Here is a 143,507-nt window from a genome sequence, read left to right as displayed (position 1 = left end):
TGCTTAAAAGATGCATTTACAAAAGACTGCTGAGTTACCCTCTTGATGTTTGATTTTCATGATAAAATGTGTGTTATTGTGTGTTACATTTTTGTTTCATTTCCCACTGTTCATGATTGTATCATTGTTCATTCTCCTAAGAAATTATTTTCTGGGGGTTATTGATTCACATTCTTTATAGTATTCAGCATTCAGTTTAAATATAAATCCCCTGGACCATATCTACTATAGTTAGAGAAAAAAAAACTCTTCTGGTTCAGAAATTTTAAGCTGGAAGATGAAGGCACAAAAAACATTGACCTTAACTCTTGCTGATTACTGCTTCTTTCTCAGAAAACAGACAATGCTGTCTTAATGTGCAGAGCTCCAGGAAGTCATGTAATACAGGAATAAAAACTTCATGATTAGGATCATATTGTCCACATTTTAAAGGCTCTTTGATGATACCCTTTTCCAGTAGTTATCATGATTAACTCCTAACAATGGGCCTGTGATTGCAAAGATGACCTCTGGCACAGCGGTTAATGCAGTGCTCTTTACCCAGCAGATAGTCTGAAAAAACATCACAGCAGGATGATGGCATCTACTTCTACTTACCTAATTGGAATTGGAGCTCAGAAATGAGGGGCTTGGTTCTGTTGCATACAAATAAATGTCAAGTGCCATTGAAGATGCTTTTGGGATATTTGAGATAATCTTCTGTAGCAGAGAGCAGCTTCAGGGAAGTCTGTGACCCCTTGAAATTACATCTAGAGATTAAGTCCCAGAGGACATCTTAAATATTGTAGGATACTTCAAAATGAGTTAGACACCTATGTGTGAACAACCAAATGACATCCCTAATAATCACCACTTAACATCTGCTGATTCAATTGTCTCACTGCTGGCAATTTTTTTGGAGTTACCCAGCTGTATATTCAATTAGCACTGTTGATGGAAAAGAACATCCTGGTGATCCAGCCAATTCTCAGAGAAGCTGCTGCACACTTGTATCATGCAGAACTGACTATGATGATGTGGTGTTATTAAATGTCTCAAGAAATATGTCTTCTTTTTTTTCCTTCATACTTTTAGTAAAGATACAAAGTGGCCTCTAACCCAAAGATCCCTTTGCTTCTGAATTGTCTATTGACAGTCAAGAGGACCAGAGCCATTTGTCAGCTGAGCTGTAATCTTTGTATATAAATGATCATGTATAATTACTTCCTGCATGTTTCAACAGATACTTCTGCTTTTTGGGGGTTACTGTTTTAAAGTTGCCATTAAAAGTACTAATTTCACCCAAGGAGTCACTGCCATTAAAGAAATGAGATCATAAGAAGGAGTAGCAGCTACTGCAGACCCAGCAGATAAGAACAGATGCAGCAGCAGCTGAGTGTTTCCACATAAACCTGAGTTTTATTGCACTCTTTACAATATGGCAGGTACTGTAGCTCCTGGGAGCCTTGAGGTATTCATACACTACCCTACACTTCAGTGATGGCTCTCTCTCTGCTATGTCCCTTGCACCATAGTCAGTCACATCTCAGTGTTTGACATCTCAGCCTTTGCTACAAGAGGAGTTTCTGCTGAACCCTGTAGAAGAAGGGGGCACAGGCAGCATCCAAACACACATGAGGAAATCAAAGTGAAATTTATATAGAACTTAAGTGCTGACATAAAAAAATCAATTTAAAACACCAATTAATTCACTTGGAGGGGAAGATATTAGGGATATGGAACGGACACTGAAAAAAAAAAACCAACAAAAAAACCGGAATTTGCCAAAGTCCAAAGCCATGAAAACATCTGTATGCCAACAAGCACAGAGGCATGCACCAAAGCTTGCCAAAATTCTCCTTCAATTTTATTTCCGTGATGAACGCCGAAACACAAAAGAAGGACTTATGAAAACTCTGGAATGGAGATACCATCAAAGTAAATGAAATTGAAGGAAGAAAAAAAAATTGTAAAATTTTGTGACTACAAGAAAATGGACTGGAATTACATCTGGTACAGTGCAGAGGACAAAAAGATGCCAAAACTAAGCTCACAGATATTGCAAAAGCAGGGAAAAAAATCAAGGAGGAAGACACAACTCGGAGGGGAAGATATGGGGGACATGGCATGGATACTTAAAAAAAAAAGAAAAAAAATTTGCCAAAGAAAAAAGCCATGAAAAGGCCTGTATGCTATAAGGTGCAGGCACATGCATCAAAGCTTGCCAAAATTGATACCTGCTGAAGGCTAAACAGGAAACAAGGACTTACAAACACTCTGGAATGGAGATACTATCAAAGGAGATGAAATCAAAGGAAGGAAAAAAAATTGTGAAATTTCGTGACAACAAGAAAATGGACCGGGATTATATCAGGTGCAGTGCAAAGGACCAAAAGAGGCCAAAACTAAGCTCACAGACCTTGCAAAAGCAGGGGAAAAAGTCAAGGAGGAAGACACAACTTGGAGGGGAAGATATAAAAGACATGGCATGGATACTTAAAAAAAAAAAAAAAAAAAGAAAGAAATCTTTCCAAAGACAAAGTGAAAAACTTTCCTAAAGTCAAAGCTATCAAAAGGTATGGCATGCCATCTAGTGCAGGGACCACAGATTCCTGTATTGGTCCCCATTGAAAAGGAAATTTCATTTCCTTTCAGGAAGGGAAACGGAATCTTGCGAACCCGAAAAGAAAGGCTTACCAACACTCTGGAAAGGAGATAGGATCAAATGAATTTGAAGGAGACAGTATCAAATGCAATTGAATAAAACCAGAACTTTGGGAGACTTAGTGTCTTCAAAAAATGGTCCGTGAGGAAATGAGCTGCATTGCAAAGGACCAAAAGATGCCAAAACTAAGCTCACAGATGTTGCAAACGCAGGGGAAAAAGTCAAGGAGGAAGACACAACTTGGAGGGGAAGATACGAGGGACATAGCATGGACACTTAAAAAAAAAATTTACCTAAAGTCAAAAGCCATGAAAATGCCTTTCTGCCATCAAGTGCAGGGACATGGACCAAAGCTTGCCAAAATTGATCCCCAGCTGAACCTGAAATAAGGACTTAGAAACACTCTGGAGCAGAGATAGCATCAAAGGAAATGAAATTGATGGAGAAAAAAAAAATGGGGAAATTTAGTGACTACAGTGACTACAAGAAAGTGTTTGCAAGTGTTTCCTGAAGAAAAGCAAGTGCATTCTGCAGTCTGAGCCACTGTAAAGGGAGATCTCCAGTGTCAGGCACTCAGGGAAGATGCTTTAGGATTAACCTACAGCATGTATAGGGCCATCAGAGCCTCACCAAAGCTTTTGTTTCACTCTATTCTCCAAAATACCCTGTATGCAGATATAGGGAGTGGATGATGCAAAACTAGTGCATTCAGCTTTTTTACCAGAGGCTGTCCCCACTGTGGCAGAAGTGTCTGCTCCCTTAGCAGCAGACTTCCATCTGCTTTACAGCAATGAAGCAGTGTGATGCACCTGCAATGGACACTTAAGGGACTGAAAGGATACCAAATTCTGGGACAAAGGAAGATAAATCTGCTTCTCCAATTCCAACTCAGGCTGCTGACACAGTAAGAGAGGCCATGGGAGAAAAAGACTCATTCCTATTTCCTAGTTGTATTGATTGGTGTGTTTTATCACAGACTTTCAGTTCATCCTGAGACTCCTATGCTGTCACACAGTTGCCTTTTCTTGGGAACACATGCAGGATGCTTGAAAACTCCCATTTTTTATCCAGAAGAGTAGGTTACTGCAGCTACTGGTAGCATGAGGATGTGCAAGAGCAGCCGCAGAGTACTAAACACTGCAGCAGTTACTGAGGGTTTTCAGTGCACAAAGAAGGAGACTGGAAAGAAGAGGTGTTATCTGCAAGTACAATAAGGGGAAAAAACCTTAAAACTCTCGAAAAATACATTAAGGGAAATTTTCAAGGGATCAGTTTTCGTGGTTAATTTTAAATAATGTCATTTAGATCAATACAGTGTAAAGGGACAAGTGTTTCTTTTTAACATGTGAAAATGTTCTAAGAGATGCATTTTAATAAATTTAAAAAGAATTTTTGGGAAACAAGAAAAACACACTCAAAGGATCTTCAAAGAGTTATAATGTAGGCGGGGTGTTCTTAAATGCGTTAACGCTTACATGAATGAAAGTTCAAACAAGACCCTTCAATCTTATATATGATTCAAGCCAATAGAGAAATAAAACCCTGGTATGTTAATGGGAGCCATTGCTTTCACTGGGATTGCTGCAAGCCTCATGATAGTCCTACCTTAATTTAAAGTTGTATTTGCAAACTCAAATTAGGACTTTTTATTTGAGGAAGATTTCTTAAGCTATATTGAAATTCAGCAGACAAAGATGAATACTGCTTCCCCGCCCATCTCCCAGCTTCTCAATTTTCATGTGTTTCAGATCATCTCTCAGACAGCTATTCACTGATCAGCATCATGCTGCAGCTACCTGCAGGTGTATTTCTGCCTCTTCCTCTGCCAGATCACTGATCTCTGTTTTGTACTGCTAGTATGCAGTTCATAATACAGTATATAATTCACCATATACAGTATATAATTCACCTTACTCCAGCTTGGGTCTGGAGCATAATAGCCTTCTGGCTCTGAAGGAATTAACCTTCCACTTGTCAGCCTGTTAGAGCACCTCAGCTGATATTGTAGTACAAACAGGAAAATTACATTTCTTATAGTAAATGCACAGGGGATGGGATCAGCCACGGTGATGGCAGTGTTTACCTGGAGCTGCTGGTTCCTGACCCTTTCACTGGTGTGAGGAAAACCCCTCTCACAGGGCTCCACTACCATCTTGGTGCAGATGAACACTGCCTGGCCCTCAAAGTCACTGATAAGGAAGATGCAAGTACCAGTACCCACCCAGATTTCAGCTAAAGTGGCTGGAAAGGTATGCGGGGGTTGGAGAAGTAGTAACTCTGTCTTTTACCTGTGTAATAAGTGTCTAGAGCACTTAGACTAAAGCACAACCAAATGCTGCAAGACTAATACATAAATCAGTGGTCTTTCCTACTAGTGAAGAGAGATACCAGAGGGAAAGGGAGGCTTCTCTGCTCCCAGTACAGCTTAAAAGTGACTTTCTCTTCTACCCTCACCTAGTTGTTAAAGGACTTCTCTGATGACAGACTTTCAGCATTTAATCAAAGACTGTTTTGTTAACCATGGGTGAAGGGAGATGCTTCCACTGGACCAGACACTAAAGGAACTGTGATCTGAGACATATTCTTGCATTTGAAGGTTGCTGCTCACACCCCCTACCTCAAGTGCTTGTTTGTGTGGCTTTCAGTGGAAGATGGCTAAATGGAACCATTGACCATGCAGAAATCATGGTGACAGGTAATTTAAAATTTTTTTCAGGCATCTCCACATGATGCTGAGATACCTTTCCAAAAACTCACTCTTATGTCTGCATTACACAATCAATATTTTTAGAAGAAATACTGTGACATGATCAAAGGCTCGATGCACTTCAGCCAGGTCCCAGTTAAGGTTATGAACCTGATACTAGCTGCTACAAGGCACACTGAATAATCTGCACTCAAACAATGAAATAGGAATTTTTGTATCACCCATCAAGAACAAGAAATGCAAGTCATCTCCAGGACTCAGAAGTCTCCTGGGAATTACTGCTTTGGAACAGGTGCTAGCAGCCTTAGCAAACAAGTGGCTGAAAAGAACTCCTTGGAGTGAAACTGTGGCCTAACTTGGAATCTAATTTATGCAGTCCAAATGAAAATTCCCCATTTCACATACACAATATCTGCATTACTTCTTTTGTGTGATTGCATTTCAGATACAAAGTCCAGTTTCAGTGTCCTCAGAGAATGCTGACAGAAGTCTCTTAAGAGAAAATGAAGAAAGAATCATATTAAACACACTTTTGAACCCCTTAATTTTAGTGAAGATTTCCCTTGTGACCAGGGCAGGTTTTCAAATGTCTTGGTCAGTCTAATAATATATATATGATGAACAGAAATTCAGTAACAGAAAATAAGGAAAAAAGCAAAATCAATCCAGAAAGTGAAGGGAGACAAATTCAGAGAGGAAATACTTTTAGAAATGCATTTTTAGACATCAGAACACATACTAAGACCTGTCTATTAGTGGAACAACAAACTTCATCAAGCAGCAAGTATAAGATAGCAAGCATGGCAATGAACACCCAGAGGAGATGCCATTTCTGACAGCAAATTTGAAAGCTTCCTCTTCTAGGGACAAAATTCAAGACACTAATTCCATGTCCTGAATGTTTTCACATTTGGGTGACATTTTGATATTTTGCATGTACTTGTACTGCAATTCTGCTGAACTAGTCCAACCACTGACTGCAGCAAGAATAAACTACAGATGAGGAAAGAGTGAAATGATAAAACTCACATTTTGGCAGATGTGTTTTTCCCTCAGCAGCTTCTGAAAGTCAATTCAAAACAGTGCCATAATTTTTTTTCTCTTAGAATGAGCTCAAGACCCCAAATTGAGATTATTAGACAATTCAGGGGAAAAAATTGAAGCATAACAGAAAGGTCTAAACATCAACAGAAATAGCTTCAACAGAAATTTCTGTTGGAAAGAATGTCAAAGTCTGCAACTTACCTGGTGCAAAAAGGGACTAAGGAGAAATGGAAGAAATAAGTTATTCTCCTGTTTTCCGAATATATTTTTTCCTGTAGCTTTTGTGAAAGCTCTGGTCTTCACTGTTCTGGTGACTAAAGTATAATGCAGTATAAAGTCTTTGAGACAGAAAGTATATTATTCCCTTTATTTGATGTTGCTCTAGCAAAATGTAAAAATATGTAGAGTGGATGGAGTTTTTTTCTTTAAATACTGAATTGAAAGTCATTGTCATGACCACAGCATTCAACTTAAAGTACTTAAGCTTAAACTACCTATTTAAAAGCCTAATTTGTCCAGCAACTTTTTTATAGACTGGAAAGCCATGACTGTGACAGTGTTCACAGGGGTTCTTGGATGAGGGAAGAGACGAGGATCTGACTCCATGTTTCAGAAAGCTTATTATTTTATGATATATTACATTAAAACTATACTAAAAGAATAGAAGAAAAGGTTTCATCAGAAGGCTAGCTAAGAATAGAATAGCAAAGAATGATAACAAAGGTTTGCGGCTCGGCTCTCTGTCCGAGCCAGCTGGGCTGTGATTGGCCATTAATTACAAACATCCAACATGGGACAATCACAGATCACCTGTTGCATTCCACAGCAGCTGGTGACCATTGTTTACATTTTGTTCCTGAGGCCTCTCAGCTTCTCAGGAGGAAAAATCCTAAGGAAAGGATTTTCCATAAAAGATGTCTGTGACACATGATGACAACAAACATCCAACTTCTGTTCCATGTGGGGTCAAATTTATTCCAGTTACTTCTGTCTGGAAAAGTGGAAAGAACAAAGTAATAGACACATCACCATGTTAGTTTAAGTGCAGCTAGGCTTTGATCTCATAATCCCAAATATAAAACTAATTGTGAGCTCAGTAAATAACAATTTATATTGCACAAGCAGCACTTGAGTTACTACATTCAAAGGGCATTTCAGGCCCATTTCCACATTCAGCCCAAGACTGGCAGGATGCTGCCCAGAGCTACTGGATTTTCCCAGCTTCCAGCAAGCAGCCTCATGGCACCAAGCCTGCTTGTGTACTCAGCACAGCAATTTGGTTCCAGGGTAGTATGTTCAACTTCCTCCTATCAGTGGGTTTGTGCATCTTATGAACAAATTAATTTTCACATGTGTTACAATACTGCAATATTTCCTCATTCTTCAAGAATGATTTACAATTAATCTTTGTCCTGCAGTCTCCAAAAAATCCAAGTTACAAAGAAATCTGAGCTAAAGAACAGATTCTCTAGTGCCTAAGAGCAGGCAGGAATTCACACTGCATTCTTCCCAACCATTAAAGGAACCAATAGCATCCCCTCCTGTTTGCACCGACATCTTTACATTAAATTCCAAGGAAATTCATTATGTTTGTGGTATCCTCACAACTTCAGCTGAATTTAACTGATGAGCTCAGAAGTTTTTGGAGCCAAGTTAAACAGACAAAGTGACCAAATGCAATCCTTCTCAGAAACCAGACTAAAAGGGACACCTAAGGGATTACTAATACTTACCTTTATAATCTTCCTTTTTTGGACCCAATTTTGGCTTTACCAACTGGCTACATTAAGAAAGAGGACAGAGGAAAAGAGAAAAGGATTGCTGAATTAAAAGTATTGTACACAAATCTTACATTGCATTGCATTGTACACTTCCCCAAGACTGGGGAGGTTTACCAGGTTTATAATCTGATGCTCTACACCATGCAAAGAAAAGCCTGTGGGCCCAAGGAGACTCTGAGTCTGCTGCATACCATACACACACAGTACTCAAAGGACAGACATTTCCTAACCATAGTCTTGATACTCCATAGGGCAACTAGTATCTCAGTAACCAAAGAGGAGGGGAGATCTCAAAGGAGTTGCAAAGAAATACATAGGTTTTATGCAAGAAGTCGTTTACTAAGAAGAGTGATTCTGGTTTTGAGACACTGGTACTTACATTAACACACTCATATTCCCCTGTGGACTTTTAGCTGTAGATTTGCCATGACACAACTCATTGTACATGCTTGCTCTTTTCATTGCATAAATTGAACAGGAATTGAACACATAGAAATAGAATATGTTGTAAAACATCAACTGACATTTTCCCTTAGTATTTTCATGCTTTTGTCAAAACTAGAGTCTAAAACAGATGCCATGTTTTTCACATTGATCTTACACAGTGTTCACTGAAACACTCAATGTTGTCAGACAGAAATTCCTAGGAAAAGAAGCAAGAGCATATTTATGTGAACAATGTATATTGCCTCTAATCAGAATTTAAGTCCAGCCATACCCAGCCCCTCTGAAGACCAGCTGGGACACAAGGCTGTTTGTGTTCTGCCAAACTTTTATACCCTTAATGCAGCAGAAAAACACCTTGTCCTGGGAGTAAAGTCTAATTAGGAGAGGTTTCCTCCTGGATCTCTTCCATTTATGACAGCATTGAGAGGAACATTAAAAGATTTCTTTCAGAAAGATGGCATTTACCCACAGAAACCCAAAGGGAACTGAAGATAGACTTTTTCATGGCTGTTGATCTTGTTCATATCAGTGTTTCTGCAAGGAGGATGATACTATTCACATTTACCATGTGAGGAAATCTCTGATGGCCATGGGACAGGGCTTGTTCAGTTTAGAATCCAAAGTTTCATAACAGGTACACCAAACTAAATCTCATGCTGAAAGCAGCAGAAACCAGACTAGGTTCTTCTACTTCTCCATGGAAATGCTACTAAGACATAAAATAAGTCGATGGAGAGGACAGAAGTGTGAAGAAGTACATGAGGACTACAAAGATGTGAGGAGGTTATTCAGGGAGAAAATGAATAGGCCAAAGTTCAAGTACAACTTTGCTAGGGCCATGAAAGGCAAGAGAAAATGTTTTTACAAATATATAAGCAACAAAAGGAGAGTTATGGAGAATCTTCATCCTTTACTTGACACAAAAGGAAACATAGAAACAACAGACTTCAGGGTACTCAACCCCTACCCTGGAAGACAGGGACTGGAAGCAGAACACAGCCTATATAATTAGGGAGAAAATGGCTACTAAACTGCTACATCACTTAAAACACCCATAAATCTATGGGCTCTAATGGGATCCACCAAAGGGTACTGGGGGAGCAGGCAGAAGAACTTGCCAAGTCACTTTCAGTCATTTACCAGCAGTCCTGATTAACTGGAGTTGACTGGAAGCTGACAAATATAACATCCATCTACAAGAAGGGTTGGAAGGAGCATCCCAGAAGCTACAGGCCTGTCAATCTGACCTTGGTGCTAGGGAAGGTCATGGTCCAGAGGATCTTGAATGCCATCATATGGAACATAAAAGACAAACATAGGCTCAGGCTCAGCCAGCATGGGTTTATGAAAGGTAGGTGCTGCCTGATGAGCTTGATCTCCTTTTACAACATGGTGTTCCTGCTTGGTGGATGAGGGGAAGGCTGTGGATGTTTTTCTACTTGGACATTAATAAAATCTTTGATACTGTCACCTATGGCATTCTCCAAAAGAAACTGTCACTGTCTGCTCATGGCTTAGACTGTAAAAGCAAAGCAGCAATTTAAAGCAGATTCCACAATCCTTTGCAAGGAAAAAAACACCAAAAAACATCAATCCACCCCTCCAAGGATTTCTTCTTTCTTAGTTCAGTAGTTTTGAAACTGATGGCTAAAGAAAATCCAAAGAAAGCCCTAATCCATGCAGCTGAAACTCCTGAAAGTGTTCCTTGGGAAGGAAACAGAGTCCATGACAAGCCTCACTCCAAGGCAGGGCAGACCATTTCTGAGTTCAACTTGGTCTGTGTTTCCCATGGAAATGCAAGACAGTCTGGAAAGAAGAACCTGACTTGGAAAAATAAGAATTTTAGCTTTTGAAAGCTATGTTAAAAATACTGAACTCCTGCAAGTTGAATTATTCAGTTGTTGAAGTAGCAACACTGAGATGCAGAAAGCGTGGGCTACATGACATGCTTTATAGTCATGTAAGTTGTCTCTTTTTTACTAAGGTAGACCAAGATTAAAAAAAGTTTAAGTAACATTTTCACCAGTTTAGATTATGAGTTTTAATTAAGCACAAATGAGTCCTGATTTCTAAACAGAGTTTTGTTTTTAAAGCATCTAAAGTAGAACATATAAACACTTGACTAAAGAGTATTTCACAGGTACTTCAGGCCAGCTAAAAAGCACTCAGAGGTTATGTTATTTTTGTCTTAAGCACTGGTCCTGATGCCTTTTTGTCATCAAAATATGGGCACTCTCTGTGTGACCATTATTAAAATAAGACCAAAGCAGTGTCTAAGATAATCTTTGTAAGATAACTTTACAGGTAAGAAACTGAATCAAAATAAACAGGAAGAACAAATAAATCAGCAAACCAGCACATCCAGATGCATCAGCTACTGAGGGAGGAGGATCAAAGGAGATGAACTGGGAGCTGGAGCCCTGGAGGTGGCTGTACCACGGCTGCCTACAAGGTGGCCGTGCCACCCCAGCCTGCCTGCTTCTGCACCCCGGGGCACTCAGGTGCCTCCTGACCCATCCCCCTGAGGTGACAGGGCAGCCAGAGCCACAAGTGTGTCCTACTCCTGGCCTCTCAGCTTCTCTTTATTTCACTAGAAATAAACTTGCAGCAAAAAAAAAAAATTAAGCAGTTCCAGTGTCTTCCAGCAATAAAAAATGTTTGGAAGGTTTGAGACAACAGCAGGAATCAGAATCAAAACACTTTAGAAGAATTCTATGCTGTTCTCTTGAAAAGAAAACATTGTTGTCCTGAAACGGGTTCTTTCACCCAGTGTGCAAAAGACTGAGCCATACAAAGTAGAGGTATTGGATTTATTTTCAGTTCTGTGCAGAAAAGGGTGGTAGGCAGTAAATCCACAAAGTCGGCATACTGATTATCAAAACTTTCCAGACACTAATGTTGATTGGCTCCCAATTACACAGTCTTCCTATTCATTAATATTCAATCTTCTATTGGTTGAATGATTCTCTTGCTTCAGATGCTAATTAGCCCACATGCTCCATCTTTTTTCAAGCTGGTGCCCACTTTTCTTCAGCTGATGCCTTCCCTTCTTCAGACAGATCCTTTCTCAATCCAGTGGGCATGATCTACTTCTGGAATTACCTAGTTGAATAAACTTGCCTCGTTTTGTTCCTCATACTCTGGCATTATATTGGTCATTTCACCAGGTGTCACTGGTTCAGCACTCCATTATGTCTGGTTTCAGTTACGTACTTAGCTTCTTTCTTCTGATCTTTTTTCCTATAGCTGTTACAATTAGTGAAACATGCTAAATATAACTTATCTATTTGGGAGCCATACATTACTTCAGTATGTCAATACACTGAAGCCAAGTATCACAGCCAACTGAGGGCTGCAATTTCTTTCTTCATTTCCTAATAATGGGGAAAAAAAAAAGAAGACAAATTAGAAGTCAGTGCAAATACAAGCCTGAGAACCCTGATAACTTCTTCATCAAAAGAATCAAGAATGTCTACGTATATACAAGTGTTAGTGATATTTAGCCAATACATGTGCTACCACCATCACAATTCCTTTCTAGCCCCACTAGCTTCAAACAAGTCCTTAGGCACCCAAAACAGAGAGTAGGCCAGAGAAACTGCAGGGATCTATCTCAAGGAACAATGGATCTCTATCAAGGTGCTTTCTACAATAAAAAAGAAGACAGTTCCTGAAGAGCCACTACTGAAAGCTGGAACTAAAGCTAAAAGTAGACAAAAAAGTCAAGTCCAGTCACAAGAGCCCACAAGCCCTGATATAACACAAACAAATCCTTCCTCATGCTAAAACACATTATTTTGCTAGATGAGAGAAGGGCACATTTTTCGGGAATGGCCTGCTTGGCTAAAGAGAAGAGCCTTCCTCTTCTTTTTTTTTTTTTGAGGCAGACTTAGAAGCATAAATAATTTTATGTAATTTCATGCATAAACATCCGAAAGACAAATGGATTCAAGGATCTTAAAGACTGAATACTCAATCTATCTAAAACAAGTTAATACTGAGAATGCCTGCCTGGGACCATGGATGCCTCTGGAAGATTTCTGCTGAGTTCCACCACTCAGAAATCCTCTCTCAGTGGAGGAGATTAGAGAGTTGGACTCATTAGCATCAAAGCATCGTAGGCAGAAACTTCCCCACATATCATATTAAAGATGCTTGAGCCATGCCAAGTTAAAAAGGAAGTCTATTGAGCCTACAGAAAATACTGAAATTCTTGTAATGTTTCATATTTAATTTCTTTTCAAGAATGGAATGAGTGCTATCCAAGTGTTACCATATGTGCCTGCCTGCAAGGGAAGAAATAGGAAGTGGCAGACTGAGAAAAGTGCTCTCCTTTCACAGGCCCCCACCTTCTTTATAAAACTGGAAAAGTTCTTCAGAAAGACGAGTGACAGATAGATTACTGGTTTGAGAGGCCTGTGTAGGTGGACCCATTGCCTTTTTCTGCCAAAATTACCAACAATTATGCAAAATTCAATAATGGGTTTGCAATATGAGTGATGTCTTCTATCCAGAAATGAAAGTCTTGTAACACAGACAACTAAGCAGTAAAGAGTGATAAATAATTGTGAGAACATACATATGCATAACATACATACACATAATACCATGTGACAGAAGGTGCTATAAGACAAAAACAATTACCTCCACTAATACGGTTTTGTCTGGATTTTCCCGCTGTTGATAAATGCACATGCTAAGAACAGAATATAGTTTTGCCATGCTCGATATACTGACATTCTCAGTTGCTGTGACGACAGCATCCAACACTTTCTGAAGAAAAAAAAGTGGAAACTACAATTCAGAATAGGACAAGGTATGTCCTACTTTCATATCTTGTGAAATAAAAGTGGCACTTTGGAGAGCTGATTAAATATCTCACAAGATTTAACTGGAGAAAACAATTTCTCACACTTCAGACAAAAGGAAGGTTTAAAGTTCAGACAATATTTTCTCACTCATCAGTCTATGACATCAATGATCATAACTGCCAATCAACTGCCTCCAGAACAGAGGGGAATGACACAATCCACTTTGTTATAGACTAGCTGCCACTGAGAAGCCATGGTTGTATTTAATTAGAAATCCAATACAGGGCCCTGGAAAATATGTCTTTGGAAGATAAGTTCTAGATCTTCCAGGTACAGCTGTGCCAGCTGGAAATAGAAGCTCCTTAGGTGCTCACCCCTACCCATTAGCTGGATGTTACTGTGCCAAACACCAACTAGCTCCTATCTTTAAACTCAGAAGTGGATGAACTAGCAGAATGACTGCCTGTAGCAAATTGCCAATCTGTCACAGTTCCTTCTGTTGTGGAGATGTGAATGTGATAATCTGTGGAAATGCAACACTAGCAAGCTAGTGGCACCTCTGCTGTCCAGTAACTCTGTGTTGTGTGAGGTTGTGGAGATATAGCTTAAGAAAGCAGCTGCATCAAATGAAAATATTACTGCCTCACAGCTGCTTGCCATTAACTCAGCCCTGTTCAGATCAGTTAGGACAACATTTGAGTATTTCCCTGAACATCCTTCTATCCAACTGCAGCTAGGAGGCACAAAACCCACACAGCTTTCAGCTGCTGCAAGCACAACACATAGGACATGACAGCGGTGCATGGCCAACATCTCCAGTGAAACAACTTCTAATTGCAGCCACACAGGTGAGTGCATGCTTTTCTGCTTGTTCATCAAGTTGTATGCTTATTACCAAGCAAATAAACAAACAGAAACTGCCACCAATCAAACCACCTTAACAAACCCAAACAAATAATTAAAAAAATCCTATCCCATACAAAACCAAGCAGATATGTTTTGGAGGTTCATGCAGCTTACTGACTTCAGGAAAGTTCCAATGAGGTTCTCTAGTACAAGTGTCAAGTTCCAGTGACAGTCATGTTAAGGAAATAAGTTTTCTAAACAGACATGTTTCATGACTGTAGCTTTCTCCTCACAGCTGAAAAATATATATCTAAGCTGAAATATCTTACCCTTTCTCCAGCTGGAAATAACTTCGGAGTACATGCTATTAGCACTCTGACTCTAGAAAAACCTATGTGATTTCTCTCCATATGCAGGCAGATGTGAACAACAAAATCCCCTAAAATTTCCTTCCTTAGGACACCAGCCTTAGAAAGCTAGTTTCACTTCTACAAATTATGTCACAGCTTAAAAATGTGACAGAAATTGTTTGGATAAGCCCCTTCATCAGAGGGGATACCACTCTGGTCGTATTCTCCCCATACAGAGGAAACATCCAAACAACACTCCCTTTCTCAGACAGATAAACAGCGGCCTCCTCTGCTTTGACCAAACTGCAGGAGTTCAACCAGCAACTTCCCCAATTTTCGACCAAGCAATATTCCCTGAAAGTCAGGTCCTTCTTTTATACCCTCTCCAGTTCAAGCAAAGGAACCTCTTTGACCCCCTGCAGCTAGGCCCACTTTTGACCCTTTCCCCAGCTATAGCCTAGGATAACAACTCCTCTCCTATAGGGGATTAGAAAAACCTTATAACTCTGTAACTGTAAGAATGTAAAATTCTAACACTGGATTTTGAAAGAATTCTGCAAAAGCGGGTATTAGTATTTTATCCAGGATGTGCTTTAGGTCAACTGGCTAATTTCAGATTTACAGCCATAACTGCTAAAAATCAAGGTCCTTTTCTGGTTCCTAATACATGAAAACATGCAAACAGAAAAACAAAACAACCTTACCACAATCCATCATAAAAACTGCATTAATAATTAACAGTAATAGAAGGTTGTCATTGGGCTATATTAAAATCTAACAAGCCCTTTTACATTAAAAATTAGGACGAGAACCCCATCTTCTAAAATACAGCAAGAGCAGCAGTTTACACCAGCTGCAGAAACAACTGTTATAGTCCCTTACAGGCTGAATTATTTCACAAGCTATATATCCCTCTCGTAAATTGTTTGAACTGGCATTGGTTAACAACTGACTTAATTCACAACCATAAAGAAAATGTCCTACTTCAGTATTAACAAAGTTGAAGTTAGACTTACTCTGAGCTCAGAGTAATCTACAAACACTCCTCGTTTTAGAATTTTGATTGCTTTCTTGTCTAATACTTGTCGTTGCCCATCCACCTGAGAACATCTTGCAGAAGGGTGTGCCTGCGAATCTGGAATAATGCAAATTTAAGTCAGGATTTCTCTTAATGTGGAATAGAGTATCAGCTAAGTATCCTGTACCTGAAATAGGGTACCTCTCTGCAATAACAGAGAAAAATTTTAGTCAATTCATGGTGCTCAAATGCAAGTACATGAAAGATGATTGACAGAGAATTATCACCAAAGCAAATACTGTATTAGCTGTTAACTTACAGTAACAAAGTTTTATATGTAGAAAATCCTTACCTGCATTGTTTTTTGATGCAGGGGGTTCAGCAGCTTGCTTCATAATCAAGTTCTCATAAAACCCTCTCCTTTCAGCCCAGGTAGGCCGTGGGATATTGAAAACTTCTTCGCGATTAGTATTAAACAATGTTTTTATCTAGACCATGAGAAGAAAAGAGATTTCAGATATAAGGCCACAAAGACTTTTTATTTTCTATTCCAAACAGATGAGTGCATTTCAAAATTACACTGAATACTCATCTAGACAAAACAAGCTTTAAAAGTCAACTTCTTGGCCTTAAAAGACTGGATTCCCATAGCACTGCAGACTAAAATACCTTCTCTAATCAACCTTCTCGAATTTAAGATCCATGAGAAAAAGTATGATAAACCAATCACAAAGGGGTGACATTTACCTCCCCAAATACTGCTTATTGTACATTTACCCAGCTTGATGCCCTTTAGCTTGAATATTTATGACAGTTATAGAGGGAAGAGGCAGGGATCGGCAGACAAGTGATAACTTTTTGGTAATGTGGGATTCTTAGGTTGTTTTTTTTTGATTTTAGAAGGTACTTATTAATTTTATAAAAACTTTGCTACTTACACAAAATAATCAGAGCAGCATATAATATTTTAAACACCTTCCTTTAATGAACACTCTCAGATTCTAGAAAGCACAGCACGTGTTCTTAATTAATTTCATTAAGAAATACAACTAAAAATTGTTTTCCAAGTTGCTTAAACAGAAGTTAGTCCTTAGCTTTTTAATTTGCCAAGTTTCCACGTAGATGAAGAAACTGATTTTTTTGTGAAATAATTTAAATTAGAAATTACATTCTATCACTAACAGTATGACCACAGCACTTTTTCAGTAAAAATGTTTTCAGAAAAACAATCCTTTTCCCAGCTCTCTTTCAAGCACTGTGTATTCTTCACTAAGTACACACCAAACCATCTCAAAGCTACTGAACTGGTTGTCTGAAGTGTATCTATATGCCTGTCTAGTAAGCACAAGTGTGTGAGAAGGGAAAAAAAGTTGGGTCAAAGTCAATCTCTTCACTCAGAAAACACTTCAGACAAATGCTTTCAGCATTTTTTATTCTAAGAAAATTTTAAGAGGTTCTGATGCCTGAGTAATAACAGCATAAATCTGCTTAAGAGCAGCAGAGTACTCCAACATTTCAAGAAGCTGTAAATTAGCAAGAAACTGAGTAACAAAGAAAGAAAAGTATTGGCAGAAATACCTCCTCAGGGAGATCTTCATGTGGCACATCAGATGTTGCAAGGAGCAAAACTGGAGCAAAGTATGGAATGTTATTCAGCAATCCTGTAAAACCAGCTTTCAGTGTAGGTCCAACAGCCTCCCACCACGAAGAGATTTGTGGGATATAAATGATACTTGGTGCTGTTCTTTGAGCTTCTCGTATCAACTGGTAAAATGAAAGCTTGGATAAGAAAATTGCATCATGTAGAACAGGCCACTGAGTAACCACGTATCAGTCAGACTATCTCGTGAAATAGGAGTGCATAAAGCCAAGATATCAAGACAAACCAATGAATGAACAATTCCTTAACAATAAGGTTACATTTTCACTTTGACTCAAACATAGACATTGCTATGCAGACAGAAACAGAACTGAATCAGATTTCAAAACTATTTAGGGGTCAGGTAACTCCTAAAGAGCCTCAAAACTCAGATGAGGTGATGATGTGCCCGAAAAATCAAGACTAACCCTTCAGCAAGATGTGTTAGCTTGGAGAAACCACTGCATAACTGTGCCTGCACCATTTCCAGCTCAGTTCATTTGCCCATACCCATGTTAGACTGGAGCACAGCCTGAACAAAGACCTATGTGAAAAGATGAGAGCTAGCACAGTAAAATAAGCCTGGTCACAAATCATAATTTCAAGAACATTTTATAAGAGGTCACTAGTCCTTAGCCTGCCTGAAGAGCTAAATCACTCAGAGCCTCTCATTCCTCTCATTATCAAAGTATCCATCAGACCAGATGCTGTGCTTTGAAAGACCACAAACCACTGCCTACAGATGGCACTTCAATCACAGAAGAGCACACAAATCTACTTCATGAGGGAAGTGGCAACAGTCTTTTCACATGGCAAATTTCTCCATGCATCATTTCAGAGTAAGAATATGTAGGGAGTCCCTGTCACAAATGTGTGATATATCCATGCAGCAGTCAGGGTATTTATATAGCCATAGGTGCAACCATGACATAAAAAAAGGAAAATTGCTCCTCCTGTATGGCAAACGAGTATCCAGTCACACGATGAGTCTGTCCCGACTTGTACAGCTCTAAAATGCTGCTAATAAAGATAAAAATATTTTAATACAGCAATGTCAAGTAATTAAATTGATTTCCTGCCTAAAGGTAAAAAAAATCAAAACTGCAGTAATCTGCTTATATTTTTTTTTCTAGTTAAGTGACACACAGCAGTTTGCACATTTAAGCATTCCATTAATTGGAATGCTTTCATTGCATTTCACTGCAGTAGTACAAACTGCATATGTATATTCTAAAAAACTTCTTTTCACAAAAACTTTGGCTGTTTTACAAATACAATAAAAATAAAGTTACAAAAAGTGCATGACACCATCAGGCTGATGCAGAGACAGCTACTGGGAGCACAGAGACCTAAGAAGTAACAAAACCAACTTTCTGGATCCCATCAAGACCAGCAGGATTACTTGCCACAAAGAAGGGCTTATTAGCAGCACCTCCCACCTTCCCAAGCTGCTAGTGACATCTTCCCTCTTTCATTTCAAATAGAAATGAAACATGGCTATGTAAAAATGTCCTTATTCAGTATCATTCCATCTACAAGAAAAGAAAAATTTTCAAACAAAAGTAAACACGTAACAGCAAATTCAAATCAGGCCAACTCCATTAACAGTGATTTGTGCTTATTTTACTAGTTTATATACAGTTCAAGAATCCTATGAGAACAACAACAGCAACAAAAAGAGATACCTGTGAACATGTTTCTTCCTGTGATGCGGTGCCAACAAACAAGGTGGGTAGATCTAGTGTATAAGCTGGAAACTTTTCCAGGGCATGTAATATGGCAGGTGCCAAATCAAAAGCCTGCCCACATCCTGGCTCTTCAACTAGTAAGAACCGTGGCCTGAAAGATGTTGGCTGGTAAGAAGCATTTCTACAACAGTAAGAAGAAAACAAGTTTAAAAAAGTGTGATGAACACGTACATAGATGTTAAATATTTTTCCCTTTTTTTTTTTTTTTTTTGGTAAATATGTTCCATGTTCTACTAAATAATAAGCTGCTCTGTGATTCTGTGTTCAAGAAGACCAGTCTGTTTATCAAAGTCTATTTTCTCAAAAATTGGTATCACTCCTCTGCTAAAACATCCTGCCAGTTCCCAGCATGTCTATTATTCCTTTGGCTGGGTTAAGTAACAGTTCTTAAATCCAACAGGGGGGAATGTTCAGACAAGCACACACAAAACAGCTGGTCAGTAATCTGATAACAGGGCAAAATAGCAATTCTTACAGCTCAAACCAGTCTGGGTCTCTTTACTGTCCATACACAGCTTGTCTTGACTTTAAGTGAGATCTCTACACCTGTCAAATTTAACTAAAATTTGGCCACAGTTCCTGGAGATGATGGGAAGAAAGGGCCAAAACCACATTTCTAGGAAAAAAACTAATATGATTAGTGAAATACATTATGTGTATCTGAAGAAGAACATGATTGCTTAAATTAAAGCACTACACTAAATATGTGTAAGATTTATATTCATTTTTTCAGTCATTCTAGTTGTTTCATCTTTGACTTGGGCATTAATTTCCTAGTCATCTTGCTTTACTTGCATAAAATACACTTGTGAAGAGGTTTGTGCATTTTCCCACCACATTACTATTGTACCTTTACTTGTTGAAGTAAAAGACCCTAGAAACCTAACCAACCTCAGCAAGTCATATTTTCTGGGCAGCACAGCCATAGGAAGGGAGAAAAATATCTGACAATAATCTATTTTTAAAACTATTGGACTACGTGACTTTGACAATTAAAATGTCAAAAGATAACAAAAAATCAGTAGGGTAAAGGTGAAAAATGGAGGCATCATTTAAATTTTTCTCCCAGTGATTTAACAAACCATTTCTTGATTTTGTTTCTGATACATCATTTGCTACTGATTCAACCATCTTGGAAGGCAGAAGGGTAAAAGATGGCTACATAAATCCATACAGGTTTTCTAAGCTAAAAGGACAGAATGAGCATTTTTTGGGTCTTGAGTCTTTGAAGGAATACTATGGATTAAACCAGCTTGTTTTAATGGTCTGTGAACCAGTTTGACTTAGTAAAAGAAGGCTGGGCTGATCAGTTTGACAAGTTAGGGCATTGTAGTCAGAACAGTTAGATCTAGTACCCAGCTGGATCTTCACTGTTGAATTCTTGCAAATATTGATCACCCCTCAACACACTCTTAACTCCTTCATCTGGCAGCCCTCAAATATTTACATAACATTTTACAGATGCAGCCATCTCAAAAATGTCACCATAAAGAGGACAAACATGTACCCGCTCAAAGTGCGGAATTCTGCCTTTTTGCTCTCAGGCTTCTTTTCAGAGACTGATGGTGAGTTGTCATCATCACTGTCAATCCCATAATTCCCTAAAATAGTATTTAAAGACAAGAGAAATTTGTTATCTTTACTGAATAGTTCATATTTCGCTCTTGCTTTAATACACCTTTGAAACCAGTGCTGGAAAACATTTCTTTTGCATTTTGTTATTTGAATGCTATTATCTGAAGGGTACACCCTACCAGAGATCTAAGGGCATTGCACAAGCTTATGCAAAGCTGTCCCATATCCTATGATTTGCATCAGGTATTATCTCTCTATTGACAAACCTTGGGAGGTTTTTTCCTTAGAATTAAGATGATCAGGAACAATTTCTGTAGTTGTTAGATACCAGAAAAACCCTTCTCCCCTCATTTAAGCATTTATTTACTTTATTCGTAATAATTATTGATTATATCAGTGGACAAAGGAAGGGTTACAGACATCATTTATCTGGACTTCTGTAAAGTTTTTGACATCATTCCCCACAGTGTCCTTCTCTTTAAATTGGAGACAGATGGATAAGTGATGAGTGGACTATTAAACGGCTAAGAAAGTGGTTGGATGGTCATATCCAGAAGGTAGCAATCAATTGCTCAGAGTTCCTGTTGACATCAAGGACAAGTGGTGTCCCTCAGGGGTGCCTACTGGGACTACTGTTATTTAATATCTTCATTAATGACATAGATTAGGGAATTGAGTGTAACCTCAGTAAATTTGCAGATGACACTAGGCTGAGTGATGCAGTTGACACACCTGAAGGATGGGATGCCATACAAAGTGACCTGGACAAGCTCAAGAACTGCAACAATGGGAATCTCATGAGGTTCAACAGGTCCAAGTTCAAGGTGCTGCACCTGAGTCAGGGCAATTCCCAGTGTCAACACAAGCTGGGGATGAATAGATCAAGAGCAGCCCTGCCAAGAATGACTTAGGGCTGCTGGTGGCTGAGAGGCTGGACATGACCCAGAAATGTGCTCTTGCAACCCAGAAAGGCAATTGTGTCCTTGGCTCCATCCAAAGCAGTATGGGCAGCAGGCCAAGGGAGGGTATTCTGCCCTCTGCTCTGCTCTGGTGAGACCCCACCTGCAGGGCTGCATCAGCTTTGGGGTCCCAGCAAAGAAAGGACATTGACCTGTTGGAGCAAGTCCACAGGAGGGCCATCAAGATGATGAGAGTGATGGAGCACCTTTCCTATGAGGAAAGACTGGGAAAATTTGGTTTGTTTAACCTGGAAAAGACAAAGCTTCAGGTTGACCTACTTTCGGATTTCCAGTACCTGAAGAAAACCTACAGGAAAGACGAAGGACTCCTTACAAGAGCATGAGGTAGGAGGACAAGGGGAAATGGATTCACACTGATAGAGAGTTAGTTTAGATTGGATAATCGCAAAAAATTCTTTACTCTGAGAGTGGTGAGGCATTGAAACAGGTTGCCCAGAGAAGTCATAGATGCCCAGTTCTTGGAAGTGTTCAAAGCCAGGCTGGATGGATCTCTGAGCAACCTGGTCTAGTGGAAGGTGTCCTTGTCCAAGGCAGGGGGGTTGCAACTAGATTACCTTTAAGGTCCCTCCAATGCAAATCATTCTATGATGCTACAATTTGGAAAGAAGTGCCTCATATGTGAAACCTTAGATCCATCTATGAAATTATAATGGGAAGTGAGCTACTGTCAGTAATAGGGGGCTCCAGTAGAGAACTCACAGTTCTCCACTGACACACAGCTCCCACTCTGCACATGCAAAGTATAACAAGTAGATGTTATTGTAATACCTTGAGTCTTCAGTGCAAGCTTTGCATGGGGAAATGGTCTCTGCAAGGCTTGTAAAATTCTTTCCAGGGTGTTTTCTAACAGAGGCTTTGAAATAGATGGTAGTGCTCTCCCAGGTGAAGCCCCAGCTCTCTGTGATGCTGGAACAATCTTCTGCATGGCCATGGCAAAATCCTTTGCTGTTACTTTAATCGATCTGGCATCTATCTTCAGTCTTTTGTCACTTTCATGTATCTGTGGATAGCGGCGGCGCAAAGCACAGAGCCCAGCTTCAACACATAAGGCTTTAATATCAGCACCACAGAATCCTGACAAACAAAACAAGAACCAAATGTTACATCAATGTATATTTGTGTTATATAGGTTAAAAACTGCCTGGATGGCCTGGCCAGGAGTGTTGGTGAATGATGCTACATCCAGTTGGCAGAGGGTTCACCAGTGGTACTCTCCAAGGCTCAGTACCGAGTCCAGTCCTTTTTAATATCTTTATCAATGATGTGGATGAGGGGATTGAGTACACCCTCAGTAAGATTGTGGACAACACTACGCTGGGTGGGAATGTTGATCTGCTGGAGAGCAGGAAGGCTCTGCAGGGGGATCTGGACAGGCTGGATCAATGAGTATGAGGTTCAGCAAAGCCAGGTGCCAGCTCCTGCACTTCTGTCACAGCCCCGTGCAGTGATACAGGCTGGGGGCAGAGTGGTTGAACGCTGCCCAGGGGAAAAGGACCCACACTGCTTTCAAACTCACCAACACATTTCTCAGCCAGGTCTTGAAGTAAGTTGTCTGATAGCTTCAGGGTCCAGTCTCGTGTGTGAATTTTGAAAATTTCTAATCTTGCCTAGAAACAAAACAGTTGCATTTTAGTTTGCCTTAAGTTTTCTCTTAAGAAAACAACCACAACACAAAACCCCCAAACCTCTCACACTAGTACAAATACTTTTCTTGTCTGCTAAACTTCTAAGTATTTTAAACATCAGTTATTAATACATTTGCTGCTTCTTTAAGCAGGAAATTTATTCATTCTTAAATTCTTACATCAAACTTGTGTAGGAGATAAAAGGCAGATGCATCTTCCATAAAAAGTGAGTTTTATAAGCATGAGACCTAATGATTTTGAAGAACAAATTGCAGTAAAGGCCTCATCTGCAAATGGACATTCTGCATCAAAGAAAATTCTCTCAAATTTAGCAAAATTTCACACTGAAATTTTGTGAAAATTTCACAGTGAGGTTTCAGTAGTTTATCAAATTTGCTTTTCTGCCAGTTGATTCAAAGAAAACAGTCATATTTAAAATTGCTACAGTTCCTACCAAGAACAAAAACCATGACTCAGACTACTGTCACTCATCCAGAAAATGTCAAACATGGCCCATTATCATCTCTGATCCCAGCAAGACTTTCAGTGAAGTATCTTCTGGTTCACAGATTAGTTATGGCACACTTCTAGAATTCTTCCACAGCAGGGAATTGTGTATTAGATCTGTTTCATGACACCTTGTCTCTTGTTCCTGAAAGCACATAGATACTGTATACAAAGGTTTGTGCTAAATGCAGTGTTTCATGCACTTTTACTAGCCTTCAATCCAATTAGCCTTTTATCTTTGCTCCAAAAATTACCAAGAAATAGCAGTGATAGTCAGAGAAAAAACACAAAAGCAGGGTTACAGTTTTGTACACCATCTCTCTCCCAAACATCCCCATCCCAATATTTTTGTTGCTATAAAACAAATTTCTTCATTGCTTAGCTATTGCCACTGAACTCAAAGTGCTGCACCTGTGCAGTGTACTTCATATCTTTGTCCAAGAGAGAGACAAGTACTTGTTGACATCATCTTATACCTCTATATATTCAGTACCAGGTTTGCCTTTCACAGTACAGTGGAAAGTCTCCAGATATCCCTCTTGTGTCCAAGCTGTACACTACAGATGGAGACTTGCACTGCTCCACAATGCTGCCTTGTTACAGGGGGTTGGTACAAAGATGGACTTTGTCACATCAGACTGATTTGAAGTTCTGACCTCTTTGTTTGGCAAGTTGAAGCGGAATTCTCGTTCAAAGCGCCCAGGTCTTCGTAAGGCAGGATCTATGGAATCCAGTCTATTGGTCGCTCCTATTACCACAACCTCTCCTCTGCTGGCTAAGCCATCCATGAGTGTCAGAAGTGTCCCCACAACAGAGCTAAACAAAAAACATAATTTTCATTCACTGGTTTAGTAAATTTTCTTCAGTCCCACATAACCTTGTCCAGTGATCATTCAAAAACGACAGGTTTCTATTGACAAGATTCTGATCAGTGAAAGAATTCTTTTAATACAGCAAAATACAGATAAGGTAACACAGACCTTGTACTGATATCAAGCTTAGTGAATTGTTTCCATTTATTGTTTAAAATTAATCTGAAATTCACTAGCACTGAATTACTAGTTTTTGGGTAAATGAAGGTGTCACATCAAGATAAATAGGTTGTGGTCTTCTCTTCACAAAGATCAAACGTGTCCTACCTGTGAACCTGATCTTGTTTGCTGGACCGTACAGGAGCAAGAGCATCGATCTCATCAAAGAAAATAATTGAAGGTCGCATCTGGTAGGCCTACAAAGAAAACACAGGAACACGGACATCAGGAAAACATTACTACTTGAAAGACAAGAAACACATTATGGTTGGAAAGGCACTGGAACTAGATTTTTTTTTAATCAGGGATCTCTATTAATTAACCTAATGTGAAACAGCAGCTTGTCAACAGAAAACAGCAGCCTGTCAACCCACTGAGACTGGGTGACAGGAAACAAATCATACCAGATTTTTTTACTGCTATTTGGCAACCATGAGAACAGACAGGGCTCAAAGTCTCTGGAAGTGACCTTCCATTACTAATTTAAATGAACATGTGCATCTGTTTCCCTGTCACCTAAAGCTACCATCTCTTGCTTCTTGAGACCATTTTTATGACTGAGTTGTGTGTATGGTGAAGGGTTTTTTCAGGGTGGTGGTGGTGGTGATTTTCTTGTTTGCTTTACTAATCTTTTCAATACATCTCAAGAGACTCCACTGAGAAAGGGAACACTGGTAATCCCATTTCAGTGGAAGATTACAAAACATGAAAGAGAGTGAGTTCTTGACCACAAAAAGTTAGCTACAACTCCAACAGAACACATGGCATGTTTCAACCTTACCTGCTCAAACACTAAACGCAGCTGTCGTTCAGATTCTCCTACCCATTTACTCATGCAGTCGGCAGCACTTCTCATAAAAAAGGTTACTTTCCTGTCACCTCTGCTACATTCATTAGCAAGTGCACGAGCAACCAGGGTCTTTCCAGTCCCTGGTGGACCATAGAATAAACAGCCTCTATGATTTAAAAGAAAGAATTTTTTAAAAAAATCACATAAGAAAAAATGTAATGGAAAAGTATTTATTTCAACCCCCATCCCTAAAATACACAACTCTGCACTCCTAGGCTGAACACTTCATGGATATTTTAGTAACAGCTGAAGTGTGAGAAAAGTCAAAAGTGTTCCTACACAATTCTGCAAGACAAAGGAAACAAAATTAATAAAGAGAATAATGCAGATGTACAAAAAGATAGTAGCATCCCAGTTCTGAAAAACCAACAGAGGTGGTTGCAGTAGAGTGAAGCAAAACAAGAGCAAATTTCCAGTGCAGAATCTGAGACTGAGATATCTTAGGAATCATCAGTTCATTTTTTCAGTGATAAACTGCATATTCATTCTTGTTTTCACAAAAGTCAAGATTTGAGAGCAAAGCATTTCATTCTCCCTTAAAAAGCTTTGAGTTATTGGATTTGGTCTCCTTTTGCTGCTGATTAAGGAAGAGAAAGTAGTCTAAAAATGGGAAGGTATTCTGCATTTCTGTATTTCCATCAACTAGAAGAGTCAATGCACTGCTGCTTCAAAAAGAATTTCAATGAATAAAGAAGCAAAACACAGATTTCCTTTTGTTTGTAATACTTTTAAATTCACTGGAAGCAAATAATTTAAAGTCCTATTTCAATATACCATGACCAAGGATATATAAAGCTAATGAATCTCCAATAATCTCATTTCATAACAAAGAACTTGCTTAGCTATGTAAGAAGGGGGCATGTGGAGGGATAGAATGTAAGAAAACAGTGCAGAAGGTAGTCTCACACCTGAGGAGTTGCAGCTGTACTAATCACCAAAGATTAGGAACAGGCCTGCCCTTAATAGGCCACAGCTGTGTCCAATAAGAAGAGAGTGCTACAAAAGAGTGGGTTAGGTGGGTAAGGCGATGTTGGAGTTTGTTGGCTGTGCTATGAGGGGAGCTGCAGTTTATTGGCTGTGCTGTGAAGAGGAAGGAGTCAGTGCTGTGAGGAGCTGCCCGTGAGAAATCACCAAGAAGGTATGGGAGCTTTGCAATAAGATGACAACAGGGACAGATTCTTATTTTAGCCTAAACAAAAAACACTGCAAAGTTCTAGCTGCAAGTCCCATTAATTGTAAAACTAATACCTGAAAATACTTGAGAAAAAAAAGAGTTGGTGTAAGACAAAACTGGGCTTCCACAAAACAAACTACAGTCAACTAGCAGCAGATAATGCCTTCCTACTCACAAACTGATCAAGTCCACTTGCATGCCAGACTCTAAAGAAAAAAAAAATCTCCAACTCCGCCTTTTAAAGGCTAATTTTGACACAGTGAATCTCTGAACATACATGTATGCTGTAATCTATCCTTTTTTTTTAATTACTTTTTATTAGTGCTAAAAAAGAATCATAAACACTGCTGAAAATTTTGAAGCATGGAAACATGTTGATACCCCAGCTGGATATTCTCCTGAAAATAACTGAGTTAAGAATTTACAGTTTTAAATGGTGTCTCTTACCTTGGAGGTTTAAATTTCAATATCTCAAAGACATCAGGATAAAGCAATGGCAAAATGACCATCTCTTTTAAAGCTGAAATGTGGTCAGAGAGACCACCCACACCCTGAAATTGTGCCTAAAGATGAAGTCAACAGAACACATGTTAAAGAAAGCTGCAGTATCTATAAGGTTCCATCACAAATTAGATGTCAGCACAAAGAACAAGTTAGTGGCAATTTGAAATTGCTTGAGAGAAAACTGTAAGTCAAAGGAGCTGCAGAGAGCCCATTACTGGAAGCTTCCATAAATACTGCAAATGTCCCACTGACACCATGAAGTAAAAATCCTTACTGAACCATCTATTTGCATTTGCTCCACACCAGCCAGGCTTGCTCCAATTTTCAAGTGATCCTTGTGAACTTCATTTAAGTTGCCTTTCCGAGTTGCTTCAGTTTTCGTGTGATCATTTGGAGGTCCCTTTATTCGGAGCTCATCTTTCTGAGGGTTGGCTGAAGGAGACCTAATTTGAATTAAGGAGAAAGAAAAAAGTGCTTTCTAATTTATGATGCAGTTAGATAATTTTTGATTTTCTAATGATAGCAAGTAAACCCAAAAGACCTTATAAATGAGAATAAACTTCCTAAATAGTTATTCATTCCAACAGTTTTATGTTTAATGGTCATGACTAAATAAAGAACTTTAAACTGAGTTAATTATTTTAACAACTCTTAGCACTTACAAATATGAGTATTGCAACTTATAATTTAGAATTTCATTAGGCATTTTTCTTGTTTAAGGATAGCTTTATAAAGAAATGTGAACTCTCTTCAGTGATTGACTAAAAAATCCATTTAAACTTCCATACAGGTTCTCCTTGTGAGTTGTCCTCAGTTTTAATAAATTGTACCCTTCAAGATTAAGTCTTAAATCTTAATTTGTGCACTCTTCAAGTCTAAGATTTTCAGAGGGACATTATGGCTTCCATTCCAGAAAAATGAAATTTCAGTTACACAATCTTAGTCACAACTCTCATCACCACCTTATTAGTGACCAAAAATGCAGCATTTTCAAATAAAATCTAAGGACTAGTAAAAACGATGGCCTCTCCTGCAGTGTATGTTTTCCTTATACCCTCAGACAATCACAGTAGTAATCTGCAATTATATTAATCTCTAATTATCCCCAGTCCAAAAAAACCTTGAAAGCATTATTCAGTCATATGAACAGCACAACACATATCAGCCCATATCAACAGCGGTCTCATAAAGGAGAACTATCATAAACCATACACCAGCCTTTTAGGTTTTTTTCTTGAATCTCTCTCTTTGACAGGTGGAGTATAGTTGGACGAGCTTTGGTTACGTTTTCTTAGATCTGTTGAAAGCAAAGAATTTAGAATTTGTTACAAACAAGTTTGAGAGAAATCAGGATAGTCAAAGGCAGAAAATGAGACATGTATTATCCATCTCTAAGTTCAGGGAAAGTTTCAAGGAGGGGATGTTGGGTGGTTTAATCAGTGCACAATAGAAATAAAAAGACACACACCTGATTTTTAAGAAAAATTGAAAACCACAAGAGTAAGACTATTAAATTTCTTTAATTGTTATTATTTTTAGCATTGATAAGTAATTTTTTTAATTGAAAAGCAACAATAAGGATGCCAAATTGCAAGAAAAACAATAGAATGCACACAGGATACCTGCATTCAATAAAATTTACTGCCAGAATGAAGTAAGAAATATAAAGAGAAGTTGTGTGCATGTATTTTCATTTAAAAATAAAAAGGAAACCTAAATCAACAACCCCTCACTTTCATACAAGAAATTAGCTCTCAAGAGAAACTGTATAATATATAGTATTGTACAACATACTGTATTAGGTCTGGCTGGGATAGAGTTAATTTTCCCCCCAGCAACTCTCACAGTGCTGTGCTGTGCCTTGGTGGCTGGAAAGGTGTTGATAACACGCTGGTGTTTTGGCTACTGCTGAGCAGTGCTGGCACAGCATCAGTGCTGTCTCCCCAGCATTCCCCTCCCAAGCAGTAGACTGGCAAGATCCTGGGAGGGGACACAGCTGGGATAGTTGACCCAAATTAACCAAAGGGATTTTCCATACCATATGACATCAGCTTAGCTATAAAAGTTATGAAAAGTAGGAGGAAGGAGGAGCATTTGTTTTTTAAAATGTTTGCATTTTGGAGCAATCACTACACGTGCTGAAGCCCTGCTTCCTGGGAAGTGGCCAGACATTGCTTGCTGATGGGAAATAGAAAACAAAACCTCTTTTTGTTCTTTGTTTGTGCACAACCTTATTCTTTTGCTTTGGTGAGCTGCTTTAACCTACAGATTGCCTTCCATCTTACTTTCTGTCCCCAGTTCAGCTGAGAATCGAGGGTGATAGAGCAGGCTGGTGAGCACAGGTGCCCAGCCAAGGTAGCCCAGCACACCTACTTTCCAAGGGAGATTCGTAGCGCTCAACAGCTTTCCTCTGCCGGAAGGAGCGACGCAGGCCATCGCCTTCTCTTCCTTCACTTCCTTCTGGTGAAACCACTGCACATCAACACAATGTTAAGTCGTGTAAGTACTGTTGCAAATGTGATGTATTCAAAACACACTATATGACACATTCCCACCTGTCCACAACTTCTTATCTTGTAAGCATTTCAGAAAAAAAAGTGGATTTTCTTTTTCCTCTGAATACCTGTTCTAAGCTCACTACAGTACAGCCCTAGAGCTTGTAATGGCAATAGCAACATAAATTCTTTAATAGATGAAAAACAACAAGTAGTTCAGCCCATCTCAACTGTTAAAGACAAGGCTTTTGGCTAGAGTGTAGTCAAGAAAATTTAAAGCAGAAATAGCCTGCAATGCTACCTGGATCATCAGGATTTTCATTGTTAGTTCTTTCCATATTGAGGCTTTCCTAATTAAGAGAAACAAGAAAGATAAGTCAGAATTATGCAAAAAACTTGTGGGCATATTTGGTATTTATATAGTAACATTTTCAAGGCACTCCATATACACAAAAGATTGAATTGGGCACAGGAGGGTAGAATGGGAGCATCTCTCTGGTACCCAGGATTAATAACAAGTATTTCTGCTCTAAAATAGGATTTAGTACGTGTGATAGTTAAACACTTCACCAGATACAAAAAATTGTGCATCAGGTAATCCCAGGTAAATAATCCAAGAGTGTAGCAGAACCTCGGACAAAGCAATTCCTAGCAGGCAAGAAAAAATCATCCTGGTATTTGGGAGATGATAAACAAAGTACTGTGGAAAAATCTGATTTCATTAAAAAACAAACAAAGAAACAAACAAACCAAAGAAAACATAAAGGAATTCACATCTAAACAAAAAAGACCTATCAAAGCAGGCTATGAAGATGTTCAAAAACCAAAGCACCTGTCAATCAAAACGGCAATGGACTAACTTAATAGAGGAAAACTAAGAGGGAATTTGGCTGCTGAGTATAATTTTAACATGACTTCCTCTCACAGCAGAGGACTACTTGAGCTCACAAGCAAGGCTGGCAAAAAACCAAACACAGATACAGCACTCATCAGTTTTTAGTAGGATTTGAAGTGAAAACTCAAGCCCTGAAACAGCTATTCATAAGCAGAGTCCATTCAACAGTCATAAGGCAATTCAGAAAGCATAGTTTATGGCATGTATTGCAGCATATCACTGCTATTTTTGAGTTTCTTCTGAAGAAGATATTCCTTCACCCTTTGAGTGTAGAGATGTGTCATGACTGTAAGGTATTAAACTATAACTGGAGAGCAAAAATAAATAGTTTTCTAGACTCAACTGTCCTTTGGAAGAGGTTTGTTGAGCTAAATTAAAAATACAACTAAATAATTCCTCTACATGAAATACCCTACAAATCTTCTCCCTGTCATCCACTTTTTTGCAAGACTGCTTCTGAAGTACAATGATACAGAATTGATATGTAAGAACAAAGATAGCCAGGTACAAAAAGCTTCATTGAAACCAGCACACATAATCGTATAATGTTTCAATACAGTGTGCACAAAGCAAGTCTTTGACCTCCAGCCAAGTTTTTCATCACTACATAAAATTAGGTCCAAAAGTTTATTTTTTTACAGAGAGATTTAAGAACAAGTGGTTAAGCATTTGCAAACATGAACCATTTTCAGGTTTATTTTCCCCTCTTGCTGAGCACAATAAAAAAAATCTAATTTAGCAATTAAAAAATGAATTCTGAAGATCACATTAAGATAACAGAAAGAAATTATGGAAGTTTGTCATCACAGTTAGGTTGGCCTGCATGATGGCATTAAGTCATTTTTAGTTCACAGCCTTCCTCAGACAGCAGACTCAGAGAGTGTGTTGGAAGGAAGTGATGAGGACCATCAGCTTCAACTCTTAAGATTGCTTATTCTTCTTGTAACTGGAATGAAGGTCTTACACTGATTTTCTATGATTGTATATGGTAGAAAAAACATCTCATTGCTGTTACACTTTGTAAACCTTTCTAAAAACAATGTCAGTGTGGGCTTCACAAAGGGAATTAAGATACAGACACACATACAGAAACACTAGGACTGCTTCACTTTGTATCCAACTTTCCACCGTGTCTTAACATGACCTGGCATTACAAAATTAGTTTTAAGCATGAAAGAAAAATTAATTAAACATCAAAGTGCTTCTGATGCAAGAAAACTGATTTAGAGGAAAAGTTAAATCCACTCAAAGTCACAACATAAAGTCACTGTTTTAGAGCACAAGAACCAGCCTACATGTAACAGAGGCTCAGGTGTGATCTCTCTGCAACAGGCAATCCCAAAATGAGGACACCAGTAGCCAATTTAAACTTAGCTGTGCCCAAATTCTTTACACATGAAACACCTGCCAAATACATCCTTCTGAACATACTCTGAAGTCTTAAACAACCTCAAGAACCTGTTGCCAAAAAAACTTCAGGTTCAAGAGCTTGGATGCAAAGTACAAAGGCCAACATTTATATAAACTAGCACTTTAACAATAATGACAGGACATACCCATGCAGGCAGAGTGAAAGAGAGGGACCCTATGTGCCAACTGCAGTGGAATGTTTAAGAAAGGCTGTGAGGTTGCTGAGCAACAGCCCCTCTCCAAAGTTCCAGCCTTGGCCACACCCAGTCCTGGTGCGACTCTACTATAAAATTCCCACTTGCAGCCTAGAACTTGGCAATTACAGAATCATAGAATGGTTTAGGTTGGTGAGAACCTTTAAAGATCATTTGATTTGAACCCCTCTGTCGTGAGCAGGGACCCCTTTCACTAGACCAAGTGGCCCATCCAAGCTGGCCTACAACAGGGCATCCACAACTTCTCTGGGCAGCCTGTTCCAGTGCCTCACCACCCTCACACTAAAGACACACTGTATATGGGGTGGCACCTAGGAAAGTCTCAGCCCAAACATAATTATCCCTTGCTGCCAGGAACAATACCTTTTTCTGTTGTCAAAAGGAGGAGAAAATCCCTAGCCAATATTATGCACAAAGCCTTGCTAATAGGGCTTATTTAAGTAGCTTTGCAAGATGATGAAAAACCCTAGTCACTTTTAAATTTGCCAAACAAAACATTGATTTGTAATGGTGTAACTACTTTGTCAAGTCTGCAGCTTTGGTGGACCTCAAAATCACCTTTTCTTGAGCTTTTATCCTAACCCATACTACAGAAAGTATAATGTGAAACTGGTTTCATAGGATTTTTTTCCATAAATACAAATGAACTGGCATTAATTCTGCTACTCACTTTTAATTCATTATTAATTCAGTTTCATGTTATCTGTTCCATTACTTTTCCAAGGAATTATGTGACACTGACAAGTTTATAATTTCCTGGTTAATTCCTTTTATTCTGTTTAAATATTAGCATGTTACCTTTCCTTTGCACTCCTGAAATTTCCCCTGTGTAGCAAGAGTTACCGAAAATCGACAGTAACAGTCCAACTCTTCAACAGTGCCTCTAAACCTGTAGGATACAGCTCATTCAAACCTGCTCATTTAAAATGTTTCATTTCCTGTTCCAAAGCAAAAAAAGTTCCTGAAGCAGATACAGCTCTTATCCCTCCAAATCAAGCCAATAAGAATGGGAATGTCCAGGAGCCCCCATCACTTGAAACAAGCCATAGAAGACAATGACAGGAGTAACTTCTGTGATACAGAGGAGAACATCACAAGTGAATGCTCTTTGACATGTTAGTTGTTAAAACACAGTTGTTTCTGGTTTGGCATATGTGGAAACTGAGATACAGGGAACCTTACCCATATCCACAGTGCACGTAGCAAACATAAGAGCAGAAGGTGGGAGGTCTGAACAACTCATGGCCTAACAGCTACAGGCAGCTCCTCATACATCCTTCACTATTAACCTAGGGGTTCCAACCAAATATCACCACATCAAAGCACAAAACACCATGTACAGCTGTTCAGTGTTAGCTGATCATCTTTTTATTGGAATCACAGTTAACATTAGCTATGAAAAGGAAAGTAAAACAAGTCATTGCTGGGGTTTTTCTTTCTTTGTACAATTTCTGGTGTTTGCCTCAGGGCGATTTTTTTTGTAATTCAGTCAGCACAAGTGGAATTAGCATGATGGATAATTGCAAGTCATTTTTTAAATAATACCGATAATAATTTTGTATTTTACATTGTCTTTTTAAGAAGATAAAGGACCAAAAAAAAAAGGCAATGCAGACATACATACAAATATTGTGTTAGAAACCTAGAAAAACATATAGGGAGATTAAATGTCAAAATGGACCAGTCAGTACAGTATTGATAAAAAATTATCCACATTCTATCTTTAATTGTTGTAAGGCTGAAGTTCTGAAACATGTATGTATGCATAAGCATAAAAGAATTATGAAGTCAAAGACAAAAAAATTTAAAAATGTAAATAAATGTCTGATATAGTCTAGTAATAAAAGTCGCACTTCCATATAGCATTTTCTGGGATATATTCAAGTAGGAAAGCAGCTGAGACCAACTGAAACAAGCTATAATGTTAAAATATTGATTTGCTCTTGACCAGAGTAGCTAACATGAGTTATAAATTTGAATTCTATTCCTTTATGCTTACTGCTTGGAGATGTGGAATGAGCCAGCAACAATAAGAAATCTTTATAACTTTAATAGTGTATTTGCTTCTTTCTGATTTAGCATCCTGAAACACTCAGACAAAAGAAAATTGCATTAAGAGAACATCAGTGACTCATATTCAGGGGATGGGCAATACCATATCTGGGATTGCTTTTATAATGCTAATTCAGCTCAGGTGTGTGAGTCCCTTTCCAACAGGGGTCATTTAACGAGAGCATTCTTTTTCAGAAAATCCTGTCTCTCTTGGATCTGGGAATAAGTCAACATTTGTGTTGAAGAAGATGCTAAATGTGAGGCAGGCAATCCCTCATTTGCTGTAGAAGAGGAGGAATTTGATGTCAAGAATGATGTAGCATATGCAAAACAGTTGCTGGATTTAGGAATTTGAGTATTGCCCAGAATACACATTCATCTTTTTCTATAAAATTCCATGGCCATACTGGAATAATTTAAATCACAATTTTTGAAAATTGAAATTAATTCTGTTTTCCTCATTTTCTTTACCAAACTTTAAATCCTCATGCCTGATTTGTGGAATTTTTAAAATCTCATAGTTGTAATTTAACATTTAGTAGACTGTAAGTCTTAAAAGGAATTGCAGGTACTCACAGTTAAGTCAGAAGTTGAGCTAAAGGATACCAGCTATTCATCTAAATCAAAGGGACTGTGATAATTTGTCCTATTTTCCTTTTTATAGTATTCTTGGAACTTAGTTCCAGGGGACTAAAGGCAGTCTGAACTTACTAATTACTACAGAAAATCAGCTCCAAGAATCCAAAAGTTAGTGAGCAATTTTGGTCATACCTCCTTTGTTTCCATCTAAAAACTGGAATGAAAGGAAATGGAAATCTGTATATAGTGTCTGAATAGTGTATGTTCACCAATTCCCTGGCTCTTTGCCCTGCTCCTAAGATAAACATCCATACTTGGACTTGAATCTCCATAAATGGTTCTCCATCCAGGTATTTGATGTGAATTGAAGGATCTCAGGGAACATCACAAAACTGATTTCTTTTGCAACCTACATATTAGCTTAACTTACTTTCAGCAAGCCAAGATGATACCACTGATACAGCTCATAACAGTCAAGAGAAAATTAGTGGTTGTTTGTGAAGTGCCTAGGTGCTGACATGAGGAACACCATAGAAAAGTCTGTAAGATATCAACAATGTCTGTCAAGAGCAGCATTTGAGCATAGAGTGATAAACAAAATGCAAAATCACATGCTGAAATGGGGAGAAGATGATAGTGAATTATTTGGCACCATCCATTCATTCCAATAAATGAGGTAAGGGTATATAGAAAGAACAGTTTATGATCTGATAATACAAGGCTATTGAAAGGTGCCTTTGCAGAGGGGCTTAAGCTTGCATGGACATTTTTAATTCTGATCTATTCTAAATCTTCTCATCTTGTACATTTATGTGCCATTTCCTAGATTTTTGTTAAAATAAAAACTATCTACTTCATATTCCAGAAAGATACATAAAACCAATTTATTTCATATTACATTTCATTGGGACTTTTGAGTTCCCTGATTGGTTGGAACTGCTAAACCTTTATATTTGAAGTTTGTATCATTAACAAATACGTGCTCCAATTACACAAACATACCCTGACATATGTTATCAGTAGGTACCCAACTCATTAGGGAATTAAACAGATAGTTGACAAACTGACAAGAAATAACATGGAAATAACACACCCAAGTGAGCAATTTTCCCCTGATGCTTGCTTTTCTAATCATCTGGTGTACAACACAGTATTATTGTTACATAAACTTTCTTTCCTTACAACTTCCACTTTTCTTTCACATATTAAAATATAGATTTAAATAAATTACTTGAAAGTTCATTTGAAAATCTGTGGCATTGCCACACCTGTATTTACAAATCACTGATGGATGCTTTAGTCACAGTAAAATAATTTCTTCCATTTACAATTCAGTTCTTAAAATATAACTCCTCTACAATGTTGATGAGTCTCATGATGTTTTGAATTTAAACAGCAAGAGAAATGTTTTTCCAATAGCACCATTAAGTGAAATTAAACATTGATTCCTTTCTTGTGTTCAGCAGGATCCAGTCTCCAGCTCAGCTGTATACATTGCAGTCCTAACTTGTATGAACTTCTCTTCATACAGCTTGTTAAAAGGTATAATTTTTTCTTCAGATTTTCATTCTGTGTCCATTATCACCTTGAGAAAAGCGACTTGCTACATATGTTTGTTTTAATTTGGGGGCTCATTCCAGTGCCAAGTGAAATCCTCTTAAACCTTCAGTTGATTCCTGGTTTTATTGATGGCCACCCTAGACTTTGGGTAGCTATGAAAAATTCTTTATCTGTCATTCTGATTTCTAAAATTGTTATACATTAGTGAATTGAGTATTGTAGCAAGATTTTTTTTCATTCCACTGTGTTATAATCCAGTGCCCTGTAACACAGTTTCACCAATACAACATCCATCAGACCAGAGGTCATGGAGTCGAGTGATGTTCAGCTGCGGCCATCTGCTGGTTGTGCTGCTGATCTTTCATTGCCAGATTTGGAAAATCACTTTATGTTTGTAATTCTATTGTAATTATAAAAATAGCAGCATATATTAATAATCACCTACATATATGATGGTTTGTATGTACTTTTAATTTATTTTTAAGATTAAATATTCCGTGAACTTTATATGGCCCAATTATGAGAAGGAAAAAGAATTCATTTATCTTGTTTTCATAAACAAAATTTAAATGGAGGGGAGGAGGCCTAAAAAAAGCTTTTACTTCTCAATAACACTAAAAAGAAAACAAGGAATAAAGTAATATTGATGCTAAGATGTAAATGATTTAGTAAAGGAATCTACATATCTTTAGCTTTTATTTCTGTGATGAAAAGGATAAATAATTTTTATTGTCTTACTTGATGCATTGTAAGATTTTACCTTGAATTTTAATGTGTTGTTCTAAAATAGCTAAGATGCACCATGTCCAATTTTCTTGCTATTTAAAATGATCAGTCAACTTTATGATAGTCTTCAAAGGCTTTTATTAAAAATAAATTAATGCCAAAAAAAGTAGCACATGAAGAAAATATAAAGTCTTTAAAACCAGAAGTTCTAATCAATGAGCTACTGCAAACTAAGGATCCAGACAATTTAGTTCAAAGTGTAAGTGTATTTTTAAAATTATGCTATTATGTATTTATTCACTTATTGTATGATAATACTGATAATTATTTGTGCTTGTGTGATTGAGTCTTATTTCTATTTTAGCAAGACTATGCAACTTTTAACTGTGTTTTCAGGGGCAGGAGAGAGCATTTTACAGATTTTTCAAGTTTAAGAGAGATCCTTTGCACCTATTAAATTAGTATACATATATGTTTATGTATTTATACAAACAAAAACAAACATATACATATTAACTTATTATGCTAATGACATGGTTTATTTTATGAGGAGGTGTTTGGTCATAGGTTGCACTTGATGGTGTCAAAGGTCTTTTCCAACCTAGTTCATTCTGTGATTCTGTGCCTATACATACATATATGTGCATGTTTGCAATATATGTGTATACATCTATATATGTATATGCATGCGTGCACATCTATGTATCACACCAACATCTAAATTGTACTGTTTATAGCCTCAGTTAAACAAAATCCTCTGGTGGCTCTTAGTTGTACTGAGATTAAATATCTGCCATTATTCACATTTGCCCTCAGCAGGTCCATCAGCAGGACAGACTTCTAACAGGAGCTGTAAGTGGCAAGTAATTTTATCAAGAAATGCAAAATGCAATTTAAAATGTATAAAAGGCAGATAAATAATGACACTTCCAAGCATAAACAGGAAAGCATAAACATATTGCATGTTTGGAGACCAGACTATGGGAGCTAGAACTAGGAAGAAAGACATTGCCACCATCATAAATGGAACTGGTAAAAACACCTGTAAGAGAAAGAAAAGAAAGTGGGTTAGGAAATAAACAAACCAACTGTGACTTTTCTGCCTCATTCATTAGAGTAACAATGTGTTCTTTGCCACAGTACAGTACCATTTCTCACGCTGCTATAAATTCACCCAGGACAAGAGTCATCTGACTCAAATTGCCTATAAGAGAGGAATCTTTTAAAAAATATTTGTTTAGGCTCCTTCTTTTGTCAAGGGGGAGAGAAAGGCAATACTGGGAATCCATTTTTTCACATATCATAATGTGGGTTCCTATAAGACACTCAGGGCTGGGTGCCTGGAAGCCTTCACAATGAACATGCACTTCTAACCTGAGCTTTCTGACTGCTGGAGTATGAGGAAATTCAACCTATCTTTAATGCTGTGATTGTGTCAGGGAAGATGAGAGCAGATCGAAGTTCAATGAACTGAAGGGCAATGGGTCCTAAACTGTTCTTGTTATTGCTCCACTCTGGTATGGTTCCACATTGTTTGCACATCTCCCCCATTCTGCAAAGAACCATCTCATGTGTTCAACTTCTCTGGGGCAGAGACCATCTGTTTGTTTCTCTTCTTTTTATAGTGAAGCAACATTTTCAAATGAGTCTCTAAGCATTGAGATTATTATTCGTATTTTTGTGACTATCCACTTTAGATTTGCACTTCTTCTATAACTTTTGCATGCTACCCAGGACTCAAAAAGTAATTTATAAAAATATTTTTAATTTAGATCCATTTACTTTGTATGGTCGGTGTAGATGAGGTTCCCGGTATCGAAGTACAATCAAGCTTGCACAAGTCAATCCAGTCATAAGCCAGGCAGAAAATCCAAAGTAATTTGTTAGCATAATAAGGTCAGAGGGGATGATAAAAATGGATGCAATGGTTGTTGAAAAAATCATGGCTGGTGCTGGCGTATAGGAGTGGACATTAAGCATGGATATTAAAAGAGGTAAATGTCCTGACTGACTTCCAGCATAGCTTAATCGACCGAGTGTGAACATGCTGCAGTTGAGGGCACCAAATATTGAGACAGCAACAGAGAGAGGAATGATCCAGGCAACGGAGGGGATCACTCGATCAGCCCAAGTGACTGCCACAGCAACTGCAAGAAAGCAAAGATTTAGTGTAGTACAAATACCATCTTCTGAATAAGTGACATACTCAACAGGAACAAAACTTAAAAACATGAAGCACCTATTATTTACCAGCAATGCCTGCTTTTTCATTGCAGTAGTCAAACACTAATCCAATCCTAAAGGTATTTCATTCAGAAACTAAACATTTCCTGGGAGGATGACAGCAAGGAGTGCTGCCTGCCAGAGCAAGCCAGGGAAACCTGCTGGGGCCAATACCACAGTCATGGACTGCCCAGCAGGAGTGAGTCACATCTCACATCCTGCATCACAAGCACACACACCTGGGCAAGGAAAGAAAATTAACTCCTTGGTCCCTGACATCACCATGGTGCTGACACAATCTGCTGTTACAGGAAACTGCCAACAGGAGCACATCTACATTCAGAGATGAGTCAACAAATGTGCTATTAATGAGATTTTGCTTTGGGTGGAACTGGGAAATGTGAAAGATAGTTTCTAAACAAGAGATATTCAATATTGCATGGAGATTAGCCATAGCTGCTATTATAGTGAGAACAATATTTAGTGGGTCTATGATCAAACGCCATGAGGAACATAGGTCTTGCAGTGTCCTGGGCAGCATAGGAAGTAGTTAGAGATGGAGAAAAAAAAAATTGGGAAGGAACAAAGAAATGTTTGAAAAAGTGCTATAATTTTAGGTTTATCTTCTGAGCTGGCATAGGTAAACACAGTTCCCCTGGTATGCATGAAGCTGGTCATGCCAGGTGGCAGCTGCTATTCATGGATAGCCTGGTATTTGCTGCCTCCTTCATTGTAGCATACAAATGATCCATCTCTCCCAGCAGACAGCCTGACACTGAGGTTACTGAGTGACAATATGAGGTTACTGAGTGACAGGTATGCTGTTCTCATTTATATTAGTGAGCTTTTTTCATAGGAAAAAAAATGATTAATCCATCCAAATGAGGTATGCTTTTTGTCAGGCCTGTAGGCAAGGTCTGACAGCTCAGTGTCATTACAGTGGGATTTAAAATGTGCTGCTTGGACAGTCAAGGAGAAACACAGTTCCCTTTGGAGCTTTACATGGCCAGTTTATTGATACAGGATCTGAGAAAGGGTTTATACACACTGGATTTTGTATAGGCTCTTCTGAGAAGTCACAGTATTTATCATTAATAATACACACCCAAAATGGCTACATTTTTATGTCCATAGTATTTTCTATACTCTTGAACATGTTAGACTTGTTCACCTCCTAAAGAGTGATGGCTTTAGTCTGAGACTCAATGAGACAGAGGAAGAAGGAGGAGATAGGATTAAAACTACAGGAAAACAAAGATCATCTCTATACTTGGGACCTGACTTTCACCTTATTTTCCAGGTTTTAATACACTTCTGATTTCTTTTTAGACAGTGTAGGGAAAAGCCAACAATTTCAACAATCTGCCTACATTCATCCAATTGGTGTCATACAGTAAAATTAAAGAATTCTCTGTTAAAAGAAAACCCAAATTTCTGGACTGAAGTAAGGTGAGCAGAAGTAACCCAGGGCATTGACATCAGATGGATATGTCAATGGGCCAGTCCTTTTTAATTAAAAAAATATGAAATACATACCTGAGGAGACAATTTCCTTAGGTGTGAGGACAGTCAGATATGAGATGTTCACTAGTAAATAAAAAACAATTACTGCAGGAACAGCAGTCATCACAGTTAAGGGGATATTTCTGCTGGGGCGTTTCATCTCCTCTGAAAAATACAATTTAAAACAACAAATGAAGCAAGCAGTGTAGCTTCTGCAAGTGTTTTTCAGTGCTGAAGCTGTGCAGAGTTTGACAGGACTGATACCAAAGTCCTGCCCCAGTCCCTAATCATGGCTGCTAAATTCTCTGCTTGTGAAGTCCTACAGTGGCTCTCAAACAGGTTAATATCAAAGATTCTTAAACAATATTTTTTTACTTAGCTATTTTTAACTGTTTTGGAAGGAGGGCTGGATGAAGAGCTGATTGATTCACAAAATGATAAATATGAGTGATAATTTCCCTTTGATTTGATTAATCACATATTTGACTTACATTAGGAAAGTGATTTGGTAGAAATTTTTCAATTAGCCTTACTTGAAAATTACTAGCTTAAACATGAGACTCTTAAGTCACATTATTTATTCTCATGTCACCTCATGAATCCTGATCTTAAACTTAATGAGCATATTTGCATATTTCTACTCATAACCTTTCTCTTTGCTCTTATATCAGAAGTAACAGAAAAGACCGAAGGTATAGACATAGGAGCAATAATGCAGTGACTTTAAAAGGGGGCCATTCCCAGATGGATTTTGATTATTATCATCTTTTCCAGGGCAAAGATGGTGGAGGAAAACGGTTTTTTAGAGAAATAGTGCTAAGCCTGATAGCTTAGAACTACTCTTACCAAACAAGAAAAAAGCCAAATTTTGCAGGCATATAACTCAGACACAGGCACACATTCTTGGGCATGTCATAGTCCCAGCAAAAGATGGAGCTGGTTTCCAGAAGCTTAATCTCAATCACCCTCATCTCAATCAGAAAGGTTCTTTTTAATTTCTTTCACTCCTTCCTCTTGTTCCCTCACCACTTCCAACTTCCCTCAGCATTTACAGATAATTTCTTGAGTATTACCAGCAAATAACTGATAAGAGGGAAGAAGTGAAAAGTGAAATGTGCAGCTTATTTAAACTCTTTTTAGGAGACAGAAATCTGCTCCTTCCTTTACATTTGATTTCTGCTCAGGACATCAGCCTTGAGCCATGATCCCTGTGCTGGCTGTAGTGCATGGAGACAAGACCAAAGGACCACAATAGTGAAATTCAGATACTATCAGAAAATTGGGGATTTATTTCAGATATAAAAAGTACACTGAGCAATTTTGAGCTCAGAAGAGAGTAATCACCAAAATTTCCAATTTAAATTTATCTTTCCGTTTTTTTTGTTGTTTATTGCAGTCTTGCCAGCCAGCTGGCACCTGATCCATCAGCTGAAGTTCACAGAAATGAAGTTATTGATGAAGCATAGGAAACTCAGGTCAGTTTGGAACAATTGCATAGGTTACATCTGTCTAAACAGCTGTGCTGCCCAGTGTATGGCATATATTAGTACTGCTAACTGATCAGAATAAATCTGTATTTTACTAGAAGTCTTGCATTTTCTCAGGCTTACAAAGCCAAGTACTTGTCTTTAAGGAATACCTAAGGTTTCAAAACCGTACTTTACTGATTTATAAGTTTTTTTTTTTTAATTGCAGCCTATTTTTAAAGCTGGAGTACCTGGATTATAAAGACAACAGTCAGGTTTTTAAACATTAACCAAATTTTCACACTATCCTCACCACTGAACTTTGTGGTATGCATTTAACACATTCCGTTTATTTAATATTTTACATGACAGAGGTCAATGGATACAAATGGTTAAAGATATAACAGCAATATCCACTTGCTTACAATATAATTCCATGAATCTGATGATACTATAAAACTCTACTGATTTAACTTGTGATGTGAATACCTAACATAATGAACATCATCTCTGTAGCTTTGATGAAAAAGTTTATTACTGCCATGTCAGCAGATACAGAATAAGGAAGTAAAGAGATATTCAAAAACCTTTTGAATGTTAAAATTGAGTACAAATTCTATGAAAAAATCTATGCCACCTTCCACAGACCTCTCTTTACCTTCTATTGGACTTGAAAAGTCTATTTTCCCAGGAAAATATATCCCATAAAATTACTACATTGTAACAAAACTCAAAATTAATTTGACCATGTTCAAACCAGCTGCATAAACTCAGATAAGGCACAGATATTTAAACAGAAATTACCTATGCACATGTAGTTTGGCATGGATAACTTGATACTTTCCTAAAAATACACTGACATGGACACTGAGAAAGACAAAATGCAAATGTTTAAGGTATGGAAAATTCTGTTTATGCATGAGATTTAAAATTAACTATTATGATTTCTCTTGTACTTTCCTGAAAATGTCAGCTTCATTCTGCACAAAAACCAGGAATTTTCCCTAGAGGAGAACAATGCCTCTTCTACCAGCCCCAACAAACACTTATGTAAAGTGAGAAGGACCCTGTGGTCTTGAAGCAGAGACAAGTTCTCCCAAAACAAGCTGAGGAACACAAGAATGAGAACTGCAGAAGTAAATCTAAAGAGGAGCAGAATACCTGCCATGTAGTTGAGGGACCACCAGCCGCCGTACGCGTACAGTCCCTGGAAGAAGGCTTCGGCAATCTGTGAGGCGTTGGGGATCTCTGCGCTGAACATGTCTTCAAACCTGGCCAGACTCTCCTTTTGTCTGGTAATGAGGAGAACTATGCCACCAACAGCAATCACAGACAAGGCCATCATCTTCAGCAGAGTGAAAACTGTCTGCACCCATGCAGACATTTTGACGCTGAGGCCATTCAAAATCCCCAGGGACCAGAGAACGGCCAAGGCCAAGCACTTCTTCAGCACATCTGGTGCAGGACAAATGCCATAGAATGGCTGTGTGGCATATTCAGCAAACAGCAAGGCTCGAGCAGCATTTGATGCTGGCTTGGTGAATGTTGATGTCCAGATAAACACGAAGGCAGGTAGGGATCCAAGGCCTCTTTTGATGTGGCTGTATTCTCCTCCGGAGAAGGGCAGAGCGGTTCCCAGCTCCGCATAGCAGAGGGCACCCATCAGAGAAACCAGCCCAGACACGGTCCAGATTGTTAGTGCAACGCCAACATTGAGTAAGGAATGTTTTAACACCCCTGTGGGAGACACAAAGATCCCTGCTCCAACAATTGATCCTATAATAAAACTTACCCCATCAAAATAACCTATATTTCTTTTGAGTTGCATCTTGGCTTTTCCTTTTCTTTGCACATATTTGGGGTCATTGTTTTCCTCTTTTCCCATTTTTTTGGAGTTTTTTTTTTGTTTTTCACAGCAGAGTTCACTTTGTTGTTAGCAGTCTGTCATAGCCCTACTTGCTAGTGAAATGTTATGGGAAGCTTGGCTTAATCATTCAGAAAAGAAAGCATACTTTGGGTTTTGATGTCTCCTGTGTGAAGATAATTAACCAAATACTTCAAGAAACACTGGCAAATCATGGACATGTTGGTTTAATATGTACTTCAGAAATTATAAGGCCTGCAGGTATTTTTAAAGAAAACAACATTAAAATTAATGCATGGCAAATGCTCATTTCTCAGATGATTTTCATCAACAGATTTCATTTTGTTTTATGTACATCTTCAGAGACAACCACAGAGGTGAGTAAATGTGACTTCAACATCAACCCTAGGGAAGGAGGAAGGTTATGGCAACGTGAGGAAAGAAATCAACCTTCCATGTATTATTGACAGTGACATGGACATTAGATGAACAGCCTGCCACTATTTTTCCACCATCTACACAGAAAGGAACAGTGATAACCAGTGATCACCAGTATGCTTTGCCAAAATCTCATCAGTCACTGGGTATATTGGAGCTTGTTTATACTTCACTCATTAAACACTGCCCTAGAAAGAAAATCACCAGTTTTATTCCCAGTTTTTTTTCTGAACATACACTGATAGACTAATACTCAAGCATGTCCTAAGATGGCATTAATCTTCAGACACTGCTGTGAGGGAAGGAAAGAAGCTGTATCATAATTTTCATTTCTGCACGGGAGCTGTGGAACAGAAAGAAGAAGGTTGGAACTTCTGACTGGTGTGGCATGTGTCTTTTAAGGTGTGGCTGCTGATTTTTCTACATACTTATCAATCTCTTGCATATTTTGTGTTAGGAGCTTCTCTTCAACCAGATGTGGAGATGCCATACACAAAATACTTTTGTACCAAACATGTAATTTTTTTTTTAAAGATGCAGAGAAAAATGGGCAGAAAGAAGAAAACTAACTGAAAAGAAGCTCAGCATGAACCCTAAGGGTTGTGTAAGTGCCCAATCTCGTAACTGCAAAGTTCTTACTTTTTGTCAGTCAAGTGGCAGAACCAGTTTTCTCATGCAGGTCAAAGCTCACCAGTGCAGTGAACAAAACTCATGCTTTTACAGGGGCCAACTTGAAATACACAGTGGTTCACACCAGTCTTGAACAGCAGGATTTCCACTCAAATACAAAATAAATTAATCTGAAAATTAGTTTATATAATATGCCATCATGTAAGAATCCTATGGCTAAAACAAGCACGTGCACAGGCTTTTTTAATTGTTCCAATGACCTGAAGTGAGTTTCCTTCACCACAAAGAAGCTCTGCAGCATGTCAGTGACAGAATCTACAGCCCCAGAGCAGCCCCTAACCATAAGAAAATTCTTCCATTTTCTCCAAATCCCTGCAGTACTCTCCAACTACTTTCATCTTACAGACTACAAAAATTGTAGTTCTACAAGAAGCACACTTCTACTTACTAAAACTTGCATACATTTTAAATTGCATTTATTAATTTCCTAAATTGTATTATGTATTTAAGTATGCATTTACCATGCATGATTAAAATTCATAATAATTAAAATATTAATTATCTAGTATTCATGATTGGGAAATTCAGCATAGCATATGTTTTACATGGTTAAAATAAGTAATTTCTTGTTTTATTTTCTGAGTCTCCTTCTCTGTGAATGCACAGATATTATGTGATATCCAGCAATCTCCCAACTCTCTTATTCTGCTTCGTACAGCTGGATCACTCTCTTACAACAAATCAATGTTACACTCTGTTAAAATAAGTAATTTCTTGTTTTATTTTCTGAGTCTCCTTCTCTGTGAATGCACACATATTATGTGATATCCAGCAATCTCCCAACTCTCTTATTCTGCTTCGTACAGCTGGATCACTCTCTTACAACAAATCAATGTTACACTCTGTTAAAAACGCCAATCACTTGTTTTTAAAATTTTTAAAAGTTTAATAGTAATAAAATGGTTATAAAAATAGTAATACAATTAGAGTAATAATAATTCGGACAAATTGAATTAGGACAATATGAGACAATAAAGACAAAGAGTTACGGACGTCCGGGTACCTGGGCAGCACAAGCCCGAAAAAGGGCTTGTTAACAAAGGATTAACCCTTAAAAGCAATAGCCTGTTGCATATTCATACACTTCATACATGATGCATAGATTCCATTCAAATACAGGATTCTGTCTGGTCATCGTCAACTTCTTCCTCCAATCCTAACAGCACCTTCGATGGGGGAAGAAGTTCGTTTCTTCTGATAAGAGGGCCATAAATTCTTCTTCTCTGAAAGATTTAGGTGTCCTGTGGCTGCTATCTCGCTGCGAGTCCTTTCTTTTTAAAAAAAGTATCCTACATAGCATCGTTTCTATTTTAACAATTTTTATAACCTAAAACTATATTTAACACAGTACTTAAGAGAATTAATACAGCATTACTTTCTAACACAACACATATAATAGTCATTTTAATATTTGCGAAAAGCCAATCATAATATACATGCATTTTTCACAACCCAATGGAATCCTAAAGTACAGACGCAACTTTTTTCACTGATCATCCTAGCATATGATTTCTAGTACAAGAAAGGCATTCACAGAATCTCCAAAACAGCACCTTAATAAGGATTTTTTTTTTTATTTCTGACAAAGCTGCCTAATCTCAGAAAACCTCACTGACATTATCCCTTGGTGGCTGGGCACGGGATCAGGCTCCCCAGGCAGGTGGCCACAGTTCCAGGCCTGCCAGAGTTGCACAGTGCTCTCAGGCACACGGTGTGACTCCCGGCGACGGCCGCCGATGATCCCTGTGTGTTTCTTCCATCTCAGGATGTTCTGTGTTTCTGTGACACTCTTAACACCGGGTGAGCTCTAAAAAACACCACAGCCCCACGCACGTCCCCTCGAAAAGAATGCAAAGCAGCCCGGTCTCTAAACCCGGCCCCTTCCTGGGCCCATGGCAGGAAGCGGCAGGAGAGCGGCGGGAAGCGGCAAGAGGGCGGCAGGAGAGCGGCAGGGAGCGCAGTGGAAGCACGGAGCTCGTCCCCCGCTGCCCCGCGGGCTCCGGCAGCGCCCTCTCCCTGCGGCCGCGCCTGCCGGCGGCGGGAGCGGGACGCGGCGGCGGCGGGGCCGTGAGGCGGGGCTCTGAGGCGTTTTGTCCCGGCCTAAGGCGGGCAGCGCTGCCGTGGGAGACAAGGGAGCATTGAAGCGAGATGCGGTCGGCGCGGGGGCCCGGCGGCATGGCGGGGATCCCCGGCGAGCTCAGCCTCATGGATAAGGGCGTTAAGAGGTGAGTGCGGACGGGCCGGGAGAGGGGAGGCCGCGGCGCAGGGCCGAGCTGCCGGCTGACGGTGGGCTCCTCTCTCCGCAGCCTGAGGGATGTGTCCCTGAGCTCGGACCTGCACACGCTCAACGCCCACTGTAACCTCATCGCCAGGATCCAAGGGCTCGACCACCTCCGGAATCTGCAGCACTTGGATCTGTCATCAAACCAGATTCGCCGCATCGAGGGGCTCGGTTCCCTGGCTAAGCTCCGCACCCTGAGCTTATCCTGCAACCTGCTAACCAAAGTGGAGGGTCTGCAGTGTTTATTTCTATCCATTTAGCAAGTTACGAAGGTTTTTCTAAGAGTCGTATTAAGGTTTACTTCTGGAATGTTTGCTTATAATTAAGGTTATACCGAGTTAGTATGCGTTAGTATGCTAGCCATTTTATAAAGTGAATTTTAAGATGAGTATGTATAGTCTTGGTAAGCCTTATCATAGCAAAATGCTTAAATTTAGAAGGAAAACCTGTTTTTTGTAATATGATTATAGATGATTGTAATAATTTTTAGTTATGATCTTTAAAGGTTCACTTTGCAAGTTTTGGATTTGATGAAAACAGTGCATTTTTCTGAAAATCTTCCTGTTTCTATTTTTCCCCTCATTTTTTTTTAGGACTGGAAAAACTCTTTAATTTAACTATGCTGAACTTGTCATATAATCGCATACATGATCTCTCTGGTAAGTAATATTGCCATGTGCTGTGCAATACAAAGCATTTGTCTCACTTTAATTTTGAAAAACTTGACCAAGTGTATTTTGAGAAGTTTCTAGCACTTCAAGTGCCAGTTCACTGAATAATACCAATACAGGTGGCAATTGCTGCTCTTCTCAGCTTTAAAGTTTTTAACACCAAAGATTGCTCTGAACTGGAATTTATTCTTCTGTGTTTGGTGAGGCCAAGCTTGTTCAGAAAGTAGTTCAGTAAACATTTCAGACTTACTTCCAAAATATTCATATCTTTCATTTTTATAGAACAAAAATGCAACTTTGCATATGAAATGGAAGTTCTCTTATATATCTCTGTTGAAATGGTCAGTTGTTCTTATGATTTCATGCTACAAAATCAAGAGAACTTGTAATGGAAAATCAAAAGAACATTGATAACAATTTTGTTAGTGAGCTTGTGTTATAAAATGAAACTTGAAGGAAAAGGTTTATTTTTACATGCTTTTTAACAGTCAGAGATTAATCTGTTTCTTTAAAGTTAGCTCACATAAGTAGCTTAAGTGTTGTACTCTGTGGTAGAGTAGCATAGGTAATTAATGTGTAGAGAAGGAATATGGAGCAAGTGTAGTTCTCACATTTCTGATTATGATACATTATTTACTGAATATTTTTCAACAAGATGCTGTTTGTTCTAAACCTCATAGTCTAGGACTGTAGCAGAAAACATGACTTTGTGGTTGTTTGGGTTTTTATTCCTGAAATTTCCAGGATTTCGATCCCTTCATGGAACCAGACATAAAATTAGCCGCATTGACCTTCACAGCAACTGTGTAAGCAATATTAATCACTTACTTGAGTGCACAAAGGGGCTGCGCTGTTTGACAAACCTCACGCTGGAAAGAAATGGAAAAGCCAATCCAGTTTGTCATGTAGCAGGTATGGATCTGATCTTATGGAGATCATTTGTGCTCGTTAGCTCAGTGATTTCCTTTAAGCTGTGAGCCGTTTTCTGAAGCTTGCAAATTCATTCATAAACTGGCCAGCCTGCAGAAATCTAAATTCTGTCAAAATGAATTCATTGCCATTTTAAAAAATCATTTTTTCCCGACAGCATATTCTTAAAATTGTAAATTGTATGCTTTGATAAGGCTCAACATTTTCACCTGTGAGCCCAGAGGAGAGCCACCAACATGATAAGAGGGATGGAGCACCTTTCTTGTGAGGAAAGGCTGAGAGAATTGGGATTGTCCATCCTGGAGAAGAGAAGGTTTCAGGGTGACCTAATTGTGTCTTTGCAGTACCAGAGAGGAGTCTAGAAAAAGGAAGGAGAGAGACTCTTTCCAAGGCCATATAGTGACAGGACAAGGAGGAATGGCTTCAAACTGGAGTAGGTTTAGATTAGATATTAGGGAAAAGTTCTTTACTGTGAAGGGTAGTGAGGCACTGGAGCAGGTTGCCCAGAGTGGTTGTGGACACCCCATCCCTGGAAGTGTTCAAGGACAGGTTGGAGGAGGCTCTGAGCCATGTGGTCTAGTGAAAGAACAGGAGTATTAATATTATAAGCTGGAAAGGTGGAGAACTCAAAGAATGTATGTAGAGATACTGAACTTTTAGGCAGAGGGCAGACACAAATAGGTAGTCTGCTACTGCTAGAGACTGCAAGAGAAAGATAAGTAACAGTTAGCTTTTCCTTCTTTTCCCCCTGCTTCGGTTAGCAGTGACAGACTCTGGATCCTCTGCAGTAATTAGCATTGTCATCCAAATAGGTGTCAGGTGTTTCACTAGGCAGCTTGGAGAAAAGTTAGAGAATGCATGTGGATGCATCACTTTCAGTTGCATTTGAGCTTCTGGTTTGGAGGTAGATTTTTCAGGCCATTAAAATGTTATGGTTCATTCAAATGTCTAAGTTCAAACAAGTTAAATTGTAGCATTTTATATTGGTGTAGGTTTTTTTAATTTTCTTTGTGTGTAAGAGAGGAAAATCTCTTACGGGAAGGTGGAAGTGGAGGATTGATGCTTTTGCAAGAGTTCAAACGTAATTTGAAAGAGTAGGATAGTAGGAATTACAGCCATACAAAATAGCAATCATATCATGAGCATACAATTGATACAGGTGTAATGTATGTACACTTAAAAAGAAACACCAGGTGTTACTGAGGAAAGCTAAATAAGGTTTTAAGTAATGTTTTTAAATGCACTCATCAGGTTTTACAAATACATTCAGGCACTACAGAAACAGTAACAGGACTATTAAAGTTATCTGATTAACTTAGAAAATGCCACTACTTTTCTTCTGCAAGTGTTAACGTACCTCTTCATATCTATGTCTTTGGTGGCACTTTGAAAACTGTAGTGTTCAGCAGCCCAAATTCTAATAAATGAAAAGTGCTAACTTCTGTGCTTTATGGTTTCATAACTACTTCATTCACTGACAAAGGATGAAGTTGTTTAAGCCCTTTCAAAACTGGCTTTTCTATTACATTCATCTACCCTTCCACTTGGTACAACTGTTTGGGTGCAGTAGGCTGATGTCTGTGCAATTGCAGTGTGCTGATGGTGGCTGGGAAATCCCTGTGTAGATCAGAACTAGGCAGGCAGCTTCCCAGTTGATATAATTTGTAATGTTGTCTGTTGAAAGCCTTGGGAGGGGAAAGGTGAGACAATTGTAGATAACTCACTACTTCTTTTATTACATTAAAAATGCAATGAATCATTTAAGATGATGAGGTACCTAAAATACACCAGGTGTCTTCTTGGAAAGTTGATTTCAATTTAAATGTGGTCTTTTTCTTAAGGTTATAGAGAAACTGTTCTTCAGTCATTGCCCCAGCTAACAGTTCTAGATGGAAGAAATACTTCTGGTGAACCAGTGGACCTGGCAGAAGAAAACTGTTCAGATTTGCAGTGTTTAGAAGACATTTTGGGCTCTTTGGTTTCATCTGGGTGCCCTTCCACCCAAGATCAGGTGCCATAGTTTGTGTGTACTAGTTTTAAAATTGACACATTCTATTTTTGTATTGCATGCAGTGTATTAATGCTACCAGAGTTGTCTCATCTTCTGATAGAACAATGTTCCCTTACCGCTGGCGACACCACACATTGACCAGGCGCTGGCTCAGTTTCGGCAGCGTTCAATGATACCAGTGCAAGGTGCCACCAGCTCCTCCACAGAGCTTGTCTCATCTTCTGAACCCGAAAAGACCCAGCTTGATAAAATACACAGTGAGATGAGGATTAAAAAAATAGAAGATCAGATTTTACAGATACTGCAAAAGGTGATTTTTTTTATTTCCGTGCTTGCACAGCAAGTTTTGTTTGTAAGATAAGGTGTGCCTTTCTGATAATGAAAAATTTGCTGAACCAGACTAGAGCATTTCTACTGGTATTATGGGCTGACTGTGCTAATATGTTCTTAATAATTTTGAAAAGCTGGGAATAAAATAAAAAGGAGTCTTTAAAATTGAAGATTGCACTTTGTTTCATGAATCATAAATCATTCCATGATTCCATCATCCATTCAATGATTCCATCATTCCACAGAATAAAAACCATAGCGTATGGGACTAGCAGAGCTATTCAATCATGTTGTATTAGAAAATTCTTTTTATGTTGTTTTTTATTTTAATCCTGAAACCATCTATGTACTCGCTGAACCAGAGTAAAACATGAAATGCACCAAAGTGCCTGGATTATACAGTTGGTGAAAATTAATTTCACCAGTAGGTCAACTTGATACGCTTGTCACATATTAGTTTGTGTTGTTAACATAGACAACATAAGTTTGTCAGGTTTGCTTGGTACTGGTGTTTGCAAGGCTTTTTTGGTTTTATGTGCTGTGTTTGTTTTACATTTTTCCCCAACCGCCTAAGGATTTTACCAAACTTCAGGTATTTCAAATGGAAACAACTATATGTTCTCAAGCATCCTGGGTTTACTTTAGTTTCAAAACAATATAAAATATTTCAGCAAGGAGGGAAGGGATTGTAAAAGTAAAGAACTGGAAGCAGTTGTTTAGTTTTTGTCAAAATTATTTTGTATGAACTTTTTAAAAAGTTGCACCCGAGTAAGTGTTAGCCAATCAGAAATTGTAAAATTTGTATCTAAAACTTTGATGTCTTCTTAGGTATCTGATAGTTCAAGACAGGAAGCTGCTCCAAGTGCTCTCAAAGCTAAGAGAGACACAGATCCAACTTCTGAGAGTGACAATGAAAGTGGAAAAGAGAACAACAGAAAGGTCATGAAAGGAAGCAAGATCCCCACTTACCGTAAAACTGCCTTATCTACAAAAGGTCGTGCAAGTCATCTCAAGAAGAAAATTACTGACAGGTATCTCAGTGTTTACTATATAAAGCCAAAATTAATTAAACTGAATATTGTCAACATGAACATAGTTTTAAATTGAAGCATTTCACTAAAAGTGGTAGGTTGAGTAAATCAAGTTAATTAATAGTACCCTGAAAATGAGTAGCTACTGAGGCTTCATTCAGTTGTTTCTCCACATGAGAAACATGTGCTGTTTCTTTCTTCAGGTGAGAAGGAAATTGAACTGAAGATTCCAAAACAAACACTTTCAAAATCCTAACAGCTTATGTTTCCATCTTTATTTTAAATTGTGGCGGCAAAAGAATTCTCCACAGATGGAACTGAGTAATTAAAAGATTCATGGTGTCAGAACAATGCTCAAGAATAAATATTTTTGATGAAGCTGAGGATGCCATAGTGATTTTTGATTTGTATAGTAAATATCAGAAGTGATGAGTAGAAGACAATACAAATTGGAATATATTTGTTCAGTCAGCCACTTCAGCTCTACAGCAACTCTACTCTTCTCAAATTTTTTTGTGTTTATGTGATCATGAGATGGTTTTAGGTAGCATCTGCTAGTTGTAAGTATCTTTTTAGAGCTGAATATTTGAATTTAGCGGTTTCTGTGGTCTGCAAATTATTTTCTAAATACTCTCTAGTATTTAGCTGCTGCACTAAACTGTACATTTTTTTCATTTAAAAGTGTCTGAATTCACTTTTTAAGCTCTGCATATAAGGAAGAGAAGAAGAGTTCCTTGAAGTGTCTGTGCTCCAGTGAGAACGACTCTCATTTTAAAGTAGTGGGAAGAAAAGCTGAAATAATAACTGGAAGACAGAGCAAGATGGAAAAAGTAGAAGAATGTAATTCAAATCACATAGAGGAATCAACATACCGAGTAGGTTTTGCATCATTTCAAGTTAAATACATCTTCATCTGAAGCCAAACATATGTCTCCTGGTCAAACTAAAACTGGAGGTGACAAAAATAATTGCATGTAGATATTATCAAAAGTAGTGGAGTTCTTGTAGTGCCAGCGGGGAGAGGATGTATTTTATTTCACCTTTATGGGAGTTTTTGGCCTGGTTGCTGGCACTTTTTTCTGTCATCCATGAATTCCAGAAAGACAAAAAAGTCTTGTTCTACAATTATAAATACTGTTTATCATTTTTGGCTATGTTTGAATGTTTCCTAGTAAGTTGATGCTTATCATATTCTTGCTAAGGCACTGATTCAAGAACTGGATCAGGAGAAAGAAAGGAGGTGGAAGGCAGAGCAAGCAGAGAAGAAATTATTAGAGTGTGTCAGTGAGCTACAGAAGCATGCAAAAGAAGAAAAGAATATTCAGAGTATGGCTTTATTCACTAGAGACAGGTAGGGAAATAATGCTATAGTCTAAGAGTTTGTTATGGTGGGTTTTTTTAGTTTCCAATAATTCATTTTGTAGGCTTAAGAAACAAGGACAGCTTTAAACAATATACTGGAAAATAAGGCATCAAGAAGTAGTGCTAAAATTTCTCTGAGTATTACCTAGTGAAATTCTCTTCTGCAACTTTCTTCCTGTTCTTGTCACAGAACAGTATCAGTATGCCACTTTCCTCTGCTTCTAGCCTTTACTTTCCAAACAACCTATATCATAACTAGACCTTCAGTTCAAGCTCTAGTAGCACTCCCATATCATACTTCTGCCTTCTGTGTCCCAGTCTCCCTTTCCACATACATCTAGAGCATTCTTTGCTTTTTTCTGCACAGCACATTAGAACAAAAATGTTTCTGGCAGGCTAGAGTTGGCCCATAGGCAATGTATTGTGCAGGGCAAGCCTAGCACATCATCAGAGAGGAAGATGTCATCATCCTTGTGTGTTCTGAGCAGCAGCTTTTTTTTTTTTTTCAAAGATCTCCTTATTTTTGGACATGTCTGCTCCATTTGGCTTTTTCTTAACTGTATTGTATTTATCAAAGCCTCATTTTCTTTTAGGAAGAACTAAACCACGTGCTTCCTGACTTACCATCCACGACTGACTGTGAATATTTCCCTTTTTTCCCTTTTTGTTTTAGGTTCACTTCCTACCTTTATTTTATACCCATCTCCATTTATACCATCTTCTCTAAGAGGCTTATTATGTTCCTGTAAAGCAAAGTAATACTGGAATGTCATTTCCTAGAAGATGTATCTATGAGGTTGTCTCCATCTCAGGATTTTTAAAATGAATCTCCATATAGTAATGCTACACATGACTTTATTAATAGTTTATGTCTCTTTAAACAGTTTTATATGACAGTGCTATAAATAGTAAAACACAGTAAAAAACAAGATGTGTAGCTACAATAGCTACTAATGCCTTTTTCTCAATGTATTTGGCATGAAACTTACAAGTAAAACATTTATAATACAATTTCACTGCGTTTATTCTCAGGTTAAAGGAATTGGTATTGAAAGAGAGAGATGCCAAAGCAAGACTGCAAGAAGATGTCCAACAGTTGAAAGGTGAAACTGAAAGACTTACTAATGAGCTAAATCAGGCAAGAAATAAAGAAGCAGAATATCAGAAGGCCATGCAAGCTTTAGAAGAAACACTATCTAAGATGGAGACACAGAGGTTGCAGCAGCGAGCAGCAGAGGTAAATATTTCTCGTGAGTAAATTATGCAATGGCAACAGGGTGGCTACCATAGTCCTGAATACAGAGAAATACTAGATTTTACCAACATTGAGTCTGAGTTTTCCACAATAAAATCTGGGGCTTTCTTTCCTGCATAGTTGTAGTTAATAACAGGTATCCATTTTAACTGTCAATTAATGTATTTTATAAATATAAATTTTAAATATAAATTTTATGGTGGCCTTAAGATAAAGGAGAACAAGTCCTATGTAATTTTAACACTGAGAGTTGATATTTTCTGAAAACATTGAGTGATAAAGACAAGTTTTTAAAGTTGCTAAAATCAACAGACATCTTACTACTGGGATGGAAATCTGGTGTTTCTATTTGTTTCACTGGTCTAAAGAATTAGATGCTTTTAATTGCAACCAGAACAAAACAGTAATTGCTGAGAACATGAAAGATTCTGGTTAGTTTGTGTGATGTTTTGTGTTTGTTTGTTTGGGATTTTTTGGTTTTATTTTTACAGCTGGAGAAGATAATGATGCTTTTGTAGTCAGAGGCTCTTTGTTGAGTATACAAATACATAAGATCAAGATGCTGGACCAGATACTGCCACGATTTCTTTCTGAGAAATTAGTTGTTGAATTTTCACTGTCCTCCAATATATATTCCTTTTGTTTGTTTATATTCCTATGTTAGTCCATTCCTATGTCACTTAACTTAGAGAAAATGAATCTTAACATATCCATCCTGAAAAGTCTTTGAACTGATAGTGTGGTGCTGTAGGAAGTGTTGATGTTTAGGTTCCCTGAAAGGAATGAAAATCAGGGAGTGTCCTGACAAACCCATCCAAGTACCCTCTATTCTAGGCTCCTGGTTGGGGACTTGAGTGGCTCTTCCGTTTCTTCCTTAGCTGTAGATACCCTGGAGCTATTATGGAATCTAGAAGTGATCTTCAGTTTAGATGAGATATCTGCCTGTCAGTTTTAAAAGTACTAAATTTACTGTGTGTGTGGTTTTTTCTTTCTTATAAGAATGAAAACACCTCATTGATGTATTAGGCTTTTTATTTTTCTTTCAATGAGTTTGTAGAAATAAGTCATCCCTTTTGGTGCTAGTAATATTGTTTTTATTAAGGGAAAGTCTTTGTTCCTGTCCTTAAGATCCTGTAGCAAATACTCCTTAATAATTATGTTTCAAAGAATAATCATGATGCTCTCAAAACTAAATCCTGTTTTTCAATGTTCAGATTTAATATACCTTTGGCCTATTCTATCAATTCCAAGATTAAGAAATTCTAGAATATTCCATAGAGCTTTCTCATTGTACATCCCAGCAATTACTTTCAGAGGTAAATTATGGTTACTCCATGTAGCCACCACTATAAGGCCTTCAGTCAGCATTACTAGATGACTTCTTGAAGGGTTTCAAGATGAGTAAGTTTACTATGCCTCTAAATGTGTACCCTATTCCCTTGTTCTTCCTTGACATTTTCGTCAAAATGTGTTCTTGCTTGACGTTTTTAAGTGCTTCAATTTAGGAGAGAATTCCTTCACTTCTTCCACAAAACAAAGGAATACAGTGTGATGTGTCTAAGTTACTTATTAAATTATTCATGAAAAGGCTTAACATGTAGAACATAAAAACTTAGCCTTTTGAATTGTCCTGATTTTGAATTACCATTTAATGAGTAATCAAAACCTTTTTTATAACTTTTTTTTATATCTTTTTTCTTCATGTTGAATCAGAAAAGAGTTTCATATTTAAAAGGCTTAAGTCTATAAAATGGAATTACCCATAAAAGCTTGCATCGAATGGAAAAGTGGAGTATGCCATCTGGTGTTTATACCAATTCTACATTTTTTGTAAAATCATTAGAAAGCAGCTCTGTTCAGCAGCTCTAAACTGTACTAATCAGAAAGATGGAGATTTTGACAAAAGTGGAGTGTTTAAAAAATGAAGTTTATGTTGAATACATCTAAAAATGTTTTGTTTGAAACTAATACAAGTACTAAAATAAAAGAGTTTCTAATTGCAGAAATTGTTCTGCCAATGCCCTTCCTCTTCTTCCACTTCTGCAGGACACCTCAAAGTTCTTTACAAATTAAGTAAATGCCACTGGGTCTTTATCAAGGTTGCTTTTTGAGTTGTAGGAAGTTAACACTTTAAACATCTTATCTTAAATTTCTTCAAGTGTTACAATATATTAAGAAAAAAACAAAATAAAATCAAACAAAAACCCCAAACAAAAACTCTTAGAAGGCACCTGTTCCTTTTTGTTCTAGTATAAAACATGACAATTAGATACAGTTTTAAGAAAATCTTGCTCTTGTCTTTATGATACAGATGAAACAGGTGCAAGAAGCAGAGCTTAAAGCATCAGCAAATGAAAGAGAAGTACAGTTACTTCGAATATCTGTCCGACAACAGAAGGAGAAGGTAAAACAACTCCATGAACTTCTTGTATTAAGAGAGCAAGAGCAAAGGTATGGGGTCATTATTTTCTTTCCACAAGTTAGCAGAGATGCTTGTGTTGCCATCATGGTTTTTAAAATGTGTTCTAAAGTATGGATGCGTTTTTGTTTGGGTTTGGTTTGTTTTGGGTTTTTTGATTAGTGGGAGAGATGGTCATTTTGAAAATGTAGATGTCTTCCTACACATTTTCTTGCTCATTTAGAAATATCTTGTAGATTCCTGACTCATAAGTTCGTGTAGGCAACTTCCAGCCTTTCACATGAAAGGTTTTCCTCTTATAATATGGCCAAATTCTTTATTTTAAATACTTGATCTGTAATCCAGGAATAATCAGATAAAAATAAAATCATATCTGAATTACTGACTGAAGAGCTGCATATGCTACAAAAACACAAAGTATTCTGCAGCCTCTGCAGAACCTTGCTTGTTGGGTGGTGTGTGAGTTACTTGCCTGGCTGTTATCCTCTTTGAAAATTTCCCTTTTTCGGAGAATACTTGAGGCTAAGTTCTGGTGGTGTTCAGCTAATACAATCAAATATGTGTTAAAACTATATCAAGAATACCATGAGGTATAGTATTATATAAGGAAGGTTATTAATAAAATAAGCTAGTTAAATTTGCTAAATTGTACAAGGGAAAATGTATTCAGTCACCAAGAAAATGGCAGGTTTAGATGGGAAGAATCTTAGCGCTTTATTTTGAGAACTTTAAATAATTACTTCATAAAGCTCCAAAAGATATAATGTGAAGGACAGTGGATTTTTTTTTTTTTTTTTTGCTCTAAAGTAGCGTTGAAGTACGGGGTACATTTGTTTCAACATTGTCCTTTTAGGTCCCTGTTGCTGCTCTTTTCAGGTTTTGGGTCTGAGTGAATAGCAGCAGTTGTTGGGTGAAGGTGAAAGGAACGACTGACTGCAAAATAGGGCCTCTGGCTGTACAGGGCTTTTCATTGATTCCAGTGTCACTTCCAGATGTTTGTTAACAGCAAAGCATACAAGTGCTAAACCACAGCAAAAGCACAATTGAATAGTTTCTACAAATGTTTGAATTAAAAAGTAAGGATATTCCTTTGGGTATTTTTAACAGTAGTCAACAGAATTTTCCTCATGCTGGGGCCATTGTCAGAGGAGACTGAAGGCTGTCTGTGAGATGAAGGAATTGATCCCATTTTTTATGTAATTCATTATCCTTGTTCAGTAAGACCAAGGAATTGAATTAAAACAGCATTGTGAGATCCTGCAGTTCATATCTCAAGTGTATGCTTGGTAATTTCAGGAAAGAACTTGGAACCCGAGTTGCTTTAAATGGACCTGAATTTCAGGATGCTTTGTCAAAAGAAATGGCTAAAGAGGAGCAGAGGCATGAACAGTGTGTTAGAGAATTGCAGGAGAAAATTAACATGTCAAACCAGAAGTACAGAGAGTTAGAAGATGAATTTCGTTTAGCTTTAACTATGGAAACAAAAAGGTTTAAAGAGGTAAGACTAAGAGAACATTTAATCTCACACTAGGTGGGGTTGTAGTTCTCTTAAATGTGTTGGGTTTGGGTGGATATTCTGGGTGTGGTTTTTTGGTATTTTGTTGGGTTGGTTTTTTATCCCTATGATCTTTGCTCCAAGGATTCATGCAAGAATACTGGTAGAAAGGTTTGAAATATCAGTCATTAGAACAATGACAGCAAATGCCAAGTCAGCATTCAAAAACCCCAGCATTTTTGCTCATATGTAGAACTTAATCACTTGATCAAAAGAAATTTTAAAAACCCCTTCTGTCTGATGTTACTGATTTCTTTTAAAATATGTTGACTTCAATTAGAATATATTTAATTACAGTAAAACCTCTTTATTGGTTTGTGTTTTGATAAGGTTATCGTAAATATATATATACAAATGTATTTAGTAATATAGTTCCTTATTGTGTAAATTTTCAAAATTGAATTTTGGATATATATTTTGAAACTCAAATTGAAAACTTACCTGCTAAATTCCTCAAGGAATTTATTTCTGTGGCTAGTATTTACATTTTTTATATGTTAAATAAAATATTAAATTCTTTACCTTAAACTTGGTTTTCTTTGTTTTAAATAAGTTTTAAATAGATGGGAGAAGAGAGAATAGACAGGGGTTTTACCGTTCAACTCTTTCTGTTACAAGAAAAAAAGTCTTGAATTAACTTTGTCCTTCTTTTGTGATTTTAATGTTAATTTTAACAATGACATTAAATCAAGGCATTGTGTTTAGCTCCCAAGTATGGTTTTTCTGCTCTGCTTCCCATCCACCCATATTTTTTTCTCCCGTGTATTGTGGGTTTTTTTTTTTTTGTTTGTTTGGGGTTTTTTGTTATGTTTTGTTGGGTTTGGGGTTTTTTTACAAATAAGCAGCTGGGTAGAACCAGTTTTTCAAGTTGTAGTTTCACAAATAAACCAGGAAAAAACCAGTTTCAGATATTCACTAATTTCCTATAGAGTTGATGAATTTCTGTGTCCTCACTTGAAATTCAAATGTCAGTTATGTTTATATATGCACTTTTTTTTCCAAATGTTAGCATTTTTCAAGTCTTGTCTTATAAAATTTTAGGTAAAACAGGGGTTTGAAAAAGCTTCTGCTGATCTAGTTGAACACAAACAAGCCCTGTTGGAGTTGGAACAAAGGGAAAAAGACATGGCAAGTCTGATCCAAGACCTGACAAATTTAGTGGAAGAACAGAAAGCAAAAATTGCAGAATTAACAAAATCAAATGAAGAAGCTACAGCAAACCTAAAGGTATTTGTTTCAAAACATTTCAACAACACAGATTTTTTTTGGTGATGTTTCATCTATAAAAGTTAATGATTCCATACAAGCTTGATTAACTAAAAGATACAGGTTTCCTATTGCACTGAAATGCAGTAGTGCACGTCAGCCTTTATTCTTGCATCTTGCACTTCTATTTCTCACAAACACTGCTCCCCATATAGAAAAATGTTGACTCACTCATGTTTTGGAAAGTGCACTCCTTGCCCTTTGAGCAGTAGCAGTTTTTACATATCAGTTGGTCAATCAAAACTACATTAAGAGCCCTGACCCCTTATAAATTCAAAGAAATGGAACATGCTTCTGCACTGGTCACTTACATGAAGTAAAACAGTAATTGAACAAATAACGCAGTGTAGTTGTTCGCAGCTTAGTATCTCCTAGTTGTATAATATTAGTATTATTTGTTATCTACTGTCAGATTTTAATCTTAAATCCTGTGGGCACGGTTGTTTTATGGTAACATATTCTAGTACTATTCTCTGTAAATATTTTTTTTTTAATTTAAAGGACATAACTTCTGAATGGTTGTGTGATCCAGTCCAGCTTTGTGCTAAAACTTGGGTGGAATACAACCCCTACACAGCTGTTTGTAATCTCCCTTCTACATGTTGTTGTTGTTAGGGTGCCCAAACATTTTGTTGTTAAACAGAATACGATTCTGGCAGTCACTGACGCTTTTAAGAATAAAATTGAAAAATACCTATATTAAATAGCTGTAATCTGTAAAACAAAATGTAGCTGGGATAATTGAAGATACATATTTATCATTGGAAGTGAAAATATATCCCAGCTTCTGTCTTCTTCTGATTCAGTTTTTAATATCTTTTCTTTACTTTGCTTTTCTTGACTTGTGCATTTATAATTCTAAACTGTTTTTTTATGATGACATTAATACTTTAGAGTGGGTATTTAGAAGTCAGCTTTACAGTTTTCTGGGATTACCCCTTAGTATTAATTTGAAATTTTGCATATTGTTTTAAATGATCTTACTGTCTTTTCCCAATGTTTGTTTGTACAGTGTCAAACTGGAAAACTTGAAACTGTGATTGAGGAGGACAAACAAAAGGCTATTCAAGTTGAACTTCTAAAAAAGGAAAATATAAAACTTATTTCCCAGCTGACAGCCCAGGAATCTGTGATTGATGGATTAAAAATGGAAAGAAAAATATGGGGGCAGGAGTTGGCAGAACAGGGTAAAATAATGGGTTTTTTTTTTCCTTTGCAGAAAAAAAAAAAGGTGTTCAATATCTTACGTGTCAAATAAACACTCCAATAGAGTTTTAATGATGACATGGTCCTTGGATGCCTTCCTGATCTTACCCAGTGTAAAGACAATGTGCAACAATAAATGTTCTGTGGCACATGGGCTGATACAGGATCTGTAACAGCAGTTGTGGGAGTCAGCTGTGAATACAGTTAATCTCTTTCCTGAAAATGTGAAAATGCCATGAAGTTGTACAAAGAACTTTTAAATGTGAAACTAGAAAAACAAGGATCTGTAAATAATGTTATGTAATGCTTCTTGTCTGGTAGGGAAATCTAATATGGAAATTTCAGTATATATCTTAAAACAGTGTTAAATGTTAAGAGAAAAAAATTTGGGCATTTTTCATTCCTGTGATTCAGCACCACCTTGTGGTCTTTAGGGGTCTGTAAGAATTATTGTCAACTGTTTTTCAGAGAAGTTTTCATAAAGGATAAAACAGAGACCTTCAGTTCTGCATTTCCTCGTAAATGTTATATAGATTAAATCCCTACAGTGAGAAAAACAGTCAAACCTTTGGTTTGTAAGGTTCTTACCTTTTCTTCCCCCAGCCCAATCTCCCAACATTCCACATCTTGAAATCAATATCTTGTTTTGTCCAGGAGCTCATCTTGCACAAGATCGGGGGAAACTGGAGGCAAAAATCGAAGTTTTAACAAATGAGATTGACACATTAAAAAAGCAAAAGGAACAGGACAGTGATACCATAAAAATTAAAAACAAAATAGTGGATGATCAGACAGAAACAATTAGGAGACTAAAAGAAGTAAGTGCCACATCTGACAATTTGTGTGCTTAACTTTCACTGCAAGTGTTAATTTTAGCTATCACAAACCCTTTGATAAAAGCTGGGTCTGCACTTAGAGTTTTCTGACTCAAAAATCACAATCAGACTGTCAGTGGCAATTTATTTCATTGAGAGCAGAAGAGGGCTTTTTATTAAATAAATGCACAGTGATACTGTTTGAATCTCTCATTGAACCATATTTATGTACAGACCTTCTCTTTGCCTTGCTTCAGTGTATTCTTGAAAATGATTTTGCAAGAGGTGAAAGTAGGATAGCATAATTCTGAGTGTTTAAAAGAAAAGGAAAAATAATTTTTAAAAGTTTGCTTGACATTTATTTTACAACATAAATATTTTTTATTTATTTTGTTCTTGTAAAATAGTATTTTGGCAGCAGAAGTAATATGTTTTGTCCCAATAATTCCATTTGTCTCATTTAGAGACTTAAAACTTCAGCTTAATGATCAAAGTTTTATAGCATGTTATGTCAGTCAGTTAGATGCATGTCATTGTTACACAGATTGTGAGCTCAGTGACTTACATATAAGTTGTTTATTCAGCTCTTATGTAGAATAAGAGTGCAAAATAACTTTTTTCTTACCTTGCTTTCAACTTCAGATTAATGTTTTGATGACTTTTTTTAAATTCAGACTTCTTTTAGATGAAGATTAAGTAACTGACTACCACTTTACTAAGTGTTTTTCATAGATTCAGAAAAGTAAACGTTTATGTTATTCTCTGCTTTATTCCGTCATAGACTAAACACATACTCTTAAGGGGTAACAATAAAGTTAAGGGAGTTTGTGTGTTCTAAAATATTTATCTTCTAAAGGGCTTACAAGAAAAAGATAAACAAATCAAAAAACACCATGAAGAAAATCGGGAAGTTCAGAAATTGCTTCAAATAGAGTTGGATGAAAAAGCTGCTGAATGTGAAAGGCTAATGAAAAAATTAGAAAGGCAAAATGAAAGAAAAGAGGAATTAAAGCAACTGCTAGAAGAAAAAGAAGTAGAACTTGATGACATTAAGAATGCACACAGGTGATACATAAATATCACAATAATTCTTTGGGATTGTTGTATGCAATACTGCTCTGAAGTTATTCTTCCTTGCTATTAAACCCCACAGAAATGAGGAAAAATGGAAGCATGAGAAACTCTTCTACCTTCCTAAGAAGTGGTATTTACATTCATTGTAAGTATGTGCATTTTATTTTCAGTGCACTGAAAAAGAGGTGGCAAGGTAAAGGAGAGCTGTTAAGCCAGCTGGAGGTGCAGGTTAAACAAATGAAGGAGAACTTTGATTTCAAAGAGAAGAAGCTGATTGAAGAGAGAAATAAAAGTCTTCAAACTCAAAGGTAAACACTTTAATAATTTATTTGTGACTACTCAGTTCCAGTAGAGTTGCACTATTAATAAGTGTGCAGAAATGCTTGATTATGGGATGGAAGAATGTGTAATACCTTTTTAACTACTTGGTGAGCTCAGTTACAAACTGGGCCTAGAAGGAATTCTTGCTGTAGAGGTGACTTACTTTATGGAATTGGCATTCAGTTAGAGCATTTGGCATCTGAACATCATTATTTCCATTTTCCTTGAAAATAACCTCATATTTGAGGTTATTTTTTGCCTCGTCCCATCAATCCAACCTGCCCTGATCCCTTCTGTAGAGCCTTCCTGCCCTCCAGCAGATCAACACTCCTGCCCAACTGCTGTCTGTTAATCACTGTTTCAGTCTGTGACAGACTGTTTCTAAATTACCTGTCATTCTTTTCCCATACAAATAGCAAGATTTAAAATTTATTTTCTTGTTCCTCTTACTGTCAATTTCTTCAATCAATTAATAGTTAAATATGAGATGATACAGAAACTAGTACTCATAATCTGAAAAATTATTTCATATGCTTCTGGAATGATGGAGAAGTTTGCTAAACTGATGATTTTTACTTTATTCTTTGGCCCCCTTCTCATGTTTTTCTTCCTTCCTCACAACTATTCTTGAGAAAATACCAGCTAGTTAATAAGACTGCATAAAAAGAAAATACAGAACCACAACAAATCAACAACAAACAACAGTAACAAAAAAGCCAAACAAAACAAACCACCTCAAACAGTCAATAGTATTGGGGTTTGAAACTGTCAGAAGATCAATAGTGAAACTGAAATTTTTGTTCTAAATAATTCTGGTTTGTTTCAAAATTTTGTTGTAAATTAATTGTATTAAATTGCCTTGCATTTTGTTCCTGCATATTTAAGAATTATCCCTTATAAGCAGAATTTGCTTGCAGTTAAAGAAATGCTTCTTTGTGGTGAAGGAGACACTTTCCTATTTCTGTGAGACACAGGCTCACAGGCTGTTCACAGGATCACACAGTTCATTCACTTCTTGGGAACCAAAAGCATAAGATGTTTGAAAATAGGTGGAGTTCTTGTCCATGTTGACAGTAGCAAGCCCTAATCTTCATATCCTTTGCTAGTGATATTAAATGCCTCTCCTTAGAGAATGCCAGAGGTCCTAAAAAAGCTAGAAAATGTACTTGAGAAAATGTACTTGAGCAGATGGAACACTTCTGATGCCAGTATATAATTGTCTTCATGCTTACATTATTAAAACCTTATCAAAGGCAGAACTTGGACAGAGCAAAATACTTCAGTTGTTTGCAGGACTATGATTTTTTTTTCAATAATTTTTTTAGGATTGCTGTGGAAAAGCTTCATAAAATGGATAATGCCTTCAGAAAAAAACTTGAGTCAGTTTTGGCAGCACATCAGGAAGAACTCTTGCACCTGGAAAATGAAAAGGAAAAACAAATTGAAGCAGCAAATGAAAAAGTAATTTTAACACTCAATTTACACATTTATTGTATTTGCATTTTTATTCTACAGCTGCTACAAGAGTGGTGCTTGGAAGTCTCCTGTTTGACTCTGTTGGGCTGACTGGATGGAAACAGTCCTGGTTTAGTACTCAGTCTTTGCACAGCAAGAAAATTCCTAGACTTGTGCCATTGTAATGTTTTATATTCAAGCAAAGTGCAGTGCCATGCTATACAGCTATTATGAATCAATAGCTAAACATTTCCTTATCCATACAGGCAAGAGTAATGTTGACTATGCCAGATAATCCATTTAACTCACCTATGCCAACCTTAACTGTTACTGTTTCTGTCATCTACTGCATTCTTCCTTAACATGACCACTGGTGCTTTTTTCCTTAGTAAGTTTTCTGTATTGATACAGTACTTGCTACCTCCTAGCAGATTAATACATTTTTTAAAGAAGAAATTCTGCTTCTGAATCCAGTATCAAGAGTAATGTGTTGCATATTCAAACATAAGCATGTAACTCTTGCATTGCTTACCAGTGTTAAAAATTGCCAAGATTATATGGGTTTAGGTGTATTAAATAAAGCAAGAATTCTACTTCATGTCTCTGTGCTCTTTCAGGTCTACTCTGTTGAAGAAGAAATGCGGGAGCTTCTGCAAGAAATGGCAAACAATAAAAAAGCCATGGAAAATAAAATACGACGACTTACAAATGCACTGAATGATATTCAGCAAGACTTTGAAGATTATTAATATTTATACTGAAAATGTATATTACACAAGAAGTTTCATCCACTACAAAGCACTTTTCCTTGTTTTCTAGAGAATTAAGTCTTCGTTGTATATTTTGATAGTTCAGGGAGCAGACAAATGTTTTTACATTATTTTCATAATAAATAGTTATTTCTAACCTTTGTTTATTTTTAACTGCTTTCAAAATGGGTCATAACATGTATAGATGAAAAGCATCATATGAAATTAGGAATTAGCATGTTTAATAAGAGAAAAAGAAGTTGGAAAGTTCTAAGCCAAAAGCTTGAAGCTTTGCTTCAGTGACGTAAAGATTCTTGTAATGAGAGAACCAAGAATGTTGAATCACAGAAGGGCTTGTTTTGAAAGGGACCTTAAAGATCATCCAGATCCAACATCCCTGTCATGGACAGGGACACCTTCCACTAGACCAGGTTGCTCAGAGCCCCATCCTACCTGGCCTGGAATACTTCCAGAAATGGGGCATTCACAACTCCTTTGGACAACCTGTTCCAGTGCCTCACCACCCTCACAGTAAGGAATTTTTTCCTATTAGCTAATCTACACCTGTCTTTCAGTTTAAAACCATTCTCCCTTGTCCTGTCACAACATTCCCTTGTAAATAGACTCTCTCCATCTTCCTTGTACCTGAAAACATCTTTAATTTGCCACTGCTGGAGAATGTGCAACTCCTGCACTATAGAGTGGCTTTTTTGGCAGTGTAGTTTGGTTTTCTCCACAGCAATAGGCTCCCTACCAGGCTTTTGAAATAGAGGAGATAATAACCTAAGAGCTTCTTAAGGAAGCAAAAAATAACCCTTATGTTAATATATTGTTACACTTATTTCAGGGTGTTTTTACTGTCTCCACAGTACTCAGGTGTTTACTTCATTTGCTTGTTCTCAGAAGATCCTAAACTGCTACTGAACAACCCCATCCTCAAGCATTTTCATGCTGCAGAAGTGAAGGGAGCCGTGAGCAGCAGAATCACGGGAACACGCTGCTACACCAGGTGGAGCTGTTTCCTCTCCCCTTGCACCTCGCTGTAGCTGCAGCACAGTCCTGGTGCTCCAGTGACCGTAGCAGCCCCTAAGCCGACGTCGCCATCAGTCGTTCAGAACCCAGGCTTTAGCACATGGCACAGTGTAACTGATGGTGCATTTTGGTGCACAGCAGCCCTTTAAAAGAACTTTATTTAGTGCTAGTAAAAAGCCCTGGCCTTTGAGTGAATGTGTGAGGCCTGTTGGGTTTGTTATTAATTTGTTAATGAAAGCTTGCTGTGTGAGCCAGAGCTTGATACCAGCTGCTTCTTGTTATGAGGTGCAGCTTAAGGGATGACAAAGGCCTTGAAAACGTGGCCACAAGTTAAAAGCAGAAGCCATGGCAGCGAAAACAACATCCTGATGATCAGTTACAAGTCTTTAACAAAGCACAACATTGAAATCTGGGAACAAACTCTGTTTTAAAAATGGAAGTAGCAATAGCAAAGCAAAATTTTAAAAAAGGCAGCCTGACAACAGAATGAGGTGCCTGCAAGAGCCTGGGAAAATGGCTGCCCACTCTGCTTTGCACAGGGGGAGGTGTGTAGGGCTGGGAATTGTCTAGAGATTGCACTGTCTTAGAAAAGGGTAAAATTCCAAATTTGTGGAGGGGACAGAAAGCAGACACCTGCTTCAGCTCTGACTCCCTGCATGGAGTTCCCAGACCTGACCCATGAAAACACCAGGAGTGAGCCATCAGCAATAATGGGGTGCCTGCACTGTGGTATTCTCAGGGAAGGTAGGAGAGAGCTGTTAAGGACTGTTTGCTTGGAATCTGTGCCATTGGTTCATAATATGTAAAAATTAAGAAATATTGGTAATGGTTTGCAGGGTGTAAGAACAAACTCTAACTTACTCCATCCACAATATGTGAGGGAAATGCTCACCTGGGAAAGCTGTTCAATAACACTTTCATGGTTATCATTGGTGCAGAAATCGTGCACCACTTCAGAGTGCTTTTCTGGCATGTTGGTCAAGTGTTTCCTGGGGAACTTCTTTTTTTCTTTGCTTATTATTTGACCAAGCTATGCTGTGGGTGAAGTAATTGAATACCTGGAATGCACCAGGAAGTTAAAAGAACTTATTTTTGCCCTGATTCAATTTCTTAATATCTCCTCTGAGTTTTAACTCCAAAATTGCTGTTCTGAAACTTTCTGATTTCATCATAGGGAGTTGTTAACAGTTTTAAGATTAATTCTTTCTATTCCTTGCTCTTGGCTCAGGACTTTCATATTACAGTACTTGGGAACATGCATGTGTTAGTAGTGCTTGGAACATTTGTTTTTCTTGCAGATGACTCCATCTTTGGTATTGTTTCCCTTTTTATGTTTGCATGGCTTCCTTAAAACTTTTTAATAAGTGTTGAAATGATTTTTACCTTCAAAATGGTAAAATAATTAAGACATGGGGCAGGTGAAAGCTGCACCAAATTTACCTAATCACAAATGGGTAAATGAATAAATGAAAGACAACTTATAAAATATATAAAAAAATAAAATATATAGTAAATAAATTTAATTTAATAAAAATATAACAAAATGTGAACACTGATCTTGTCAGATGCAAAGCATGCTCTCATGCATTAATCATGACAATTTAAAATCAATTCCATTACTAGACTTTGTTTTCATTTCCCGACTAGAGAATGATCTGTTTCAATCAATGTGAGTATGGAATCAAGAAATCCTTGTGTTACTTGAGACCAGGAGGATTGTGGTTCCAGGTGCAGAGTGTGTTACCATGCCATGTTGCTCTGAACATGGGACTGCCTGTGCAGGTGTAGCTCCTGCGTGCAGCGGCACACCCGGAGTACCGTGCCCCACTGCCGTGTGTGATGGGTAGCTGTGGGTCTGCTCCTTTCTGGGGGAAAGAGGTGTACCTGAATTAAGGCCAAGTAATATATAGGACACCAGTGGAAAGGGCTGGGTAAGGATCCAAAATTCCCTGTTCCCCTGGCCAGATCATCAGCATGTCTTGTGCCTGGTCTGGGAGGTGTGAGAACAGCGTCTGCAATTAATCTAAGTGTTTTTATATCAAATGCAAACGGTGAAATGAGCGACAAGGAGCTATGGAGGCGGGGACAGGCAGACTCGCGGTACGTATCTGGCCGACTCCAGGCCTGCTCTACCTGTCCGGGGGCTGAGCGAGAGCCGGGAGCGGCCCGAGCCAGCCAAGGGCTGCCGTCCCTCTCTCGCAGGCCGTGGGGCCGCCCACCCCGCCACGGCCGGAGGGGGCCGGGCCCGTCCCCCGCCGCAGCCCCAGCCCCGCGGCCGGACCGCGCCGGTGTCCAGGCAACGGCGGCGGCGTCACTTCCTGCGGGCCGCCCCTCCCGCCGCCGCGCTGGGCCGGGGGCCGCGCTCCCGCTCGGGCCGTTGCGGCGGTCGCGACACGTGGCCCCGCCGGCGGCATGGCCGCGGCGGCCGAGGCGGCGGGCGGCGGCAGCAGCCGCCACGAGAAGAGCCTGGGGCTGCTGACCACCAAGTTCGTGTCGCTGCTTCAGGAGGCCAAGGACGGCGTGCTGGACCTCAAAGCGGTGCGAGGGCGGGGGGGCGGCCGGCGGCACCGCCGGGCCCGGCCGAGCACAGGGCCCGCCGCGCTGCAGCCGGGGCGGCGCAGCGCTGGGGCCGGGCAGGGCCGCCCGCTCCCTCCTTCCTTCCTCCCTTCCCTCTCTCCCTACCGCCCGCCCGGCGTGGTGGGGCCTCCCCCGGCCGCTGACGGGCTGCGGGTGCCCGGTGATGGCTGACAGCCGCCGCGGTCGGCTAAAACACGCGTTCCGGCTCTTTATAAAGGGGTGTAAGGGGCACCGTGTGTTAAGCTCAACTTACTGAGAGTGGTCTTATTTACTATGCCCTGTTCTGGGCTCTTCAGTCGAAAAAAAGACAGGGAGCTACCGGAGAGGGTCCAGCCCAGGGCTACAAAGGTGGTGCGGGGTCTGGAGCATCTCTTATGAGAAGAGACTGCGGGAGCTGGGCCCGTTTTGTCTGAAAAGAAAACATCAATGCATATATATATATATATCCTATTGGTGCATGCCATGAGGATGGCGCCAGATTCTTTCGTAGTCCCCAGTTACAGGATGAGGAGCAATGGCCATAAACTAAAGCACAGAAGTTTCACCTCAACATGAGGAAGAACTTTTCTGTGTTAAGGGTGGCAGAGCACTGGAACAAGCTGCCCAGGGAGGTCGTGGAGTCTCCCTCTCTGGAGACATTGAGAACCCACCTGGATGAGTTCCTGTGCACCTGCTCCGGGAGACCCTGCCTTGGTGGGAGCTGGACTAAATGATTTCCAGAGGTCCCTTCCTGCCCTAACAATTCTGTGATTTCTTTGACTGCCCTGTGTTGCTCCGTGCACTGACTCAATGTATGGGCTGCTGTTTAAACCTGTTTCTTCCCCACCTGCCTCCTTTAAGCAAGAGAAAACCATGTTGAAAAACAGACCATTGCTGCCTTATGCTTTCTATTATGTGTGAATGAAGGAAGCTGAATTGGCATAGGAGTGACAAATCATTGTCACCCAGCTCTGCAGCCAGCCTGCTGCCTCCAAGGCATGCCTTGGGCTGCAATGTGTGGAGCCTCTGCAGTGATGTCCTGGGACCAGCCCACCTTGGTGGGGCCCAGTGTTGCAGGAGGGATCCTTGCCACTGTGTCAGTTCCCTGGAGCTCGGGCCCTCTGGGCTGTCGGGTGTGCAGTGCATTGGAGCAAAGGTGTTAACCTAAGTGGTGAAGTGTTCAGCAAAGTACAGCAAGAGGCTGGCTTGGTGCTCTGCCTGAAGTCCTTTCTGGAAAACTGACCTATTTTTTGATTACTCTTAGTAGGCCCCAGGAGGTGAATGGTGTTCTCAGAGCTTTTTTTGTGCATCCCTGTTAAGAGCGGATGCACTTTGATGATGTTACTCTGGCTAATGAAACTTCAGGGTGAACAAGGAAGAACACTGATAGGTTTATATTCTTCATTTAGTTATGCTGTGGTCTGGACAAGTTGATGAACTCCTTAATATTAGTTGTCTCTGTATCTAGCAAAAGAGAATGAAGATGTCTGGATCTTTGGGATTGTTGTGTAGCTTCCTTTAGTGTCTGTCATGTCCTGAGAGATGTTCCAGGTCAATCTGAGAAGCAAAACTTCAGTTTGAAAGACATCAGGCCCAAAAGCTTGGCTTTAAATGCCAAAGAGGATTGACTTGAACAATAAAGTTGGGCTGTGTAGTGGGATGGAGCAATGCTTCTTGTTCTCTTTAGTGAGAAATGTACCTGCTCACAGGGAATGAAAGAGTTGATAGCCACAGAAGAGTTAAGTGGGCATTGCAGCCAATCACAGCCATTTCTGCTCAAGACCTATTGGAGACTGGTTTCTGAATTAAATGTTACAATTTGTTGAAAGAAAATACTAACTGTGCATAAACTGTTGGTACTTTCATAAGCAGTGAGTCAGAACTTAAATTTCTGAAACTGGTTTTCTCCTAAATAAGCCATATATCTAAGCAAAAATGAAGACCAGTTTGTGTGTTTGTGTTAAGCCAGTGTGCTCAGGAAACTGAAGAACAGGACAGCCTTGAAATGGAACAGAGCATTCCAAGAAATTATTTGTGCAGTGGACACCTTTAAGTGTCTCCCTGCTGGCTGGTATTGACTGTCTGATGTGCTGCTGATTGGTATTTCTGTAGCAAAACCATCACTAGAAAGAAAATAAAATTTGAAAACAGGTAGATTTCCAGCTTTGTGATTTAGCAATTGAGAAGGAAAATCTGTTCTATGGGACATTTTCTAGTGATCTTTAATACCTCTATAATTATAGTTTAGCAGGGTGTAAGAGGAAGCTGTGAAAATGTTTTAGTGCTGGACACTGGTAGCATCTGTGAAATTGTGGGAATGGAAGTGAGAATTTTCTTCACTTGAAATTTGAATTTTGTATTTACTTTAAAATCCAACAGCGGTTCTAAAATAATTACATACTTGTCATGGAATAGCCCTACATAAAGAAATCTAGTTATGGAATTAAGTGTAAAACGCTAAGGGGTGATATAGAAGGGAAAGAAAACTAAATTTCTATCTACAGCAGCCCATGAATTGCAGGGAAGAGAGAAGAAGAGCAAGATGAGTGAATAAGGGATAAGCTACCTGAATGGATGCTGTTCATAGTGTACAATACTTGTGCCCTAATTTTTAAAGTGGGCTTCATTTCTAGCATACCATCCCTGCTCTATTGATGGTTAAATGGTGTTTCTGATCATCAGTGCAAAACATGAGATAAACTAAAATCTACTTGTTTTAGAAGTGTACTGGTCAGGAGCAAATAACTGCCGTACACTTGCTGTACTCCACAGAAAAAGAAAGAGCCTGTCTATTAGATTTTACATTCCCTTAGTCTTTATGTTGCAATGACATTCAGTACTTCTACATGCAATTTGGCAAGAGCACCATTCAATTTAAAACTTTCACCAAACTGTTGACAGCCCTCTTAGGGAGAAAGTGTTGTCATGTGGTACAGGCAGAGTTCAGAAGATGCAGGACCTCTTTCCTTTGACAGACAGACACATGGAGAGAGCAAGCAGGCAGTGCTGGCCCTTGTGCTTTGTAAAGGCTCTCAGTAAGGACTCTGCCGTGGTGCTCTATCGAGTTCCTCCTCTCTCTAGGGCTAGTGAAGCACATTTACAGCTGATGATTTCTGCTGCCTTTTGTCAGCTCCCAGGGAGCAAACAAGTTGGTGGGGGGGCCACAAGCTCTCAGTTTTCCTGGCCTTTCTTCGTTATTTCTGGGCATGTGTGCCTGCCTGCAGCTGAACCTGTGCTGTACAGTGAGTTTTCTGTATTCCAGGAGCTGCACGACTGGAATGTACGCAGAACCATAGCTCTGTGCGTAGATACTTTATTCCAGCTCTGAACCTGTCTATGCTCTCATGAATACTTGTTTTGAATACATACTTAATCAAAGTATAAGGAGATATTAGAGCAATAAGGATAGAGTTCAGCAGCTTAACATTAGAAGGATTTTATAAAAGAGCTCTGGATGTGGAAGCTATGTCCATCCATGTTAGCAGGGCCTTTGTTGCAGATGTCCCTTTCTTGACACAAGCTAAGAAGATAGGAGTTTTAACAGTGTTTTTGACAGCAGATTTGTGTCAGGAAGCTCTTTTAATTATTTAAATTATTAGTGAATTGTTTATGTGGAGGACTGAACTTAATTTCTGATCCATGTACCTGGCAGAAGGTATCACACTGATAACTGCTAGAATGTCAGAGAGGAACTTCTCAATTTCTTTTTAAAGTGAAATTTTTAAAAGATAATTAGATTACAAGGTCTGTACCAGAAAGCTAGTGAATGTCAGGATTAAACTTCTCAGCTTGGGAACTGGCCCCAGCTTGTGTTGGAACTCCTGTTGTAAGTAGTTGAATTTCATAGAAGTGATTGAATTGTATGCAGGGTAGTCAAGTCAAATACCTATGTAGCTGTGCTGTTCATTTTCCTATGAAATGAGGCCCTGTCCTGGGCATCTGGAGCTGGTAGTGGTGAATCTGCTGCTGGTGTTCATGGGAACTGTGGTTTGGGCATACAAAATGCAATAGCATTTAAAGTGGAACAATTACTTCAACTTGGAAACATTTGAAATTGGACACTCAGAAGAAGTGACCTTTTTTTTTCCCCAGTATCTTAAGCTTTGGTTTCATAGCTCCAGATTTGTACATTGGTATCTTTTGTACAGTTTGAAAATACATTAAGATTAGTAAAGCATTTATGTTTTGTAGACAGGCCTTTGGGAAAATTTCGAGAGGTAATGAAATCTGTCTCCAGAGCAGTTTCTTTATTGTTCAAGCCATGGGTAGTATACTAAGTCCTAGGTAAATATGTGGAGCAGTGGGAAAAAAGCAGGAAGTTGAATAGCATCTGTGTGTGCTGTCCATTCCTTGCACTGAATAATGTAAACAGCCTCTAGAATAACTGAAGACCGTGAGATGTATGGGGTGCTGATTCAGCTTTATGCAAACGGCATCAGCTCTGTCACTTGCTAGATTTTTAGGGTTCTCTTGCAGTCCTTGGAAGCAGTGTGTACATATGTGTATATATGCAGCAGAAATAGCAGATTAAGATAGCAGATGCATACCTACTGAAACAATTGATCAGAGACCCTGCTTCCTGGAGGGAACTAAACTGCAATATGTGTTTGCATGCATCTTGTTTTGTTAGTTAAGAAAATGTTTTAAAAGACTCATACAGAAGGCCATACAAAGGATAAATGCTGCTAATGGTGTCAGTGAACACAGTGTTTAGTGGGTACATCACTGTCAAGGAGAAAGAGCAGTGTTTGTAATTCATGGCTATAAGAGTACTTTTTATAATCTCTGTTCTTTCTTTTTATCCTTTCAACTTTATTTCAGTAGCAAAAGGTAATTGTACTATTAAGCAAAGAAATTTGGTTTTCCTTGCAGGTTATGGCTGTCTCAAGCTGTACCTTTCATATAGGCTGCTTACAAAAAGTGAACATTTAATAGATTGTTGGAACAAACTGAAATAAATCATCATGTTCCTGTAGTAGAAATTATTTGCATTTTTGCATTAGTTCAAATTCAAAACTCTTTGCCTACCCTTCTCTTTATTTTTCTTCTATTTGTTTAACATATACAATCCTATGTAATCTTTGTATTTAAGTATCCTGAGTAACTACAGCTGTGGAAGGCATGAGTGGCTCACTTGTTTATTTTATCTTAACTCTTTGCATCAGTTACACAAAAGGAGAGGAAGAGGTGAAGCATGAAGTGGTTGCCTCTGCCTGATGCTGCTTTGCTCAGAGGGGCGAGGTGTGGCAGCCCTCAGATGCACTGCACAGCTGGCTGTGTGTCTGCAGCAACATCCCTGGCAGCTGTCCCAGGGTGCTGGTGCTCAGTGGGGCATCGAGTGAGCCCTTGTGCCCTGCAAGGGGCATTTGTGCAGGGACAATGCTGGCCTGAAATACTGAAGCTCTCCTGCAGCCACCTTGTGAAATTACAGCCCTGTTTCGTATCCTAGCACCACTGAATCCAAACAAAGGCTCTAATACCTCGAGTGTCAGTGGAAGGAATGATAAACTTATTATGTCCTTCAAGCTTCAGAGGCTTGCCCCACTGAAAGGTGTCGCTGCCTGCCTTCCATACCTTTTCCTGTCCTCCAGAAAGAGCATGGCAGGCTCCTCCATGCAGTTGAATATGCCCCAGATACAGACCATGGTCTTTGCAACCCCTGTGAGCTCCTTTCTCTGTTAGGGGATAGCCTGTTGGCCTTCAGCCAGGGGACTGCTCCCTGTGCTTTGTAGCACTGCCTGCTAGAATTCATTGTTGGTATTGGGCTCTTGTAGAATGGAACCTTCTCCTTTTGAAGTTACATTAGATGGCATTTTTCCAAGGGAGTGGCTTTCCCTCAGCATGCAAGTTGCTGATACTTGTTCTCTCAACAGGCTGCTGATACGCTTGCTGTGAGGCAGAAAAGAAGGATCTATGATATCACCAACGTTCTGGAGGGGATTGATCTCATTGAGAAGAAGTCAAAAAACAGCATTCAGTGGAAGTAAGTTATGTCAGTTCTGCAAATTTTCACATGCTTAAGGGCAAAAAAAATTGACTCTACTTCTTCTGACTAGATATGACACCATAAAATTAACACTGCTAATCAATGAGCAATGTGATGTTGTAGAAGTACAATAAACTTGCAAATTAACTGTATTTGTTTTCCCTTTAACTTGTGTATGTGATACATAAAATCAAGTTTAAAGCACACAGAAGAGAATCTTTAAGAAAACTTGTAGTGCTACTTTATAACTAGCACTTGTAGTTGAAAAATTCTCCCTGAATGAATTTGGGAGGGCTGTCAGGACACACTGTCTCCACCTACCTGCCCTACCACAGTTCATGCCTGTTTTCTCTTAGGTCCCTGAAGGTAAAAGCTCAAGATAAGGATTCTAGGGGAAGGAGCTAGGGCCTGCAAAACAATTCCAAAAGAAGCTAAGTTTTTGTAGAAGAAAATTTTAAATTTGATCTGAATTAAAGAATTTTCATTTTCCTGTCAAAACACTACTGGAAAGTTAAATGCTCATTTCCTTCATATTGAATATTAGTAGATTTTCCAAATGTTGAAAATAGTCTTAAGAAGTTATCATTGGATGTTTGCTTTAGATTTTTACTTGTGGTTTCATGAACCCTTATACCTGTTTAAGAGGAGTAGGTGCTGGCTGCAATACAAAAGAAGTCATAGACAGGCTGAGGTATCTGGAAGCTGAAATTGAAGATTTAGAGCTAAAAGAAAAAGAATTGGATCAGCAGAAATTGTGGCTTCAGCAAAGTATCAAGAACGTCATGGATGATTCTACAAACCACCAATATCCTTTTAAATAAATTGTGTGCATTTTGGATCTAGAATTAAAGCAACAGTTAAAGTGTAGGTAATGGATAAAGCATAATGTAACTCATTTAGCAAGGTAAGGCAAGTATTTTTTCAAGTTTTTCTTCAACAAAAGAAGATATAAATCTTCTTTACATGACTTTAACTTCCATGACTGATTGGTAACATGAAAACAATTTAGCATCTATCTATCTATCTATCTATCTATCTATCTATCTATCTATCTTCTGAAAGTCAAAAATAATGCCTTGATTACACCTCTTACAATAATAATGCTTTAGTTTAGGCTCAGTTTGGACAAACTTCTGATGGGCAGCAAATACTAGTTTTATATTGTTTTAAGAAAAATGTTCCTTGACATAAATTACATTTTCATATGTCACCCATGAAGATATCTGCAACTGCTTCAATGGTAAGTTGCTGCTAGGCTGTATTTCTAAAGTGAGTGATTCCTTGAAAAATGACTTGCTAACTAACCTGCTTTTTTCCTGCAAGTATTTTGAATTAAGAAATACTCAATAGTGATCATTACTAGGTTGAGGTCTCATAATGTTCATGGCTACCAAGTTCTGGCATTTTCTAATTGTAGTCATAGATTGTATAGAATGGAAGCTCAGCTGGAGTCCTGGTTTTTGGTTTCTTTTTTGGTATTCATACTTTTCAGCAGCTTGCCATGGGCCATTAATGGAACCAGAGACAGGACTGGTTGTTGGTCCAACCCTCCAGAAGAACCAGGAAGATCTAAATTTTGCATCATTTCCTGGTAGCAACTGTGGCCAGACAGAGCTTGTGATGCTGTATAAATAAGCCAGCAGAAGGTCAATGATGGGGCATTGCTACTAAATCTAAAGGATTCCTGTACAGGTGGTTGGAAGGAATTGCTGGGAAGTGCTGGCAGAGGTTACTTCCCTTGACATCATCTCCTGATCATGGGGCACCCAAGGGAAGATTGTTGTTCAGCCTCCAGCTAGGCTCAAAACCGTCATTCTTTGCCACAAGGAAGACTTTTTTAAATAAAAACACAAGATTAGAAAACTACTGCAGAATTTAACAAAAATGGGCTGTTACTGATAAGATGTTAGTCATTACAAAACATGGAGGCAGCTGGCATGATGCTGACATAGTACTTCACCTAAGTGTTTCTTAGGAAGCAGAGAAAGAAAAGTGTTACTCCAAATTAGTTATGAACAAAGAGGAAATCATGTGCAGGTAAGCAAGTAACCTGCAAGTAACTTGTGCCAGTGCTGTGCATGTAAATGTGGTCCCCTGATTTTAACCAACACATTTTCATGTGCATAGTAAGCCACAGATGAGTGTGACAGACAGCTGTTGGATCCCAGTCATATGTGCTGTGGAAGCCATGAGCTTAGATATTTGGAAGTACTGGCACTGAAGATGAACATTAACACCTCTTCTTCCTTCTGTTAAATCTCTGTAGTACCACCAGTCATCAAAGTCATAAAGTGAGCTAGGCCAGAGAGCTGGTTTAGTTGAAGTTGTATGAGGAGTGGCTGAGGGAGCTGGGGTTGTTTAGCCTGCTGAAAAGGAGGTGCAAGGGAGACCTTATCACTGTCTACAAGTACCTGAAAGGAGGTTGTAGCCAGGTGGGGGTCAGTCTCTTCTAGGCAACCAGTGATGGGACAAGAGGACATGGCCTCAAGCTGCACCAGGGAGGTTCAGGTTGGACATCAGGAAAGATTTTTTCAAGAGGCTGATTAAGCATTGAATCAGGCTACCCAGGAAGGTGGTGGAGTCACTATCCATGGAGGTATTCAAGGAACAACTGGACATGACACTTAGTGCTGTGGTCTAGTTGACAAGTTGGTGATCAGTCAAAGGTTGGACTCAATGATCTTGGAGGTCTTTTCCAACCTAAATGATTCTTTGATTCTGTGAAAAAAGGAACTAGTTAAATATTTTCACCTTTTGTTATATATACGACTAGAAGACAAATGGGTAAAGAATATGGTTAATCTTGTACTGTTGTGAGAAAAGGTTTTTGCAATGATGATCTTAGTATTGGAATTCTGTGATTTATACTATGCAATGCTAAATAACGCAGTACTTTAAGTGACCTTAGAGAATTTCCAGATCTCATTTGAGTGGATACTATACAAGACTTAAGAAAAATATACTTAACACTTTCTTTAAAATTGCTGTTTAACCAGGAGATACACTTCTAGCAATTCAAGCACCTTGTGGTACACAATTAGAAGTACCTAGACCTGAAATGGTATGTACTGGTTTCTTGTTTAGTTAAGTGTTCTAGAGCAATAGTGACAAAGAAGAGTTGTTTCAGAGCAGAGGATTTATCTCTATCCATGTCCAAGAGGGAGGGGAGAAAGGATTAGGATTGTTTAGGTTGAGAAGAGGGAGGCCAGACAGAAAAAAAGTGAGTTTTGTACACTTAGATAGACTAATGGTAACCCCACCTTCTATGAAAACCAAAATACACAAGTGGGTTCTTCTTCTCTCTTGCTTTTAAAATGTTGCAGCTTTCAAAATAATGCATAGTTGCTATGAATTCTCTTGAGAACTCAGTGACTTTTATGTGTCAAGTTTCTCTGTTATATTGTTAAAATGGATCTCTTATGAAAAAACCTTTTCAATTTAGTTTTAATGTAATTTAGATTTAGTCTCATGGTACTAGACTGGATAGAGAAACAGACTGCAATCTCACTTTAGCCAAAAGGATTAAATTGGCAAGATTGAAGTAGGAGGCCAAATTATTTACTTCTGTCCATCTTTAACTTTTTTTTTTGTTGTTGTTGCAGCGATTGATTTTAAGTAGTGTTTACATAGTTGGGAGAGAGCATGGTATGTAGCGTGATAGCCATTGTGCTTATAGAAGGCTGAAATTCACCTGAGAAGTTTCACAAGCTATTTTTAGTGAGGCTAAGCACAGTCTAATATCAGTAAAAGCATCCAAGGCCAGAGCCATGAAGCTGATCAGTGGTACTATCTTTGTCCATCTCTGCTGAATCAGTTCAGGCAATGGTAAGGTTCTCTGCAGGACCCAAGTTAGCAGCTTGGGTGATGTTGGATTTTGGTTTTTTTTCTTTTTGTTGAGGACTAAAACAGCTGATCTTAGTCTTCATCACTTTGTAGAGTTCCAAGTTCTCAAGGAATGCTGACTTTCATAATACACCATTTTTACAGGGACAGAATGGACAGAATAAATACCAGATCAATCTTAAAAGTAGTTCAGGACCTATCCATGTGCTGCTTATAAACAAAGAATCAAGCTCCTCCAAGCCCACAGTGTTTCCAGTTCCTCCACCTGATGACCTTGCACAGCCCCCATCTCAGCCTGCAGCTCCAGTGACTCCACTTAAACCAGCTGCAGCTCCTCCAAATCCCCCAGAACAATGTGACCCCAACCAAGGGCAGGAGTTACCGCCAACAGCAGCTGCGGACACATCATCAGGTGGATCCTGGGGTTTTCCTACCTCTGGTGGGTGGGGGAGGAGGGCAGCTGGAGGGAAAGAAGAAACTGTTAAGAAAAGTAGTAGACAAGATCAAGAATTTGCATAGGGTAGCAGCTGTCCATTAAAGACTACTCCAGGACCTTAGTAACAGCTCTCAGGAGGTTACAGACACCTCTTCCTCTTCTGTCTGATGAAAGAGATGCTTCCCTCACATCTTACCATCTTACACTAAACAGGTTTTGGATGTAATCCTGTTAATTATTCTGAGGTGCTTCTCCAGAATGCATTATGGAGCAAAATTGCAAACCTCCTGACGGAGGAGGATATGATTTGAACATGTACTTTTAATGAGATTGAGTAATAGTAAATTAATAGGTAATAGGAAAAGATTTAAGAAAATGCTGTATTACAACTGCATTCCTGAGGGATCCTGATTACCTCCATTGACCTTTAATTGACCTTTAATTAATTGACAATTAGTTAAGTTGTGACTGTGGAAGGGGAAGACTCCTCTCACCTGATCTCAGACATTGGCCATGTTCTCCCTCAAAAGACAAAGCTGGGGGCAGGTGCTGTGTGTTCTGTTTCTAACAGACTTTAACACTCCTTCCTGTCCGTGTAGATGGCAGTGCCCAGCAGGACAGCGCAGCCCCTGCAGCCCCTTACTCCAGCCTTCCAGAACCAGAGCTCTATCCCAGCCTGTCTGGAGACAGTGCCCAAGCCTCAGCCAGCTCCAGTGACTACCAGAGCTTGCTGCCTCTGGATGTCAACTGCATTCTCAAGCCAAACTCATTTGACATTGCAAAGATGGAGGAGCCTGCAGGTAGGAAGCAGTAGTTCCTGTTTAAAGATTTCACTGGTTCCCTGAGCCCTTCTTTGTGACCAAATTACCAATGAGTTACACAGAGGAAAAAACAGGTCTCTGTTTATCTTCTGATGAAGCCACTGAGGACCATACTAATTTTGAACAACTGAGTTTCTTTGCCACCAGATAAGCATCATGGTACACCATGATATATATAGCTCTTGGGTTTTAAAGAGTTAAGTGGGAAAAATGTATTGAGGAGGAAAAACTGAGGGATACAAAGATAAGTATATTTTACATGTACATGGCATACTACCTCTGCAGCTCCTACACTGCACAAGCCATAGTGTACTTGTCAATTCAGTGTTTTAATGCAAAGAATGTGTTGACTGCTATAAACACAGACTAAAAAAAACCCACATACGTAAAGCATGTGCTCCTGTCTTTCACAGGAAATATCAGTGGAGATATTATTGATGAACTCATGTCTTCTGATGGTAAGTATTTAGTATCTTTTCTAATAATCACAAGTAGCAGCATGATTTATGTGTGAACAGCACTTAGAAGGCATCTATTAAATCTGATGCCAAGAGTCAGTATGAAACTACTTCTTTCCCATGTTGCCTCCTCTGTCACTCTTGTCTTTGCTCCCCTTTCTATTCCCTGCAACAGTTTTATTTAACAGACAAAATAGGAAAACCTTAATCCAAAAGCACTTACTTGCATGAATAACCCACCAGTACTTAATTTAGGGAAAAAGAAAGAACAAGCTGATGACTAGTGTGCTGCCTTAAAATATAAATCTGGTTTAATTCTATTCTGCCTAAAGCTTTGTGCAGGTGCTTTGAATAAGTATTTCAGAATATAGTTCTGGATGCAGACTGACATATGGCCATCTGTGGTACACTTAACAGAACAAGTGTCACCCATTTCTGTTCTTGCACATCTTTGGCCATATGAGTGCAGCACTGAACCACAGCTACTACAAAATTCATGTGCTCCTACCTCTCTGCCACTCTCACTGATGTGGCAGGCAAAGAGGTGAACTCAACTTGCTTTTGTTCCTTTTGCCCTGTATTCTGTAAGGCCTGTAATAAAATCTGCCCCTCAAGCAGACCACTTCAGGGCTCATCCAGAAAGAGATGTGCTTGTAAGATCCAAGGGGCAAGATGGGATTCTGTGAACGTGCCAGTATGTGGTTAACATGGAAAGAGGCTCTGCTTCTAGAGCAGGGATATAGATAAAGGAATATAAATATAAATTATGGCTTTCTGGTTAATGTTTTCAAAAGCTCCTCAGGAACTCCGTTACTGCAGAAGAAATTAAACCCATATTCCACAGCTATCACTCCTCTTCAGCAAACTGACTTAAAATACTAAGCAAAAAATGGCAGATACATCACTTACTGCCTTAGTTTGAATGCAGTACAGGTTTTCATGGTATGTATCTCAGTGAGCTTGTCAGATTATCAAGACTATTTTAATTATTAAGACTAACCCTTATGACAAACATACTGAAATGTGATAGGGCTGATTTTCCAAGTGTTTTAATTTAAACTAAACTGTTCCTGCTTTACAGTTTTTCCTCTCTTACGACTCTCTCCTACTCCCGGAGATGACTACAACTTTAACCTGGATGATAATGAAGGAGTCTGTGATCTCTTTGATGTGCAGATACTAAATTATTAGATATTATGTCAACCAGACTACTTATCTACCTCTAACTGTAACAATCTAGACTTCTTCATAACCTAAGTATTTGAATAATGAATGTATAACTTCTTAGTTCACTGACTCTGGGAGTATATTTCCTTTTGCTTCCTTTAACTACTTCACAAAACAAATTGAAGAACAAGAAAAAAGGGCTCTTAATCAAAAATTCTGGCACTTTTTCACCTGAGTGTGTTTCTGTCTAAGCCAATTGTTTGGAGCTTTCTTTAGTAAGAAAAGTGAAAATACTTACAACTTTTTGATCATTTTTTAAAAAATGATTAGTCTTCTTGCTCACAGTTAACAGCATTTTCTTTAAAGCTTTACTGCCAAGAAGCTTTCTATTTTTTAACTTTTCAAACAATTTTGAAGCTTTCACTGCCAAGTTGAAAAGTGAAGAGTATCAACTTGAGTTATGCTAAACTGTTTCAGTGAACCAATTTTGTGAAGTGCCTTCTGTTTTAGCACTTTAAGTTTCTCACACTGACTTCTGACATTCCACTTTCCTAGATGATAGGAAAGGTCTGTTTGTAGTTTGTATTGAAGTGTGCCAATACTTGTATATTAACAAGATTTTTTTAATAAAATTGTGCAAACAAAGCCATCAGTATTTGTGGTCTTTCATTTCTTGCAACCCCTTCATTGTCCATTTTACATTACAACTGAGATAACAGGCTTGTGGCAGCATCCACGTTTGCTGGTTCCTCTTCCAGATTTGTGGAAACCTGGAAAAAAAAAGAGTTTCAGTTTAAAGAAATTGTTTTCTTTTTATTCTCCTTGGAAAAAAAACCAAACCAAACCAGACTAAATAAATATCCATTGGCCAGAAGATTAATTTGACTTTTATATATTTAGTTTCAGCTAATTTTGCAGTTATACTTCAATAATTTGGGGGGATTGCAGCATACACTGAAGTTGAGACATAAGCAGAAAATGCTTTGTGCTTTGGGAGCGTTGTACCAGTAACACACACGGCCCAACTGAGACAGGCTCAGCTTTTAGAACATAACTGCTCTCAACAATACTCTGCAACTTTGGAGAAAATACTGTTACAGCCTGAGTGGTGTAGAGCCCTACTAGCACAGGAGCAGTAGTACAGTCTGAATTCTTGGAGGAATAAATAACAAGCCAGCAGGGACAGGACCACTGGTTCCAACTGCCTTGAAATTCCAGCTTGGCTTCATCCTGTGCTGGCAGCACTGTCACTTATGTTTCATTTTTCCCTCAGCCTCTCCTTAAGGTATTTGACACTTGTTTAGTTGCTCCCAGCTGTACAGAAACTTGATCACCTCAGGCATACTGACAACTCATGTCCACTTCTCCAAACTCCAGCTTCCTCTAATAGCAGGATGAATTCATCTGCATCTCATCCTGAAGGACTGCTTTCTCTCTCTGAAACTGTGCCTAGAGCATCAGTCAGCAGAAAGTTTACATGGAGGAATTTGTCAGGAATTAAACTTTTATGAATTAATTCTTGTGCAAGACTGCAAGTAGGCCTGCTTTAAAAAAAAAAACTAGACAACTAGACAAAGGCAAGAGAAATACTGTCTTGAACCCCAAGTGCTGCAGGCAAAAGCTCTACTACAGAAATTGCTGCTTCAGGTGTTGGTCCTTATGATGAGGCAATATAAGGCTTAGGAATCAGGAACAAAGAGAGGCAGAACTGTTTTTTTCAAAACACTGTCAGGAGCTTCAGGTGGGGAACAGCCAGGTTCATCTTCTTTGTGTCTATTCATGTAGAGATACAAGTTTCAAATCTGGGGGATGAAGCTGGGACTAACTTAAAAAAATAAGAAATCAGCTAGAATGTAATTTAAAAATATGCTTTTGAAATGTGCTTCAGCATGGCTGCCACCCTCTTCTCTCTTCTTTAGTAGTTATACAGAATTTGAACATGCTAATTAGGTTTCAGCATTGCCACACAAATGAAATTCATAAAACTGGGATTCTAGCTTTAAATCAACTGCATGAATTCACAGATTCACAGAATATTCTGAAGTGGAAGGGACCCACAAGGATCATCAAGTCCAACTCTTAAGCAAATGGCCATTAAAAGCACTCAGCACCTTGGTATTACCAGCACCAGACTCTGTCCAACTGAGCTATTGCCTGCAGCCTAAGAGACACATTATAATGCTTTAAACACACACATTCTTTTCATTCTGCTCAGATTTTTACAAAGGGAAATTACCTTCTGAGTGTTCTGAGGTTCTGCTGTGGTACCTTTTGAAAGCTGCCGGATTTCTTTCTGAACTTCAGCAAATGCTTTATTTATTGTGCTAACTTTTTCAGCATTTTTAATGTTTATCTGGAAGAGAAAAAAATACATACATTAGTATTTTTAGCAAAAATTCCACTGATGTGAAACTGCCCCATTTTTGTGCAATTATTATGCAGCCAGTGTTACATGCTTTTCAGTATGTTTTACCTGTTACTTCATTAGGTCATCTAGCTATGTACTAATAAATTCAAAATTAAGAGTTAAACTTGCTCTACAGGAATGGGAGCCCATAGTGACCCAGGAAGAGAACACAGAGAAGACAAAAGTCAGGCTTCACAGGTGCTGCTACACCAGCCTCAGCTCCTCTTAGCTGGAATGAAGTCCCAGGAAGGGTTCCTTCCTACCTTGCTCTGGTGAACTGACCCTGGCTGAATGCCAGGTGTCCACCAAAGCCTCTCCATTGCTGCCTTCTCCAGCTGGACAGGGGACAGGAAATATAATGAAAGGCTCATGAGTAGAGATAAGGGCAGAGAAAGACCACTCACCAGTTGCCATCATGGGCAGAACAGACTCAACTGAACTTGGGGAAAATGAATTTAATTAGTTGTCAAACAAATGCTGCAGAGGAATCTCAGTTCAGACACCTGGAGCACCACTTCTGCCTCCTTTTTCACTGACCTTGGTGTTTGCAGGGCTGTTTCTTTAAAAAATTCTCACTCCCCTGTTCTGACTGCTGCTGGTGGTATGCTTCTTAACTACATCAACCCAGAGGCACTGCCAGTACCTGATGGGCTCTGCCTTGGCCAGCAGCATATCCATCCTGAAGCCAGCTGGCATTGGCCCTTTCAGACATAAGGGAAGCTTCTGGCAGATTTTTAGAGAAGCCAAGCCTGTAGCCCCTCAAACCAAATACAATTTGTAAATTATTTTAGTATGTTGAATTTCTTCCAGTAGCTTACCTTTCATCATCACACCTTGCATCCTAACTGTTTGTACTGTAGGTCTGGCCAACAACGTCTAGCAGGTTTTGCCACAGTATTTAAAGAAACTCTGCAGCTGTAGCAGAGTAGAATGTCTATCTCTGGGCACCTCAGCCTCTCTTTTAGCCCAAGTCTGCCTTTATAAGTTATTTCATCAAAGGTTTTACTTTCAAAGAGGAAGTGCTAGAATATGGACATGTGTTGCACTCTGGGGACAACTGTCTGTGGTAGAGGAGCAGGGTGGATGCAAGAGGGCATAAACTCTCACCACTGCAGCAAAATAAGATTCAGCTGATCTGAGCCCTAGCACCTGCTGCTTCCAAAGTCTGGAACAGGATCACAGCCAGGTAATAACCTATTCCATTGCAAACATTCCAGAAGCATGCTCATAGGTCTTCAGGCAACCCCAAATTTCAGCACACCTACTGCTGTTTCAATGGCCACCCCCATAGTTCATCTCTGAGCAATTTAAACAGGCAGAAGCAAACTGTGAATGGTTACATGCATTCATTTTACTTTCAAAGCCTCCATAATTCCAGAGCACCTATACAGTAACAATTCCCTTCTGACTGACCACAAAAACCAGTATTAAGAAAGCAGTGGGCAATGAGGCTGATAGAACAGGCCTGCTCAGATGAACATTTTCACTGGGACAGTGACTGAAGAAATACAGCCCCAGCTCCCAGCTCTGATCAGAGTGGATGGACTGTTGGTAACATGATGTACAAAGACCATGTGTTCAGTCAGGGCTTGTCACCATCTTCCAGCTTCACAGGGCTTTTAGAAGGTTCCAGTCAGTTTTAATAGTGATATCCTCAAGTAGTCAGGCAGGACTTTTCCACAGAAAGAGGCTCTATAGCTAGCATGGGTACCTACATCAAAAGTTGTCTGAACAGTTACAATGAGCTTATAGCTATTAATGAGTAAATTTATTTTAGCAACTTTTTTTTCTGAGCATCTTCTTATACTGCTTAACGATAAGTAAATCACATTAAACCCAAAGGCTTAATGCATTAAAGAACACAGCTTCAAACACAGAGAATAAAATTTTACTCCTAATAAGCTTTTCAAGACCACAAAACTCAGACATTTCATGAATATGATTTTAAACCTGTTTCTCCCTTTACTATACAGAACAGTCTAGACTAAGAGGAGATGTGACGCCAGCAACATGAAATTGTTTTTTCTAGAGTTTGTTCCTGTCTGTCCACCAGATTAATCTGTTAAGTGGAACTTGCAGGAGAAAATCTGAAATGGCCTTCTTTTTTTAAAGCCATTTACTTGTGTTTCTCCAGCAGACTGCAACTGCATCAAATGGAGAAAATAAGCCACTATTTGCTTTTATTATTTCTATTACCAGATGCTTTTCTAGAGGGACAGGTGAACTCTTCCAGAACACACACTGCAGGCTGGAGGCAGGGTTTGAGAAGATACCATATAATGACTCACTGCTCTCAACAGGAAAACACCCCCATCCCTCTTGCCCTGCACTGCTCCCTACTCCATGACCCACTCTCTCCCTCTTCTGGGCTGTGCTCTTCTACAGACACCAAAATAACAACATTATTTTTGCTTCTCTGTTCTTCTATTGCTTTATTATGTTAAACTGGCTGACAGAAGCATCTACAGAGCATCACAGCTATATAAGGGGCAAAAAAGGGGCAGAGGGGAATTAAGAGCAAAACATCCAGCAGTGCACACTCCTAGCTATGTTCACTGCATCTCACTGACAGTTTTACTTGATAGCTGAGGCAAATAAACAGCTACTGGATCAGAAAAGGTTCCATCCTTTCTGGTTCTTCCCCACCAAAATGCTTCTCTCTGCATTCATTCATTCATAATTAAGTTTGTTCAACTCACCAACCCAGCACATAAAAATGCAAAATGTATTTTTAATGCCTTTCGCTGCTGATTTAGCAAGTTGAGTCACCTAGTGGGCGTAGAGTTCCTGAGCCAGCATCAAGGAGAGCTGTGGGAATGTAGCCCAGAGCCTGGCACAAGGATCCCTTCCTGGGACAAGGAACGTGATGGAAAGGAGCAGGACTTCTCCTTGTTAGTAGTACTAACTACGCCCAGCGGTTTGGATCAAGGCACTTTGTTAAACTCTACGCTGAATTACACCCTCAGCGACGCTGTGAATGCAGTCCAGTGAACGCGAACTCGCTGAACTGCTGATGCGCCCTTTAGCATCGCATTCCCGAGGACAAGGCGCGGTACTATCAGACACTTCCCAAACGACACCCCTCAAGCACAGCCCGATGCCTTCTGTGCCATATGCCTCGGATTAGTCAAATGAACTTCTTGTGATCCTCTTTTTCCAGATGATATCCACATCCAAACCTAATTTTCGGGTGATAATCATGCAACTTTGCCGTTTTGTGCCGGACGCACACTCCCCCTAAACCAGCCCGATTTAATCACTTCCGAGCGCTTGCTGCGCCGCGCACCGAGGTCGAAGGGGAGGAATCCCCGCCAGGCCGAGGCCTCCCGCGGGCGCCGCAGCAGGGCAGGGGCCGCACCGTGGCGAGGCGCTGCCGCAGCCCGGCCAGCGCCTCCTCCCGCCGTGGCACTCACCTGCTTCAGCCCGGAGGTGACGGGCCGCGCCTTGCCCTTGGCCTTGGCCTTGAGGACGCCGCTGCGGGCGATGCGGAACACGCTGCCGGCCTTGGCGGCCCCGCCGCGATTCTTACCCATGGCGGCAGCGGCGGCGCGCGGGCGGGTGACGTCACACGGTGTTGTGACGCCAATGGCCCACAGCGCCGCACGGGGCCGCCAGGGGGCGTGAGCCGCCTCGGGTGGGCGCTGTGGAGCCGCACCGGGGAGCGGGAGTGCCGGAGTGGCGCTGTCCCTGTCCTTGTCCCTGTCCCTGTCCGATCCCGGAGTCAGCCTCGGCCCCGGCCCTGCTTGCCTCTCCCGCGCCTTCGCAGCCAGCTTTTGCAGCACGGGAAGGCTGAGAGCTCCTTGGCGCGTGCCCGCAGGCCAAGCGCTGAGTCCAAAGCTCCGCGTTGCCACAAGCATCTGCCACGGGCAGCTCCCGGCACACGCGGCGCTTGTATAGATTCCCAGTGGGTTGTGGGACACCCTTCTGCCTTCACGGCCCCGCTTGGGAAAACGTGAAATCTTCCTGCGACCTATTCTAAAGGGAATTTGGTTTACACCCCTGGGAGAAAAACGGGAGGGGATGCAGCGGTGCGGACTTGGCTTTACTTTCGGGAGCGGCGGGGGTGACCCCAGGAATGGGCACTGCCGCACAACTCGTGCTCTGGCGGGACGGGGGCTGGTGGAGCCACCTTCCCTCTGTTGGAGCGGGCTCTTGAGAGATGGCACTGCGTCCCCCGGGCCACCCCGACGGTGCTGGGGGGAGGCTGGGGAGAGCCTAGGTGACGAAGGGCTTGAGGCGACAACAGGCACGGATGGCCAGGAGGCCGGAGCGCTGCAGGTCTCCTTATCAGCGCCCGAGGATCGGGGCGTCGCCGCCCCGTCGCCTTCAAATCGGGCGCAGCCGCCTCTCCCGCCCCATCCCGTCCCATCCCAGCCCGTCCTGTCCTGTCCTGTGCCGTCCCGAGCCGGCAGGAGAACAGAGCCATGCTGCACTGGGGATACGACGAGCACAACGGTAGGGAAGAGGGGCCGGGGCCGTCGGGGCGGGCAGCGGGGTCCTGCGGGCAGCACTTGCCGCCGCTGGGCTCGGCAGCCCAGCGCCCTCGGGAGAGCTGGGTGAGCTGAAATGCTTTGCAGCGAGCCGATTTTTGTCTCCGTGTTCTGCAAGGCAGGCGGCTGAGAGGTGTCCGTGCGTGCGGCATCGCCTGCAGAGCCGGGCCGGGCTTGGCTCCGGGTCCGGTGTGCCGCGTTCCCGCTTGGGATTTCGTTCACTCCTTCAGCTGAACAGTTGCGTGCACAGATCGAGTACGTGGCTGACAGCTGCACTGATCGGAACTGCTGTACCAGCAGTGCTTTTCTGATTCCAACTCTGTTCTGTTTCTACTACACGGTGGGAAATCCTAGTTACTTGACTGGGTTATTTAAATATATAACTATGCATCTAAGAGGAGATGCTTTTGGACTTTAGTTGTTCAGTGGTTTCCTTCATCTTGTCAGTCTTTGAAGTCCCAAGATGGGCTCATCTGCAGGCTTAAAGACTTGGCTCTGTTTTGCATCTTCAGTCATGCAAACGCTGCTCCAGTGTGCAGACGGTCCCACAAGTCATGCAAGTAGAAATAAAAGTGTTTTTGTAAATTGTAGGCTCAACTCTGATAAAATACGTGGAATATCTTGTATTGTCTGTACATAAAGAAATGAAATGCTGTGACAGTAAAGTGAGACAGCTATATATTTGCATATACTAATGCCTATAAGAATATGCTTTGTGCATATTCTTAGACTTTGTGCATATTACTTAGACTTTGGAATACTGTTTGTGCATAGAAAGTACTACCTTTCCTTCCTGGCCCTCTTGTTCCATCTTTTCTGGATGGATGTACTTTTCCTGACAAACTGGGTAGTGGTGGTGGATCACAGGGATGTTGCAATGATTGGGTGTGTTATCTGCTGTTGTGCAGTCTACCCTACCCCTCCCCTGAAGACGTAAATGGGTCTTGTTTTTCAATTTTTTTTCTCCATATGTTTCTATGCTTTGAGCTTCACCTGCACTGCCCAGATAAGAAGTCCACTTTCCCTCCCTTATCCTGTCTCTTCTTGTTTGCTATTCTCAACCTATAGAGAGGGGAGGCCACCAGAATTTCTACTGGGGTGGCCCTGGACCATGCCTGGGGCCCTATCTCTCCTATAAAACTCTATTTACTGCCTGCATGGTAACATATTTGAGGTGGAGTTTGCCTTTCACTGCTTACTTGGAGCCCCACAGCAGCTGTGGGGGTCCATGCCCTTCACCACACCTTTTCCAGGACATTAGAGGAGGGAGGCATGGATATCAAACACTTCAGTGCTCTTCCCTAGCATCAGTTTTATTTCTTAACTTTTTCTCTTCTACTGCATTTATTTTACTGATTTTTCTTGTTATTGTCGTTTGATTGAGTAGCAGGTGAAGGAAATTTGCTCTGATTCTCGAAAATTTTGTTTGCCTTCGTGGCCCTGAAAATAGTTTCTTTGAAACGAAGATTACCTTTTTCAATTCAGACAGAAATAAAGTGAAATAAATTAAATGTGGTGCAGTTATATAGTGTGGTTGACTGCCTGAAGAGTTGAAAAGACATCTGTGTTCACTCTTAGTTCTACAATTGCTACTTGCAACAGTCACAACATAAATCATTAGGTGCATAAAGTAAACTGGCAAATATTAAAACATACATGTCTGCATATATGGAATATCTATGATTAAGGACACTGGCTCACTGTTAGGTAAAGAATTAAAAGATTTAGGGATTGACACTGGCTGGACCAGGTGCCCACCAAAGCCACTGTATCACTCCTCAGCTGGACAGGGCAGAGAAAATAGACTAAAAGGCTCAGAGGTTAAGTAACTCTCCAGTTACTTACATAGGCAAAATAGACTCGACTTGGGGAAATTAGTTTTATTTGTTGCTTATCAAATCAGAGTAAGGCAATGAGAAAATAAAACACCTTCCCTCCAACCCTCCCTTTATCCCAGGCCCAACTTCACTCCTTCACTCCACAGGATTTCTCTATGGCCTCTCCTGCACCAGCTGTGGTCAGTTCATCACATATTGTCTCTGCCTCTCCCTTCTCTTCAGCAGCAGGACTACTCACACTCTGCTCCTGCTCCAGTATAGGGTCCCACCCATGGAAACAGCCTTCCATTAATTTCTCTAGTGTGAGGGCTTCCCACAGGCTGTAGTTTTTCACAAACTGCTGCAGCGTGGATTCCCCAGGGGGCCCCAAGTCCTGCCAGCAAACCTGCTCCAGCTCGGGCTTCCAATGGGGTCCTGCCAGGAGCCTGTTCCAGTGTAGGCTGTCCATGGGGTCAAAACTTCCTTCAAGATACATCCACCTTCTCCAGTTGTGACCCTCCATGGGCTGCAGGTGGATCTCTGCTTCACTGTGGACCTCCATACAGGGCACAGCTGCCTCACCCTGGTCTTCACTGTGGTGCAGGGAATCTGCTTAGGCTCTGGAACCATGTCCTCCCCTTCCTCTTGGTGTTTGCAGAGCTGTTTCTCTCCCATATTCTCACTCCTCTCTTTCAGCTGCTGTTGCACAGTAACTTTTTCCCCTTCTTAAATCTGTTACCCAGAGGTGATAGCACTGTCCCTGATGGATGGGCTCAGCCTTGTCCAGCAGTGGGTCCATCCTGGAGCAGCTGGCACTGGCCCTATTGGACATGGGGAAAGCTTCAGCAGCTTCTCACAGAAGCCACACCTGCAGCCTCTGTGCTACCAGTCTCTTGTCACACACACCTAATGCAGAAGTTCTCTTTACTTCGATTACTTTGGTTACTTTGATGCACCTATTTCTGAAATGCATGAAGGCATTATTTTATTTCTGTGAAAACCTTGGCCTTTGCTTTCTTGCCACTTTTCTTACCTCACAGTTTTGATGTTGCTTATATGTAGAGGCATAATACTGAAATCTTGAAGACCGGCTTCAGTGTGGTATCATGCATGCTTTTCACTGTTGCTCAAGGTTCCTATCAGGATGGGAATATTCTTGCCCCTTGAGTCCTGTTTTGTTTACATGGGAATTGCTTTAGTTAAAAGGTAAATCAAAGAATGAGTAAAGTTGGAAGGGACCACAGTGGGAAAACAATTGACTTTAGTTAACTATTTGTTTAATGAAACATATAGTAATTATTTACATGTATTGTCTGTTACAGCAAAAATTTCTCTTGATCTAGTTACTACAGTAATGTTGAGGCATTTTATAAATAAAAGGGATATTAATTCATAGAATCATTTAGATTGTAAATGACCTTTAAGATGATTCAGTTGAGCCAGAACTCCTTATACTTGTTTTTTCTGAGAATAATTATGTAATTTCATTATCTGCTTTTTAAAAGGTGCTTAATTTTACCCATAATGAATTTTTAATTACCTTTGTTTGAGCTCATCTTACTGTAACCTAATATGCAATCAAATTACTTGCAAACCTAAGTTTATAAATTTAAACACTCTGTGATTGATAAACTGGGCAATGGATTCTCTTTAGAAATAAACAATGTGGTGGTGTTCACAGGGGTCTCAGGATGAGGGAAGAGATGAGGATCTTGACTCCATGTTTCAGAAGGCTGACTTATCATTTCATTATATATATTATATGATATATATTAAAAGAAAATTATATATTAAAACTACTAAAAGAATAGAAGAAAGAATTTCATCAGAAGGCTAGCAAGGAAAGGAATGGAATGATAATAAAATCTTGTGACTGCTCACAGCCTCAACACAGGTGGCTGTCATTGGTCATCAAGTAAAAACAATTTCACATGCTGGGTAAACAACTCTCCAGATCACATTCCAAAGCAGCAAAACATGGAGAAGCTGAAGCATCTCAGCTTCTCAGGATAAAAGATCCTGGCAAAAGGATTTTTCATAAAATATGTCTGTGACAAAACAAGGATGTGATCCTGTCAAGGCCAGACCATTCTAAAATAATGAATTTTCTAAATATAATAACAAACTGTGAAAAAAAAAACCAAACCCCTTTTCACCTGTACATGCTCCATTTATGCACATATAGAGGCTCACTAGAATTCAACTGTATCCTGTAGTATGTTCACTAGGCTTGTCTCAAGTTGTCCTGTTGATGAAATTTTTAATATTTAGCTTCAGCTGGATCAAAATGCAGCACTGTGAGGTGCTATAGTGAGTTCTGTTTCCTGCCAAATTCTTAACTGCCTTCCCTGTGAGACCTGTTTCATGAATTGGCTGTGTGCAATGCTGGTGAGTGGTACGTGCAGCGATAGTCTGACCTGAAAGTGTCAGACAATTCAGTGCCTGTGGTAATGGTGTGTCCAAAATAAAGGCATGAAATCTTCAGAGCAGATGGTTCAGTTTTTAGTCATAAATCTCAGTCACAATAGCTTTGATTGTTAAGAGCTACTAGAAAATTGCCTCTAGCAAGAGAACATTTTCCCAACAGCAGGAGAGGATTTCATAAATTCAAAAATTGGTATATTAATCACTTTCATTCAGTAAAGGAAAAAATGAAAAGAGGTGAATTAATGAGTTATACTCCCTGAAAGTGCATATTTAGAAAACTGAAGTGTACATTATTTTAATATGGAGGCATCTAATTCAGAAAAAAATTTCACCCTGGGGACCCCTCTGGCTTTAATCTGATTGTATGATATGCATTTGAGTATCTCTTTCAACAGCAATGGCTTTTTTTTTACAACAGTCATACACAAAGTTTGCATTGGGCTGGGGTCTGTAGAAATGAATTGAGTCACAGTTTTCCTAGAGGGACAAAAGCATGATAATTGTAGTAGATTGCTGGTAGATTACTTAGAAAGTAATACTTGTTGATATAACCTAGTGGTATAAAATGAGCTGAAGTTTCTTGATACCTTCCTGTATATTTTGAAAGGTCAGATGTCTGGTAGTTTGGTCACTGGTAGATGTTTAATCACCATAGCAAACCAGTATTTTGGTCATCTGAGCCAAGAACAAGTGCCAAACCAGCAATAATGTCATTTTAGAACTGAATATTATATTACTGTTAAATAATTAGGCAGTGACAGAATCACAGCCTTGGGTCCTCTTTTTGGCAACTTTGTATTATTTCTGAATACAAGTCATCCATATTATTTAATTCAAATAACTATAGTTAGTTCTGAGACAGAGCAATAGGACACCAAGTAGTTAAGCACATAAGTATATTTTTGGTTTTCTCAGTTAAGGAGTGTTAGAATTATTAAAATTAAGTAGCAATAAACTTTTTCTAGGAGTTCCAAATCATGGTAGTGAGGTATAAATTATGGAGTAGGGCTTCTTCAAATAAAATTTTGTGTTGCATCCCTAACTACAGGGTATTAGGATCAAAACACAATTAAAATGATATTCTAAACTGTATGTAGTTAGAGTATTGAATAGCTTTGATGACCATTTGTGAACTGATAGGAATGAGGTTTAAACAGTGTTATGTTTCAAACCAGTAGGATTTTTATCTTCTGCCTTAGAATCTATTTCTTTATTGAGTTTAGTTAAGGAAGTAATTAACAAAAGTACTTTTTTAAAAATCAAGACTGAAGGCCTTTGTCTTTGTTCTGAGGTTAAAGTCTTAGGCTATTCTTTACAAGTTTTCCCCCTTCTGTTTTTCTGTGCTCCTCAGAGGGGAATCATTCTCTGCCCAGGTGCTGTGCAAGCTGCAGCCCCTGGCTGTGGGCGCTTCCTCCTTGATTTACTGCAGGCGTGCATGGGTGCTTTTAGCACCTGTGAGTTTCACTTCAATAGAAGTCGAAGAAAGAAAAATACCTGACAGCTCTTGATGTTAGGCTATTAACCACTGCATCATACGTTTTCATCTTTTTTTGTCATCATTTTTATTTAAGTGCTAAGCCATGCAGAAAGACCCAAACCCAATTTTTGCGGTCAGTTATCTTCAGTGTAGGGAGTTAGTTATGAGGATATCCAGTGATGCAGATTTTATTTGACCAGGTTCTGATGCTCATATTAAGTATTTCATATATCCAGTCTCTCAATTGATTTATTATGCTTTTTACCCATTATAAGCCTGGGGGGAAAACAAGTTCTGTGTTCTTCTTAATACTGAAGGATCATTTGCCCTGCAGACTTTCACCTTTCTCTTTTTTCTTTCTTCTTTCCCCTTGCTCTCCCCTCCTTTTCATCCTAAACCTTATTTTCTGTCTTTATAGAATATATTCCCCAGGGTGTTCATATTTTTCTTTACCCTCTTATCCAAATATGGTTAAACAATGGCACATATACTCTTATTGTGAATTATTGGGAACTCTCTGATGCTTAGTAGGTAACAACAGATAACTCACACATCTTATCAGTGAAGCTTTTCTTACTGTTTTAGGATGTTATTTGCTATTTTCTCATATCCATATTATTGATTTATTAATTTTTCATGTGACATTTGGCTTATCCTGCTTGGAGAGAGGAAGGTTGAGATGACTGGTATTGATTAACAGTTTCTTTAGTCCTATAATTTCTACCTAAGTTGGGTCAATGGCTCTGTGTCTGGAAGATCTACTCTCATCAGCTGAAGGCAGTAGAAATACAAACCTCACGCAGGCACCACTGTCCTGAGTGTTCCTGTGCTTTGATTTTGGCAGTGCTACACTAGTGTGTGTGTGTGTATGTGTGCATGGACATTTCATGATTAGAGGGTGGCAGTCTCTCTTCCTTGTGACAGCTGGTGTGCACAGTTGGTGGGCTGGGAGGAGGTGATCAGAGCTGCAGCAGGGTTTAGGTTCCAGGCACTGCCCTCAGGCTCCAGGAACCACTCAACAGTTTTTGACATCTCCCCATCTCATTCAGAGTGATCAGTGGAAGATGTGTTCTCAGGTCTTTTGCAGTAAATGAATAAGGCATAAAAAATTCTGCCTAGAAAAGAGGTAATCCTTAAAGACACAATGAGACATGATATTAGGCAAAAATGGCATGTCAGAAATTCATTGGGACATAGTGCCCATTGGATACAGGATGCCTGATTTGAGTGAGCATTTGTTGTATGTGTCTTGTGCATAGCTGAGTCTTACCTGGGAATAATTATCTACATACTGGGGCCTTGTTTAAAGGTGCATGCAAGGTACATGGAGGGATCTGGAGAACTGCTATTGCAATATGATGCAACAAAAGTAGCTGAATGTTTTGATTTGTGTTTTCCTGATGCATCCTTTTTGAATTTAAAAGATGCAGATGAGGACAATTCAAGTAGAGTTTTCTTTCATAACAATGAGGCTGCTGTCAGCAATTTAGACTTCTCCTCCAATGCATTGCAGGGCCTGCCCACTGGAAGGAGGTTTTTCCTGTTGCTAATGGAGACCGTCAGTCACCCATCGACATCAAAACTGAGGAAACCAAGTATGATCCCTCCCTCCGTCCTCTAAATCCCAGTTATGATCCAGCTTCTGCTAAAATCATCCTTAACAACGGGCACTCCACCAGTGTGGAGTTTGATGACACCGTCAACAAATCAGGTTTGTTCCTTTACTCTTGCACTGTAACTTTCTCCACCAATTCCTAAATGGAATGCCTACACCCTGAACATGTCTACTGTTGGATGTGAACTCCTAATAAACAGTAAGGCTTTGCTCCTCTGGATGAGAGATTCCTTTTCCCCTGCCTTTCAGCATGGTGCAGTGTGGGAACATATTTGGACACCAGTTCGAGGTTGTGTTTCTCAGAAAGTGTTGGGATTCCCTACTTACAGGAATGGTTTGATCCACCCCCACCAGCTGGATAGTGCCAGCTCCCTGTTTGAACAGTGTTGTATACAATTTTTCAAATGCTGCTCTCTCTTTCTCACTGCAGATGAATCCTTTGTGTCTCATTACAGGTTCATTCCAACCGAATCGCTCAAATATCTTATCTGAATTTAGCTGCAGGTTTGGTTATATGTTTTTCCCTTTTTTATGACCTATACTCGGCCTTCTTATGACAAGTAAGAGCCAATACAGAACAAGTGAAATAGATCCCAAGTAATCCCTTTTCTTCTCTGAAAAGTATTATTGCCCAAGTCTTTTCCAGGAGTATGTAGCTTCCCTTTTTGCAAACAATAATTCTTATTTAGAAGTTCTCTGATGTATTATAGTCTTTGTAATGTTACTGCCTTCATCTTTGAAACCTTCTCTTGGATTTTGGGCAAGGCAGCATGCACCTCTTCAAGCTGTAGGAGTGCAGAATCTTCAAGCAATAAAATCATTTTGTGGCTGTGTGAGGCTTAGCTGAGGATTCAAGACCATGGTGCTTTCATAAGCATCAAAGCCAGAGAGAGACTAATTTTTTGATGACCCCTTAGTCCTGAGGACTTATTAGCTCATAGTGGCAAGAAGGAGAGACATAGATGGAGACAGCATCATGTTTTTGTTTCCTGAACAGTCTTAGTTTTAAACTTTCTGTCAACACTGGATGTTGCCTGAAAGCCACCAGCTGACCATCAATGATCAGTCTGACCTTGTGTCAGATGCTGCGGAACTTCCCAGAATTAATCTCTGCTTCGAGCCTAGTAGATGCTGGTGAACTAAAGCACATCTCTTAGAAAAATACACAATCTTGATTTCAAATTTTCCAGCGATGCTGAACCTACCACAGCCTTTGGTAAGTTGTTCTAATTGTTAATTACCCTCACAGTTTAAAAGAAAAAATGTTAATGAATGCGAATACACCAAGAACCTCTTCCACATGAAGTGACAGGGCCTGAGCAACGTTTCTCTAGGCTTCTCCTGGTACCAAAGCAATAGTAATGTGATCCTCCTCTCACTGCTTTCCCCAGGCTGTATCTCCATGGATGTAGCTCATATTGTGGCAAAGCACTGACAGATGTTGATCAGATAATTTACAGATGGAATACCCAGTCTCCTTCAGTAGACTCCATGTCTTCTATGCATGGACCAGATTCTTCAGTCCACAAACATAAATTGAGTAATTCACTATTTTCCCTAGTAGTTGTCACTGACAAACTTTATCAGTATTGTTTTTGTTTTCTTTCAGGTCATTGCTCAAAAAATACTGAATTTTCTAGGGCCCAAATTTGGCTTCTGGGGCACCTCTGTGAAGTAAGAACTCCTGCCATGTGTTGGTTTCATGGAAACAAAATCAAATTGATTGGTACTAAATACATTAGCATCTTCTAATGCATTATTAACTGATTCCCATATGAACTATTTCCTCAGTTTGGTCAACATTGGAACTGGGCCAAGTTTGTAACTGTTTGTGTAAGTCTGTTTATGCTCTTTGGTACCACATTAGCTCCATTCTTTGAAATTGCTCTATTGATCTTCTTCCAATATTTTTAAAAATTCAAGATACTGATATTTTCCTTAAAAACTTCCGAGTATCCTCTTCCTTAATTACTGTTGGAATTAAATGGTTTCACCATCACTGTGTGATGCAGCACAAATAGATCAACAGGCCATTTTCCACAGTTTTCAGCATAAGTATTTCATGCTGGTGCATTTCTACAAATTAGTTTTTCCTCAGCCAGTTAGAACACTGATCTTTACACTTTTCTGGGATCATTTGCATTGAAGTTTACAGTCCTTAAAAGAAAGAATTTTAAACTGCCACTGCCCCATCTCCTCTGTTTGCTAAGTTTATAGGCTGTGGAAATGCATGTTTTTTGAGTTGAAGCTTTAAGGAAGTTAAATATTTTTCCTCAGAATAAACAGTCCCACTTCTTTTTCATTATCCAAGCTACTTGTGTTAGCAAATAGGCAACTTAAAAATTATTTTTTCATGTTTATTTGGTGGATTTTGTTCCTAAGAAAGTGTAGGTTTTGCACTAAATCTAGAAGAGAAAAAATTGCTATTGTCCTCCCTTCTGCTCTTAATTTAAAAAACATCTGGTTAAATCTACCCTCATTTCCCCTTAAAATTTCTGTAATGAGCCAGTAAACTATTCCAGATTGATTCCCAAACACTCAGAGGACATACAGAGCTGGGTGAGTGGAGTGATTTGTTTTGCTGTGAATAAGGAATCTCTCTGGGTGTAATTCACATTCCAGGCTCTGTGAAGAGATATTTTGATTCTAAGTCTGACAAGAAAATTATGAGTGCTTGCAAAAGCAAAATAATGAAAAGCCCACCCATATGCATGTTAGTTTGAATAGAATGGAATAGAATAGAATAGAATAGAATAGAATAGAATAGAATAGAATAGAATAGAATAGAATCCTTTCAGTTGGAAGGGACCTGCAATGATCATGTTGTCCAACTGCCTGAGCAGTTCAGGGCTAACCAAAAGTTAAAAGATGTTAAGGGCATTGTCCAAATGCCTCTTAAACTCTGATAAGCCTGGGGCTTTGACAGCCTTTCTAAGAAGCTTGTTCCAGTGTTTGACCATCATCATGGTGAAGAAATGCTTCCTAGCATCCAGTTTAAATCTTCCCTGGAACAGCCTTGAGCCTTACCCACGAGTCCTGTCACTGGATACTTGAGACAAGAGACCTGCAGCTCCCTCTCTGCTTCCCCTCCACAGAAGCAGAGAGCAGTGAGGACACCCCTCGGCCTCCTTTTCAAAACTAGAAAAACCCAAAGTACATAGCTGCTCCTCATAGGACATGCTTTCCAGCCCTGGCTAATTTTCTGTAATATTGCAGTTGTGCAATGCACATGCCTAATTTTATTTATGTTAGTATAAGCTCCTTTTCCTCAGACTTTTATCTGATATAACTGGATCTAGTTGCAAATGAAGGAAAGAGCCCTGAAAATTTAAGCTTCTCCTATTTTCCACCAAATTTCAAAGATGAAAATAAATTCTGCTGACATTAATTTTTATGATCCTGCTCCTTATCCATAAAACCTATATTTTGAGCTTAATTTCTTAGTGATTCTTTTGAATATAATCAAGAGAGGAAACTCTTGAGTGTTGAAAAATAGAAGTATTTTCCCATTCTCTGAGAAATATCCAACTTTGACAATAACAGCATACCCTTTACTGGGCCATAACCCACTAATCTGCCCATAAATACAATTTTCACAGTCATACCCTTGACAGGTGAGGGTTTCTGTAGCACTTCCAAGAAATGGAAAGCCGTCTGAGACAACTTATGAGCAGGAGCAGAGGAGTGTCCGAAGACTGAAGTCTGGTGTGAGTTTAGAGGATATGGATGGAGACTCCATTCTCTCAGTGAAGCCTTTTCCTCTGTTTGGGTTTCTAGTGCTGACTGGGGGGCCACTCAGCGGGACCTACAGGCTGCGCCAGATTCACTTCCACTGGGGATCCAATGATGAAGCTGGCTCTGAGCACACGGTGGATGGGATGAAGTATGCGGCAGAGGTAAGGGTTTACATGGAGTCATCTGTACTTCTAAGCTTGTGACTAGTTTTCCATTACAAGAATAATGTTGCCCTTCCTCTTCCTGCTTTTTATCTTCCCCTCGTTTTATTGAAAAGTGGTCTTCCTGAAGTGTTGCATGTTTAGTCCTTTCTCAAAGGAGAACCTCTTTGAAAGCTTTGCAGAGGATTAAAAAGGGAGTACGGAAGACAAGAGCTCGATAAGAGCAAGACTTAATGTTCAAGAGTTATTTTAAACTTTGTCTTTCATTGTTTCCTCCTTGGAGAATATTTTCAAAGTCATCTTCAATGACAAACCACAGAATTATTGGATTTGGGGCCTATGTAGTGTAAAGTTTATGCAAGACATAGGAATGTTGCATTTTGTGGTGCACTTAGCAATGTGGTGGTTATGACTTTGAGAACCATGGTTTCATATCTGTGGGGTGCCTGCTGTCTGTGGGGTACTGTGCTTCAGTGGAGGTGGTGTGCCAAAGGGAGAAGTGCACCATCTTCTCTGGCATAGAGCATTCACTCCTGCTCTGTCTCCTTTGTATTTGAGTAATCTGCAGGAGGAAGTTCTCAGTATGAGATTCCTCTTTGCAAATGGAAGTACCATGGAATATTTTCAGGAGATTGAGATCTTTAAAAACATGTGATTCAGACAGTGTCAGAGTTTTCTGGGGTTAAAAAGAAGTAAAAAGTGTAAAAATAAATGGCCAAATAAAAGGCATAATACTACAGAAGAAAAAAATGTAATGTATGCACTGTGGTGTGATCAGATTTTACTGGAAATGCTATAAGAGATACTGGTCAGGAAAAAAGATTGATTTTCTAACACTAATGGGGAAAAGTGACATTTGCAGTGTTTAAAGGCTTATGTTTTCCACAGGAACCAGGTGAGATGGAATATAAAGAATTAATAGAGGTGCTTTAAAACCATTAAGTACCAAACCCTAATTTCTAGCTGAGAAAATATATGTTTCCCATCTAAGAAACCAAATGGAAGGAGAAAATATCTCTGAATTTCTAGCCAGTCTAAAAGCCTTTCTGTTACCTGTCGGTTGGGTAACCCTCCACAGGAAGCTCTCTAGATGTCACTTTGGCTTTGGGATAAGAAACTCAGAATTAAAACCAAGGCTTCTGAATATTGTTCACACAAAAGAAAATACCTCAGAAGGAGACATGAAGATGTTTTCAGTGCTGACCTTTGTAAGGAAGACGTGCAAGGTTTGAAGAAAAAGCATCGACTGAATTGAAGAAAGAATTCATGTACAGGTAAAGAAGACTGCAAGGTTTGGCCCTTAAGCCCCCCAGGAAGAAGAAGGGATCCATGGCTCCATTCTCTGTGACAACATACGGTCTGATCAAGGTCTCTTCACAAGCTGCAGTGACACCGCGGTGGTAAGACAGGATATATTCCTTAGAGAAGTCACAAGCCATTGAGAATGGGTCTGTGCCCAGAATTGTTTCACACTCTGTTTGGGGGCTCTGGTTTTTGGAGGGTTACCTTCTGGGTTTTTTTTTGGCAAAGCTATAAGGGAGTGGGAGTGGGCTTTTAGTAGCTGTGGGAACTTTCCTTTTTGCTCTTTGTTGGGTTGTTTTTGATGGTGTTTTTTTTTTTTTCCCAAATCCACAATAAAGGTAATTTCTGACTGAGAGTATCTGTTTCCTTTTTGTGTATGAAAAAATGTAATTGCTTAAAAGTTGTTCAGCATAGGTTCTGTGAATTTGTAATAGGGAGCAGAGCAGACACTATGAACTCCAGGATATTAATGCACTTGAGAAAGGTTTAATGGACTATGTTCTCCTGTTGGCTTAGTGTATAATATCCATAGCAACTTTCCTTCAAGGATTTCTAAAGCTGTGAGACAGCATGGGTGTCATCATAGCTGTACATGTATTATTATTGACGACAGTGGGATTCCTTACTTGCTGCAAGTAATGTTTCAGCACTTTAGAGTCCAAATGCTTAACATATTGATGTCATGTAAGACCAAGTAAGAGTTCCATTTTATAGATATGGAAAATTGAAACTTATAGAAGTTGAGCAAGGATTGATATTTAGAATAAAAATCTTCATACTTCTAGATCCCTATTTCAGCCATGCAGCTATGTTGCTTCATGTGGAAATCTTTTAAAGCAGATTTCAGTTTTCCTAAATTGTTCTTACTTGTCCTGTAGGTGCTGTAATCCAAAAGGAAGTCCTTTTTTTCATGGGTTCATCCCAGTTTAAGTCATTCAATGAGTTGTTTTTCCTCATTCTTGAAGTTCAAAATCTGAAAAGATGGTGACCAATTTTAGGGAAGCCAATCTCATGCCATGCTCCTGAGAATCTTTAACTAAAAATTACATGTAATAAGATTTACTAATCCATTGAGGATTTGTGAAAGTAATTAATGTTTGTGAAGTCGTTAGACTTAAGTGCTGTATGAGTGTGCTCTCTCCATTTGGCAGTCAGACCATTGCTCAAGGCTGGAACAACCTGGAACTTCTTGGGAACCAGGAGCTCCCGTAAATGAAGAGTGGTCAGGAATTATGAAACCTAATTTTTAAACTTAAGTGGCATGGAAATAGACATCACAAGCTTTTCCTCTTCCCTCCTGGCTGGGTGGTGTTTAAGCTTCTTAGGCAAATATTACAGGACACTTCCAGAATAATGCATGTTGGAAATGCAAATGCTCAAACCTGAGATAATCAAGATAATCAAGTGAGGGCATCACTACTGGTAGTCATAGAAAATAACATTTGAAAAGTGTCAAAAATGAAATGCTGATGTTCCCTTAAGCTAAACAAGGGAAAAGGGGTCAGTGCAAGTTTAATGTGTATTTGCCTATTTTCTAGCTATTTATGTGGATGATTAATGTTGCTGAAAGCTTGATTAAAGAAAAAGAGTAAAATACTAATGACATCCTCATGAATTCCAATCACTTTTAAAAATCAGCTTTACTAAAAATGGTTATATAATAGTTATATATATATTAATGGTTATATAACCATTGGCTTTTTTTGTCTTAACTTCTCAGTTCAAAATCTGGGGACCCAACAGCAATTTCACAGGCAATTTCACTGTGGTATGCCGATTGCTACTAAATTTTTAATAATCTTAGCCATTGGAAATGCTTTTTGCCATTTGTGTGAACTACATATTTACTGATTTCATGAAATATCTGCATTTAGAACACTGAATGATTCTGCATACAAAAGAGTGAGAGTGTCAAACCCAGTAAAGTTGTAATATTTATTTGCCACTACTTGAGTTCAGTGAGAGTTGATGCTGTCTGTGTCTTTTGCTTTTCAGCTTCATGTGGTCCATTGGAATGCAGAGAAGTATTCCAGTTTTGTTGAGGCAGCTTGTCAGTCAGATGGACTAGCAGTCATGGCTGTATTTCTGAAGGTAAGAAGAGAATGCTTCAGACCTCATAATAAATCTGCATTATAAGCCCAAAGAGATAACAGTGATGGTTTGTGTAAGTATTGCTAAAGAGAAACTTGTTTTATACTTATTTCCTTCATAGTGTTTAGCTGCCAATATAGAAAGCTGTGCTTTCTTTAAGAATAAAAATATCAGCTTAATAGATTTTTCAAGACAGTGAAACTTTTCAGTTTGCCTAGTCTGCAAGCCCAAACAACATTAGATGTGGAACTTAATTCAGCTGCCCCCATTTGGATCCCACTAACTTGTTCTTGACTAACATGTTCATTTAGGGGGACAGCTTGATTTAAATGGTTTTTTAATGGCTTGTTTCTGAGCTGGTAGTTTCTTCTAGAAAATAATAATAATTAAATAATGCAGAGCCAGAAACTGGAGAATTTCCTAATAATTATTTTATACCTTTTTTGCCTTCTCTCCCTGTTCTAAGATTAGATTCGTGCAACAGCTTCACTGAATTCTGTATGAAGAAGCAGATGGGGAATTCTCACAATCTATGGCAAAAGATAGGGCTTTGGTAAATTCTGTGGTTTCTGGTGGATGACAAAGCTTCCTGAGAACAGTTAGTACTGGTGCTGGCACAGTCAGAGAGCCATTCCATGCAACAGTTGCAAAGAACTGCTTCAGCAGTTCAGTAATTCCATCTTTCCAGGTGGCATTACAATGACTCAGAGGAAGTGTCACTGGATTTCTTAGCACACAAATTCAGTTTGGAATGTTCTCATGTAAGAACATTGTTTTCAATGTTATAAGCAGTTTAAATTTCTGATGTTAGTCTGTAACTTTTAATGTCCCACATATTAAAACAGGAAAGATAAATTGTTTCTATACCCCTGTAGTGAAAAGTTTGTAATTCTTTTGTAGCTGAAGTAATTACTATGAGTAGCCAGAATACTATTAGCAAGGGAGTGAATCTTCTTTATGACCAGTATTATTTCTAAGGACCAGCTAGTCACAGGCTTGTACAGAAGATGCATCAGATCTTTCAGTCACTCCAGTTATATAAAGCAGTTTCATTATGCATTTGCTTTTTAATTAATTTTTGTTGCTTTTCTCTGGAGCTCCAGTGTTTCTTTTTTCTTTGGTGTTAATAGATTGGTGAATGCAACCCTCAACTGAACAAGATTACTGACCGCTTGGACACCATCAGAATCAAGGTGAGCAAGTGCTTCTAAAAGAATACTAGCTAATATTGGTAGTTGCTTTTGTTGGTCAGGTTTTTTATTTTTTGAAACCTGGCTGCTACTCCCTGTACCTTCATGTTTCCTTATCCCCAGTGATTGATACCTGATTTGAGTCAGTTTATGTGCATTCTGTTTAAGTTGAAACTAAGTAGACAAAGCATAGTTTTAACACAGCAAAAGATCAGAGGAAACAGCTAATTCCTCACAAAACCCAGTCTCTGATAAATCTGTTGCTATGAGGATAGTAACAGGGGAAAAACATACTTTATGGAAAGCTGTAAAAAAGATGAGGAAAATACTTCCTTCCTTGTTTTGCTGAGGTAGAGGGTGAGAAATAACCTATTGCTTGTGCAAGAGAAGTTATCCAGACTCCCAACATGATGTTCAGACAGACATCTGTGGTCTGGTATCCAGTACAGGGGGAAAGAGAAGTAATTCCTGGGAGGAGTGAGGAGGGAAACAAGTGGCAGTAACCTGTGGGGTTAGTCTGCCAGCCTCACAGAGACCATGTTGAAATTCTAACATCTTTTGTCTTCTCCCCACCACTTCCATCTCATGGTCATCTGTAACTTAGGGAAGCCTGTTCTAGCCTGACACCTCTCATGGTGTCCTGCTGGCTTCAAGGAAAGTCACAGCAAAGCTGTCTCTGAGGTAAGACCTCATCAGAAGGGCAGTGATGAGGACCTCCTGTCATCACCCAAGATGCTGCCAGCCCACCTGATAGTGGAACAAGCTCTACCTCCTTTGGCATTATTTACCTTGGCCTCTTGCTTTTAAATAATATTGCCCTGGTATTTTTCTTTTATTTCTTTACAGGGAAAAAAAGCGCTATTCACAAACTTTGATCCCAGCTGTCTGCTTCCCAAGTCCCTGGACTACTGGACTTACTTTGGCTCTCTCACTGTTCCACCTCTTCTTGAGAGTGTCATCTGGATTGTTCTGAGAGAGCCCATAAGTGTTTGTTCTGAACAGGTATCTTTAGATTTTTCACTGCTATAGAAGTGTTGCTTTTGTAAGAATGGAAATTGTAAATGCCACCCAATATTATGGGTTTTTGCAGACCTTGGCACTGCAGATGTTACAAGATTTTCAAAAGTCAAAATTTGGCTATCAAATTTATTCTGACTAGTTGCCTTTCTTGCTGTAACAGATATTTATTACTCATTTTAAAAAAGAATCTGCATGCACTAACAATTAAGAAACAAAAATAATCCATACGGAACCTAAAAAAAGAGTTCTGGTGATGCTTAGAAATTCTGGAATTCCAGTTGATTTAACTATTTGTACATCCTGCTCAAACCTCGTCTTTGGCATTTTTATCTGGCAGACAAGTAGTAAATGTCTTCTTCCATTCTAAATACATAAAACTTGATGAATTTACTAGAATTATGAAGAGGGAATACTGTTGTAATAAGTGGAGGTTTTAGGAAAGCTGTGATTCCACAAAAAAGGGTCTATTTGCATTTCTTGTAAAAGCTTCATGCTGTATCTTAACTTGGCAACAGTGACACCCAGCGGGCTGATCCTCTTAGGTGTAAGGTATTTCTGAGCAGATAACACGTACTCAGCAGAAATGGTGACTTCAGTCCTTGCTTTAAGTGTTAAGACAGTTCCCTGAATGGGTTGCTTGTTGGGAAACCTCAAATTTCTGTTTGCAACGGATTTGAAGTAATTTATTTGCTCAATGTGTTTATTTTTCTCATCTATATCTCTTCCTTACTCCCCTCAATCTGGCTTTGTAAGGCTTGCTGCAACTGTTTGGATCTAGGATTGGAAACCTGTTTAAGGTATCAATTTTCTGAAGATAAGCCATTTCTCAGGTTAAAAGTTTCTTATTTGGGCAAATCTGTAATAAATACGTTCTAAAATGTGAAATTCTGTATACAAACAGCCATGTAACAGGCTCAGGGAACATGGTGTGGGAAAGTGTTAAGTATAGTGATCCTTTATTAGTATTTTTTTATAAACTTTAGCTATATCTTATGTATTACAGTAGAAATTGCTATATTCTTATCAATATAAACATGCATGCAGCTAAAGTGTTTGTTTCCAGGAATGTCCACCATTGTGATTGTTCAGTCAGCACTGTGACTGATATTGTTCTACCATTTAATTTTATTCCTCAAGTTTGGATTTCTTTAGGGCTTTAGAGTTTACTACAGACTTTTTGTTGCACTTTTCAGGTAGAAAGAAATTAAAAACAGCTTTTAAGTTTTTAGAAACTTACAGGACCCTGAATTACAAACATTAGCTTCGGAATGGGGTGAAGCAAGGTAGCACTGGCATTTTTTGCTCTTAATGTCATTATGATGCAATGTGCCATTACAACTAAATGCTGTATTATGATGGAATGGTTTTTGTACTGTCCTACCATTGATAACCTAGGAGGGAAGTAAAGTGAAATATAGAAATAGTAACTATTGGAAAGATTAGGAATTAAACAAAATTCTATACTTAGGTCAAAAATCATCCTCAGATTTCCCAAGATTTAGACATGGAGCTCTGATGGGGTTTCTTCTGAGATCAGCATATGCTGAGTTATGAATAAGTGCTGGTCCTGGAAGTTATGAATAAGTTCTTCACAAGGAAAGAATTTGGAATCTCTCTTGGTTTGAGTAAGTGCTAGTTGCAGAAGCTTTCTGTAGCACCACACCTGCAATTCCAGGTTAATTGTGAATATCCTCTTTGAAGAAGGAAACATACACAGAATGCTTGTATGATAAGAAACATAATCTTATCTTTTGGCAAAAAACATTTCAGAATCTCCAAACTATGAAATCCAGCTAAAAAGGTATAAACACCCCCTGGTTTAGATCAGGTTGTGGAAGATAAAGTGTGAATAAAGGAAACAAGTAATCCTCATGCACAGTTTCATGTATTTTGGGATATTTTCTCAGTAGTAATCCCCCTTTTCATTTACAAGGATAGAAATTGTGAAATTGCCATTCCCCCATGACTTAATAAAATACAGTTCTGTTCTTTCGGGTGGAAAAAAGTGACAAGTGTCTTTATTATTTGCATGCTTTTTCATGAGTATTTGCATGAGGGTTTTCTGCTGAACCTTATGTGTCTTTTGGTTACAGCTGGCCAAATTCCGCAGCCTCCTGAGCACTGCTGAGGATGAGGCCGCCTGCTGCTTGCTGAGAAACTTCCGGCCTCCCCAGCCTCTAAGGGGACGAGAAGTCAGAAGGAATTGAAGGAGTAAATCCAGAGTAGGCTCCCTCAGAGACCAAAGGCCAAATTCATTTTAATAGTTATTATACTTTGTGATGTTTAATTTCTTTTTGTGAGTTGTTTTTAACCAATAGGTGTTGTTTTATTAGTGGTTTCCATGCAGTCATTTCTCACACATATATGTCTGGAATTATCACAGGTTCATTGATGTTAACAGGTCTGACTGGGTTTGAGTGCATTGTCTTGGAAGTACTGAGCCATCAACATTGCATACACAGAGGTCACTGCTAATCATAAGGGACAAAAATGTTGAAGGTGTTGCCCAGATTACTGAACCAAATTACTGAACAGGATCCTTGGTATTATTGATCAAGTATAGGATGTTTTGGGATTATTCTTCTGGTCTCTCACATAACATTTAGCTTCTGTATAAACCTCACATTGCAGTTCTCAAGGAAAAAAGTTTCAAGGATGATGTAATTTCATTGCTGACTTCTGCAATACCATATTTACTTTCCTACAAAAAGTACTAATGACTAGTAGCATTTAAGTAAGACAGATATTTATATGATCCTGTTATTCTGGCTGCTTCATAGCAGTAATCATGTACTGATTGATAGTTTTTAAAAAAGCAAATAGTAAGGATTTTGTATATTGCAAGATCATGTCAGGTAGAGTAGGTATTCCTGAATTTCACAATGTCACAAGATGAAATTGTCCTGAAACCTGAAAACTGCAAGGTGGAAGGGCGTAGAGGGAGCTGTTTGTGCCTAAATCCAGTTTGTTGCACTTGGTGAAACATAAGGGATTATTACACTATATCCTATAGCATCAGACTATAGCATCAGACTTTTGCCCCTTAAAATCAAGAGGCAGGGGTAGCTGTTGTTCCAGACCATTGCACACTGCAGTGTGAACCACATGCTGCTTACCTCTCATCTCACTGTGGAGCACAGTACTGCCCAGGTGTAGAATGTGTCAAGGTGCTGGCTCATGTTCTGCTGTCATAGGTGAACTTCAGTGGTTGCACTTGTATTCCAAGACCAAAGAGAATAGTCAGAGACAGCCAAAGAAATTAGAATCATGTCAACATCTAATAAAAAGCTCAGCCCTTAGTAGCAATATGTTGAAACTTCTGTCTTTATAAGTTGACTTGAGCCAGCGTTTCTCTCAGGAACCTTTTTTATCTGAATAAAGTTGGGGGTTTTTTTACATGAAATATTTTTATTAATGAACATGCCATAGGATGTAACTTAGGATAGAATTAGATTTACTCTCAAACTGTGAGAACTACATAGTTAAATCAAGTGAATGATACCTGAAAGAGGCAGCTAGAGGTTTTACTGGCAGCAACTAACACCAATCTCTGTAGTACTTCTGATGAATTCATCTTCCATAACTGCTCTCCTTTAGTTAATTTTTAAATAGGTTTTATATGCTCTGCCTTTTACCTTCATGGGTCATTTGATCTTAGATGAACAAACATGAGGGAAATCACAATTGGGATTGACTTTATATGCTGTTTTAGAACAATAAATTAGACATAGTGATATAGGTATTTTATCTCAGTTGAAGATATGTGGAATTCTTTGTTTTCTCCTCCCCAGAATATAGCTATTATATTCTGCAAGGTGTCCCAAAGCCTTTTGAATATTTTCTGAAGAAAAGAACACAAACAGACCATTGAAGAAAAAAAAAAGGCATTTAGCAGCACTAAAAAGAAGAGTGAGAGTGTGTTGTATGTTTTCACTCCCTTTTTTAGACTTAGGATTGGATCTCATATGTTTCCCTGTTATGTGAGTAGCTACAGAATGTGGAAAAAATGTTCACAAATTGCAGGAAGGATACAAAGGATTTGTTGGTCTCAAAAGAGAAAGAAATAAGGCTACTTCTTTATATTGTAAACAGAAGTTTTACATATTTCTTACATATTGTAAACAGTGGAGTTGATTAATTCTTTTATATTTATAAGGGTTTTATCAAAATAAAATATGGATTTTATGAATGTGTCATGTATTTTCTATTGAAGAACCTAAAGTTTTACAGAGAAGTCTATACTTTTATAGTTAACAGCTGCAGCTTTAGGTTTGGAAAAAATGGTCACCCATCATTTGAAGTCTGTCTTTGGGTAGTGTAGTATTAGGTATGTCTTTATGTTCCAAATAAAATATTTTTGATAGTGGTAAGACATGTAATCCATTCTTCAAGTTTCTGATAGTGCATTTTTGAACTATTGATGATTTTTATAGTTATGCTGATAAGTTTTAGAGGAAGTCATCGTTCAAATAATTCCCCTTTTGTGGAGATGCCATGTTCATGTTAGATTAGCCTAGCTGAAAGTTAGTGGTGACATTTGAAAAAGAGTAGAAATGCTCAGTTACCTGAAATCCTTTGGGAACAGCTTCTCAGGTTATCCATCCCCTACAACCGTAAAGTGAGAATTTGGACACAGTCTCAGCTCTGAGCACTTGGTTGCACCCTCAGTCACTAATTTCCTGTGTGCCCAAGCTACACTGAACCTCAAACAGACCACTCAGTTTGCTCCCAGAGAATCTTATCTCAAGTATGAGCTCCATATTGTCCTCTACAGCAACTGAGGCTGAAATATGTTGTCACCCCACCAAACCCCTGCAGCCACATGTCCCTTTGATCAACTCTTAACTCTCTCACACACTTGAAGCCTTTATATTAAGAAGAACGAAATGCTCAGTGACCAAAAAAAACATAGAGTGTATTTGCTGAAAATAGTAGCTGTCAAGAATTGTGGACTGCTGGAAGGTTGATCACCCATAAACTTATTCTCAGAATTAAATAAACCACAGCAGAGCCCTGGGGCCAGCTCTGCTGGTTTTGGCACAGGAGGGAAGCAGTCTGCTCTGCTATGCTAATAGCATTTGCTGTCATTCTCATGATGTTTTTAATGTTGCACATGTTTAACATCAGCTGGGAATTTTCTTTATGTCAAACAAAAACCTGAGAAGTAGTGCTCTTCCCTTCTGGAGTACAGCGGGCTGAAGATACACCAGACATCTGTTTGATGCCATACATCCATTTGCTATGTACCTATGTTTTCTCTGCTGGTTTAGAGATTTGTCTCTCAGTTGCTTCCAGACATGAAATGTGACCTAAAGGAATTCTAAGAATGAATTTGAAGAAAAAAAAACCAAGTCATCAATTAATAAATCTCACAGAAAAAAAAAAGTGGAATATGACATGAATAAAACAACATCAATGAAACATATATATGTTATACAGTTTCTATAAACTTAATGGAAAGGAAATTCTGGATTTAGATTCTTGTAACTTTAAATAGGCAAGGGACAGATTATGAGATAAATCTTCAGATGTTAAAAACTGCAAATAATTGAGAAACTTGCAGCATCTTTAGGTTGTAAGCTCAGTGTAAAAGTATGAATACCAGAGGAATCTTGCTCAAGAGATGTAGCTTCTTTCTTTTACTGTCTATTAATTAGTCTAAAAAAACCATGGTGACAATTTCCCTTATCACTCTGCTACTAAATGGACTGCAACTAACTTCTGACCTAGCTGTTACATTTTTTTGTTCTCCCACCCAATCTGATCTTGTTTTCTAGTTATAGATGCAAAATACAGAGATTTGGTCTGTGATTTAATCTCTTAGATACTGTTATTTCTGTGTATCTTATTTGTGAAGTAACTGATTCAGTGACAGGGGACCTTCTCTGTGTGTCTGCTCTTTTTGTGAGACAAGAGATGATACTGAAATGCTGAAATAAAAATGTTTCTAAATTCATGGTTTTTTTCCTGTTTCTGTCAATCTCTCCATCATTTATGCCAAGCACAAGTTTTTACTGTGGTGAAACATTTGCATGTATGATCTGTGTCTCTTCTCCTGTGCAGCAGAATTTGAGGAGAAGGAATATCTCTGGCAGGAGACTACTGGATTGTCATATGAAAACAAAGATTCTCGGCCTCTGATTAACAGACATGATATGTTGCACTGTCAATTTCTGTGTCTGTTTCTATTTTATCAAATTTCACCCACGTAGCTGGGTAGATAAATTTGAATAATTTGTAGATACTACTGACAGTTTCATTCATCAGATGAAAATCATATAGGTTACATGCAACAGGTAGAAAAAATATGTTTTTGTGAAGATCTGATTTAATTATTTTTCTGTCTCTGATTTGTAAATATTTTGAATGAAGTATCAGCTGTTTAAATGTCAACACTGCTTCCATTCTTTTCCTTTCTACAGTTGTATGAACAATAGACAGAAATGTGGCCTCAATATTTCTTATTTAGCAGCACTTTGGTGATTTTGAGGAAAAAATGAACCCAGTCATTCTTGGTGTTTTTCTGAGAATTTTTCTTGATTTATGTTTTCCCTTTGTCCTGTTGAAGCTTCAACTTTTTTTATGTTTTATATTTTCATTAATAAACTGGCAAATGGTGCTGATAATATAAAATCTTCCCCTGCCAGAAACAGATGATTGATTGAGAATAGGGATATTGGGTTAGAGAAAATGATAACAGACTAAGCTGTAGTAAGTAATCTAAAATTCTGAACTGACTGGGAAAAACTGAGTGGTGAGATTTGGAGAAGATAAAGAAAAACGCTAAAGATAAAAGAGGTACTCTAAAAGCCTTCTGATAGGAAAAGAGGCCCTTTGCACATTGCTTTTGCCAATAGATGTCACTGTGAATAAGGCAATGGTCACCTGCCCACTGACACAGCATCCTGAATGAGACCCATGCTGTCCTGAAGGCTCAGCCTGTGTAAGAAGGGTATGCAATATAACTCATGTATTAAGGATGTGCTGTTGATAGTGATTTACTTCCTTTCTTAAAAGTGAAACAAGATTGTGAAAAAAAATATTTGCATAACAGAAGATACTCAGATTAAAAAAAACCAAACATAATTATGTGAACCTGTGCATTTAAATGCTCCCCTGTTTTCCATAAGCAATTGCTGTTACATAGTTTCACACATGCCTAAAGCCACACGCCAGAAATTTCCCCAAGCATTAAAATAAAAAAAGAAATCAGTCATTTGTGTGCAGGGAGCCTGAATAGTGCATGGCCACATCAGCACTACCAAGCAGGCTCTGTAGGTCTGGCACGTTCTGGCTTACCTGGACATCCCTGAGCCATGGAAAACCACTGGGCAAATCATGGGCAGCAGGGCAGACTTAAATTCTGGCTGCAAGCTCAGGGCAAGGACAAATTCACACATACAGTAAATACAGCTGAACATAGGTAATAATCATTAACCAGTTGTAGGGTTTTTTAAAAGGGTTCAGTCAAGATTCATATGGAAAATCTGATCAGTTATTTAAACCAGATTCTGCTTCAGTTTTCTGAGTCAGATGAATGGTGGTGCTATTTCAGCCATGGCACCACTGTTGCTTCATTCTCTGCATGAGGTTCCAGAAAGGGCTTCTCGACCTGTCTCTCTCAGTTATATTTAAATATCACTGTAAGGACTCAAGGCAGGCTCCTTGGTTCACACAAGCACACTGTAAATGTGAATGTAAATGTGTGTTAAAAGAGCTTTTTGGTATTTCAAAAGTCACATCAGTCAGGTGAAGTCCCTGGTGTCTGGAAAAAGTGAAAGATTGCACCCATTTTTTAAAAGGGTAGAAAGGAGCACCTCAGGAACTACTGACCTGTCAGCATCACCTCTCTTCTGGGAAGGTCATGGAAGAGATCCTCTTAGAAGCTTTGCTAAGGTACAGGGAGGACAGGGAGGCAATTTGAGATGCTCAGCATGGCTTCACCAAGGGCAAATCCTACCTCACTAAACTAGTGGTCTTCTAGGTTGAAGTGACTACATCAGTGAACTAGGGAGGAGCCACGGATGTTATCTCTCAGGACTTCTGTAAGACCTTTGACACAGTCCCACACAACACCCTTCAAACTGGAGAGGGATTGATGGGATGGGTGGACTGTTCAGTGATGAAAAATAGCTCACATATCATGCAGAGGGTATTGGTCAATGGCTGAATGTCCTGGACATCGGTGACAAGTGGTGTCCCTGAGTGTCTATACTGGGACCAGTAGTGTTTAGTGTCTTCAGCAATGACACAGACAGTGGCATCAAGTGCACTCTCAGTAAGCTGGTGAATGACACCAAGCTGAGTGGTGCAGCTGACACAGCTGTAGGATGGGATGCCACCTAGAGGGACATGAAGAAGCTGGAGAAGTGGACAAGGTTCAGTAAGATCAAGTGCAAGGTGCTGCACCTGTGTCAGGGCAGGTTGATACCTTTGGTATCAACACAGGCTGGGGATGAACAGATCTTGGCCTGGCCAAGAATGATTTAGGGGTCCTGATGGATGAGAGGCTGGATGTGAGCTGGCAATGTGCACCCACAGCCCAGAAAGCCAAATGTGTCCTTGGCTGCATCTCTTTGTTTAATTTATTTGCATATCTGTCATTTATATTGCTCTGGATTTCTTCCTTTGTGTCAGCATACAGAGGGTATACACAGCCCACATGGCCCCCACCTCTGGGTTATGGCAATCAGGACGTAATCTAGCAATCTACCCCTGCAGTGCAGCCATGGCCAAGTGGGAACACCCAAGATAGAGCTGAACAGCACTTGGGTAAACATGCTGCTTAGGAGTGATATTGCATAAATAATACAGAAGTCTCATGATTGTGCATCAGTTTTCCCTAGTGACTGGTGCATTGCATCCCAGCATTGTGTTCAGAGGTGCCTGTAGAGGCATTCCCACTAAGTTCCTGCTAAACTGGGTTGAGATTTAAAAAAAACCAACAACTCAACTAAGGTCTCTTGCATCTTGCATCCAGTAATTCATGCAGGAGGAAAACATGACTGACTGAACAGCTTATTATTGTAATAGAGAAAGCTCCATTTAGTTTTCTGGAAGTGTGTATTCCTGTTTAGTTGTGCTTTACATACTGCTATATATATGTCTGTAGTGAACTAATTTTCTTTTATGGCTTAAGGCCCTTTAGAATCAGTAGCCATCTCAGCCTGGGACAACTTCAGCCTGCATATCTTTGAGTACTAAGATGTGCTTCACTTCCAGTACCTAGCACTTTTCCCTAGCACTGTGGCAGGCATGGAACACACATGAGCTAATGCTTCTCACTGGCACTAAGTGTTACTTTTCTCATTTGGCCATGGAAAAGCTATTTAAGCCAAAAATAAAAGTACTAACCAAAAGAGATGCTAGGTGGCTAAAAATAACTATAATTGTTGTATATTCTTGTTTGCTGACACTTTTTTTGAGTTTACAGCAAGGCATGAAATCACACTCACCATGTAAGTTACATCAGTGTCTTGACTGACAAAAAGCCAGGGTTTTAACAGTTCCTGTTAAAAAACAGTGTAGCTGTTCCAAAGGCTGCCCATCAAGGCTCTTGCAGAGGCAATAGGGATGCCTCAGGCTGAGCAGGGAAGAGCCACCTACTTCTTGAATTAATGTGCTAGCTACCAACACTCCCTGCTTTTTCAGAGGGGAATCAAGTGTGTCTGCTGTGCCTTGCAGGGAACTTACTATCTGTGCCTCTCCGGGCAAATAAAACAAATCAGGACTCACTTTCTGATCCTGGAATAAGGGCCATAACATGTCCTGAGTTTGTGCAGCTGAATTTTCTGCATATTTTATTCCGTACAATCTATTGGAAACCATCATCTCACTTGGTTTAGTGAATTTAGGCTCTCTTGCACAGAGCTCTAGCTGACATTTGCCAAAACCACACTGGGGAGCTTCTACTTGACCATGGCCAAAACCTTCATTCTCCAGCTGTTAGTATAGGCACAACATTTCTGACATGTGCTTAGGGTGCCATGTACAGCAGTGTGACCCAGGCCTTCACCACCACCTCTCTTCTTTCTAAATCCTCCTGGAGTGGCTGTGTGACACCTTGTTCCCAGTCTGTCTGGACATTGGGTCTCCACAAGCTGGCTGCTGTGTGAGCAGCGCGTGGCATTCCTGCACAACAGCGGTATTTAGATATCTCATAAATGAGAGAGGCAGCCTGGTGTCCGCTTTCTGGAGTTCTCTACTGAATTTAGCCACTGGCATTCATCCTAACTTTCATTACAGGTGCCAAAATGCATCTTCTGGAACCTGTTGTACATTTTCTTGTGCCTTTCCTTATTTGCAAAATGGTGCATTAATGCTTGTCCTGTTCACTATTGCCTTGCATGTGGTCATTCATGTTGTCTTTCATCAGAAATTCCAGATTTTCGTGGCTTTTGTGTCACAGAAGCCAGCACTTATGTGAATGCTGTTTACCCACTGTCTTTGTGAGGCATGCAGTCAAACTAGAACGAGCTGGTTCTGTGCTCTGAGCCAGAGCATGAGGGTGAGACCAAGGATTAGAAATTGAGTCCCCTCTTCTTTCTCTTTGGGCAAAGGTTTGCAGCATGGAAAACTGGATATTTAGAGGTAGTTTACTATATGCCAGGACAGGTCACATACCTGTTTTAGAGAGAGCACTGAAAGGTGCTTTTAGAATGCTGTATTTTAATGGTAGGTCTGCTCCAGGGGACTGAGCCATGTCTAGGATTAGAGCCTTGTGCAGAAATTCATTTCTGTTTCTAACTTTTCACCACTTTTCTTTGTGGTTTTGCAGGAGTCACATTATGTCAGTACTTTCAAATGGATACTTAACTCTTTGTTTAGCCATTTAAAAAGAAGCTTTTAATTTCCTTGAATTAATTGAACTGACTACCTAGAAGATCTCCAAATTAACAGAAGCTCCAGCCCTATGGATCAATTCTGTTATGGTGTTTAGAGATTTTAAGGCATAACCTTTAAGAACAAGAGCTCAGGAGTAGCTGCTGAGTCTTATTATTAGTCTAACCATCTCACTGGAATAACTATATCCCTCTATGTTTGCAGATATACAGAAGAACATGAGTAAGAGCACAATATATGTCACAGCCTTTAATACAATTAAGTCTTAATATATAGTCCTTTGTAATTATAGTACTGTTGAATAATTTATTTGAATTCCAGCTATGTTCCTTTCACAACTGACACAACTTGCTGTAGTATCACAGAAATGAGATTTCAGAAGTATATCTAGAGCTTGATCTCCTGTACATAAGGGTCTGGTCTTGCAACTGCTTGAGCCAAGTACCTGTTCTCCACCTCTCTCTCATCAATCAGATATTCTCGAATGAGTTAAAATGTCAGTTAAGGAAATAAATATGTCTACAGCAAATGCTTGGAAGCAGAACTAAAAGATCACAGGATAGGACAGCAACGTTCATGCCAGGGGAACCTAGGAGGTGAAGCAGGGTACAGTGAGTGAAATAGGAAACAATTCTGTAGGTCTTGGCAGAGCTTTCATTTGCAATAGTTATCTAAAGCTGTCTGGAGGCTTTCCCTGTAACCTTTCTCTCTCTTGACCCAATAACAAAAGAATTCATGCTACAAACTTTGTTGTGGGATATGTAAAAGAAATGCAAACCACTAGATTGTTGACTGACAGCCTTGGGAAATCCTGCCTTAACGTTAACCCTGCAGGACTTGTTCAAGGGCTAAAAGCACTCAGAATAGCTGGATGGTGGCTGTTTCAGGCATTTCTCTTAAATACATGCATTTTACAGACAGAAGACACAATGGATCCATGGGACCATAACTCCAAAATATGTAGCAGAAACAACCTGGATGATTCCATGAAGATAATTAAGAATAAAGGACCTTGAGAGGCTATTAGACCACACTTTACAATGGTGCAGATCAATGCAAGAGTACACAGTTTGGTGAGGGACAGAGGGGACATGCAGATCTGGCTTCCCCTGACGAGTTCAGGAAGCCTGAGCACATGCACAGAAAGGGCTATGGGTGTCCCCTCCTTGCCCTTCCTCATGGGGAACCTCCTGATAAGACACGGGTGGTTCTATCACATCAGTTGTTGACAGCTTTTTGCGCCACTACTACCAAATCTGTCCTAACACATTTTTAAAATGTAAATCTAAACATTTCCTGATGTCACGTTGCAGGGGTGCCAAGGGTTAGTATCTTCTTATCGTGAGGAAGCAGTTTGGTTTCAAGGGACAGCCCAGATGACCAGATTGCCCCAGGCCTCAGCTGTCTCCTGCTTAACACCCTCCAGCTGAAGGATCAAGTTTCTAGCAGGGTAGGAGAAGCTATCCTCTGAGATGCCACTTCTAAAAGTATTGGCAGTGCATGTCTTGGTCTTTCATATTAAAATCACAGAATCATTTAGGTTGGAAAAGTCCTCTAAGACCAGCAAGTTCCAACCGTTAGCGAATCACATTATTGCATTGCTCTGGATGCTGAATGTCCCAAATTCACCTAATATTTAATTGCATTAGTCATGCCAGATTTTTGCAATCTTTCGGCCCCATTCGCTTCTTTATCCTGTTCAGCTGAGGCTAACGAGCAGTTTGCCAAAAACTCCAGTGTCAATAAGATTCCTTCTTGGCAATAAGGCCAAATCACCACCATGCATCACATCTGTGGCCTCAGAAAAGTACGTCCTTGTGCCACTGGGTTTTCTGTGAATAGTTGATGCTTTTGTGACCAAAGGGTCAAAAATGGTGCTTAGGAAACTGTCTCACCTGGTGCTGACAAAGTCAGCACTGGTCCCCACAGGGTGGGCCCAGCAGGCTCCGCTGTGGCTGAATTCGGTGTTGTGGGCCTGGCCTGGGTCACCATGGCTGTGTGGCAGAGTTTTGGCAGATATATGCTACTCTCCTGCCCTGCTATGTCTGGTCTGGGACTTTTCCCAGCTCAGTCTTAGATTTCCACCCTGATGTGTGTATGTGTATGAGAAAATTAAGCAAAAGTTATGATCGCCCAACACAACGAATATCAGAGACATAATGGATATCCTGGGAAGTGTTCAAGGCCATGTTCATGGGGCTCTGAGCAACATGGTCTAGTGGAAAGTGTCCCTGGCCAAGGCAGGGGGTTTGGAAATAGATGATCTCTAAGACCCCTTCCAACCCAGGCCATTCTATGATTCTAAGATATTCAGCTTCTAGATTTCACAGATTTGTCAAATGTGAGCAGTAGCTCTCCAAAGAAAAAATGGGAGGTGAAGGTAATGGATATCTGAAAGGGGATCATCAGGTGGCAATAGATTGGTGGTGAGGGAAGTGCTCATTTCAGGCTGCAGTTTTTACAGTGTGCTCTCTTGGTTACCTCAGAGCATTACAAAAGACTTAATCAGTCAAAAAAAACACCAAAACCAATTTTTTGAGCTCTCTGCTAATGCAGAAAAACTTTGATAAGGTCTGCAAGGAAGCTAAAATGCATTACTATAACATAGGCAGTCGTATACTGGGAATCCTGGTGGTATTTTTCCAGCTCCGCTCCTCTCCTCTCCTCTCCCATTCAAATTACTACACTAGGTAATCTTCCTTTCCATCTCTTTTACTCTTTTATATTGCCAGTAAGTCCTATTAGATGTCAATATAGTGATAGCTTTATGTCCTAAACTGCAATCCTGTTTGTATTTTATTATCCTTCTTTGCTATAAAGATAAGAGACTTTATTTCTTATAAATAAGAGATTTATGCTCATAAATATTCTACTCTGTGAGTCAAAGTCTGGAAATTTTGTGAAATTGGCTTGTCTTTTCTTGATCAAATTAAGGACATTTCCTTTTCCTTACTATTTCCTAGGCTCTCAATCACTTATTCATTTTCTTTTTCATAATCAGGTCTATTTGATTTTCAAAATTGTTTCTACCTAATGTTTGCACTTGTATTTTATTAAAGGTCATTTCTGAAGGAGTTACACTTAAGGATGAAGTGTGAAGTCTTTATGTTGGAAATTAATGAGACAAATACTTGAGACAAACCAGTCGGTGCAGCTACCCACTTCCTGTCACCCTTGTGCAAGCATGCAAAGGTTTTCAAATGATTGAACCCACAGCTCTGCAGCTCAGGTCCACTCTAAATCTGAGAAATTACAGGACATAGCCAGTTAGAGACATTTTTAAAGGGGTTATAAATTAAACGGTTCTGTATAGAAAGCTGCTGTTCTGCCTAACAAATTTGTTCCCATTCCTCAATGGTGTTCCACTTGTGATCTCTTTGTGAAGTTTAATATTTTTGCCATCATTAGGAAGGTAATTGCTTTGAAACCAGCCAAAATGATATACCTGTGTCCTGTTCTCATTTTTCCCACAAGCACCATCAGCTTTTTTTCTGAAGAACTGAGAGGAGTGAAAATGATTATTCTTTGGTTCATGGCAGTTAAAGGGATGATGTTGCTGCAAGGCAGAGTAAAGCACTGTGGTTTCAGGATTGCTCATAAAGAAGATATCAGTTACCAGAGAGAATTATGGGTCTCTTCATAACTGTTTTATTATGTTTTCTTACAAACAGAAAGAGGTATTTTACTAGCTTTGCTTAATAAGGTAATGGGATGAGGATTGCAGGAATATCTGACTGAATGTTACTTGTCTGCCTTTTAATTAGCATAGAAGTGGAGAATCCTTATGAATACTGAGTTTTTCATTCCCATGTTCATGGATGAGCTCCCATTTTGTTCATGATTCTGCATCAGAGTTTGATGTTATTAGGAAAATACACTTTTTTGACAAAAGGGAAATATTCCTTCATCAAGGTGGAGGTCTAAGGCTAAGCTGAACTATTGCATTTCAGCTGCTATGTGCTTATCTGCAGTTTGTGCTCTCTCTTCTGCATTTTCAATTAACAATTTTTTTCTTTAATTCCAAACCAGGAGAATAAGACTAAATGATTTCTCCTTTTCTTTTTTCCAGGTGTAAATTACTTGTGATATCTCAAAATCTGTTTCATATGAAAAATTATCCATAAAATAGTGCCTGTTTTGGAATGGAATAAAGACAGGGCACAGTATGATTCCATTGTGTTTCTGACAAATGCATAACATTGAATTAAGTTAGTATTGACTTCTGTCATCATGCTTAACAAGCTAATGGCACAGGGCAGCAGTGCTACACAAGCCAACCAGGTATAACACAATTTCATTCATTTCACAGGTTCTGATATACTTGTTGCTACTACATTGTGGTAGCAAGTCTCTGACCAAGGCCTTGGTGATCCAGTTGCTGGCTACACACGTTGGTTAGCTGAAAAGGTGGTCCTGTGAGTATGGCTCACTGAATGAAGCTTAGTACAGCAGAGGTGCTATTTTCTATTTAAAACAATTCAGCTTTCAAGTATTGGAACAGGAATTTGAAATTTCTCTGTAGTTTATAGGGGAAGTGTGAAGACTGTAAATGCTTACACCAATGCCATATAGTCAGAGGCATGCAAATGTAAAAGAAGAAGCTCTATCTGTAGCAACACATGCTGCAAAACCCTAACAGATGATGTTTGTTGACATAATTTAAAGCAGGTACTTAATTTCAAACAAAACCCACATAAATTACATAGTGGGGTTGACTAGAAATCTAATTTCTTTCCTAATGCTTTATGTTGTTCTTGTGGAGTCTGTCTGAGAAAGTCCATATTGTTGTAAATAAGGTGGAAAACAAACATGAAAGGTGTCAACATTTCTTGTTACAAAAGTGAATGAAACAACACAAGTTCACTAGCATCCATGTTTTGAAATACAGCTCTTCTTGAGGGGTCTGTGGTTTAAATGGGCATTTGGGTAAAACATCCATCTGGAAGCATGGGCAAAGGTGGAAATATTTGCTGTATCAACATATGAGTCAACTCCATCTGCTTAACATGAAGGTGGATTTTTTCTATTCCTCATCATCGCAGCTATGATAAGGAAAGGGAAGAGAAAGATATTTGTTTTCAGTATGTCAGTAACCAGCCTCCAGGAAAACAGTGACAATTGCCAAGCTACCCAGTTTGCTGAAAACCTCAGCTGCATTCAAATTCTTGTCTGCCTTCCAGTGAATGAGATAAAGCTAAAAACCAATTAACGGTATCAATTTTGCTGGTTCTATTACAAAGGAATGCCACAATCAGTGAGAAATAGAAAAGCCACTCTGCACTCTTAGGGTCTGAGGAACCTGAGAATGTGCTTGTGAATGCTTGCAGATTTATGGTGGTCAGCTGAATTGCTCTGGCATTGTCAGGACTCACTCAGGCTTTACCTTGGGTAGGCAGAACTGCAGGGATTCCTGAAGACTTAGGGGTAAGTACACAGAGATGTGGACAAGCACAGCTTACAAAAGACAGACATTTTTCTAACTCTGCTGCTAACAGTTTGCAGTGCATGCCTTTAAAAATGTACCACATAAATAGCATTTTGAGGAGTGCAACCACTTTGTTACACATGGTGTAATATTTACCCACAATAGTCCCATTTACTGCAAAATATTGATGGTATGGCCATGAATGTCATAGAGTTTAAAGGAATTTTTTTTAGTCTAGTGTTGTATATTGTATTATTGTATCTTGAGCTTTTTTTTTTCCCCTTTTTTTCCTGTGGAATATGAACTTTCAGTTTGGAAAGCATAAGAATTTCTTTAAATGCCATCTCACCTATGAATATGCTTAGCAATTCTTAGTAATGGCAATAGACTAGTCCTGAATTACTTGTATAATATTTCAGCAACATCACAAGAGAAAATATAAAATCTTAAAATACAAGGAGGAGATTTTAAAATATAGAAACAGAACATGGAAATTATCATGTAATAGACATAATCTTAAAATTCTGATTTCAATGCCTTTTTGTTTCTAATTCCATTTAATTTTAAATCTGAATTGCTATATTTTCAACTTAACATCTTTATTGTTTCAACATACTTTAAACTATTGATTCAAAACAAACTATTAAACACTTAATCATGCACTGCTTATACACAGCTGAAGTGCACTATCTCTTTAAAACTGAAAGCAATTCTAAGGGGACACCCCTTTCTTATCTTGGCTGTATCAAGTGAGATAACTTGATCACTCTGGCAAGAGAAAAGGGAGATAGTTCTGGCTGTGTGTTCCTAATCCTGGATGAAAAATGTATAATCCATGTCCTTAGTTTCTCATGTTGGAATGTTCATAAAATCTAAAAAGCTACCAAAGATAACATTACATAGAATGAACATGAATAATTTGTGTATGCTGATGACTATTAGCAGGACTTTAAAGCACTGGGAAAAAAAACCTGTTATTTTAGAGATGGTTTTAAATTTTTGTAAAACAGACCTTGCTTTATTATCTGAAGATACATTTAATGTACTGGAACAGCTGCTGGAGCCCTTTCTAGATAACTTTTTTCCCTCTTTGCTTCATGAATTTCTTCTGTGCTGCCTTCTTTTTTGCTGCCCTTGAACAGCCAGGAGGACCAAACCAACAAACCCAACCACCTTGCAGTGATCAGCATGCTTGTAGCTTTGAGGAGCTCCAGCCACAGTTATAGTGGGGCATCGGGTGATCAGGCTCTCTGAAAAGCAAATGATGTAGTATCAAGCTCAATGTACTTGTACAGTGACCTTTCAAACATCTACCAGAGGTTATTTACTTTTATACCTGTACCTTACAGCCCTATTTCACTATTTAAATATGGATTAGATTATCTAAATTTAGCTTAATAAGCAAAGTCAACATAGCCCAATTTGTTTTTGCAAGGTCAACTTGGCACATGCAGGGGTGGTATTGCTTCTGTAAAATAAAATAACTACCAAAGCTATCTGAAAATGCCTTTTTTTTTTTTTCCCTATGGATGATATATGTAAACAGACCTTAAAAACTTGACTTTGTCTTTTCTTTCATTGCCTCTGAGGCATATTTCCTTCCATCCACTGTGTGCTCTGAGCCTTGCTCATTAGCTTGGAATGGAAATGAAACTGCTGCAACATTTATGATCCAGGGAGGGGTCCTCCAGTCAGCCTTGCGTGAAGTATGGTAAAAACTTTATCAATCAATAAAGTCCTCCTGACAGCCAAGTTATAGATTTCAAAGATTTTTATACTGTGAGAGCAGTTTTCTGTCTATTCACACTTTTTACATGAGATTATTTTTAAGTATCTAGAGAAAAAAACCTGACAGTTTATGCAGTTAAGACAAAGTCATTGAAGGTTTTAATTCTAGGTATGTATATGAGTGCATCAGTCAGAGTAAATCTGAAAGTCTCTTTGACACAGTTTCCAAATTCAGGTGAAATATATGTGAATACATCTTCTACTCCAGAGAGTATCACAGTGGTTTAAAGGTCTATTTCTTCACAGAGGTAACATTTATAGGTATTTGATGTTTTCTGAATTTAGAGTATGAACTGCCCCAGGTGTACTCAGCTGTTACTGACATTGCTTTTTGTCATTACCATTAATTCCTTGCCTACAAGCACATAAAAGTGTATTGATTTCCACTGTAGTGATGGGCACCTGTAATTGTGCATGATGCTTAGAAATATGTACCTGAAGTTGCATTTGCAATATCACACATCTGCAGAAAGAAATCTCCTTTGCTATCAAAGTAATAAGACTCTCCAAAGGGAAAAAAAACCCTGAGTCCAGAGTGTTTTCATATGGGTTAATAGTGTAACTTTTGCATATGTATAAACCTCCAGCTATAGATTAAAAAAAAATAAGTCATAATTGAGTAACTATGTTTAAAAAGTCTCCTCCTGCGTTCCCCTCCCCAAATCAGTGAGTATCCTGGAGGTTTCCTACTGGGAAATTACCTTTTACCATTGACACAAGAACACTTGCCAACATGTCCTAGTAGTTTGGATCTTCTCTGACATTTAAAAGGTGTTGCCAACTAGTATAACAGAATTAGAAAGCATTTCCTAATCTATATAAGTACTCCTGAAAAGTAAATAGTCTTTCTATATATTTTTTTTAAAAAGAGAATGAAAAAAGAAATCTTGTATCCCCCTCTTCAGGTCCCCTTTTTACTAACCCAAGGGGTTGTCTTTATCCTTAAATTTCATGTGGAATGAAAGTCCAACACTGATGATCTCTTTGCATCTGGAAGGTTTCCAAATGATGCACAGAAGATCTTTTTTTTACATATTTAGCTTTAGTATCTGTAGGAGACTGAAGGTCTCCACTGGCAATGGAGTATAACATGTGCCAGTGCTCAGGTCCCAGGCAAAATAAGTAATTGAAGTTTTCTGCTTTTAATTCTGTACGAGTACTAAATTGATGTCACTTTCCCACAGAATTGTATACATAATAAAGATACTTGATATATAGTCCATGTAACTTATTATTGTTACAATTAAAATAAATAAATATATTATTAAAAAATCTGGTTTTCTGTTAAAGATTACTTTTACCATTGTTGCCTTGATAACTGCAGCTTAAACTTGCCTTTTTTTTCTCCTTGCAAGGTGCTGTCCTCTTTTAAAAAATGCTACTGGCTCCAATGAAAATTGTTAAGGAAAGATCTCTGATTTGAATTTGTTCTGAATTTCTAGCTTATGTAACGGTTTTTATATGTCTGCTCAAACAATAAAGACATTAGCATTTTCTAACCAGCCTTTATTGATTTCACATGACTTCAGAATGGCATGAGAAACTATGATAAGAGGTTGTAATAAGGAAACAGTGTGGTTTCCTTATCTTTACTTTACAGAAAATCTTTACTTTTTGATTCAGTACAAATACTAAAACAGATGTGAGTTAGATGCCAAATTAAAATACAAATCATTTTAACTGTTCATATACTGTCGAAAGACCTTCACACGAAATAACCCAAAGGATAATTATGATATAAAAACGAAGACTACAAAGAAAGCAGTAGATGCTCAGCCTTTTTTAAAATCCATGTCAGTGATTTAAGAAATTTATATGAAGATTTTAGAATACTGATTTTGAAAAATCACTAAAAAATAGTCAATCTCCGTAGCTCTTAGTGGTGGTAAACAACAATCGGTGTTCAAGAAAATGGTCAATATATTATTAAATACTACAGTAATACAACCAGCAATGCTCTTAATTAGAAAGAAGGTCCAAAACCTACTAAGTCCTACCAGCTTCAGATGTTTTGGGAATGATCTCATGCCATTTTTATACTGCTGGGAATCTTCAAGGCAATCTTTTGGGGATTGATACCTGGCTGTTTTAAAGCTAAGTTCTGCTAGCACATATGGTATTTTGCCTGGCTAAACTCTGTCTCATGCACACTTAAAAGCAGGATTGCACTTTTGGGACCTTGTGCTTGATAAGTGCTGCAGTGTAGTTAAGTAGTTGTGGTATTATCTATATTTGTAAACATTTGAACAGAGTGTATGGAGTAATTATTTCTATATAAAATAAAGTTTATCATAGATTATGTAAGGCTTGCCTTGTCATCCTGAGTTGCAAAACTGGAACCTGTTGACATTTTCCTGTTTTTCTTACAGGCTATTCTCAGTAATGGGAAACTACTGATATCTGCCTTTGCAGATGTCCGCAGCTGACGTCAGGAATTTCAGGCACCATTGTGCAAGTTGTGTTCTAACCTGTAAAACTTGTTGCAGTGATGATTAGGGATATGACAACTTTCAGGTACCTCTCAGTCATAGGTGGATTGCAATTTTCTGTTCTTTTTTTTGGGTTGTTCAGAAATTCTGTTTCATCAGAATAGAAAATGTTCAAAGGAAAATTAACACCACAAATGTCTGCTGAAAGACAGCTTCGACTGCTTGGTCTCTGATCCAAGTCAGATTACTAAACTGATACCAGCCATTTTGAAACAGAATGTGCATCTTGCAGAACAGAAATTTTGACTTTTGACCAGATCTGATATCAATTATCATTGCTCCTGATAATAATGGAGGAGATAAGTTCCTTCGCTTCTAAGAGAGTTAGAGCACCAAATCATCTGCAATTGTTCACACTCATGGCAGGGTGAGAGAGACACCTCAGTTTCTTCTCTGCCATCAGTTACCTGTAGACTATGTTTGTTACTGTGAGTTAATGATATAGACTTATAAAAGTTCTATAGTTATATATCTATCTATAACTTTATATGTGGAGTTATATGTAGTTATCAAAGACCTTCTGCCTGCAGTCAAGAACTATCAGCTGAACTACTGAAAAAGAAAGTGACTAGTTAGATGGGACTAACCCAGAGAGATTTGAAAATGTATTTATGGTTTGTATGAAACAGATGGTGCATTACAGCATGATAGATGGACAATATAATACAAAGAAATTCAGTGACAAAGAATACAGAAGAGTGAGGCAAGGTAATTTTGATTTTTCTAAGAGAGGAATGAAGTTTTAGGAGTAATACCAAAGGAAATATAAATATTATCTTGTTATACAGATGCAATGGGAATATAATATGGAAATATTACCACAATTTCTTTTGCTTGATCAGATAATCAATGTCAATTTTATGACTATGAAAAATATTCTTTCTGTACGAGGTGAGGATGGCAGAGATTTGGTAAAATGATCTCTGGGAAGAGGAGCCAAGATTTCGGAACTGTGACCTTTTCACTGTCACATCAGCCTGGCTATAAAGTAATTCTAGACCCTGGTTTAATGCAGCAGCTTGTGTGTGACTGACACAACAACTGCTTTGCTTCTTGAAACCCAACACAACTGGCTTATGATTCCTGCCATTACTGTTTTCTGTTTCTACATCCTTAAGTGCACTTCAGCTTTTAGCTATGATCCTATCACTGTTGTTAAAATATTTATTCACAAGTATTTCTTAATTAAAGAAAATTAATTCTGATTCTGCTGATTCTTAGAATTTTAAATAAAAAACTCTCTGTCAACTCCTTTTCATTTTTCTTCTGTATGAATGCAGGGAGTAAGTTTAATGTTATGAAGGACCTCTTGACCTCATGCAAAGTCCAAGAGCCAGGATTCAAAGAAAAAGAGTCCAGTGTTTTTTTGAATAGACTTCTCAATTTTTTTTAATTCTTGAAGTTACAGTGTGGCTGTGCAATAGGCACAGATTTCTCCAGATGGCAAAGAAATTTGGTTTGACTTTAAAGAAGGTCCTAAGAAATGCACTTAGAAAGGGTGGCTGAAAGCTTACTGCTTGTTGCACAGCTCTTTCATTTGGGAAACCTCTTTCAGATCCCTTATCTAGCTGACAAAACTCATTTCAAGGCTTTTTCTACAGCAACTTCACCCTGAACTCAAAGAGCACTGAAATATTTTTTCCAAAAATAAGAGGTTTTTGTAAATTGCCATAGGGATGGAAGCAATTTTTAAAAAAAATTAAGTTAAAATAGTATGCTTTAAAGCAGTTTATTTTTGTGGCTCTTGTGCATTCCTCCACTGTTCTTGTAGTCCAGATGTCATGTTTTTCCAATACATTAGAACTTATGGGACTAAATTGCTGAGACAGAAGCCACAAAAATGTCCCAGTAGCACAGGGCATAGAAAGGCTGAGGATAATGAATGCTAATACACTTCTTAAAACACAGCCCTGTATTCCATCAACCACTGATCATTGTCTACACATTTTAGGCTACCCCACTCTGCAGTGAAATTGTCAGCACCCTTCCAGGAAACTGGGATTAATGAAATGTGATAGCCTTGGCAAAGCCTTCACAGTATAAATAGAAGTCAATCCCTGGCTTTCTGGATGAATGTGTGCAAAATTTTAATGTCTAAAGCTCTGAACCTGCAAAACATTATAGATGTGTTTAACTTTATGCACAGCAGGACACCTACTGATGTTATTTGAGAGTGTGAAGTTAAAAATGAACATAGTATAGAAATGAATGAAAAATAGTCTTATTTTAAGGATACTAGTCAAGAAAAAACCTAGAAAGCTCTTCTGAAAAATATTTTATTAATTATATTATATTATCATATTTACATTGAAATTATTTTTTCATTTTTTAATTTTCAGATACTAAATATCTCAATAGTGTATTGATTTGTGAAAAAAACTCTGCAAATATTCTTACTAAATATTTCATTAGCTTTTGTAGTGACCTTTTTTATTTACCATTTATAGAGAATCGAGATACCATTATTTGCAATGGTCTGGTCAAAATTAAATATTGTATTAGACAATCTTCCCATACAGCTATTGTAACCAGTGGGGAAAAGTTGCAAAGTCATGAAAGTTCTGGAGTGAAACAGGAGGGTGCTTCCAAGCAACCAGTCACTGCTTGATCTGAGGAAGCTCTGGCCATCCTGGTGCAAGAGATAAGGATCACCTCAAAAATAAAATAAGTCGTAGTAAACATTGGTCTATGGCATAAAGGTGTGAGATAGGGCCCTGATAGTTATGGAAGAGCTGTTGCCTACTATTACCCCACACCTGCTGCATGCACTGGGCTTTGCTGATGTCAGAATACAGCTCAGTTTGTGTGTGCACAGCTGGCTATTGTGGGTAGGATCAAACCTGGCTCCTCTGTGTCAGGGAAAGTGTCTTCTGAACTGGGGAATTTATCTTCTATGGCCTATAGTGTAGGCTTTTAATGCTAACTGAGCATATATTTTAAGTTGGGAAATATAGTAGATCAATATATATAAAAACAATAGAACTGCAGCCTGTAACTCCCTGTCCCAATTAAAAGAACAGCCAAAGTCTGAAGCAAGGAAAGAACTTGTGTCCAAATACTGAAGGATTCATAATCTTTTCTTGTAATTGGGTACTAGGAATATTAGTCCATATTTTCTAGCAAATAACAACAAAACTTTACGGTTGTCATCATGCACCTCATATTCAGGGAATATATTTAATTGCAACTAATATGTATGTTTAGATAACAGAAGAGATTTGTAGGTGGACAGGAAATTATAATTAAAAAAATATTTTGCAGTATATAATACTGACAAAACATTAAACAATATTAGAAATTACAGGGTAGTTCTATGTTTTTGTCTTTTCCTTTTAACTTTGTATCTTAACATGAAAACATCATATATAGTGACAACAGACTCACAGATTTATAGCTATAACATACAAAAGAGAAAGACAGATTGTTATGTTGTTATATTTTACCTTCCCTACATTAGGGGTTTTCACCAAGCAGGCTTGTTCTTCTTGCTTGTTTTTCATATTTAAAAGAATCCACAGATCCCAGAGTTTTGGATCTGAAGTTGAAAATCATATTTGTGTGTCAGAAGTTTGCTGAAAATTGTTGCTTGAATGACACATGTTCATGATTTGCACACTTCAGCTGGAACTGCGGATGAGTTTGAACATAGCTTTGCCAAGTATGTATGTACATATATATATCTATATCTATATCTATATCTATATATATATATGTCACTGCTATTGCCTGAGAATCAATTTGAGCTGTATCTGTGGTACTGTATGTATGGAGCAGATCTTTGTGCAAGGTGTATCCAATTTTTGTAGTTCCAAAAATTTTAGTTCTTTTTACAAGGGTGTGTGGTGACGGGACAAAGGGAATGGCTGTAAACTAACAGAGGATAGGTTAAGATTAGATGTTAGGAAGAAATTTTTTACAGTGAGGGTGGTGAGGCACTGGAACAAGCTGTCCAAAAAGGTTGTGAGTATCTGGAAGTGTGCAAGGCCAAGTGTTGGATGTGGCCCTGAGCAATCTGGTCTAGTGGAAGGTTCCCTGCCCATGCCCATGGAAGGGGCGTGTAACTGGATGATCTTTAAAGTTCTTTCCAAACCAATCCATAATTCTATGATACTTTAGTGATTTGTGGTAGCATTTATTCTGGAAGTTGCATTAGGAATTAACTAAATCTCATTATTTTGTACAGAATTGACTGTTGAATAGATAGCAAGAGAAATGCCTTCTTTCAGAGGTGTCACTGACTGTTGAAACTGCACTGTTTTAATCAAAACGTTGTTCCTGATAGAATGTATTTTAATCAGAATAAGGCAGTCACACTATCTCCAGCTTGGAGGCTTTCAGTGGGGAGCTGTGCCCTCTGCTGTTGGCTTGAGCACAGTGAAGGAATAGCAATAAGCTGCAGCCTGAATATTTTTGACCTGAAACGTGGGTAAAATGGAACAGTTCAAAAACATCTTCTAACATAACTATTTTTATAGGGTAAATTTTTTGTCCAAAACATTTTTGTGATATGAAATTTTTTGTCAAAATGCTACTGAATATTTAACTTGGTTTTCATTGTAAATTGCATCTGGTGGCTAAGAATATTTTTTGTTTCTCATCACCTGTGAGATTCATCAGTGAGAAACAGGAGCAACAGAACTTTTGAGATGGATTTTTTTCTTTTCTCAGTGATGAAGCATTAAAATTCATTATTTCTTCTGAAACAATGTGTAGAAAAAATACTAACTCTTCTATCAAAACAGAAGTACAAAACCAAAAAGTATATGGTTACTGGAAAGGTGGAAAGGTTATTGTTCTTTTTATTATTGATGAACCTTTTTTTTTTAATCAAATACTGCTTAAAACCTAATTCAAAGCTTATTTGTCTATATTATTGGCTGACTATTCTGCCTGTAATTTGCCATACCTTTTAATTTTAGTGTCCACATTGGTGATAGTCACAAATAATAAAATCTATGAGTCAGTGAGGGATACAGTGCTTCTTTCACAATTTCTCAAATAGAATTCTTAATAACAGAGGAACAGGGGGAAAAAATCATCATTTCAGTTTCAACTGTTTGCTACTACTCGAAACTATTTTTCTCTTTGAGCTGCTGAGCTGCTGGAAACACACCTTCACAAGCAACACATTAAAGTTTTGTTACAAATGTAAAATTCAGATTTGTACCTATGAAAATAAGCATATTTATGCATTGCAGTGGTAGTTTAGCTGATTTCCATTCTAAGATTTTATTACACAGGCAGTGTTCTCTCTTGTTTTGTTCCACGTTAAACTCCACTAGCGTAGTGCAAGTTGGAGAAGTCTCCAAACTGCAAGACAGGAACTAGAGGAGTAAAATCCTTCTCATGGTTAGAGATCAGGTTTGTGACCACTTGAGGAACCTGAACATACAGTAGTCTATGGGATGTTGAAATAAATCCCAGAGTCCTGAGGGAATTGGCTGATGTAGCTGCCAAGCCACTCTCCATGACATTTGAAAAATCGTGGCAGTCGAGTGAAGTCCTAAGTGACTGGAAAATGGAAACATCGCACCCGTTTTCCTAAAGGGCATAAAGGAGGATCCTGGGAACTACTGTCTTGTCAGCCCTACCACCTGGGAGTGTAATGGAACAGACCCTCATGGCAGCTGTGCTGCATGGAGGACAGAGAGGTGAATCACAACCTCCAGCATGGCTTCACCAAGGGCAAGTCTCACCTGACAAACATAGTGGCCTTCTGTGGTGGAGTTGGCTACACCAGTGGACAAGGGAGGAGCCATGGATGTCACCTGTCTGGACTTGTGTAAGGCCTTGGGGACAGTGCCCCACAGCGTCCAGCTCTCAATTGGAGAGAGATGGATTTGATGGGTGTACTATTTGCTGAGTGAGGAATTGGTGGAGCTGTGGTACCATGCAGAGGGCAGTGGTCAAGGATTCAATATCCTGATGTATGTCAGTAGCAAACAGGTGGTGTCCCTCAGGGTTCCATATGCGGCCAAGTACGGTTTCATGGTTTTAACAGTGACATGGGCTAACGGATCAAGTGCACCCTCAACAAGTTTGCAAATGACACCAAGCTGATTGGTAGGGTTAACACATCTGAAGGATGGAATGCCATCCAGAGGGACCTGGACAAGCTTGAGAAGCCAGCCCACAAGATCCTCAAGAGGTTCAACAAGGCCAAGTGTAAGGTCCTGTGCCTAAGTCAGGACAAACCCTAGGATTATATAAACTGGGGTATGAAGGGACTGAGAGCAGTCTTGCCAAGAAAGTTGGAGAAGTTTCCAAACTGCAAGACAGTTGGATGCTGGTGGATGAGAAGCTGGAAATGTCCCAGCAATGTGCGCTTACATCCCAGAAAACCAACCATATCCTGTGCTGCATCAGAAGATTGGCCAGCAAGGAGGTGATTGTACCCCTCTGTTCTCATGAGATCCCACCTGGAGTCTGGAGTGCAGCCCTAGGAACCCCAGCACATGGAGGATATGGATCTGTGGGAGCAAGTCTAACACAGGGAAGTCACAAAAATGAGTAGAGAGCTGGAACACCTCTCCTATGAAGAAAGGCTGAAAGAGTTGTGCTTTTTCAGCCTGGAGAAGAGATGGCTCCAGGGAGACCTCACTACAGCTATTCAGTACTTTAAGGAGGCCTATAAGAAAGATGGGGATAAACTCTTTAGTAGGGCATGTAGTAGTAAGACAATAAGTAATGTTATAGTTAAAAGATGGTAGATTCAGATTAGACAAAAGGAAGAAGTTCTTTACAAAGAGAGTGCTGAAAAACTGTCACAAATTCCCCAGAGATGTGGTGGATGCCCCATCCCTGGAAACATTCAACTTAAGGTTGGACAGAGCTCTGAGAAATATGATCTAGATGAAAATATCCCTGCTCATTGCACAGGGGTTGGAAGTAGATGATCTTTAAGGTTCCCTTCCAACACTCTGTGATTTTATGATTCTATGATAAGTGTATCCACTTGTTTGATGGTGCACAGACAGTCTGGCACAATGTGACTTGTTGGTACCTTTCCTTTTTCGCTAGGGCATGTTTGAAATCTACTGCATAGGCAAACGAATAATCATATTTGTTAAGAACCAGAAATAGCTTTGGGAATGTCACAGAATTCACAAGTACCCCAGAGACATTAGACCAACTCTGTCACCTACAGACACTCCATTTCTGTATTTGCACTAAAAGCCCCTCCACATTAGCCCTGGGTAGAGTTCTTATAGATGTGCAACAAACAAGAATCCCAGTTGGGAAATACTAGTGTGTACAATGAAGTATGAGAATGTAAGGAATGATCAAGATTTAATGAAAATTGTAGAGAAATTGAACGAGTTTTTTGCAAGAAATCATACATATTCCATAACCATCTTCAACAGTGGGCATCCCACTGGGATGTGAGTGAGCTTTGTGATGCCTACTCCCTATCTTTGTGATTTCCCTTCCTAAGCTGGAGGCAGAATTAGTTGTTTTTAATCGATTAATCATGATAGCTTTTCTATTCTTAAATGAACATATGCTTTTGGAAATTTCTGATAAAACTGTAATGTGTCTCAAAATGTCAAAAAATATGGCATGCTTGCCCAGTTTCCCTGAGTTTCTGCTGCAGTTTAGCATATTCCATGCTCCCTGCTACCATGAAAACACACTTTGAACTCCCTAGTTATCCTACTTCTCTCACAGAAGTACAAAAAAATAAACTCTGGTATACTGCCAAAGCATCAGAGTGAATTGTGTGAGTAACAGGTTGACAGAGCAGGCTGCAGGTCTCCTTTCAGATTAAAGTAAGTTTTTTCATCTGTTTTCTTCTCAGAGAGGGCCTTGAAAACCTGAAACAACGTGAACAGACTTAAGATGGAGGCAAGCAGCCAAGGAGTTGATCTCAGTTTGACAAGAGACAGAAAGCAAGAGTGTTGCTGAATGGAGATAGGTGCATGATGGCACTCCTGCACATTCATGCTCCTACCTATTCAGAAAAGAAGAAATGTTGAAAAAATCTCCCTCTCCCTTACCATCTCCCTGGCCATTGTCCATCCCATTGCAGGCTGACAGAGCAGGAACGTGGGAGACCATGAAGGACTCTCCCCACCGTTTCACTTCAGCTCTGAAGAACATCTTTACCTGATAGGACACATGGTTAAAAAATCTTTTTTTAAAGAAAAAAAAAGATTTGCCTTTGTGAAGAATTAATATTCTGTTTGTTTCTTTGCAGTTTACCCCAATTTCATGCTTCTCAGTAACAGTGTCTTGAAAAATGCCCACTCTTTATTTGAAAGGACTATACCCTTGTGTTTCTTTAGTGGAAGATTAAAACCACTCAGATGATCTCAATAACATCAGTCTTTGACAGCTTTTTGAAGTGACAAGAAAACAGATCTAAATAAAGATATTTTGGCTTCTGTGTTTTAGAAACTGAACAAAAAAAAAAAAAAGTGAAGAGGAGGCTGTAAGATGCAAACAAGAAATGGAGGATTTATAGGAAAGTATCTGTGTAGAATAATATGGGACCAGGCTGGATCTGAAGGTGTGGGAAGATGGAAATGAAATGTATGTTAGGACAACCTGGTGAGATCAGAGTTCTAGCTTGTGGCTGCCTCACTTGTACACCTTGAGTACCTCTAATGTGTATACACAGAAAAAGGTCATCATAGCTTTGCTCAATGGCAGAAACAAATTGCTTCTGTCCTTTACATTAATCCTTCTGTACTTTGATGGAGATACTAATTGTCTATGAAGGATGACCCTTCTTTTTGTCATCTTTGTATGGCTCTCTGCCATATACAGCAACCACTGAATTTGGGTTCACTGTTTTTCTTACAGAAATACTGCTCTCAATTTTTTTTTAGTTGGCTATATGAAGCTATTGTTGCCTTTGCACTAAAACTTGCTGTCCTTGCAGGAAGGCTAATCTTGTCTAATTCAAGACTTTGGACTTCTGATATGTTATTTTCCCTTGCTGTTTTACTCTTATTGAACATCAGCATATAGTGTACATTAATAGTTCATATACATTAACCCCTACATATTTCTTTTTATGTGGCCAACCATTTTGAAAGTGTATTTCATCCAGAGACCACTGAAAACATTGGTTCTTCTACTTTTTTCCCAATTTTATATCAGTAAGTGAAATTAAATTTTAGCAAGCATTTTAAGAATTAATTATGAAAGCAGATCTTATGCAAAGTAAAAATAATATAAAGTATTTTATTATATTTTCTGAAATACGTGTGAGGTATTTTTAGGTTGTTATTTCTGCAGGAGGTTGGACTAGGTGATTGTCTCAGGTCCCTTCTAATCTGAGTCTTTTTATGGTTCTGTGACTGGAATGTTATAAAATACTTCTCTATCACTATAAAAAATATTGCAACACTAGATAAGACTACTGAGTTCCTGTTTATTCTATTTATTTTCTATGAACAGATTCAGTGCTGTAGAGAGAATATGTCCAGAATTAATGACAAGAAGAATGAGTCAGAGATGTGGGCATCACCTTAGGAATTTTGAACATGGATGGGCAATGATTTTTATAATTCATTAATTTGGATTAGAACATGCATAGATAATGGCTGTGCTCTGAATTTTTATCTGTGGTGAAAACTATCATGTGAATAAAGTGAAACAGCCAGCAGTCCAAAACTTATCACTTTGTTAAGATAAACTAATAAAATTGAGAGTTCAGACATGTATATTTACAGAATAAAAAGAGTATCCAGTAAGTGATGGTGTGGGATGTTGCAAGATGGGGATGATCTGTGTTATTACAAACAGGAGACTAGATCTAAATGAAGTGGATTATAAAAACTATAATTAGCTAATACTTCCCAAAGGCCTAACTTAAACTGTTGAGATTTTTCCATTCCAAAGTGCATTACCATTCAGAGATCACATATCATGTAGTAAGTACAGAAAGAAAAACAAATCTTAAACAAACAGTATTGTCTTCAATTATTTCAGAGCAATCTTTTAAACTTTCTGGAACAGATACTTTTCCTTTAATGATGCTGTGATTGCTGAAGGTCTGTTTACTTATTATATATAACAAACACATTGCAATTAAATGTCACCAAGTTATGTTGATTTTATTTACATGCTTATAGATGATGCTTTAATCTCTAGATTGTGCTGTAAATTCTGAAGAAGGCAAATGGGTTGGTGAAAAAAACCAGAATCCTTTGTCTTGTAAAAGCAAGCTTAGTATTCTCAGGAGTGATTTCAGAGCTGTTTTATTTATTGTTTACAAATATTCATGTGTTAACATAAAAACTTGAGGAAGAATGGCTGTGTCTCTTCTGTGTGAATCTTATTCCGTGTGTAGAGAGCTTTTAAAATCTGCAAATAAGCAAGGGTTCAAACCCTGACTGAGAATAAGTGAAGGAGCATGGGAGCTCTCTCTTTTCACAGAGAGCCAGCAAATGTGTCCTGCCCTTTACTGTCAACACATGGATAACAGAGGGAAGCACCAGAGAAGAAGGAGGACTATGAGCAATGCCAAGGCTTTTCAGAAGTATGGTTAATGCTGTCTTACAAAGGACAGGCAGTTTCTACCATCTGCTAGAGTTGTCAGAGAGCAAAGAGTGCCTTGCTCAGACATCCATAGACTAAACAGGGAAGCTCAGGCTTGATTCTCCCACGTCTCCCCCAGCACACCCAAAGAACATCTGGTAAGTTATTTCAGTAACAAGACCAAGTTACATTAATTTTTTAAATAAATACATAGTTTCTTCAAATGCAAAGCTTTATGCGACTTTAAAAACAGACAACTGCTATTTTAAAAAAACCTCCAATATCTGGAGTAAGTAAAGATGTTATTTACCTGAACTGTGCCTATAAAGTGTACAAGTATAAGCACTCCAGCTAAAACAAAGGATCTGGTGATGAACTTTAAGTCCTTCATGTGCTTAAATTCTTGGTTAGGCTGGGCTTTTGTAGAGAACACTTAGTGGTCCAGCAGCAGTTTGGAAGCAGAGGAAAGTCTTGCAACCACTTCGTCCTATACAGCACAAATTTCTCACTGCTACAGTGTATTACTGGTCCATTGAACTCCTCTTTCCTCCCCCATTGTACTACAGAAATGAAAGCTTCAGGTCTTATGCCATAGAAGCAAGTGACTCACTGAATATTTGACTGTCTAGCAAATCTTAGTCTTTCTGAGTCACCGCTAAGAGTTGTTTGAATGATATAAAATACAGCTTCTATCTGTAATCCATAGGGAGGTTTCCTTCCACAGGAAGATGTCTTGTCTTCAAGGAGGCACAAAAGCTATAGTGGTGGCTGTTGAAGCAAAGACACCAGTTTCCAACGCATCATTTTTCTGAAAAACAGTAGAACTCTTGTAATACAAAACGGCTCATATTTATCTTCACTCTTGCTGTTGGGATCTGTATATAAGCATGACTGACTATATAAAATATAAATCTAATGTGGAAAAGCACATCCTGAATGTCTGTATTTCAGTATGACAGGATGTTTAGCAGCCAGTGTTATTAGTTGTTAGTCTGTGTACTACCACCCAGAAAAGAAAAGTCATAATATTGCCAAAAGCATAAGACTGCTGTCAAAGCTGATAAATCCGGAAGGGCTTAATGAAGGCGTTGTCTGTCTGTGATGAAACAAAGAGACTCAGTTAGATCATTGCTAGCCCACATGAGATTGCTTAAACTCTCAGAAATTGTGCTGGGTAAGGATTGCTTGACTTCATGGACTATGCATCCAGCTATTGAAGTAAAATTCTTTGTATTTCCTTGTGATTTGGGTATATTATGGGTTATTTTACCAAAATAAATAATTTTTGGTGTTTTTTACAAGATTGCAATTTATTATTTTATTATACTCAAAGACATTGTCAAACTCAGACCTTTAATGAGCTCAGAAAAGTAAAAATACAATGCATTCAGCATCTCTGAATGCATAGCTAAACAAATTTATAGCTAAACAAATGGTATTGGTCTTGAAATACACAGATGAAAATTGTTGGCTTGCTGCCCAATTGTGTGTGTAAGACCTATAATTGAAACACTAGGTTCATTGCCCCTCTCAAAAAAGGTATAGTGATGCAAGGTTAGAAAAATATGTTCCATGTCTAATGCCTTAAAATACTTTGCTGTAATTTCTGAGAGAACCTTTGCAAAAAGCACGTGGTTAAACCTGGAATGCCCAGCCAGAAGCACATGGAAGAAGACTGAATAGAAAACTAACTTTACAAACACCAGTGTTTAGGGACACAAACTGACAAGTATTTCAGGTTGTTGTGGGTGCTTGATCTGCTGTTTGCTCCATCCAGCACGCTGCTTACCAACTACTACTCTGCAAGAAAATAATGAAATAGATTGGTGATGTTTTGCAATGGAGACACTCAGAATAGGCCAGATTTACCCCTTCAATAAAGGTGTTCCTGTAATGAGTAGTTAGCTAACATCTAGCACTCGTGTGGCTGTTTTGATGAATAACAGTTTGCAAGAATCATATTAATCATCTTTAACACAGTCCAGTGAGGTAGAGAATAGGGTGCTGTGCTCTCTGCATGGCTACAGCAATGTGAACAGTGGCCAGGGACTGATAACCACAACTCCTCAGAGGACATCACTGTTTGAGATGGGACTAAATTTAATGGCTCCTCATTTTTTGTCATATCCCTTTCATTACAGTTGTGCTGTCCTGGAGGAATCTGTATTTTTAATAGATAGGAATTCTTTCCTCTATCCACGTAGGATGTTTGAGAAATTGGGAGATGCTGATTGACTATACAAGCTGCCAGGATTGATGGGCTTGAGACTTCTTATAGGCATTTCCTGATCTGTGATTCTTCATTATCATATATTTAATCCTTATTTCTCCATTTCAGCTGAGCATATTTATTAAACTTAACCAGTAAGGTCTACTACCGAATGAGGTCTGTTTCATTTTGTACCTGGGTTGTGCTGTAGTGAACTGGTACGTTATTCATGTCCTCAGAGAATGCACCTGAACACAAACATTACATTGATCTTAGTTCAGAGCAAATCAAAAACATTTTACAAGTCTAGAATGGTGGACTATATAGAGAGTTTCTTGGCATCACTAGAATTGAGGGAAAGATATCAAGCCAGCACCAAGCAAATGTGAAGAGCCAAAGAGAATTATTTATATTCTCAGCTACTTTCCACAGGCAAAAACATGTTCTCCTCCAATGACAGTGACCAGGATCTGTGCCTGTGACAATCTGGGGAGGATGTACAATCACCACTGCTGGAAGGGCCAAAGTCTGTAGATCCAGATGGCTACCAGTGTGCTCTGGGTTAGCAGCTCCAAGCTAGGATAATAAAAGGCATTTAATTGTTCACTATTACTGAATTCTTTATGTGTTGGATTATAAGCCATGACCATTATTGCAGTAGCAGTAAAATAGCAAATATCAGTGGGCACCTCTCAGAGTCACTCCTTGGTATGATGCAGATAGTGTTTTCAAAAAAGTCTGAAGTGCAGCCCTGTGCAACAGTGATCACTGTCTTTGTTAAAAGGATGAAGCATAATTGCCTTATTTACCTCTAGTTTGTCATATCAAAGCCCTTACTAATCCTTGCACACAGTTAGGAAGTTAGGAAGATAGGAGAATTCGTGCTGGAAAATATTCTGTCCTTGCCTAGGAGGAACAGTTCCACAATGACATAAAAGGCTTACTAACAAAAAAACACCCCTCAGAATATTCAAACTGGCCTATTATATTTGACTGCTTTTATAGATACTCTGAAGCATCCTTAAGGTCAAGTGTAAAGAGCTTACCTCTGAAAACATCTGAATACTTTGTCCCTGTACTTCAAACGTATTTCTGTACGTCAGCACTGCTGTGAGTATGTGAGTAAGTTCACTGAAATTACTATGAGAATGAAAATGTTTGGTTGGATCACTTAAAATATGTCTGGCATCAATCTTAAAGCAGCCATGAAATCTTGGCATCCATTCCTGTGATTAAAAGAAAAGAGTAGGATTGTGTTTTTCTTTTCAAAATACATAGTGTAAAGATGCATTAAGCAACCAACGCATTTGTAGAGAATGGAGAGTAACACCACAGAGAAAGAGGCTGAGGAACATGAAGACCCAGAAGGGTAGGACTAGTGAAAGACAAACTAGCAAAACCTTTTTTTTTTGCTCTGACAAATCTCTGTTCTGAGTTGTGCTAAACTGTGAGACAAACAACATTTCTGTTAGATGCACTGCATCTTTAAAATAGAGATGTATTTTAGAATCCATAGCCCAAGCCTGTATGTGGTTCTATTAGAGAAAGCTGAATATTGCATTGGGGTCCATCAAGATCCATCAGTATAAATTCAGATAAATGAGACTTAGAATGCAGATGATGGAATCTGAGGATTTTGTCTGTAATGCACTACCAACTGCAAAATGGGGTACTGCTCTATTATTGTATTTCCAGATTGATTTTTAAAGATTAGATCTTAGGATCATTGCATATCACTCTTTCAATCTGCTTCTGTCAATTCATGATAGAATCAGATTGTTGTTTTCTTACACTGCTCTGGAAAGAACGTTAACACTCCCAGCCAATATTGTTTCTAGGTTACCAAAGGCTTTTTGTTACAGTTTTGTTTCCCCTCTCTTCTGGTAATACCTGCTGCTAAATAAGTGTAACAAGCATGGGCTTTCTAATACTGAGTCCTTTTTTATTTTTACCGCTTACACTTGCAATGCACATAACAATGTTTATACTTACACACATCCAGTTACCTTTTCATTATTGGCAGATGATTCTTTCAAAGGTGCTTTGTGGTCTCAGAGTGCAATGTTGACTCCATTGAAGTGAAACACAGTTATTGATAGAAATGGGATGTTATGCTCTGACCTTTAAAAGGAGCACAAATTGTATGGATTCAGAAGGACTGACTTTCTGAAAACTCTGGGAAACACATCTCACAGAATTTCTGGAAAATATCTATGAGATGAAAACTCTTCTGCCTGCAAAGACCATATTTCAAGGGCTGGAAACACATGATTTTCTCATAAAATTCTCTTTGAGGAAGATGTATCTCACTGGAAAATATGCATGAAGTATTTCTGGTTTGGTGTATCATTAATTATATATTTCATTGAGATGCCTCTTATAGGACTTTTCTGAACTCCTCCAGCCATGTTAGCATTTCTGTGGCGTGGTTAGGACTGTTCCCAGGCAAATGCTACTGCCAGAGTATCATGCAAGATAAAGGTCATACATAAAACTCTACCTCAATATAGAAGAGTTGCCAATCTGCTTGAATTTCCAAACAGGCACATACAAACCTTATAAAAGCAAACAGTACAGGTCAAACTCTGTACTTGGATTATTTCAAGTCAGACTGTGCCAGTGTCAGACTTCATGCACATAAAAGTAGACAGCCCAGCTCAGATTTGGATTTCGGTGTGAGTGCATACAAGAAAAGCCCTATGGCAATCAAGAGGAGATTCATATTCCTGCAGAGTTTATCTGTTTAGTTTTTGAGATCTGGAAGAGGTGTCTGAAATACACACTATAATTTTGTTGTATCAGATTTGTATGTGATAAATAATAAATTTACTCTTTTTTTTCTTTCTTTTTTTTTTTTTTTTTTTTTAATGCTAGTACTTGTCCTTCAATCTGTGCTCATTTGAGTAGACTGCTACAAGGAAAGCTTGTTCATCTTTTTGTTCCTTTTGCTAAATCTACAGTCTGGCTTATTTTCATGTTTATTGTATCTCACAGACTAAATATTAAGTTTTGCAAATGCTAATGCAAGTTCTAAACCACAACAGAAGGATGATGGGAAAGGTCCTAAAGTCCAAACTGCAGACTGCTGAGTTACACACCTTCTGAACTGGAAACATGCAGTAAAAGTCTGCCTAACATTTGTCTAGAGGTGCTACACAAATAAAAGTGTTAATGTAGCTAAAAACCTCATTTTGTATAAAACCAGCAAAACCAACCCAATATGCTTCTTATTTTCCTTTGGCAGATCTTCCAGTAAGATCTGGCTGTCAGTAGGGGTTTCCATTCATTCCTACAGTGTTTTCCATAGCATGGCATGTCAGTGGAGGCATATGACAATTTGGCTTTTTGGCTGTGGCATGCCACCATGGCATCCCTCAATCAAAAGCACTGAGTGACATGCTTTTCTTGCACTGCCTGGCATGCAATGTGCAATATGTCAAAAAGCACTGCTGCCCCTTCCATACTGTGTATTATCAGATTCCTTTTTGTTGTACTGTTTTCTTCCACAAGCTATTAAATATAGTAGAATATATTTTATATTTAGATTGGCCACAGGCACTGAGCAAATGCTTTTGCTCATTTAATAGTGTACACAATGTGGGCACATTCTGTGCTCCAGCAAAGCCCTTTGCATGAAATCACCCATGGGAAATATCCCTGGACATGGGGAAACTTGGAAAACCTTAGCTTCGAGTAGAGGCATCCTTGAATTTCATGCAGCTGGCATTTTTACCTCTGTGTGTTCCCTCACAGTCAGCCATTCCTAGCTCTCATGCTGGCTCCTGGAGACAGCTGGAAATTGGCATGCTGAGGTGAAGCAGTATTTTGGTTGTTCTAGTTATTTCAAGTTATTGGCCAAGTCACTCATGGCTGGCAGAGCTCAAAACTGCTGCCAGTCACTTTTCCATGCATCATTCTCCTGTCCATGCTTTGTGTGCTCTGGGTAAAGCCATGGCTCTGAGCCATTTTCCAGACTCTGCTTATTCCTGCTTTCCATTCTCGAAAAAGAAAGTCTCTATGACTTAAGGTAAGGTATTTTTGTAAGTGAGATAAGCATGATTATGTTTTTTGTTTAGCAGAAGCAGATGCAGCATCTGAACTGCACAT

The 143,507-nt window shown here is 38.9% G+C and overlaps 6 protein-coding genes across 14 annotated transcripts; 3 read left to right on the top strand and 3 right to left on the bottom strand.

Moving 5' to 3' along the window:
• Positions 1–12,958: 12,958 nt before the first annotated feature.
• LOC139587545 (ATPase family AAA domain-containing protein 2-like) lies at positions 12,959–33,539 on the bottom strand. The gene is made up of 18 exons (XM_071421980.1): positions 33,479–33,539; positions 29,655–29,753; positions 28,494–28,578; positions 27,556–27,724; positions 27,225–27,340; positions 25,535–25,709; positions 24,862–24,950; positions 24,379–24,538; positions 23,107–23,197; positions 22,367–22,664; positions 20,582–20,659; positions 19,740–19,773; positions 18,973–19,164; positions 17,227–17,412; positions 16,001–16,136; positions 15,647–15,765; positions 13,268–13,396; positions 12,959–13,066 (listed from the first exon to the last, which is right to left on the bottom strand). The coding sequence occupies exons 1-18, from the start codon at positions 33,537–33,539 to the stop codon at positions 12,959–12,961; spliced, it is 2,325 nt and encodes a 774-aa protein (XP_071278081.1).
• Positions 33,540–37,978: 4,439 nt separating this feature from the next.
• SLC7A13 (solute carrier family 7 member 13) lies at positions 37,979–44,290 on the bottom strand. Its single transcript, XM_071449483.1, has 4 exons — positions 43,567–44,290; positions 40,973–41,104; positions 38,996–39,360; positions 37,979–38,255 (listed from the first exon to the last, which is right to left on the bottom strand). The coding sequence occupies exons 1-4, from the start codon at positions 44,288–44,290 to the stop codon at positions 38,010–38,012; spliced, it is 1,467 nt and encodes a 488-aa protein (XP_071305584.1). The 3' UTR covers positions 37,979–38,009.
• Positions 44,291–47,283: 2,993 nt separating this feature from the next.
• LRRCC1 (leucine rich repeat and coiled-coil centrosomal protein 1) lies at positions 47,284–66,285 on the top strand. Of its 3 annotated transcripts, none has more exons than XM_071421659.1 (19): positions 47,284–47,622; positions 47,704–47,909; positions 48,272–48,337; positions 49,094–49,261; positions 51,121–51,290; positions 51,433–51,600; positions 52,449–52,651; positions 53,355–53,526; positions 53,854–54,002; positions 55,046–55,250; positions 57,580–57,719; positions 58,984–59,185; positions 60,284–60,469; positions 61,521–61,695; positions 62,369–62,532; positions 63,386–63,594; positions 63,774–63,911; positions 65,250–65,385; positions 65,997–66,285. In XM_071421659.1, the coding sequence occupies exons 1-19, from the start codon at positions 47,546–47,548 to the stop codon at positions 66,126–66,128; spliced, it is 3,066 nt and encodes a 1,021-aa protein (XP_071277760.1). In that variant the 5' UTR covers positions 47,284–47,545; the 3' UTR covers positions 66,129–66,285. The 3 variants fall into 3 exon arrangements, 2 of the variants coding, with proteins under 2 accessions (XP_071277760.1, XP_071277759.1); XM_071421658.1 differs by having other exon boundaries at positions 51,391–51,600; XR_011678384.1 differs by lacking the exons at positions 63,386–63,594; positions 65,997–66,285 and having other exon boundaries at positions 51,391–51,600; positions 65,250–65,384.
• Positions 66,286–69,463: 3,178 nt separating this feature from the next.
• E2F5 (E2F transcription factor 5) lies at positions 69,464–83,072 on the top strand. The gene is made up of 9 exons (XM_071421660.1): positions 69,464–69,698; positions 75,590–75,699; positions 76,346–76,509; positions 76,901–76,942; positions 78,699–78,763; positions 79,690–79,957; positions 80,581–80,781; positions 81,216–81,260; positions 82,342–83,072. Exons 1-9 carry the CDS (start codon positions 69,573–69,575, stop codon positions 82,449–82,451), a joined length of 1,131 nt encoding a protein of 376 aa, XP_071277761.1. The 5' UTR covers positions 69,464–69,572; the 3' UTR covers positions 82,452–83,072.
• RBIS (ribosomal biogenesis factor) lies at positions 83,030–88,706 on the bottom strand. Its single transcript, XM_071421669.1, has 3 exons — positions 88,248–88,706; positions 84,664–84,780; positions 83,030–83,197 (listed from the first exon to the last, which is right to left on the bottom strand). Exons 1-3 carry the CDS (start codon positions 88,689–88,691, stop codon positions 83,129–83,131), a joined length of 630 nt encoding a protein of 209 aa, XP_071277770.1. The 5' UTR covers positions 88,692–88,706; the 3' UTR covers positions 83,030–83,128.
• Positions 88,707–88,973: 267 nt separating this feature from the next.
• LOC139587389 (carbonic anhydrase 13-like) lies at positions 88,974–112,115 on the top strand. 7 transcript variants are annotated; one of them, XM_071421661.1, is made up of 9 exons: positions 88,974–89,289; positions 96,559–96,756; positions 98,270–98,386; positions 100,438–100,556; positions 103,854–103,949; positions 105,080–105,142; positions 105,986–106,141; positions 106,913–106,956; positions 108,253–112,115. In XM_071421661.1, exons 1-9 carry the CDS (start codon positions 89,259–89,261, stop codon positions 108,275–108,277), a joined length of 849 nt encoding a protein of 282 aa, XP_071277762.1. In that variant the 5' UTR covers positions 88,974–89,258; the 3' UTR covers positions 108,278–112,115. The 7 variants fall into 7 exon arrangements, with proteins under 7 accessions (XP_071277762.1, XP_071277769.1, XP_071277763.1 ...); XM_071421668.1 differs by lacking the exon at positions 106,913–106,956 and having other exon boundaries at positions 89,088–89,289; positions 108,253–110,344; XM_071421662.1 differs by lacking the exons at positions 98,270–98,386; positions 106,913–106,956 and adding an exon at positions 98,452–98,493 and having other exon boundaries at positions 89,161–89,289; positions 108,253–110,344.
• The last annotated feature ends 31,392 nt before the right edge of the window (positions 112,116–143,507 follow it).

This window comes from Agelaius tricolor, unplaced genomic scaffold (assembly GCF_023055355.1).
Source record: "Agelaius tricolor isolate 1412-34295 unplaced genomic scaffold, bAgeTri1.0.p SCAF_2, whole genome shotgun sequence".
In the NCBI taxonomy this organism is placed as follows: domain Eukaryota; kingdom Metazoa; phylum Chordata; class Aves; order Passeriformes; family Icteridae; genus Agelaius; species Agelaius tricolor.
This window is presented reverse-complemented; position numbering and strand designations above follow the sequence as displayed.

What these genes read in the sequence shown, in the direction of transcription:
- LOC139587545 (XM_071421980.1), bottom strand. Translation starts at nt 33,539, where the DNA reads ATGAGTTGTTCAGACCTCCCACCTTCTGCTCTTATGTTTGCTACGTGC. An exon ending in AAAAAACCTAAAAGGCTGGT is followed by an intron (nt 27,725 to 28,493) that starts GTATGGTTTATG and finishes AATTCAAATTAG; the next exon opens with GTCTCCTTCAGCCAACCCTC. An exon ending in TGCGTTTAGTGTTTGAGCAG is followed by an intron (nt 24,951 to 25,534) that starts GTAAGGTTGAAA and finishes TTTTCTTTGTAG; the next exon opens with GCCTACCAGATGCGACCTTC.
- SLC7A13 (XM_071449483.1), bottom strand. Translation starts at nt 44,290, where the DNA reads ATGGGAAAAGAGGAAAACAATGACCCCAAATATGTGCAAAGAAAAGGA. An exon ending in GTCCCTCAACTACATGGCAG is followed by an intron (nt 41,105 to 43,566) that starts GTATTCTGCTCC and finishes TGTATTTTTCAG; the next exon opens with AGGAGATGAAACGCCCCAGC. An exon ending in ATCTACACCGACCATACAAA is followed by an intron (nt 38,256 to 38,995) that starts GTAAATGGATCT and finishes TTTCTCTTACAG; the next exon opens with GTGTTTTTACCAGTTCCATT.
- LRRCC1 (XM_071421658.1), top strand. Translation starts at nt 47,546, where the DNA reads ATGCGGTCGGCGCGGGGGCCCGGCGGCATGGCGGGGATCCCCGGCGAG. An exon ending in CCTGCTAACCAAAGTGGAGG is followed by an intron (nt 47,910 to 48,271) that starts GTCTGCAGTGTT and finishes ATTTTTTTTTAG; the next exon opens with GACTGGAAAAACTCTTTAAT. An exon ending in TCGCATACATGATCTCTCTG is followed by an intron (nt 48,338 to 49,093) that starts GTAAGTAATATT and finishes TGAAATTTCCAG; the next exon opens with GATTTCGATCCCTTCATGGA.
- E2F5 (XM_071421660.1), top strand. Translation starts at nt 69,573, where the DNA reads ATGGCCGCGGCGGCCGAGGCGGCGGGCGGCGGCAGCAGCCGCCACGAG. An exon ending in TATCTGCAACTGCTTCAATG is followed by an intron (nt 76,943 to 78,698) that starts GTAAGTTGCTGC and finishes CTGTTTAACCAG; the next exon opens with GAGATACACTTCTAGCAATT. An exon ending in AGCTGCGGACACATCATCAG is followed by an intron (nt 79,958 to 80,580) that starts GTGGATCCTGGG and finishes CTGTCCGTGTAG; the next exon opens with ATGGCAGTGCCCAGCAGGAC.
- RBIS (XM_071421669.1), bottom strand. Translation starts at nt 88,691, where the DNA reads ATGCTTGTGGCAACGCGGAGCTTTGGACTCAGCGCTTGGCCTGCGGGC. An exon ending in TCACCTCCGGGCTGAAGCAG is followed by an intron (nt 84,781 to 88,247) that starts GTGAGTGCCACG and finishes TTTCTCTTCCAG; the next exon opens with ATAAACATTAAAAATGCTGA. An exon ending in AACCTCAGAACACTCAGAAG is followed by an intron (nt 83,198 to 84,663) that starts GTAATTTCCCTT and finishes TTTTTTTTCCAG; the next exon opens with GTTTCCACAAATCTGGAAGA.
- LOC139587389 (XM_071421668.1), top strand. Translation starts at nt 89,259, where the DNA reads ATGCTGCACTGGGGATACGACGAGCACAACG. An exon ending in TGACACCGTCAACAAATCAG is followed by an intron (nt 96,757 to 98,269) that starts GTTTGTTCCTTT and finishes GTTTTCTTTCAG; the next exon opens with GTCATTGCTCAAAAAATACT. An exon ending in GGATGAAGTATGCGGCAGAG is followed by an intron (nt 100,557 to 103,853) that starts GTAAGGGTTTAC and finishes TTTGCTTTTCAG; the next exon opens with CTTCATGTGGTCCATTGGAA.